This window comes from Ciconia boyciana, chromosome 2 (assembly GCF_034638445.1).
Source record: "Ciconia boyciana chromosome 2, ASM3463844v1, whole genome shotgun sequence".
Classification (NCBI taxonomy): Eukaryota; Metazoa; Chordata; class Aves; order Ciconiiformes; family Ciconiidae; genus Ciconia; species Ciconia boyciana.
The window spans coordinates 154,460,910-154,605,088 of NC_132935.1; positions in this window are offsets into that span (position 1 = coordinate 154,460,910).

Below are 144,179 nucleotides of genomic sequence, written 5' to 3' on the forward strand. Positions count from 1 at the left end.
CCAGAGGTATATCTAAAATAATAAACTGAGAGCCAGAGTACAGTTTCAAGCAGTCTCCCACACTGTTAAGACTCATTAATTGTTAGTCTTCTGCCTGGCACAAAGCTTGTGCTAAGACTTTCCCAGACATACCTGTGCGTGGTTCAGTGCATAACACAGGCCACATACTGTTCACAACACACAGTGTAGGTGAAGGCAAGAGAAAAGACTTTACCTGTGGAGATGTGAGCAATGCCATCTTATTTTGAGCGAGGGAATAGCCCTTCATCTGTTTTATTTACCCAGCCACTGAGGGTAGGTCTACATGAAGGTCCTTGCATGAAGACCTGAGCTTGCAGTGCTCACACAGCAGACTGGCCATAAAGCACCTGGAAATTAGACGGCTTCTGTTAGTGTGGTGCCCTCTTGAGCTAATAAGTCCTGTTGAGAAGATGCAAGAGTGACAAAGATAGTCCTCAAAGAAATAACCTTAGGCTTTTAAAATACAATTTTCCATACCTCAAATGTGAGATGTAGCAATGGTGCAAAAAACAGGCTAAGCAAAGAGAACCTGAAGGAACCAGCCCCACCTTATTCTTTGGCTGCAGAATGAGCAATAGCTGAACCAAAGTAAACAGATTGTGCTTGCCCCATCTTGCTGTAATACAGACTGTACTATGCAAATTATCTTTAGGCCCACACACAGATACACTAGTAGGAATACAGGAATTATCATCTAGGACAATCTAATTTACTGTTATTGAATTAGCTTAAAACTTTCACAACTTTTAAAGAGTTTCTCAGCTGTGAAGTGATGTTGGAATATAAACTAATATCTGATGATCTATGGTCTGTGCAGAACATCAAGCAAGCCCAGCATGCTTACAGCACTGTGTTTAATATATTTAATAACTTTCTAATACAAAAGCCTTGTTGCTTTTACTCAGGTTTATTATTCTACTTCCAAATTTGCTTTTGAAAAGCTTTGCATTTTAAAGGTTACATGTATGCGAAAGTTAGAAACTTGGGGATTTCTTAGTTGTTTGAATCTGTATATTCTATCTCACTAACTAACACTGTAGTCTGTGAATTCCTTGTAACATCTTAGTTTAAAAAAATTGGTTTAGTCATGGCAGTTCTCCTACTTCCTTGTAGACTCACTGAGACATTTTTAGCTTCCCCTGTAAATTTACTCACACTCTAACAATTCTCTGTGGACTTGTTGGGGCACATTTGGCCATCATAAACTCTGACTGTGAGTTTTACACCACTGTATCGCCCACTATCCCTGGAACATGGATTTGGGTGCACTCAAGGGAGCAGGTGCAGCTAGGCAGGGAGTGGTAAGGTGGGTGGAAGGTCTTGCCTCATCATTCCCCACATGATACAAAGCCTACATGGCATGTCGGAAGTGATGTAATTGTGGGTGTGTGTAATTTGCTACAGGTTTACTCCAACACTAAACTAGTACTTAGGTGCCCAAATGGCAATTTAGGCGCCTAGATTCAGGAGTGTGATCCAAAAAAAGCCACCTAATCTGTTTAGGTGCCTGAGATGGCAAAGGTACTATTTTGGATCTCATCCTAAATTACTGCCTTCCAGATTGAAGGGAAGGCACAGAGGAAATGTACCTCAATGCTGTGCAGCACCTCAGAGAGATACCTCAGAGGTAATGCCTAATGCCTTATGCCCAAGTCACAAACTAGGACACACAAATTAGAAATGAATGAATTGTCTTTCTCTTTCACGGTCATAGCCTCCTTCTCTGGCACCCATTTTCTGGCAGAAAGTTTGAGAGACAACTTTTTCTCACATTTGGCTTAAATATTGCTCCTCTAAGTTACATTCCAGTGCATGAATGAAATTCCTCTAATTTCTACAGATCATTCTACATCTGGAGTACGAGGAGCTAAATGCCTCCTTTCTGGTGTTGGCTTAAGTGGGAAAAGTATTACAAACCATTTATCCCATCGCCAGGTGATCACCATAAAATAAATACCCTTTTGTGAGGAAAAAAATATCAGTAACTACATGCAGAAATCAAAATACACAGAGCCCAATTGAAAACATAGCTCTGGAGCACTCTGCAGTTAAAAGAGATGATTGAAAGATAATGATGTGGGAGAGGAATGTTTCTTTGTAGAAGTAGATTTGATGGAATAAGTTCAATAACCTAAAATTAGGACATGGCTCCAGCTGGAGGAGAAAGAAGAAGAAAATTATATTAAAGATAAAATTAGTGTGTGGGGACTATTCAAAGGCACTGAGTTTCTGCAGGAAGATTATTTTTTCATAGCACAAGAAAGAAAAATAGTCAATGGATCTGTAACATAAATGGAGAACTGGGAATGGAAACTATCACAGAGGGAATTTGGATGCATGAAAAAGGAGCAGGTTATTCCTGGATCTCATGATGAAAAAGGAGGGAGAAGTACTCAAACTTTATAACTAGGAAACTACAGCAACATAGGTTGGGTTGTTTTGAGGAGCAGTTAAGTCAGACGGCAAATTCAGAGAGAAGGAAGAAGGGAAATGATCTATCTAGTGCAGCAGACATTGCATTCAAGTCTGGGGAGTACATATGAAAAGTGACTACAGTGACAAGTGCATCTTTGTATGTTCAACTGTACTGATCTTTTTGCTATTTTTTGACACTACAAACTAATACATACATTTCATCCTCATATACACATGCACAATGTTTATGTGTATACACACCCAACAATGTGTGCATGTATATATAAAACACATCATAAACCTAATGTGTTTTCTCTCCAGCAGAATTTTTTAGAATTTAGAAGCATTTCCATTTCTGTTCTACCTCCTAAACTTCTATCATTATTTTTGATTTTTAAAATCTGGGTAGAAAGAATTAACTTGGATTTTTTTCAAATTAATTGTTGGTTTATTTCTTGTCAGTAGGTCAATGACGTTTGTTCTAGTCCCCATTTGCTTTATCTCTACTCACTTTTACACAGTTGCTTACACTTCAAGTATGTACTTCAGCAACAGTAATTAATTGCTTCAAAATGTTCAGTTGTTAAACTAAGTGGAATTCTTGATGAGCAGGGACAGATTTCGGTCTTAAGACAAACTGAAAATCTAAGCTAGCTATGCGCAGCATGGGAAAGGAAGATATACTGAAACAAAGGGCAGTGTCTGTGGAGCTAGGAGTATCTAACTGCATATAACCTGTGTGAGTAAATTTCTTACGTGGGGTATATGTAGGTTTGGGTGCAAAGAACTGAAAGAGAAAGGATGAGGAAAGTTTGAAATAGTTTCTACAGGTGTACATCAAGTCTAAGAGAAAGACCCCAGCACAGAGGGACTCACTCTGTATGACTAAGATGTTACACGTATAGGAGATGTTGCGCACTCTGGCGATACCAGTTCCTCTCTGTAAAGACTAGGAAATTGGAATCTTGGACTAGAAAGCCATGGTGTAGATGGCTAAAACTAGTCAAGGAGAAAACTGTTCTTAGCCCAGCCCTTTAAAAAACAGAGTCTCTTTAGTTCATAACATCAATAATCTGAGAATATAATTTGATACAAAAAAATTCTGGCAATTTTCATCTTTTAAAAATTTGTTCTGCCCATGAGAAGAAAAAAATAAAATCATGCTGGGAGTCACTTTCTGAGGGCTGCAGCATACATTACCCTTGTTGCTACAATGTTACCAAAAAGATCATGGGGATGTGTACATCAAATATTCCAGGCTAGAAACCCAACAGGTGTCTTTGATAGTATCAATGCTTCTATTATAAACCCTTTTCAACTCTCCAGGAGTGGCTCACTAAGCCACAAGAATACACCTTTGGTGAAAGAATACAGAAATATTCTCAGAAATTATTTCCCTTTTATTGTTTTTTGAAATAGTTTGGTTCTATTTAAGCTAGAAGGTTTTTTATGCTTGTGCTGGTTTTGGCTGGGATAGAGTTAATTTTCTCCATAGTAGCTAGTATGGGGCTGTGTTTTGGATTTGTGTTGAAAACAGTGTTGATAACACAGGGATGTTTTAGTTGCTGCTGAGCAGTGCTTACACAGAGTCAAGGCATTCTCTGCTTCTCACCCCACCCCACCAGCGAGCAGGCTGGGGCTGCACCAGAAGCTGGGAGGGGACACGGCTGGGACAGCTGACCCCAACTGACCAAAGGGCTATTCCATACCATATGGCGGCATGCTCAGTATAGAAAGCTGGGGAAGAAGAAGGAAGGGGAGGGGCATTCGGAGTGATGGCGTTTGTCTTCCCAAGTCACCGTTACGTGTGTGATGGAGCCTGGCTTTCCTGGGGATGGCTGAACACCTGCCTGCCCATGGGAAGGAGTGAATGAATTCCTTGTTTTGCTTTGCTTGTGTACACAGCTTTTGCTTTACCTATTAAACTGTCTTTATCTCAACCCACGAGTTTTCTCACTTTTCCTCTTCCGATTCTCTCCCCCATCCCACCGGGGAGGAGTGAGCGAGCGTCTGTGTGGGGCTTAGTTGCCGGCTGGGGCTAAACCACAACAATGCTGAAGAAGGTAGCTCTTCAGTAACCATAATTAAAACATTAAAATAAATTAAGAAAATATTGGCTAGAGTTCCAGAGTCTGAGCCAACTTCTCTTGGTCAAATCTATGACCTGTGCCATCAGCGGGCATATGTAGGCCGATAGAAAGGGCTTTTGACAAAAGCACACAATTATTACTTTGTGATGAAAACCATCACGCTGACATGAAGCTGGATTTGGGAACTCTACAGGGCTTATAGGTAGGCAGAGGTGGAACACTGGATGAATCAATTTCCACAATTCATGTGATGTAGCGGCACTAGGTGAGCTACAGATTTCTCTGTAGTGTTGCATGGATTCATATTGCCACTAGATGTAGAGGGACTTGTTCCACAGCTGTGGTTCCAGGGTGGACTTCTGTGCAGACCACCATACATGGCACAGATTTTCCTTCTGTGGCACGTAGCATGAGACTTCCAGGCAATCCTGTCACATGAATGCTGTGAGTAACACAACCAACCTTCTGCTGACACTGCATCGTATGTAATGGAGCCTAAATTTAGCAGTGATGTGGGAAAATTACCCTCACAGGTACCATCCCAAATGGAACTATCCGCATTAATAAACACTCTTCTTGCACGAATGAGGGATCCACAGCATGGCCTCATATTGTCTATAACCAAAATTTTAATAAACAGGTATTTTGTCAAAGTGTTATGATAAAAAAATACAAATCTTATTAAAAACACAGCACTTACTTACTTACCTAAGACAGATTCATTTTGGGGGGAGTAAAAAGCATATCTGTGACAGGTAATGAAAAATTAAACCTTTGACTAGTTTGGCTAACAAATATTTAAATGGAATCAATAGTTTTTTAGAAAAAGATTTGTTTTTCAAGAGACAAGACTTCCCACGCTGTACTGTTTTGTATCTAGTGGAATGCTCACATTGTTTCTATTCTTACAGTTAATTGTTAGGAGAAACCCTGTTTGTATTTTCACTGCACTAACTGGAATGTCTTGTTCTTCAGTAAGAACTCCTCAGGACTGTTTGCTTGGCACAAGCTACATAGCTAATGCACAAGTAAGATAAGAATAATCGACTTAAATATTTACATTGGACGTTTCCAATGGTTAGTTCCAATTTACAATTTTCCAAGGGGCTGGAAAAGACACTGCACTGCGGACTGAAGTGTGTATCTCGAAAGTCTTTTTGTTGTTGATGTTCCCATTCACATTGTGATACTGAAAACTCTTAAGACCTTAATGACATACCCCAAAAGGCAGGCAGACTTGTGGATGTCTAGGTGCTGCTAATAAAATAGCATTGATGAGAACAGAAAAGTGCTGGCAGCTCAGCTACTCAGTGCAGCACAACTCTCTCTATTTCTATATTATTTTCTTCTTGTGAAGTTTATTATCCACATATACTAGATCTTCCTCGTAAGCACTTTAAATGAGTTCAGCAGCAGCAGACTTCACATTGAGCACATTCAGAATTTCAAACTGCTTAGACTTAGACTAAAGAGACCAAAAGTTCCTTATTTTTTAGGAGTTTCTTATTAAAGAACAGATTACACAACAAACACTTTATGGTAATTCTCAAATACCCCTTATGTGAAGAAATCAGCTTGTACAGAAACACAACCAGAGCAAACAATGAACAACAGTGAGTGCTTGGCACTTAGGTCTCTTTGCAAAACAGAACAGTATTTTCAGGACACCAGATAAGATTTGAAACATTTGAGCTTTTCAACATTTGTACTGCTACATACAGGACATTTTCTCAAGGTGAAAAGCTATCAGAAAGGAAAGGAATTTAATTATCAAATAAATAGGATGTGGATACACATTACCAGATGGTGCATTAACTTCCTTTTGCTGTTAAATGTCTTCAAACAATTTAACCTGGGCACATAACCTACTCCCACTCAGAAGGATTCTGTATACAGCTCTGCAGTGGAATAATTTTGCACCTTTTCTGAGGGTGCTGCTTCTTAGTACCCTCATTCATTTGGACTGCAAGAGGGGGCTGAGAGTGCTCAGTCATTCTTAAGTCATTTTTTCATAATTCTCATTGCCAATTTCATAAAATTTGGCACAGGATGAAGTAAATGTGGGGTAGTGCTTCAGCAGGAATAGATATCTCATTAATTACCCCAGAAATGGTGTTTGCTTCCATTAAAATAAAATCCTTCTGTGCATTCATTAATATCTTCATCACCCTTGAAATGGGCAATTTCAAAGCTACTATCTGACAGCCAGCTATTTTCTTATGATATATTTTTGTCCTCTGAGAAATTAAATTTATTCTTGTACGCAGCATCCCGGCTTTCATTGCCTTACAACATGCATTATATGGCCCAATCAATCGAAAGTCAATTTGTCTGTAGTCCTTTGAAAGCTGCTTGATATCCCATTCCTCCCAAATTATAACAATTATTCAGATTCCAGATTATGGCTTCAAACAAGAGCCAAACTGGCCCATCACAGTAAGTGACATTTGAAGCATTTATAGTATTCTGACTGAATTCTGACTTGAATATCCCAACGTGTAGTGGGCCAGATTGCACTTTGTAGGGGAGATGTTGGTTATACTTTTGTGTGCCAGCATGCCCTTTGGTGAGGTGTCATTGATGTTACTCCTCAGAGTTTTAGTCTGCACTACAAAAGTTTAAATTTTGGTTCTCATTTCATTACAGGTTTCTTCTCAGGCCTCTTTCTGAGGATCATCTATTATTCAAGTTCTCTCTGCTCCCATAAAAATGATTCTTAAAATTGCTCCATTTTAGTATTTACTTTTTTGTTGTCCTCAGGAAAATGAAGTTGAGTAAAGGCAGTGAAATCTCCTTTCTATCACCATTTCCACAGAAGAACTTTTGACTTAACAGATTGCCTGGTTTATCTTATCAACTTCTAGCAATTAGATACTCAAATCTGACAATGATAAGGTCCATGAAAGAAGCCAGAGAGAATGACAGTATCTAAGCAATAATAACACAAATATATATATATATATATTAATTTTAAAGTACAAGAATAAAAGAAAATAAGTCTGTGGTACAAGGCTGGTGATTGTTGATATAATGTGACTGAGAAACCAAACATTGGACACACGATTCAACACTTGTGAACACTTGCTCAATCAACGGAAGTGATTATTTTTGTTTAGAAAGGAAGAGGAAAATGTCACAAAAAGTAAGGACCAAAGCTCACTTTTTTAAGTGCACCTCTCCATAAGTCTTCTTCAAAAGAAAATTCTCCAGTCTGAAATAAGTTTCTATGTCTGTTGGACATCATACACAGCAGAACCTCTAACCATGAGAAAGGCTGTTTACCAGGCTTCTGACAAAGAATAAGGTCAAACTTGGGCAGAGATGAAGAGAAAATGTTATTTTACTTTCTTTTTATCATTTAAAATGCAAATTGTTTTATTTTGGCAGAGTATGTACAGATGATAATGAGATGATGCAGTGGCCCAAATTTAGCTATTAATGTCTAATAAATACGTAGAAATTTAAAGCAGGAAGCCTGCCTATTTTCAGAAAATCCAACTAACCAACCAATGAACCAAATATTTTGTTTTCAGGGCCAAAATTTCGTCTGCCATACTGTCTGTGAATGCAGTGTTGTCTTTGCTCAAGTCACTGTGGGAGATTCCTTCTCCCTGTCAGAAGCTGTGATGCAGAACAGATGCTGAGACATAATACAGCCATCCATAAATCCTTAAACTAAGAGCTGTGACCAGCTATACTCTATGCAGGAGGCTCAGTCTGTGCTCATATGCAGTTTCCTTACTCAGATGCCAAATCTGTGTCCCATTTCTATCCTCTTGTGACTGAGAGGTGGAACGGAAACTTGAACTACTCAGTTCCAAAGGAGTTATACAGAACCCCTGAAAGCCCACTTCATAGCTCATTTCTATGTGAAAATAATTATAATTATATATGATAATGATATAATGATAATTCAGCTACTTTCTGGAGACACGGACAGTTGTGCAAGAAATACAGTTGTGTAACGTTTGTTCCTGTTTGAAGCTAAAACTCTACAAATTAGGTCTATTCCCAAAGCTCAAATTCCAGTATTAAAATAAGTGAGCTGGAACAGGATCCGGTGTATTAATATTAACATGAGAACACCAGGCATTCTGTGTTGCATCGATATTCCCAGAGGTGCAGTCTGTACTCTCGGCATAACTGACAGCTTAATAAAGTCCCTCTTCCCGCTTTGTTTCAACGAGCTCAGAAAGAGGAAAAATGGTTGTAAGGATGAACTTACATAGCTGGTTAACTCTGACACTCTTGTCTTGGATTGTGATCTAAATGTGAAGGACTGTAATAGAACAGGGGATCAAGACCCAAACACAATTAACTGGATGACTGATGACATGTTCACTTGCATCAGACTGGTATTGGCACTCTCACACGAGTGAGTCTCTGAAGGCCTAATCTTGTGGCTGCCTTGCAAACAAATGTTTGCCTTCATATGAAGTTATGCTCAAAGTTACTATTTAGTATATGGTTTCCGCAATGGGCCCAGGTGAAAATGGAATTGAAAATACTGTTGTTTTAAGGCAGAACACTAATGCTGCTGAGCATTACTGTTGATGAGTTAACGCTGATGATTTAAATGAATAATCCATTGTGAGAGAGATGAGAAAATAAACAAGAAACTGTTAAAACTCAGTGAGAACCCATTCGAGAAAGCTATGAAAGTAATTTTGAGCACATTTCCATTCAAAACAAAAGCAAATGTAAGTTTTTTCAGGAATCCATCATGCTTGGGTGGAGGGGGATAGGTACTGCTCCAGAAGATGGGAGAGATATAGTGCAGTGGGAGAGGTGGGACAGAACAGCATTGTACTGGCCTCTTTCACACAACCCACAGTTTTGCTAGCTTCTTGTATAAAAAAAATGTCCAGGTGCCAAGCTGTAGTATGTATTTGCTCAAATTGATAGCTCCCGTAGTGACTGTATTAGAAGGATGAAGTTAAAGTGATGCGTTGTTGTTAAAGAAATGTTTGCAAGGATGCTTGAAGTGCACAGATAAATATAAAGCAGCAGTAGTAATGGTGGTCTCTTGCCATTACTTTTCCTGCTAGGTTACTCCCTTGCACGCTCCACTCCTAAATCCATCTCTTAAGATAGATTTATGTGGTATCTCTGAATTTGGCCTTATAGTCACCTATTGCAGTCCTGTTTTGATTTGTCCCTTAGGACCAATCTAACAGGTATCTAGTAAATATCCACTAAGTATTGAGGCTCTTACTAACAATACTTCACCCCTTGCACACATCCACAGAATTAATTTGACTTAATTATCTAGCCTTGTTCAGAGAAAAAAGGTCAGGGGTAAAAAGCTGTTCTCCAGATCATCTAAATAATAATTTCAACTCCCTAGATCTTCAGCACAGCCTCATCTTACCCTAAATCTTTTCTAGAAGAGACTGTTTTCAAACTGTCTTGAAATATCCATGACCGTAGTTTTCAAATGCTAAAAACAGTGCAGTGCTAATATAAACACTGCCTTATCTAGGACTCCTGAGGATGTATGTGATTTCCTCAGCATATCCTGAGCTTGTATCTGCTCACTTACCAACTAGTAAGTAACATGGCACTTTTGAAATGAAAATAACTGCATTTAAATAGATTCCTTTAAAACAAGAATACAAAGATATAAATATACTTGAGATTTTTGTCCAATATCTGACTTTTATCTGCATCAAAAGCAATCCCTGTTGCATTGGAAAATTAGAATAAAAAGAAAAGGTACAGACAGAGGAGGAATAATGCATAGAATGAGCTGAAATATGTGTTACTGGGCTAAATGACCAACAATGAAAGACATAGTAACTCTACAAAATCCTGTGTAAACATTCAAAATGGAGAGGAAATATTTAACATAGTAAGAGTGGTTGTAGAAGGCATGAATAGGAAAAAATTAAGAAAAGAACGTATGGAACAAAATACCAGTAGTAACTTCCTGCCCATCAGATCCGTGCAAGTGTTTGATTTTGCTATTTTTATAATGACTATTACATTAAGGTCAAGGGACTACAACATATTTGATTTTAGCTCCTATATTTACTGTCCAGTATTTTGTGGCAGTTCCTAAGCAAAGGTACAGAAGAGAGAAAGCATAGTCAGATAACAGTGCATGTGAAAAATTTTAAGTCAAATATGAGTGTACGCATTTATTTCTACCAGGAGGTTTAATCTCCATTTGCTTCTGGATCATTAGTATCCTGCAAAGATTTTCATGCTTGCAGGCAGTCCAGTTAGGCAGATTATTTAGATGTGTATTATCAGCCTTTTCCTAGATAGGTGGCTGGAGCCTTAGACAGGCCTGTACACAAACTTTAGAGTGAACAATGGCATGAAAACAATTTAAAAATTAAGGCTGCACATTACTATACTGTTATAATAAGTATAAATGTAATGAAACAAGGCTCCTGGCCTCTAGAATGGTGTGAATACAATAATGAACCATTCTTCAAGCATCAGTAAATACAAACATAGGTATCATATGATAAGCTGCTGCTATTTGTGAAGGCATATATTACATGCAATTTTACCTGCTTGCACTCAATATCTTCCTTGTCAGCAGCCCTTGTGAGATGGAGCCAAGCAAAAACAGCTGTGGGTGTTTTAAAATGCAATATGTGAGGATAAGTTTGGGAACAGCTAAAATGGAAATTAGAGTCTTACCTTTGCAAAAAAGTTAATTTGGTAGCTGACATCAGCTTCTTTGCTAATTTACATATCAAATTCCAAGTTAGCCTCTCTGCACAGGTAAAAATCCTGTTTCTGTCTTAGGGACCCCTGAAGCATTCATACCTTCTGTTTTTAAGTGTTTCTATTGACTTCATGTTGGGACGGAAAGGGACATAATATGAAAAATTTTATTTGAAATATGAATGTAAGATATGGTTTTGGCTGCATGTAATAGTACATACACCACAGAGCAAAATATCCCTAATAAACATATTGGAAGAATAAATTAAATAAGTATAGCAACTCACTAATATAGATAACCACATGACAACTGGATTAGTTTTTAGGTTACTCTGAAAGCTAGAAATCATATTTCTAGTCAAGGCATGTTTCAATTTATCACTTTTACTTAGCATATAATTTTATGTTTAATCATTTCTTATTTTACTATGTTTGGTACGTGTGGCATTTCACAAACACACAGGACGACAAGTTCTCTACTTGGGAGAGTATGCAATAAACATCAGATCCTTTTCTTGAAAAGGAGTCTTATTGCAAAAGAAAAGAGAAAACACATTTAGAGTGAGATCAGCATTAAAGCAAGGGACAAATCAGGCAGAGATATTCTGGGGTAAAAGCACTGAAGAGCCATCAGGAAAGAATCTGAGACTTCATATATAAAGAATGTGTCTCAGTGTCTCAGTGACAAAAAACCTTTTAGGGAAAAAAATTCATGCAAGAGACAGACTTTTCTATCTCATATGCAGTAATCTTGGGAGTTTAGAAGACTAGCTGAGAGAAACAGATCACTTAGTGCAAATAATAAATTCAGCTGAGGAGAAACACTGATTGTTAGAATATGATTGACACTGGCTCTGGAGACAGATGTCCTCCTGCCCTCCCAGCTGGAAAGGCCGGCTGGGTGGAGCTCCTTTAGAAAACTGGCTGCTGCCATTGTACAGCTAAAAGAAGAGTGGACACGCAGAGGTAAATTTTCAAAGCAGTGTGTTTATTAACTACCCATTGACAAATACAGGCAATTGTTAGTGAACCTCCTGCACATCCCTTTGAAAACCTACCCGGTTTGTCTGAGATGATATCTCACCCTTTATGCCAGAAAAGGTGGCTTCCAAGATAGAGGTGGGCCTTTCTTGACAATGGATAAAATGGGTGATCTCAGGAACCCCTTGCCTTTTTAAAAAGCCGTGTGAGGTCTCCCATACTACAATTCACATTCAATTTAGGGTTTTTTCTCTTCTCGCAAGATCAAAGAATTTTTTCTTATGTCATCACACATGACATGGGTAATGAAAGCTTTGAGAAGCTAGAACTGACAGTTTCCAGCATGGCCTCTATCTAATTCTGTAGCTTTTCAGTATCCTCATTTATATGGGGGCGAGAGGGGGGAAATGATTAAGAATACTTCACCTGGCAATCCTTGAACGCTCACCATTGTCAGCTGAGAACAAGCATAGCCTCACTATTATTATGCTTTACTCATGTATACTTGCAATGAATAGATCAGCACTCTGAGTGTTTCTTCATTACAGCCACAGATTGCTTTACAAAGTGCTGGAGCATGTATGAGCTAGTTATAAATCAAATAAGTGAAAAGTTTTGGATCCCATGCAAAAATCTCTGTGAAGTAAAAGTTGCACAACAAAAAAAGATAAATTCATATTTTCAAATCATTCCATTAGCATGTGTTTGGACACATTACTGTCTGAACATAAGTCTTGATTGCCTGGCTGGAACTTAGTAACCTCAGATCATTACTAGATCTCAGAAGAAACATGACACTGTCATTATTTAAAGTCTTGATATTATTTAATGTGGGTTTTTTCCCTTCTTTTTCTTTTTGTTCCTGGCAGTCTCTCTATGGTGTGCAAGCGATTATACAAGACCATATGTAGCAAAACAGCAGTCATCAAGGAGTGAGGGTGGTCACCAGTTAAAATTGTGCACTACACTGTCACACTCAATGGAAGCAACTCTCTTACCTCTATGTACATTCTTCTTGTTCTCAGTATCACAGGAGGAAAAAATAATGCGGTATAAGTTTTCACAACATCTACCAGCTTAAATGTGATTCTATCAGTTACATTTTGGTTGTAGTTTTGAGGGGTGTGTGTTAATTCTGCTGATGAGGTTTGCAGTGGCTCAATGAGTGCCACTCGAATTTTTGTATGTGCAAAGTTAAATTGTTCTGGGCCTATCTCCAGGTAAATGGTTGTTGCATTTGTATAATGTGGAACTGAGCCAATATGAGGCAGTGTGTGAGATGCAACTAAGAAAAAAAGACTGGATATATTGTGTAAATATGGTAATAAGAATGCCAGTGTGGATGGAAACTGTGATCAATATTTTGTTGTATGTTAAGTAGGTATCTGCATTTCTATTAAAATGCCTACAAATGTTCAGAAATCTCTTTTTGTTTCATACCGAGATGGGAAACCAAATATCAAAATACTTGACTGAAAATAAATGGTAACAATTTGGGAGTGCCATGACACTCAGCTTTGATTTTAGTATAAAATACTAAATTATTATGTACTGATATTCTGCAAGCAAAAGCTTTTGTTTTGTCTCAATTTGATATTAATCTCTGTCCTTCACAGCTGTTGTAGTATTATGGAAATATAGTTTCACTGCTGCATGGGTCTGTTTTCACCTCCAGAAGTAGAGTAAAGTTCCCATGATAGATAAGTTTATTGAAATTCTGTGAATCCAACATATAAGAAATTTCAGACCATTATGGGAAGAGTAATGTGAAACCTATACAGAAGAGATCTTGGAACAGCTGAGTTATAGCTATTATGAGAGCTAAGTTTACTTAACTTTGTTTACTCATAAACATTTTTAAAAAAGGAAAAAATTAAAACCTGATTTTTCATATTTAAAAATTCGGTCTGGAAAAGTATCCTCTTCGGTAAGAAATATTTGAAAAGAGAATCCTAATCCTTGAGTTCAAAAGTTTAGGTTGTTTGCAATAGTATGCTAGTGCACATAGAATGCCAATTACAGCTTCATTACAAGCTAAGCACAACCTGTCTTTTACAAAAGTGATATTCTAGATAGTTTTGAAAACATAGCATAGGAATCATAGAAATACAAATTAATTTCTCATTTCAGTGAAGTCCTTCAATGTCGCAAGATAATTGACTGGACATCGTTAGCAATATGAAAGATGGTTTTGAGGTAGAAGGAACTCTGTTCAGTCAAGGATCTTAAAAAAAAATCCCATAATTACATTGAAGGAAGGGATTGGCTTTTTGCAGGTTCAGAGCTGAAAAGACAGCGGGGTGTTGTTTCTCAAGAAACTCGGAATCTTAGAAGACGTTTATGGGAGTGTAGTCGCAAAGCTGCTAAGGAAGCTGAGTGTATATGATAAAATTGTTTACCATATACTGTTGCCTTCTGTGATGTGAGAATGAGAAATATGAAGAAAGAATACTTGGTTTCTCATGTTATATTGTTTAAAAATAATATGATTAGTTTGGGGAATGAACACAACCAGAGCATCTTAATTATCTCTTTCCTACTTTTCATCCCATAAAGCTGCTTCCAACAACCTTTCTTTACAAGTTTAAGTTTCTTTTACAGAAGCTAAATTGAGAATCATTGGACAGCTCCCAAGTCCATGTTTTTTCCCCAGTTTCTTTGTGGAAACAGCTTAGCTGCATAATTTGACATAATCTGAACGTCAATGCAAACATCCCACAAATACTGAGTGACTGTTTAACCTAAAAAACATAGAGTGTACTTTGAAAACTTTATTAGCAATCTTTCACTCTCAAGTATTTTTATAAACTCTTTCCCAGTGAAAATGAGATGGTCCCCTAAATTGAAAAATGATTAATTATACAAACTATGTGACAGAAATGTTTATCTTTATAAAAGAAAAACATTTACAGAGCGATTTCAGTAGTTTATAGTAAGGAAAGATAATTAATAGTTTGTTGCTATTCTACGATTTTTCAGTGAGATAATCCATAGCTGGTGGCGTGGGCAATAGATTCTATTTCTCAGTTCACCAAACACAAGAAACCTCCACTGAGTGGTTTATCTTAATAGCAGACATCTGTCCATTTTTCATTATTCACACAGTAAAGAGGAAAGATCTTTGTGCTGCTTAGGAGAGTCTTAATGTAGCATATAGTCTTAAAGTAACAGAAGATACAGCAGGGAGCTTTTTCACAACTCATATCTTGCACTTAATGCACACAGAGTTAGCAGAAAATCCTTCAGAATCATAAGCATTGTTGTGAAGAAGCTTTCTGTAGAAAACAGCACTGTGCTCTGAAAGCCTCAGAGGGCAGGACTGTCTTGGGAAGGGATGGATCCCAGCAAGTGGCGTGTCCTGTGGTCCTAATACCTGTGCTGACACAGTGTCTCCTGAGCCGCTGCGGGTGAGAAGCCAGATGCCCATGCTCCTGTGCTGAGGAGCAAACGCCTGAGCATGCTCTGGTACTGCTGGTCAAAGTAACAGTAAAATTCAAGTCTATGGCCCTTGCACTCCAGTTATGACAGCCTCTGGTTTGCATGTCTTTTCAGAAAGGGTCTCCATGAGGACCCTTTCCTCACCAAAGATGGAAAGCAAAAATAGCTTTTAGTGAAAAATAATAATGATTTTGTCAATATGTGTCTCAGTACTTATTCTTGCTGGTCACCGTAAGCAGGGCAGTAGTTACAGGTTGCCTCCCCTCTTTCTTTTTCCTCCTCTCCAAATGTCATTCTGCAGTGTGATGCGATGACATGACTCTTGAACTCCTGAGAGGAGAGGCATCATATTGCTACCTCATCTACTGTCTTCACTATCCCCTGTCCTGACTGTGGCTTCATTTAGCCCCACTGAGATTTCAGGTTAAAGAAACGGAATTGTTAAAAACCCCTTTGAAGACTGGCTTACCTATTCTAATGGAGAACGTAATAAAAGCATCTGCCTACAGGGCCAAGTGCACAACAAAACCGTGAGGGTATGTCCTTTAGTTTAAAGCAATGAACAAAAATGCTTGGATGATAGAGAGAGAGCACACAGAACAATACCAAAAGTATCAGTGGTCTGCTTTCAACTACATGACCATCTGCAGCGCTGGTAACAATTTGCACGCAGAAATGGATAGCAAAATAGAGTTCAGAAATGAACATCAAAAACAATTAGAGGTTCAAAAGCTTTCTGTATGAGGAAGTATTGAAAACTTTGGCACTTATTAGAAAGGTGAGATATCAAAGGAGACCAGATAAAGGTGACTAATGAATGATATCAAGGAAATAAATCAGGAGCTCTCATTTAGTCTTTACAATAAAGTCATTTACAATAAAAGAACAAGGGGCATTCAATGAAAGACACCAGATCTAACACCTATTAAAGAAAATACCTTTTCTTTATTACCTTGTGAAAATCATTGTAACAAAATGTTACTGAGGCCAAGGGCTTAGCAGGATTCCAAGAAGAGGTAGATGTCATATGGGAACATCTGCAGTAATGCTGGCTAGGAGGACTCAGTTTTGAAGGAAGGCAAGCCTTTCAGTCTTCATGACTTAAATAAAGCCACAGGAAGAAACTTTCCATTTTGTGATGACAATTATTTAATTGAAAGATCTCCTACAGTTTCTCCCAAAGGACTGACTCTGTGTTGCTCATTATGGTCTGATATGGGGTGGTACTCCCATGTTTCTCTAGAACAAATTTGCCATGGAGTTAGCTGTTCACTGAGTGATCAGACCAATGTGTCTTAAGAAATCTTCACCTCTCAGATGGGAGTTACTGACCTTCAGGTCACATTCAGCAACTAAACTTTGTGTGCTCCTAGTCCAGCACAAAATGTGGTTTAAGAGAATCAGTTTTCATGTTACATTTCAGCAAACCTAGGGACAGGGCTAGTCTTCCTTGCAAGTTACTTCACTCAGACGAGTGTCAGCAACTTTCCCACACTGACTGAGAAGCGCAAAGCTATTTGACCATCCTCCCCTCCTTTCAGAACCACTTTTTTTCCCCAGTGGTTTATCAGTTTAAAAGTACTGAATCTTAACTCTGAATAATTCTGAGTTAAAAAACCAAATGCAGACTTGTTAATAATGTACATATGCTCACAGATATGTATGTAGCTATGTATATACAACTGTGTATTCATGCATATATATGTATATATGTGTGCATGTGCATATGTATACACAAACACACATATTTACACACAGAAGTTATATCTTCCAAAGTTTACTTTCCCTCTAATTTCTTGTGGACCATTAATAAATACCATGAATTTATATTATATTTCAATATCGTCAGTTTTAAAAATCATCTTATGATCCATTGACTTTATTAAGCAACTCCTCTGAACACAGGACTGCAGCCGTCAAGTGTGGTTTTACAGAGGTAGGGTGTGCAACCTGAATTCAGTAATCTTTTTAAAAAATAAGTCTGTCCCAGAGGAAGCAATTCTTTCTCTTGCAAAATCAGCAGTGTCAAGAAACAAATGTTGTCAGGTGACAGTTACATAGCTTCTTTGTTATGTGGTTTATTTTGAATGCTTGTATTTTAATTTTTTTATTTCTCTAAGGTAAGTCACCACATGCTGGCTGAGATGGGAAAAACTGGGCTTTTTGGAGTAATAGTATAATAATAAACCTCCTTTTTTCCATGTTTTTAATCTGCACACAATTACCTACAGAATTTGTACTACCTATAATACTCAGAAAAAATGCCACACTTATCAAGTCATAAATACATGGAAGGAGACTCCTTGTTTTGAGTCCATTTTGGGTTCAAGACTTTATTTCCTAGGTGGAAGAAACTCAATGAGACCTAAAAAAAGAAAAAAAGGTTGCTATTAAAACAAACAAGCCTCAAGAAGCAAAACAGTTTAACATTTAATCTCTCTTACCATAGCAAAAACACATGCCAGAGTGCCTATGTCGCCCTTCTAACAATGCAAGGAGGTCTCGAAGGATGTTTACCATCCCCAGGAATACAGAGTGAGAAAAGATGTCGTGTTTTCTCTCTGCTCAGAGAGACTATGACCTGAGACTGAGATGATGACAATCTGGTTAGCTGTGAAGGCAAATGTGGGCAGGAAAGCTTATGGATTTAGGCAAGTATGGCATTAAACTTATTCTGGAACCCAGAGAGAGGACACTGGATAGGGCAAGTGCACTGTGAAAGAGGGCAGGCTCAGGGGGCTCTTTGTGGAGAAGGAGCTGTGACCCTGGCACGGCTGTGTGACCTCTGGGCACTCTTGGAAGGGAATCCGAGCACAGGGAGGCCAAGGAGCAGGGGTGCCTGAGGAGCAGGGGGGCTGAGGGGCAGGGGTGCCTGAGGAGCAGGGGGGCCGAGGGGCAGGGGGGGCAAGGGGCAGGGGTGCCTGAGGAGCAGGGGGGCCGAGGGGCAGGGGGGGGCAAGGGGCAGGGGTACCTGCAGCCCCTGGGCCAGAGGGGTGATGACATGGCAGGAAGCTGGTGCTCCGCTGTCCCCTGGCCTCCTTGTGAAGACCAGCGAGGGCTGGGAGGAGACCGCTGGGGCCCAGCGTGTTGCCTTTCAACTCCACATAATCAAACACGTCGTGGCTTGTCGGTGCCGGGGTGACACCTGGTGCGGGCTATGAGGGGCCGCCGGCTCGGCATGGCCGCTCCCCACATCTCCTGCCCAGGCACTGAGGGTGTCCCTGCACAGGCCGGGCTGGGCTGGGCGGCCTTGGTGTCCCCTGGCCCGAGCGTCCCCCAGGGGATAGCTGCTGCTGCGGCTGCCGCACAGCTTGAGTCCTCCCGGGCCGGGAGCCAGGCAGGTGTCGGGGCGGCTGCCCCCATGCCCGCTCTGGCCGGCTCCCCGCGCCGCGCTCACCCGCCTGGCAAAAGGCTGCGGCGTCTGCTGGTCGCCTCGCCCACCTGCTCTCCCTCTCAGGCAGAGCCTGATACATCCGATACGGTCTGCGCTGTTGTTTTTTTCAATTTTAGCTTTTTAAATTTGTCTAAAAAACTGTTCGATGCATTCTGTTCCCTCTTTCTGTTTCCCGTTATAAAATATGACTTTGTGAATCAGTATGCACTATTTTTTTTTTAAAATCACCATTCTCTCTTTTCTCTGCACCCACATCCCTCCCTTTCCTCTCAAAGTGGAAAAAAACAAATCGTGCCAAGTTCTCTTCTCACCTCTCACTTGTGTTTTATCAATCTCAAGTGTGCAGCATAGAGAATAACGGAGCGGCCATGCAGTTTGCTAGCTTCAATTTACATGTGCGCCCCGTACCAGATACCCGACAGTGGGGTGTCGTGCCTTACCTTCTGCACGAGTACCCTAAAGCCTGATTTTTAATGGCCAGGGGCTGCTTCAAAAGCTTTCCAAAAGCCAAAACTATCTCTGAGCATGACAGTCCAGCTAAAAGGGTGGATTTTCATAAGGCTCTGAACATCAACACAGTGCTGAATTTAATAATTTGTACACATAGAATGACTGGGCTTTGGGGATGTTGGTAGACCAAAACCAGAGACAACTGTGGTGACTACCCTCAGCCCCAGCAGGTCGGGTCATTGTGGAGTCATGCTGGATGCTTCTGAAAGGCAACAAAGATGAACAGCACAACAGATTTGAACTATTGAAGTTCCTGATCTTGCTTCCCATGAAATTCATGAGATAATAGCTAGAGAATACAGGAGAAACGAGATTAGGACCTAGGAGAAGGAAAGAAAAAAAGAAAAAATAAGCAATGGCACAATCCTAGCTGCTTTATCAGAACATGGGGCAATAAGGACTGAGGGCATTCTCAGGCAATTTATTTTCTGGAGAGGTTCAGGGTTTCTCAGGTGTAGGAATGTGAAGATTACCATGTTAGAGCTGACTTTGGACTCTTCTGGTGGCCAGTGCTGAACAGTGGTGATGAAAAAGGATGCACACAAATCTACAAGTGTTCAGACCCTTTGATACATGGGAAAATATTTTTTTACTGTATTTTTACATTTCTTTTTTTTACTACCAGTACCAGTATTTTTTACTGTTTTGTGACCCAGAACATAAAGGTTTACAGCCTTTTCCCTTTGCTCATTTCTTTTAATAATTCTGCATATTTTTTTTCAGACAAAGGCCCCATCAGTGGAATGCATGACGATACAGTGTGAGCTAACTTTATCATGACAAAAGCTGCATCAGTTTGAAATATTAACCCAGCACTGCCTTGGAGGCAGTGAATAATTAGTTTAACCTGGCAATGAACAATATAAACTTAACCACAGAGATGGTTGGTGTTATCATCTTATGTTTTTATAATGCAGTAAGGACACCAGGTTATCATGATTATAGCAGCAGGAGAGTTTGTAGAATGAGCTCATGTATAAATAGTTGCTCAAAAACACTGTGAACATTTATGAGGCTCATTATTTATCATTAATTATTTAACTGCAGGTCCCCATGTGGGCAGTGAAATCCTGCTGATTTATTACTTATCAGGAATAAATTACCACTTACAACTTGGGGTTTTCATGATTTTCCTTTTGTCATCATAAATAAACTTAACTAATAAGACTGTTTCCTTCTCCCTATTAAACTGACTGCTGGCAAGAGGCTTTTTGGCTAGTGACCTAATATGAGACAAAATATAGGATAAGTGAAAAGCTGTGTATTTTTATGAAGTCTCGAATTGTTTGCAATAGATCTGAGAACTCAGCAAGGGATCAGTATTTGCTTACTTTTACAGCGTATTTGTACAGGACCAGATTTTTGAAACTGCTCAGCAGCCACAATTAAAGCCAGATTTTTTTCTGAGGAGCAGTTTCAAATTTGCCAGCTAACTGCAGTTATTTTAGTACCTAAATGAGGACCAATAGCTAAATCCTCTTTTCAGCGCCACTCTGATCCTCAAAATCCCAGCTCAGCTGCTGTCTAACCCTTTAGGTGCCTCTGTTGCTGCCAGCAAAGTCACTCAAGATGCCTGTATTTCTACTAGGGAGCACATATAGAAGTAAATCCTAATATCCTGAGACAGCTTTTGGCCCTTCTTCATGCTTCAGCCTCAGCAGGATTCAAAACCCACGTAGCCTTCAGTGCATCTTTTGGCAGGTTTCCTGACAAGGAAGGCATAACCTGATGGACGACAGTACTCTACAGTACTACGCCTCAGACAACTGGCACCCAGAGATACTCAGATGATTTGCCCATTTGCACACATGCGTTCATGCATGTGTGTGCATAGAAATTTGGTTTATCCCAAAGTCCAGAAGCTGGTACACTCTGCAGCTAAGAAGGCAGGTCTGCTTTGCTTAATTTGGCCTGGGTACTTCAGTACTCAGCTCAGGGCTGAACTCCATCAGGACTTTGACACTGTCTCCCCCAGCATTCTCCTGGAGAAGCTGGTGGCTCATGGCTTAGGTCGGCGTACTCCGCTGGGTAAAAAGCTGGCTGGATGGCCGAGCCCAGAGAGTTGTGGTGAACAGAGTTAAATCCAGTTGGCGGCTGGTCACAAGTGGTGTTCCCCAGGGCTCAGTTTTGGGGCCAGTCTTGTTTAATATCTTTGATATCTTTATCAATGATCTGGATGAGGGGATTGAGTGCGCCCTCAGTAAGTTTGCAGATGACACCAAATTGGGCGGGAGCGTTGATCTGCTTGAGGGTAGGAAGACTCTGCAGAGGGACCTGGACAGGCTGGATCGATGGGCCAAGGCCATTGTGTGAGGTTTAACAAGGCCAAGTGTCGGGTCCTGCACTTGGGTCACAACAACCCCATGCAACGCTACAGGCTTGGGGAAGAGTGGCTGGAAAGCTGCCTGGTGGAAAAGGACCTGGAGGTGTTGGTCGACAGCCAGCTGAACATGAGCCAGCAGTGTGCCCAGGTGGCCAAGAAAGCCAACAGCATCCTGGCTTGTATCAGGAATAGTGTGGCCAGCAGGACTAGGGAAGTGCACTGGTGAGGCTGCACCTCGAATACTGTGTTCAGTTTTGGGCCCCTCACTACAAGAGAGACATTGAGGTGCTGGAGCGTGTCCAGAGAAGGGCAACGAAGCTGGTGAAGGGTCTGGAGAACAAGTCTGATGAGGAGCGGCTGGGGGAACTGGGGTTGTTTAGCCTGGAGAAAAGGAGGCTGAGGGGAGACCTTATCGTTCTCTACAACTACCTGAAAGGAGGTTGTAGCGAGGTGGGGGTCGGTCTCTTCTCCCAAGTTACTAGCAATAGGATGAGAGGAAATGGCCTCAAGTTGCATTAGGAGAGGTTTAGATTGGATATTAGGAAAAATGTCTTTACTGAAAGGGTGGTCAAGCATTGGAGCAGGCTGCCCAGAGAGGTGGTGGAGTCACCATCCCTGGAGGAGTTCAAAAAATGTGTAGATGTGGCACTTCGGGACATGGTTTAGTAGGCATGGAGGTGTTGGGTTGGCAGTTGGACCAGATGATCTTAGAGGTCTTTTCCAACCATAGTGATTCTATGATTGATTTTATGACTTGCATCCTACCCTGTAAGCACACCTGTGTTACAGCAGAAGTGCTGCTATGGCTGTTAACATATCTACACACCTAGCTGCAAACCTCTGTTAACCCAGGAGGGTGTTTGAACAATGAAAAATGACCTAAATCTCTGACCCTTTTCAGATAGGCTCCTCTAATATGACTATGACCATCTGTGATGAGCTCTTTGATATATGAAGTAGGCAGGTTTTATAAAAAGGCTTCATTTTGTTTCCTAAGAACACAAAGGTATGTTTTATCTGATGCAAACATTGTGTTTAAAAATGTGGTATAATCTACATTTATTTCCTTATATATATATCTCTAAAAACATGTATACACACAATATACACAGTATATGTATATTTTCACATGTACATACATTATATATTTTTAACTTATTTATATATACACAGACAGACACAGACACACACATATATATATAGTAGTGATTAAAATTAGGTGGTATATGATTCTGTGGCAGTCTGGTCCCTCAGATTTCAACCTTTTTCAGGCATGGTTGGAACACATTTTGTATTCTATTCCAGATTTTCATGTATGACTTCACAATTTCTGTGTCAACTACTTCCTATCCTGATGTAATGTTCAAAAAACTTAGGCCACAAACTCATCTCAAGAAATTTCTCATATCATCCAGAACTTAAGAAATCAAGGAGTAAAACAGTTGTTGCATTTTAATATTGTTATTCACATAAATTTAAAAAGGTGATTTTCAGTTTAATGGAAGTTGTTAATAACAAATCAAATATTCTCCAGCTGGCTCAGTAGCATGTTACAGCACTAAGGAATGAAATACTAACTCAGGAAAAATTAGTGCCTATTTATTTAGAATAATTTACAGGATACTTGGAAGCTATGTTGTTCAGAACATTTTTTTTTTTGTTTGTGGATGGTATTTTTAAATCTAAGTTATTACATACCTGTAGGAGGAAGTGGCAAGATTTAGGTAATTGCACTAAAAATGTTGTGCTTGGGACTAATTATGTGCATAAAATTGTATGCTGGTTTGAGGCTTCATCAAAAATGTGCCCATAATGTGTCACTAGGCTCATCTCTAAAAATATAATGAACAATGGCAGTATTATCTCAAAGGAAATACATGTCACCACATTGTACTGGAAGACACGATTTTTACAAGCAGCCTTTAATACAGCATTTGTGATAATTCTATTGTTAAATTGAATCTAGTTTCTTGCTGTTGATCAGAAAGTTTTGGGCCCCCCCTTTCTTCTGCTAAATTCAAAATGCATACACATCTAAGGGGAAGCATAACCTGATATATGTGACTTTAGCCACCTGCAAATGCAGGGGTTTTAGCCCTTTCTGTACTCACGTGCATGCTGATGTGGGTACCTCTTTCTTATTACCTGTGAAGACACACACAGGCCATCCCTGCAGAGTTTCTCCTCCTACCACAGTCAAATTGATGTGAAAGGTCTTGCCAGTGGGTTATTTAAATCCTCGTATTCTGTTCTTGCTTGTCAAGAATGCTGGGTCTAAATCTCTTGGCACTTATCTTTCTACACTGCCCACTAACATTTCCTACTACTTCTGTCTGTCCTCATGACATTTCCTGGAGAGCTTAAACTGAAAGTGCTAATTATTAATTTAGGGCTAGATTCTGGCTCCTACAGCCAGAGGCATGCTGAAGGGAATGCAAAGGGACTCCGATTTGTTATATGCATGTTCCTTACCACTGAGATCCTTGCACATCCACTCCTTGGCTCATATTAGGAAACACTCGTGATTCTTTTTAATCAAATCTGTCCACATCAGTTATGAGTTCAGATTACAAATGAAAAAACAGACTGTTAAAGTTTGAAATTATTTTTTTCAAACACATAAGTACATTTGCTCAGTTTGAACAATGGATTGCATTAATCACAGGTGATTTTTTTTCACATCACAAAGGGGATTTAGCTCTAGGAAAGAAATGTTTCATCATCTTAAAGCCCAGTAAGGCTCAGTGTTATTATGGAAATATAACAGGTTAACCAAGGCATAAAGGTGAAATGACTTGCCTAAGGTCATGAAATACATCAGTGGCAGAGTGTGAATCAAGTACAGGGTCATTTAAATCCCTGCAAAATGCCTTGCTCCATAAGATTTTCTTCCTCTTGTCAGGTGTAAACAGTTTAGGCTTACTTTGGCAAGCAGAAAGCCCTCTACTCTTTCTCTTAACGTATTCCCAAGATAAAGTATATTCACTGGTCTGACTCTAACAGGAAAACTTTCAGGCCAAAGAGAAGGAGACTTTTGTTCAAAGTACTCCTTGAATTTCCTGCAACCTCACTATGGATTGACTTACACATTTTTCCAAACCTTCTTATTTGTTAGGCAGCCAGTTCTTCTTCTTTCCCTTGTCTTCAAGTCTCTTCATCCAGCAGTGTCCCTTCCTACTTTTCTGCTGTATCAATTACTCCTTCCATTGGCGATTTTTCCTGTAATTGTCTCTTATCTACTTTTCCAGCCACACCCTTCATGCATGTTTCAGCAAACCAGAGGTTCTGGTTATGCACAGCTTATAAATTGTGAGAAAATAACCCCAAAAAACATATAAAGAAGCCCTCTGGCTTTTACCATCTCTCCCTTTATATTTTTCTCAAGAGCACCCTCTGAAAAGGTGCCTTCTCCAGTGTTGTTTGAGAGAATGAAGATGAAGAGAGAGTGAAGAATCTACAGCTGAATGCTGTAGATTTTATAATAGCTAAAATGTCAAATGTTTATACAGTTGTATATATTTCACTGTATTCTCTTTTCTCCCTGCCATATGAACAAGCCAGGGACCTGATGTCTGCGTAGGACTCACTAATATTTTTTTTAAATTTAAGATAAATATTAAAAAAAAATGTTATTATTCAGTGACACATGAGGGGAAAGTGGTTTTGCTTAAAAGTTGATGCCATAATGTGGAACAGTATGTGAATATGTCATCTTTTAACAGAAAATGGATCCTCACGTGGCAGAGAGAAGAAATAACCAGGAGTCTAATCTAATGTATGGGCATCACTATGAATTAATGGCTTCATGATGGTGTGGTGGGGTTTCTCCTCACTGGGAAAGAAAGGTGTATAAACAAAGCCTCAGGGAGGTCAAGTAAATATAAAATGGGTACCAGAGATGCCCACTCTTCCTCAGCCCCCCTGTCCCCATGCGAGGCCAGGCTGGTGGGTTAGGGGCACCTGAGAATGCCAGGCTCCACCAGAGCAGTTTTGATGAAGAGATCTGGGTTACGTGAATGGCAAGTGTGTGTCTGGGTCAGAGGGATTAGAAGGAAGAAGCCAGAAGAAAGGTTTGATTATCTCTTCTCTTTGAGGAAGCACAGCCCAATTTCAATTTTGGTTTGGAATCTGGGGATCATTTTATTTGTTTTGCAGTTTCTGACTGCTCCGACAGAAACTTTGAGTGAAATACTTTGGTTTTGTTTTATTTTTGTCAGCACAATCTGACATTCTGTTTTCACCCCTGCTGTATCATCAGGCATTTATTTATCTCTCCAGGACTAGTCTATTGTAATGATTGTATCTTAGACCATTGAAAACGAAAGCACTGCAGAATGTTGCTACCTGGAATTTACACGGATAGCAACAAAGCAAATGGTTTGTATTTAGTGGTGTTGACTTGAAGCTATAAAGTCCTTAGTATTTTGAAGCCTACTTCAGAGACTACTTCTCACCTACTGAGGCAAAGCCACAGTTATGGACAGCAGAACTGCTTAAACTATCATTCCTCTGGTATTAATACAACTGGGCATTTTCCCAGACATTTTTTATGGGGAATTATTGACCATGGAAATTTGCCAAAACAGGTGAATCACAGAATGCATTTCTTCATGCACTGGTGAAAAAAAAGGACACCTATGGAAAAGGGCTGGTTATTCTGTTTCTCCATGTGCGATTTGTATATATATAGAGAGAGAGAATGCTGGCAAAGAACAGGAAGTATTTTTTCAGGTGCCTAATACATCACAGAAATAACAAATTGAGGAAATTACTCACATTAATAAGCTTTTGCATGCTTGGTGCCACATGCTTAACTACGTTTAAAGTTTTTTATTCTCAAGCAACCAAAGAATGAAATTTATATTTCTCCTCTTGATAACATTACAAAGTTGGCCTTCATTCTCCTTGAAGCTTGAGCCTTACACAATTATTGTCCAATGAAGCACTAATGAAACTGTAATCTTTTATTCTGTGTGTTTGGTTTGTATCAAAAGCTGCTAGGGATGGAAAGTGTTTAGAAATGTCTATGCCTGCTGAATAGGGTTGCATGAAAAACCCCCTTTCAGCGGACAAAGGGAAAGCAATTGGACCACTCTGCAGGTATTCCAAAAGTCTCAGCCTTGGCTGAAACACAAATTAGATGCCATCATTGGGAAGGTGCTCTAGGTATGGATACAGTCAACAGCAACCTTTACAAGTCCCATATAAAAAACTGTGCTGTTGTACAAAATGTGCCCCCATTATTTGGCATTTTGAAAGAAGTTTTATTTTTCCTAGGCTATATCAAGAGAGCCAGTGATTCAGAGCTCAACTAATCCTTATTTTAATGTTTATGGGGCTCCTGGGTGCCAACATTTTTTAGTTCTAATGTTTAATATTTATTAATGTTGCTTAGTCACTGAGGAAATTCCCGTTAGAGGGGGAGGCAAAGAAACTGTTAGATAATTTTTGTCTAAACTTCAGCACTCTGAGAATCATTTCTAAAGCTAGTAGTCTGTGGAGAGGGGTTCTCTGATATGATTTGTTCAGTTCCATCTGCAGTTTAAGAAATACTTACTCATTGGCCAGATTATCATTAAATCTTGTACAGGGTGTACAGGATAAAACTATCTGAGTTTTAAGAGGCCATAATGAGTCAAAAAATACATTTTGAAGAAACTAGTTCTTTAAAAATTCAAGCTGAATTAGAAAAATATAACATCTACCAGAAATTATGAAAAAAGTTCAGAATATTAACTACTTCATAGCTTCTCACAAAATCACTGAACATTTTAAGCTGGTTAGATTCCCCACTAAATGAAGTGAAATATCTTTTTTTTTTACAAGAAAAATTACTAAAATTAAAATTTGGGTTGACCTAAGACAGGCACTCTGTTTTGATTTAGCAATTTAACCACCAAAGTGAAAATAATAATAATTTATTCTCATGGCTTTAAAACCTCTCATTTTTGCACTTCTCTTCAATGTTCTTTAGAATAGCCCTTTGCCTCATGTGAGATACCTTGTAGCATAACAAACAAATAACAAAAAATAATGCTCAGAATTCATGCTTTAGTTCCATTCCTAATGATAAAGTTCTCCAGATGTGAAATGGAGACAAGCCACTATTTGTACCAGAACTTCAATTTCTCATGCAGAGGGACTGACAAGTCTCTATGTCTGAAATCCCAGATGGTTTCTCTGGAGCCATGACTTGCACTAAGCTTAAACAAGAGGAAAGCAGAAAAAAAGTTTAAATTGCAGGGTTTTTTATTCCCAGTGGAATAACTGTAATAGAAATAGCAAGAATGATAAATTAGATTCTCTTAGTGCCATGTTGGGCATTGGCTGAACATATCCTCTAGAGATGCCAGTTACAGTATGGTATTTACATCAGGTAGTGCAGAAAGAAGCTGATACATTTTCTTTAGAAGCTAAGTTCTTTTCAACATGCCTATATATGTTATTGATATCTTTTGCTCAGACATCTTCCCAGATTAGTCCATGGTGGGGCCTAACTTGCAAAGGCCTCATTATTAAAGACTCATTACTGCTATACCTGGAACCCTCTTCCCAATCTCTTCTTACTGTGACGTCCCTATTCACTACTTGAGAGTTCAAGCTTACTTCCAAGACAGAGCTTTACGCCTGTCAGCTAGATCCACTTGAGGGCAGACCTCACTCTCTACCAGTCTTCCTTACTCCAGCCCAGCTTTGCTTTTTCTTCATTCTTGTTATGACATTACTGATGAGTCTCTTTGTAACTAGCTCTTCTAAATGGTATGCAAGGTAAATTGTGAAGCATCCCCCATTATACTGCTCTAAAGAGAGTTAGATGGTGTTGCTTCACTTATGATGGTTTACTAAGTTTTCCTTTACTTTCAGCCCCCTGTACTTTCCTGTGGAACAGGAAGAAGAGCTGTGTCCTTCATATGTTCCTAGGTTGGGTGATGATGGCTCCTTACAGGTCCCCATATTCTTTGGGGACATTTTAGAAATTTCACCTCATGGTGTCTATCGTAGGGGAAAACTGTTGCAAAGAGATTAGGGAAGGATTTGTGTGGGATAGGAAGAGGGGGAGAATAAACTGGTTTCCTTATCTTACAAAGAGCAGGTCAGGTGCAGTGAAGCAATAGTCTGGAATTTCCAAAAGAAAGGTAGAGTAGGGTGTAGTGCTTTTCTGTGCCTTGAAGCTCCAGAGCAATTTTATCTTGCCAAAGCATGATACTCTCAGTTGTGCCTGCACAGCATGACTGAGCCCTGACATTCAAAGTTGCTCTAAGCAGGGAGTCTGTCCTTGTTTGATATGTTAAATGTTGTGCCCTCTGTATTCTTCCATAAATAATTGACAAAGTTTTAAAAGAGAAATACTTTGTGAACCAGTGGAGAAAAAGATATGAAAATACCAGCAGGAAACAAGGAGGAGTTTAGACTGGAAGTCTGCACAGCTAGGATTTATGAAATACAGTTAATAATACTACGTCATGCATGAACATGTTGTTGACTGACTGGTCTCCCTGGATTTGAGTAATATTCTGTTTATATCAGACACTACTGTTCTTGGGGGCTGGGGAAAGGGCCTTTCTGCAGTCAGTGTGAAAAATAAAACATGCCAAATAATTACAGTAATGATGCAAAGAGCTGGGGATGCAATGTAAAATTTCATATTAAATCAAAGTCAAAAGTGCCTCTTGGCCTGGCCTGCTAATGCTTTCTGCAACCGTAAAATTTGGCTGCAATTGTGCAATACAATACTGGTGAGAAAACGCAAAGATTATTACCATGCTCTCTTAAAAAGCAAATCCTAAAGCTGGACAACCAAGGTATGTAAAGCAATGGCAATTTATTTCCCTTAACAGCAGAGAAACACAAAAGTATAGAGAAAAAAGCCCTCGCAGACCCCTATGATTATGAAAAGGAGACACATGTTTATGTAAATGGTGGAGAAATCCTAAAATGTTTCACCTGGCAAATGTCCCAAAAGAGGAGGGCCTAGAAACCATTTTTCCTTGTCTGCCTCTTGGCAGGAGGTTTGCTGGCTTTTGGTTTGCACCATGGAGATTATACTTCTTCATTTTAGTGGAGGCCACAAGGCAACCCTGCCGATAAAAACAAACAAATGCCAACCTCATCCTCTTGATGTACCCCACAAGGCGCACACAAATTAGTAATCAGAGTAATGAGTTCAAGGTCCCTCTGACCTTTCTATCCCCCTTCTCTGGCCTCTCCTATGGTTCAGACAGCTAGAGTCCAAGTTTTCTCCCCTCCCTCATCCACTCACTTTGTAACACACAAAAAAATTGCCCAAAAAAGTACTGTTATGTTTCCTCCCAAAGGCAATGACCCTGTAAAATGGTCTTAAAACTATAGAAAGCTAGCCTGCTGATGATCTTTTTTGCCTTTTCCAAGCCTATGCATGTGCACATAAAGGCATACATGGTGCTTTCTGGATGACAGAGGGATCCTGAAGGACACACAGGTTTTCAGGAGGAACTTGGTAGCTTCATGCAGAAACTATCTACGGCTGTACTCCCTCCATCACCTCTTCTCTGCTCTGCCTGCAATGATTGTGTTACTGTCACAGTGAACCTAGACAGTTGATGTAAGTAACAAAAAAAAGGGTTTTTTTCCTGTTAAAGTTGAGTAAATTGAAGTTTGTGCTTTATTGAACCTTTTAAAGTTAGAGAAGTCTTAGAGATCTTGTTGCTGGTGTGATTGCTGTCTAAAGACTGTCCCTCTTAACAGTCTGTTCTTTTGCCTTACACATGCTATCACTTTGAAGGAAAATACTTGCCTATTATCTTGAAGATACATCCTCTTGAGTCCAGAAGTGCTTGTCAACCTTCCAGTAATACGCTATGATATACCTTTTTATCTATACTTGCTTCAACAGTATATGGCATAATTGAAACATATGGAGTTGACATTTGATAGTGGTTGTGGAGGGGCATGTGAACCTACCGTGAAATACTGTATCAGCTAAATACAGTGTGCCAAAAATAATGTAATTTTGTATAGCTAGGTATTGGTGGTATAAACACTGAATGAAAGGTGCAACTGCTGAATTTCCTCCCTGGTTTACTCTGCAACTCTCACTTACATAAGTAAAATTTGCTGATGTGAACTCTCTTTCCAGATCTACCAGGAATTTGACATGAAAGCTGCTGTAATGAGCAGATAATGACAGGCTTAGCAGAACAGTATAAACTGAAGTAATTGGATCATCAGCATTTTGTTTTAATATTATTATCGATAAAGACTGATTAGAAGAGGAATGTGCTTTGAGTTATTCATATATACTATGTGCAGAGACCAATATTATTTTTAGTGTATATACTGGGTTGCCTAATTGTCTAAAGACACAAACAACCATGCTTTAATTTTTGTTATAAGAATAGAAAGAGGCTTTGAGGAAAAAAATTTGAGAGGCCAAAGATGTTGTAGTTGGTCGCATACAGAGAGTAGTGGTCAACGGTTCAATGTCCAGATGGACACAAGTGATGAGTGGTGTCCCTCAGGGGTCCATACTGCGGCCAGTACTATTCAACGTCTTCATCAATGACATAGACAGTGGGATCAAGTGCACCCTCAGCAAATTTGCAGATGACACCAAGCTGAGTGGTGCAGTTGACATGCCTGAGGGACACTATGCCATTCAGAGGGACCTGGACAAGCTCAAGAAGTGGGCCCACGTACCTCACAAGGTTCAACAAGGCCAAGTGCAAGGTCCTGCACATAGGTTGGGGCAAGCTCGGGTATCAATACAGGCTGGGGGATGAACAGATTGAGAACAGCCCTGTGGAGAAGGACTTGGGGGTACTGGTGGATGAAAAACTGGACATGAGCTGGCAATGTGCGCTCGCAGCCCAGAAAGCCAACCGTATCCTGGGCTGCATCCAAAGAAGCGTGGCCAGCAGGTCGAGGGAGGGGATTCTGCCCCTCTATTCTGCTCTGGTGAGACCCCACCTGGAGTATTGCGTCCAGCTCTGGGGCCCCCAGCACAGGAAAGACATGGAGCTGTTGGAGTGGGTCCAGAGAAGGGTCACAAAAATGATCAGAGGGATGGAACATCGCTTCTATGAGGAAAGGCTGAGAAAAGTGGGGTTGTTCATCCTGGAGAAGAGAAGGCTCCAGGGAGACCTTATTGCAGCCTTTCATTACTTAAAGGGAGCTTATAAGAAAGATGGGGACAGACTTTTTAGCACGGCCTATTGCGATAGGACAAGGGGTAATGGTTTTAAACTAAAAGAAGGTAGATTTAGACTAGATATAAGGAAGAAATTTTTTATGATAACGGTGGTGAGGCACTGGCACGGGTTGCCCAGAGAGGTGGTAGATGCCCCATCCCTGGAAACATTCAAGGTCAGGTTGGACAGGGTTCTGAGCAACCTGATCTAGTTGAAGATGTCCCTGCTCATTGTTGGGGGGGTTGGACTAGATGACCTTTAAAGGTCCCTTCCAAGTCAAACTATTCTATGATTCTGTGATTCTAGTTCAAAAAGACATTTCTGACTGAGTCACTGGCTGTGTCTACATTCATCTGTAATGTGGCCTTATAAGAACAGATCTGTAAAGTAAAATAAGGGGTGCAAAGGATCCATGTCCACACCATGAATTTAATGGTGATTTATTTCAAGCCAGTTTTAATCTGAACTGGTGAACTGAATCCCCTTCAGGTGAGATTAGTTGTGTTTCTGGACCATACCTTCACATTTAGATTTATCCCCAAAGATTCTAAATTGCTCTCTCTGGTGGGATCACACACTGATATGAAGGAGTTTCAATGATTTTCAACCATTTGCTTCAAAACCACACTATTCATCTGAACTAGAACAATAATAGGACACACCCATGAAGAGGTATATAGTATAGCAACATATATACATATGTTGTGTATATAGCAACACATATATATGTTGTGTATATAGCAACACAGAGTATGCTCACGCTACACAGTTATCCTGTGCCTGACCTTGGGCTTATATCCTAATGAGCCTTATATCCTAATGAGCCTGGTTTGTGGAGGACTTGTGCAATTGTTGTTCCAGTAGAGAAGAATGACTTCTAACAGATATGTTTCAACCACAGGTTGAAAGACAACTTACCCAACCAAGCAGACACCCATTTCATCTGACAGGCAGCAATTAGCATCATAGCCTCTTAACGGTCAGCTGGTTGCAATTTTTGTGTGGTTCACTGTTGTGCTCCAGGTGGGAGAGAGCGCAGGCTCCCTGTGGGGATTGGGCTGCCTTCTGACATCTTACTCTTAGATTTTCCAGGGATGTCCAGAGAGAGTCAGAGGAAGCACTAGAGCAAAAGCAAAAGGATTTAGTCAATCACCCATAAGTGTGGACCTATGCATGTAACTAAATAACAGAACAAATGTACCAAAAATAAAAGAAAGCTTCCTTGAGACTCTTCTCCCTCTTCCAAACTTTTGTTAGCCCTGGTTAACCAGTCAAAACTGGGAAGGTTTCAGTAACTAAAAGGAAAAGCATTCAAAATGTAGGATCTATTTGCAACCACCACCTTTATTTTGAGTTTTGACAAATAATCTCAACTTACATCGGCTATTACTATTCTATTTATTAATTTTATTTAAAATTATAACATACTGAACTTTGCTACTCCCCAGCAGAGAACTTTTATGATACAGACTGTAGGACAAAAGAGGTCATATGTATATCCAGATCTTTTTGTCTCCTAAAGAATCTCCCTCTGCAGCTGGTAAAATGTTCCACAAATAATAATAGTGTAATGGACACAAAGAGTTAAAACTCCAGCATTGGTAAATAATTCAACATCCCACTAAACATCTGAAGCTATGCCTTATCACAAATTTACTGTGTATTGCTACTAAGGAGATTTTTAATGTGGCAGATGTGGTTAATTATTACAGGAAGCTGCAGAATTTTATATGAAGTTTTTGTGGCCTGCTGAATGAAGTTAATGGTTTTCCTATTAACTGGTTGCAGTTAATCAATTGGGTAAAACTTCAGAGAGTCTATAAAAGAAAGCTGGATTTGAGAGGGTTTATATTAATCATGATGGGAGAACTACAGCTGCTGCTCATTTCTGTTATAATGGATGATGATCAGTAATTTAGGAATAATTTGATTGCTGAAATAGGAGAGAGAAAATACGAACTTATGTCTACTATATGATTACCTGAACTTTTGTATTATTGTAAAGTTTTGTAATTCTTGTATTGGGAAAAAAAAAGGGAAAGAAAGAAAAAAAGGTTCTATTAATTGTAGTAAAAACTCTGGTAGTAGTAGAAAAGTTTGACTATTTGTAAGTGAGACTTCAGCCTACGTGCATGATATTGTGTTGCTATTCAAATTATAGATGGATTGGAACATCTTAAAAGAAAACTATAGCATTAAAACTACCTCCAAAACTGCCTATTGAAGACAAACTTTCAGAAAAATTATATTTATTTAAATAAATAATTGGAACCTTAAGGTTCCAATTTTTTCTGTGAGGATAGACATGATATTTTCAAAAATACTGCAGAATATTATACAAAAGAATGGTCTTACATCCAAACACTACAAACTCATCCAAATATCTTTTTATTTCTATTTTATATTTTTTCCAGGTTTGAGATAGTTTGTATTTTAAGTCTTACTTTAACGTCTGTTTTCTAAAATAATTGAAAAGTATTCCTGTAGAACTACGTATAGCAGAACACTTGATTTCACAGAGCATTGTGCTTCAACATCACAGTACATGTAGGATGAAATGCACTCCTTCCATCATAAATCTTGATTATCAAAACATTTTATTTTGAAATTGCCCCCAAAGACTGAAGCAATAGGTTTTATGACCTTATTTAGAAGGTGAGCTGTGTTATGTGGGGACTGTCCCTTTGTGGGTGTTTGTACAAGGCCTATGCTGGGGACAGTTTTGGTTTCCATAAAAAAGGCTGCCTTTTAGATGTCTTTCTAATGCTTCTGTCACAGCTTTGCACCTTTGCACCTCTGTGCTTAGATGTTGAGGGTGATCCATTATTCCACCCACCCAATTAATTCCCCCAGCTCCAGTTAACTTGGTGAGCTACTTGGTGGTAACACCACTTTAGATTATGTTCATAGGCATGTTATGGAGTCAAACCACTGAAATAGGTCAGTGCTTTATTCTAGACTCTGTTTTGAGCTATGAAACATTATAGCTCAAAATATAGCTTAAAATATTTATGTACAAAAATAAATAGCTCATTAGTGTAAGTGAACAAGAGAATGTAGAACCTGAGTGCTGAGTTGAGGGGCGGTCAAAGATTTAGCTGGATGCATGTCAGGAATGATAGGATTCACCAAGTGCTGCTGCTGCATATCAAAAGGTGCCTATAGCCAAAAGTCTTAGAGTAAAAGTTAAAAATTGACTAGAAGACAGTGAGAGAAGGTTAGTTTTTCTATTTTTCTTTTGGGAAGAATATACTAAATATTGCATAGAGGTCAAAAACTTGCAAATCAATAGTTAACTTTTAAATCAGTACAAACATGGGGAAAAGCCAGTGGACATCAGAAAAAATGATTATTGTATTCACCATGAAGAGGTAAGTGGTCTAGCTTTACCAGGTTCAACAGGTCTAGTGTATAAGGCACATAATTTAACTAGCAAAGAACAAACAGGGTGAATTGGCCTTTTTGCAACGTAAATAGAACATCAACCTTACCCACCTGATTGTCATTCTGGATAGTAACGTATTCCTCCAAGTTAATAGCAAAACATAACAATTTAGTGTAATAGAGCTACATAAAACCCAGTGTTCACTTTTTAACTTCACAAGGAAAAACGATGGAACCTGTGGTGAGTCAGGAAAGGTCCCAGTGCCACCAAGGACCTTGCGTCAATACAATGCTGGTGTAGGAGTTCCGTTAAATAGGAGTGAAAAAAGCAATTGTTTTCACATAGGCATGGTCCAAAGTGTCCAGATAATGCTTTGCTGGCATCCTCAATTAACTGTATTTTGTGTTGTTTTCATTTTGGTTTTCAGTCTTCCCATTGTGATCTGAATCAGACAGACATTGGGAAAAGCTGAATGAGACACAAGAAGTGTTGGACAGCTATTCTAGAATACAATAATCTCCCATTCAAACCAGAGATCGGTTCTTTCTGCTACTGCAGACTTCCTTTGTAAAAGCAAAAAAACCTCTCCTTGACTGCTTCTGGCTCAGGATCCCCTGCTGAAGCTGGGGGCCCTATTGCATGTCTGCCTTATGAGGCAATTAAAGGCATTAGGTTGCAAATACTGTCAGTTGCTGAATGCTATTGTAAAGAGGACTTAAGTCAGGCAGTACTTCACATCAGCAGGGTGTTTAGTGCTAGAATGAAGGAAATCTGAAATCAGATTCATAGCTGCTGCTACAAGAGAAAATATCTCCCTTGACTGCTGAAGAAACACATATCCTTTTCTTGTTGGAGGATGTGGCCGATGAAACTGAATCAGGGGTTTATGTGGATCCCATGTAATGGGAAGGGTGACCAGAACGCATATCCCATGCAAAGTAATTACATTCTAGAGAAAGCCGGAGAGCATCCCATCACCAAAAGCAGTATTGCCTCTCGGTTAGAGCTTCCACACCTTGGCCAGCAATGAACCTTTAACTCCTGTTGCTTACCTCAAGGGAGGGTACTCTAATTACTGAGCTAGCAGGTGGGGGAATCCAGGGAGGAGGGGGACCATTTTTTACGTTGCTGATTGGGAAAATGCACTTGAGAACACATCCCCAGTCAGCCCAATAAGTACTAGTTTGTGAGTTGACAAGATTTGACAGGTGCCCAGTGGTCAAGAGCATTAGATTTAGTGGTGAACATGTTCAGAAATAGACTTCTAAGCAAAAAGAAATGCGATGACAATGTGAGTGCCTATGAACCTCAGCTCAAATAATTAGGCAGTTACATCTAAAAGCAGGAGTTTTGATAAACTCCTATTGGTGAGGTTTGTGGATTTGATTCTAGATTAACTTATAGTGTTGCATATTTGCTAATGTAGTATAGTACAAGCATGTTATACTTAAAGATACATGTAACATATGCAGTACCAGTGCTAGATACTATAAATAATATTATATATAAGGCTGTAGGTATAAATATACATGCATAGATATAGAAGCCAAAAAAGGCAAAGATCCAAAGATGGTAGCCAAGCACATCTGCTCAAATAGTTTGACAAGTTTAGATAAGCGTAGTGAAAATAATCAAAACAATTTATGTACATGTCAGCTCATGGCCACACTTGAATCAGCCAGTGTATGGGGCAATGAACTCTAACACTACCTTTTGTTTCTGCAGAGTAATCATTTGTTTCAAATCAATCATATTTAACCACTGAAGAGGCATTAGTATGAACAGAGGGAAATATGGGATTAACAGGCTGGCAAAAAAAGACTTGAAACAGGGTACTAATTATTCTTCGAGTGAAGACATGAGAGTTAATGGTCAAGCTACTTTTATAGTCAGACACAGTGGATTATATTACAATAAAATTAACATGGAAAGGACAGATTTCTTCTTCTTCTTTCTTTCTTTCTTTCTTTCTTTCTTTCTTTCTTTCTTTCTTTCTTTCTTTCTTTCTTTCTTTCTTTCTTTCTTTCTTTCTTTCTTTCTTTCTTTCTTTCTTTCTTTCTTTCTTTCTTTCTTTCTTTCTTTCTTTCTTTCTTTCTTTCTTTCTTTCTTTCTTTCTTTCTTTCTTTCTTTCCAGAGAGGAAATTAACTATTTTCACAAACTAGCAAAGGAAATACTGAGTCATTCACATTTTCATGTAAAAAAAAATCAAGGCTGGATGCTTCCCTGACATTACCTTTAATCAAAGAGAGAGGAGTGGGTCTAGTACAGGGTAATGTTGTGTGGCAGTCTTGGTATAATGATCCTTTCTGGCCTTAGAAGTCCTTGAATTTGCCATCTACTGTATTTTTTTTTCTTGAATTCTTTAATAAGCTAGAACTTCTCACTCTTTGGTGAAATGGGAGAAAACCTGAAGAAACTGGGCTCTTTTGACATGAAATTAACACTCAGGCTTATTTCTGCAGCTCCTGTATGAGATAATCCTCTTTTAGCCACGGTTCTGAGACAAAATACTCTCATGTCTAATTGCTAGAGCATTTACCCTAGAGATGCTGGTTCAGATTCCCTCAAGTGAAATTGAAAATAACCTCAGTTTCACAGTGCAAGCAAGTGTACTAGCCACTAAGCTAGAGAAATAAAAGAGGAGAATTCACCTTCCCAGTTTTTATGAGAGAACACTGACCAGCCATACTAACTCTTGGTGAATCTAGGTGAAGTCGAAATCATTCCTTCAACTCCAGAGAATAACACCTCTTTTCCAAAGATCACCTTGTTTTTATAAGAAATCTAAGATGATTATTGTTTTTTAAATCAGCTTTTGTGAACCACATTTTTAGGGCAAATCTGCGTGGCCAGGTAGGTACATAGAAGCTCCTTTTCTCACATCCCAATTTGACCAGACATTTGCTAGCTCTAGTACAGGATGTGAACATCTGTCTTGGAGACATGTTCTTCAGAAAGACAAAATGAGGGGCACAGCTAGCATGATGTCCCTGCTCAGGGTGGGAAGAGGCTGACTTTTTTTCTATCTGCATGTATCCACATGTGCATCTGCTTAGATATCTAACTGTCCTCATCCATCACATATGGAAAACCTGTGCTTATTTTGGCATGGTAGACTCCATTCTACAATGGTGGTAGAACTTCTAAAAGTTAGATCTTAAAATGTTCTCTATTAAATAGCTGGAATTCTTTTGAAGAAGCAGAGTTAGCTTCCCAGTGAAGGGAAAGGGGCTACTCAATTTCCTCTCAGAAGCAGGATTCCGATGAGCAGTTGTGTTTGGGGTCATGAGTGAATGCTCTTCACAGAATAATAATGGCAAGATATCTGTTACCTCGTGAAAAATTAGGTGTACAGCACAGGCCGGGACTGCTTCAGTAAAATTCCAGCCTAGTGTATCTCAGAAACGAGGAAAGGACAGATCTCAGCAGGATTTCTGTAACTTTGCCAGATTTCATTAAATTAATTGATGGATAACTTCTAAGTGATCAGTTTAGCCAGTTTGTTAAAGGAAATTAATTATCAGCAGAAAGCGTATAATGTCAAAATTTCTACAGGCAATTTAGGTGAAATTCTTTACAACTGTGTAGTCATGAACAAATCAGTGTCCTTGCAAAGAGCCAAACTGTGCCATTCAATGGAGGTGTGTGCGAACACAAGGTCTCCAGCTGGACAGTGGAAAGGTCTTCTGATGCTGCAGTTAATTGTTTTCCAGTTGGTGCACAGAAGGAAAAGTCAACCTGTTAGTGCTTATGACTCCTCAGGATTCACCTGGGGTGCTATGACTACATGTTATCCTGAATTACAGAGTGAGCTTAAAAATTTGTTCCACACATATACTCTTTTTCCTGGGATACCTAGGCTAACTAACATTTTTAAAAGTCTTCTTTCTGCTTTAAATCCCTTTCTCCTGAATTTAAGCTATCAGGAAAGGAAGGTAGTCATGATAGAACATAATTTGTTATTCTGTGGTATTTTTCACAGAAGGAATATATTTTTATAGCATTGTTCTTTGACATATCACTCCTCCAAAGTGTGTGTAGAAAAAGAAAAAAAGGCTTAGTCTTATAAAATGTTGATCAATGTTTCCTCTGTGAAGTAGATGAAGCCATCTTTTTGAGTAAGGACTGCTTGTAGGGTCTACTCCTGAACATGTATATTCTCTATCTTTAATTCACAGTTGGACTGCAGAGTAATGGCTATTTTTTGAGTAAAAGGCTTTTAAGGATTGAAATTTATCTCAGCACAGAAAAGACCAGTTAGAAGCCCTGAGTTTTCCAAACAAAGAAACCATTTTACTTGCCACCATTTTCCAGCTTTGAGTATGTATTCTTTCTTAATGTTAACTTGTTCTAGCAAGCAGTGCTTCTTGCCTGAAAGCAAGCCTTGCTCTGTTTCTAGGGTTACCAGAGGAATATTAAAAGAAAAAAAAGAAAAAAAAAAGTAGCAAACAGCAGACCAGACCAGTAGTCAAAAGTTTCCAGGTCTGTTTTGCAATACAGAACCCAAGGGTTTTTGATAGGGTCTAAATTTGGCAAAATCAGCTTTCCCATCCCTCCCTAAATTTATTTTTCTGTCCTCTAACTATTTTTACTCCAAGTTTCCCTCTGTCTCTGTGGATATAGAGAATAGATCTATGGATAGGAGTCTGGGAATAGGATGAGAAAAGTAAAACTTCCTGCAAAAATGTAATGTTGTTATGCTGAAAGCAAAACCAAGAACATAACACTGGAAATGAGTATATATCAGCGTAAATGTATGGGGACTATATAATCCATTAATTGATGTTAATGAATAGGTCCAGTATGTTGTCTAGTTCACAGACAAAACAAGAGCCTATGGTGTCATCTGCATTTCTTTAGTGCATGCAATGTTTTTCTGCCATGCATGAGTTCATTAGGAAATGGGTAAGGATCTTATTCCAGTGTAGAAGTAATAAAGCTGATGTCAGATATCTCAGGTAGCTTCAAGCTACAGGTGTTCATGCTGGTGAGTTTAATAGGTCTCATTTGTAGGCACCCACCATCTGATTCAAACCAAGTATATGAAGCCGAGGAAAGCAGCCACACCACTTCTTTAAGAACTTAGCTGCATAAATCTCACGCGTAGGCTTCCCCATTCCCTGTGACAGCAATGGAAAGCAGTAAGAGGCAGTTCAGTACCCACAGATATTTAAATTCGCTACCTAACTATTGCCTAATTTAAACAGCTTTGTTGTAATTCCTGGAGGCATCCACCTGTCTTCCATTATCTTAAAGGAAAACTGAAGATCTAAATCTCTTCATTAAGGTGTAAAAAATGAAGTTAGACAGGATCAACAGTCCCCTTTTGCACTAGATTAGTACTTTGGAGATGTGTTTTTTGTTGGGTGCTATGGCTTCATACAGTACTGTAGCATTCAAGCTACTATGCAGTAATTGTTGGTTTCTTTAAAAAGTTGTATTTTTTAAAATAACATCATTATTGACACTGGCATTTAAAAAATCCACCAAGTCTCATGAGATGATAAAAAAAGATTATGAAAATTGGAGTGGATGGCCACTTGCATAATGTTTCTTTGTCCAGCAGGACTATACTTTGACTTGAATATAAAATGTACAGAAATATCTGCAAGGCCTTAGGCTCTTCCATGTGATTCTAAATGCAAATTAAGATTAAAATCTTCTTTGTGTGCTATCTTTTTATTTTATTGAAAGGATACATTCTGCATTCATAACAAAATGAATGGTTTTCAGAATAAAGTTGGAGAAGTACTTTGTCTCTTCTTAGCAGTATGCTGATACTATGTTTTCCACATTATTTCTACCAATGTTTGGAAACATTAATTGGAAGAAATGCATGTATTTATTGTGTGAATTTGATTTACTATCTGAAAGTTTTTAGACTTCAAAAGAAATGTTGTCAACAACTTTTGCCTTCATACAAATTTAAAAATAGTTTCAACTGATGATATGGATTTATTTAAAAAATTCTGCTGACATTATGACTTCTTGAAAAATCTTAGGATTTTTCACTGAAAGATATGCAGTAAATCCATCACTACTCGATATCTCTATAGGATTCTTGCTTGACTGGAGTCAAGTCTCCAGCTGCTGTGAGATTTAATAACACCCTGGTTATGATATCATGAAATAGCAAAACCTTCTGGACAGCTGGAACAATTTTTACACTAATGTTGTAATTAGATACATAGAATTGTCTTGGTACAGAAAATTACTTAAGGCTCAGACAAAATACAATGTACCACTTACTAGCCAAAGGTCGAAGAACTTGCTTCCAAATCCGCCAGCCTGTTCTTCAGAAGAACTGTCTGGGAACGCTGGGTCCTGGATAGTTTGACTGAAGAGCTCATATGGAAAGAAAAAACTACAGTTTCCAACTGAAATTATTTTTCCTATTGTGCCACCATATTTATACCATAGGCCAGTAGTTCAATGTTTTTCTCCCAGATGGAAATCTTTACCTTAGTTTGGATCCATTTCATAACAGACACTTTAAGATACTGTTTTCTTTTCCTAAAACCAAATATAAATATTTCACAAGAAAGTGCATGCAGAAACATAAGCTTGTGACCAGAAAGATTAAAATCACATCTACACATCTGGGATGATCATACCCATTTGATATCCAAACTCACTCACTCCATAAGCTCCATATCAAGTGAGTACGGGATGAGGCCCTTGCAAATAGGTCATGCTTCTCAAAGATTGACATTTGGCCAATTTGGTTCATTAGTTATTGAATTATTGATGGTTGTTCGTATACCCTTGATAAAAGTGTATTGATTCAGACTGATTAAAAGTGCCATTTGGAATGTGAATTCTTTCAAGACCAAAATAGTATTACATAGCATTATTATTGACAAAACTGAATTTGTTACACAGATAAGAGATTGAATCAGAAGTCCTTGAACGATTTGAAAAACTGAAGCTGTAAAACTTGGCAAAATTGTAATTTTTTTAGGAATTAAATCTATAAGTGTTTGATAAAAGAGTGGGGTCTAAATCTGTTCTTCTAAATTCAGAAGAACAGAGCTGCCTATGATGTTAGCCTGAGTTTTTAACTGCTACACTAATCAGAAAGGAAGTTATTCAAGCTTTTCATGCACTGCAGTATTATTTTTACTTCATCAATAGCTACTTGAATGAATATGAAATGAGTTAAAATTATTTGGCTGGGATTCAGTAATCCATGGGAAATACTTAAGATGCAGTCAAGAAGGCTGCAATCAAAATTAATCCAAGTAAAATAAATACCCATCCCCCTAAGTGGTAGAAAATATAGTAGAATAGTGAAGAAAAATATGAGTGCCGAAGATTAACAGGGGGCCCTTGAACTAGATAGCTAATTTATTTGTACAAGGTGTTCTACTCAGGCTGCTGAATGAAGACTAAAATCTAGCAGCATTTTAAAATTGATCTTTGTTTCTCTCTGTATAGAGAAAAAACAACTCCCCCTCAAATTAAGAATCAGTTTTCTGGAGGATAGAGAACAGGGAGATGGAAGTGAAAGTGGTTGATTTCACAGTAGATGAATCAAAGAATGGCACCAAGAGATGTGATTAATTAGGTTTAGAAGGTAGTTAGGTATGTTTCTGAAGGATTGCACTGAGGAACAAAGTGAAATGACAATGTTGAGTATATAAAACACAGAAAACTCTTAACAGATATCCTTTTGTCTACATTGCACATAGCCTGGTGAATTTGTGACATTGTTCCTAATATGATGTGCAACATTTGGGGTTCAAGGAGATTCATCAAGTCTTCATCAACCTCTTAAATCCACTCGATCTCCCAGATTGTATCCCATCATTGAGATCATGACAGACTCCTGAGTAAACCCTGCCTTATTTGTGAGGGCATTATCTCTCAGAAAATGCTTCGGAGAGACTGACTGACTGGGAAGAGATGGTGCCCCTGGACATTAAAGGGAGAGTTTGTATATGGATATGAAGCTGGACATCCTCGGTGGAAAACTCTGTGCCATAAGACCCAAGTATCATGGTTTGATATCTGACAGCTGCATAATATCCCAGCAGCTTATTTCTCTCCCAACCTACCAGCTGTCCAACTAAAAATGGAAATGATTTATGTTCCCCAAAGACTAACTGATTGACAGGCAATGCAGGAAGGAGTAGTAGGGCCCCACTGTGACCGTGGCATCTCTAAAGCAATGAGAAGGAAAGTGGTGAGATCACAGGGATACTCACTCTGCTGGGATCAAGGAGATTTCTCTTATCCAAAAGGTTGAGCTCTACATGCCCAGGCATAGAAGAGAGCTGGGCTGTGATTTTTATTTAAATTAAAGAAGAAATACGCTACCCCAAAGGGTATATATTTTTTCGATTTGTAACCCAGGGATACATGGTATAGTGGATTATATATGTTCACCATATAGCAAACAATCTGATATCACTTTGACACAGTGTATGTGTATATTAGTTTCAGGAGAGTAAAAATATAAACTCGCTGGAGTCTCTGATTTCCCTGGGTAATAAAGTTATTCAGAGAATATTAGTTGACAGCTACACCCACTTGCAGTCATCAATTCTGCAAGGGCTGGTACGGAAGTTTAAAATGCAGTATTCATCTCTTTCTCTCCCCTAAGTCTTCATTATAATGTATCTCACTATTTTTTAGAAACTTTCAGTCTACTTTTTGGCAGATGTGACAGGCGGCTGTAACATTGATACCATCAGTGCTGTTCATCCTACTTCTTCGCACAATGATTCTTAGCATATATTAATTAACAGACATAGGAAAGGTGCAATCAATTTATTTAATGCAGTTAATTAAAAAGAACTTGCAAGCTGCTATCAGATAAAATTTGGCTTGTGCAATTGCAATTCTACGAATTTTAATGACAATCTTTTCTTTTTTTTAACATAAATGTGCTTCTCAAAGTTTTCTTTCATTAACCAAAATATTTTAGGGCACATAAGAGGGAAGCTTGAAAAAAATCTTATACAGCTTAGCAAAATATAAAGAAACCCTATAAATGTAGGGCTTATGTTTTTCAAAGCTCAGTGTTAGGCAGGGGGAGGAGCAAGGTGGGAGGAGAGGCTTTGAATGCTTGTAAGAACTGGATTGCCTTTTCCTTACATTTGCTTACATATTAGTGATTATTAGTAACATTTTAAAATATGATTTATAAGATATACTTATGAAATGTTACTTAACATATGCACAAATATGCCACAAGTTAATTAAATCACATGTGTAATTTTAAATAATTGAGCTAAGTACAGCTGGAGAGTTCAGTGGGACTAGTAATGAAATCCTTAGCATAGTATTTAATTACCTCCTTGTGCGATCCAATAGAAAAAATTTGGCCTTACAAAGTGGTCTAAAGGTCAGGAGATTCAGCCTGCATTAGATCAAAGACAGTGGCAGGCAGATCAAGAAATACAGCTAAAATATGGAGGTAGTTTATTAAAATGAATGCTTTAGCTAATCTGGTGTGGCAGGGCTAGAAGAGGGAGAAAGACTTTTCCTAATGAAATCAAAGACCATTTGAGGGCTTTGCAGTTTACCTGCAAACAAACTGAGGTTGGAAGGGTATAATTCTATCCGCCTAAAAGGAAAAACACCTTGGATTGTGTGTTTGTCACAAGAGCTGCTTGAGATTTCTGCTCATTTATCTGTTGGGAAAAATATTTTGAAAAAGCCTAGGTCCTGTTAAAAAGACTTTTGTTTTGAAATTTAAGGTTTTTTTATCCTTTGAATTGTCAGAACTAAAGTGACACTTCAAAATTGGAAAAAAAATCTTCATTAAGTTAAGAGGAGAAGACATGAGCAGTAGCAAATATTTTCTTAAATTCTGAATTTGATCCCAATGCTGAATGGGGATTGTCTCAAATTTAAGAAAAATATTGAGTGGTTGCTGCTTTCTGCAGGGACAGCAGCTTCCAAGATTCATACTCATTTGCAGAGCACTGCATTAATGCATTGTGTTGGATCACAGACCTTTATCTTCCCAGTTGTGGGAACTTTTCTTTTCTGTGAGAGTTAGCCCATAAATTTCTCAATGTCAATGAAGGAGCAATGACTTGGCTGAAGACATGACTTCATGAATTACTTGTTATCCAATGGAGATTCTGCATAATGTGACAAACTGGAGGAAAGTATATTTTTATCAAAGAAATATGTTCTGTAGCGTGCCTTATACTCTGCTCATTACCTCCTTTCTACCATGATCTTTGTTTTGCTTATTCCAAGCTTCAGCCCATTAATGTTCAACTCCAGTACAGTGGGAGTGGGTAGCAGGTATGAAAGATGATCCTCATAGAAAAGTTATGAATAGGGATAATCATCACAGAAATGTTATGAATTTTTACATTTTACTGTTATAAGCAGGCAAAACTAAGGAAAATAAATTTCTCTCTCTCCTATGTAATTCAGCAGATTCTTATAAGGCAAAAGTGCTGTAATTGAAATTACTCTTGTATTGTCCAGAGGGGAAGAAAACAGAGGCATTTACGTATTGTGTTATCTCTGCTAGTGTCTCTACCTGCCGATAGCTCAGTAGTTTCAAAATATGCAATAGATTTGAAACCATCATAAATAGAATTTCCATATACTTGTATAGTACTTAATCGGAAATACATTTTTCATATTAAAATCACAAAAGAAAAACAATGCATGCTTTCTGGCACAACACAGAAAATTCTTCAGTTCATGCCAATTGCTTGTACCCAGTTTGTACGGATTGTCAGGATAGTGGTTCAGGAAGGATTTCAGAAACGATTGACAGAAGACAGAAAATTTAAGTTCCCATAAAAATGTACTGTCTATGATAAAATTGTAAGAGAAATCTGGAAAGATTTAGTACAGTTGTTATGGCAGAAGTAGAACAAAGTCATGGCCATAGATGAGAAGAGTTTCAACTTTTGCTGTAAAAAGCATGAGAAATTAATTCAGATGAAGATGTACACTAGATATTTGAGAAGTGAGGAAATACTATTTTTCAATGGAGTAATTCTGAAAAGTGAAAAGCAAGCAATAAGGAGGTGGAGATGGTGAAGTGGAAATTATGAATTCACAAGTGGGAGGAGAGGGAAAATAAGATTAGATGATAGCAGCTTTGTTTCCTTCTCTAAATTTTTAGATGTGAAATTACTACTGAAATTGATCGTTAAAATATATCAAAATTTTTACTGGGTGCTTATTTCTATTTCTATGAAATGGAAGTTTCTAAAATTACCAGTGTCACCAGTCTCTTCGGAACTGCTTGCTATAACTACATGTGTGTAAGAGGGTTCGTGTGGGATGAACGTGTTGGTATGCATGTACATGGATACTACATTGTATGCATCAGTTTAACTGTACTGAAACTAGCAGAGCTAAGCTGGTTTATAATGGCTGAGAACATGGTCCATGTATACATTGTACAATTGTAATGTCTGTAATAACACAGTCTGCTTAAGGCATGCTTTAGCTTAGTAAACAAAGCTATGAAAGTAAATGCAAAAGTGTATCACCATGGCAGGCTTGGAACTATTGAAGGACTGTTATATTCCTTGCATCATAAATATCTCCTATATACTAAGCTAATCCCTTTGGACTGATGCAGTACAGCAAAATAAAAGGACCTTTTTGCATTTAGTCTAAAAACCTTAAATACCATGAAAAAATACAACATTAATGTTGAATTTTCTGGTTTTAGAGTCAACAAGAGAATTCTGTAATTTAAGTCATACATTTATTTCTTAGAATTTGTCCTGCTACTTTATTGCCTTTGGAAGCAATTTGGAAGTGTTGGGTGCATAATAGTTAATAAATCATATAAGGAAGGAAGAAAAGCATCTTTGTTCTTTAACAAACATGGTAGAGGCTGTAAAATGACGGCATTTTTTAAAGCAAACAAAAAAAACAACAACAAAAAAAGAGAAAACACCAGAAAAATAATTACAGATTCAGGATCTGATATTGTCAAACTGCAATGAGGTTAAAGAAGTGAAAAATTATCTAAATATAAGTGCCATAAACTGTTGATTTCAGAAACAGACCAGAGCCATATTCACAGCAGACTTCTTTCCATTTAACTCTTATCTTTACATTATGTTATGTCACTGATGAAATACAGCAGCCCATGCAACAGTCATCAGGAAAGCAACATTTTAATTGCAAGTAAATGCAAGTATGTTAAATCTAATCTCCAAAGAGCAAATATTTACCAAGAGTTTATGATCACAGATAGACTTGTAGAATAAACACAGTGTACAGTATCTGCTTGTCTACATATGTATTTGAATTTTTTTATTTCAAAAGCATTAGAATACTGAATGCAAGTACAGCACTGGCTCAATGCAAACCTTCATTGCTCTCCAATCCTGCAATGCTAAGGACCACACACACAAAAATGTATTCTTGTAAGAGAGAAACATTTGTAAAAGAGCCTTCAGGATTTGAAGACTTTATGGCTCTTTGTAACATTTTAAATAAACCACATACACATTTTGAGCTTTATTTCATTATATGTGATCTGTGGTTTGTTGTGTCTATGTAGATGGTTATATGCATTTCATACTACTAAAGGAATTATATGGTTCTTTTGGTCATTCAAATCAGAAACAAAAGTCGTATGAAAATTATCTGCTTTTCAAGTTTGTTGAAAATTATATGACAAAATTATTAGTATTTTGAAGACAGATTTCAGTACTGACTATCATCTATCATACCCCAGATGTTATACAGTACCTAATTTCAGAAAAGATGGACTATAAAAGCAGGCACGAAGAGGATTAAGTTGTATATTTTAAAAAGCTGGGCTTAACTATCTTGAACAATTATAAAAGCAACAAAAATTAGAATGACAGGAATTTTCTTTCTTCATTTAAAATATTTGGAATAGAAGAAGCTCTTGAGACAGCTGAAACTACGTTTATTCCTAATAATCATCACATAGGATAATCAAATATTTTGGAAATGAAAACCAGTTTTATAGACCCTACTGATTTACAGGATAATATTGACAAGGAGCTATTAGAGGAATCAGCCTGAGAATTTAAGAACATAATGGTAACTGCTGTGATGTAGTTCAGTGCTTTATCTGAATATTATAGGTGAATTCTTCTTCAAGGATAGAAAATGACAATTAAAAAGTTACAGTTATCTCTTTGGAAAAAAGACTAAATTCTTATCAAGCTGCTAGAATTAAGACTATCACCAGATTGAAATCTTTCTAATCCAATTTGACATTTGAGGGATAGATGACTCAGGCTCCTAATGTTGTGTTGTTAGGGAAATAACATAAAATGCTAAATTAAATGAAAAACACATATTTGGTAATTGATGTAAGCAAAACACTCTGTCCTGAAACTTGGAAACACAAAGTTGCATGGCCTCAGTGACCTCAGCAAGATACTCAGAATAACATTATTTATGTGGGTTTTTTTTCTTTGATTCTTGTACATAAAGACCAATCATTGATGAGAATAAGTAAGTTTGAGAAGGAAACTGGTATAATTTACATTTTCTTTGCTCCATCAGCATGTCTATCATTACTAATTTTGTTTCCCATTGGACTGAGATTTTACTTAATGCTAAAAAAAGCTAAAATTCAGGTACAGTGAATAAAGAACAACTCTAACACCTTTTAACATTCATCCTCTTTCAGTATAACAGTTGGATACTAATTTACATGCTAAGAAAACAGAAGTTTTAAAACTAAAAGTCTTCCAAAGTAACAGCATCCCAGGGTAACTTTCCCTCTCCCTTGGATAGGTTATATGATGACTATGCTGAATTCTGCTCCCCTCCCTCAAAAGAGCACAAGACCTTTTCACTCCAACCTTTCTTGGCAATGCCAGATCTACTCCCTGGAACAGATAGGTGAGACGGAAGAATGTCCCAGGTTCTGCTCCTCCATCATAACAGTGGAAGTGCTCCCTCTGGCATGATGCAGCTCCAGCCACCTCTCAAACACAGGCTCCAATACAGAAGCTGGTGCTATTTTGCACAATTAAGCCCATAATCATTCTGTGATCCACCAAAAGGCAGTGTCCAGAGACTTTGTTAGAGTACATGAGAGATCTATAGCACAGAAACAGTGACAAATGCCCAATCTACAAGGCCATTTCCATTTTGAAAACAAATTGATTGAGATCCGTGTCTTTCAACCACAGTTGTACTTCAAAGGCCACACTGTAACTCTCACACTGTACCCAATATTTTGCACACATTTTTCTAAAAGAGTCAAAACCACCTGCCAGTGTCTTCATGTGCTGCCTCATCAGATTACCTGTTCCTAGTGATGAAAAAGGGGGTAATAACCAGCTTAAGTTTGTTAGGAGACAGAGGGAAGACAAATACCCTGCTGGTAATGCTGCTGCTGTGGATAATGGGTGTTCTAGATCCCATCATGCAAGACTCCAGGTTCTGCTCATCATCCAGAAAGTGGTTTTAGGATAAAGAAATCAAAAATGAACGTGTCAGGATCTCAGGACCTCTGGTTTTGCTGTGGGGCAATATTTTCATGATGATGTTCTCACAGTCAGTCAACAAATTGTGTTATTACACAATACGTAGTTATCATAATTGAGGACATTTTTTTTGTTACACAATCTGTTGACTATCCTGACTCAATGCCTGTGAGGGAGAGAGTTAATTTTTCATGTTGGCTCATTCTGCAATGAGTTACTGTGAGCAACAAGGAAAGGGACAGTGAGATTTGTGCTTCTGTCTGAATTACTGCAAGCTACAAATATAACCTAAAAATCCTGTCTGTTCTTCATTTACCTATTCCTAGATAAGATTCCTATTCCTTCTCTTTCAAATTGCTGCTGCCTCCTGGAAAATGCCATACATTTTCTGTACAACCAGCCTGTCTTGTTGGTCAGCTGGCAAGAACAAACAAATGCTAAACACACGTTGGTGACCTAAGGAGTTTTCAGCAAGCTTCATTACTGCTAGATTTTCTCCTGCATTGTTAGTCACTTCAGACACTTCAGGTCAAGGCAGTGAATCAGCGTAGCTGGCTCCAAGCTGGAGCGTCCTGCCGGCCAGCTGCCGTCGTGTGATTAACCAAAGGCACTGCCAGCACAGAGGCACCAGGGAGTCTATTGGTTTTGCAGACTAAGGGTGGCAGTGGTTGTAGCACTGAATCAGTCATCCTTCTCTGTCAAGTGGTGTCACTTAAGCCACACAAACTCCCAGATGATGAAAACCAGACTGCGCTATTTGGAGGCACGTCGTGTTTGTTACTACTCTTTATCTCCACCTGCTGGAGTTTATTCCAAACATTCCCAATTCCAACCTCTTTCTGAGAAGGCTGAAGTACAAAAGCTATAGACATGATATGCAAATCCCAGCGATGGTTATAACAACGCTTTAACTAGACATCCATAGAAATTTGTGGATATGGGCAAAAATAATTTCAAAATGCTAAAAGGTTGCAGATTGACTTTTTCTGAACCAATAGCTTTCCCTTTGGAAGGAGTTTTAATCTCTATATTTATGTTTTCCTGTTACAAAGTACCAGAAAATTATTAGGATTTATAAAACGAAGAAACCGATTCAAAGCAGAACATACTCAAAAGGCAGATTTTTTTTGTGTTTGAGGGGGATTCCAGTTCCTGCTAGAACAGATTATGATCCATAATCTGGCTAACTTGCTCCTTAAATGATAAAAGATAATGCTCATTTATGGATATTTACAATATTTAAAAACAAATAGTACACATAATTAAGAATTCTTTTTAATTGGTTATGTTACGAAAAGCTGAAATTTCTGTCTGTATTTAAATAGATCCCAGAGCTTGGATAGTGGGATGTACAGGAGTGTCAGTAACACTATTAAAAAAAATAGTAGGAGAAAGAGTTTAATTCATTAATGGGGTTTCTTATGTATGGAACTTTGTGTGAAGAAAAAGTAAACCGAAAGAATAAATTTTTCACATACTCTGACAGAGAGATATCTGTCGTTTATTTATGTCTTGCAGAAAAGTGAGTTCCATTGCATAGGCTCAGTGCTTTTGAATTTTCCATCTCCTCTGCTCATACATTTTTTAGGACACAGTTTTATCATTACAGTAGAAGGTAGCTGTTACGAGATATTATGGTCATAAAAGGAGAAGTGATTTAGTATTGACGGCTGGAATGAAGAGTAACCTTTAATCCGAGCTTCATATTTATGGTTAGTTCACTTGTGTGGGATTAATACCAGTAGGTTCAGTCCTGCTTGCTGGCTGAGAAGGCCTAATTTTTCTACTTCATGGACCCAGGCACTAAGCACTAGACCATTATGCAGAATCACTGCAGGCAATATAATATTGTCCATATTGTGTTTTCAGCTTGACTGGATGCAAGTGGCAAGTATGAGAGGTGCTCTGAGTACACATAGAAGGGCTGTCATGACTTGGTGTTTCCTTGTTGGTTCTGCCAGCTGTTAGGGTATTTAGGGGGAGTGCAGATGGAATTATGATTAGAGATGTAGATATCTTCAGAGTTGAAAACATGATGGCAAGACTAAATGCATGGATTTCCAAAGTCTAGAAACATTGCAAAACAAGTATCCCAACAACCTTTTTTAGTCATGTAAATGCTATTGGTTACATATGTCCTAAGTCCCGTAGGAAGTGATCCGAGTTTGGCTCCAAGACTCTTGTAGAGCAATGACATTGGTTTTGGCTTTTTTTTTAGCTTGCTTGATAGGAAAGACATCGGTGTACATGCTGAAATAAAATAAGTTTGCCTAGGATCAATACTATATCTTTGCTAAGGAGACACAGAAAGCTGAGAATATGGAACCTGATTAAGAGATCAGCACTAATGGAGAGATCATGAATATAGATTTTTAAGCAAAAAAGAAAGCAAATTTTGTGAAGTTTTTAATCTTGTCAAAAAAACAAGAAAAAAATTCACAGTTCGAGAGACTAGAGAATAGCAGGAAATGGAAGATACTCTTTTCTCTAGAGTCGCAATATGGATTCACTCAGAGACTAGGGTTCAGGAGAGCTTATCAAAATTTATTGTCTCTGGATCTGAACCTGTAGTGAATTAAACTCTTTGGAGAACATGTTCAGCTAACACGGAATAAATGATATCAATCAATCAAGTTTCTGTGATCAGGAAATACATTATACTATAGCATTCATGTATGAGATATGTATTTTTCATAGCACATCATTCATACACTACAGAACATTTCATTTTGTTATGATGAATCATTTAAAAAAGAGAATCTGGAATGCGATGCTACAGAAATTCTATTAGCTTAAATGTATTCACATCTGTACAATGACTTGGGATCTTCAGATAGAAATGTTTAAATAAGTGCAAAATTTTCCATTGAAACCACTTCATCCTATTTAAAAGAAAGTCCTAATTATATAAAAAATAGATAAAGAAGATAATTTTCAATCTACAGATATTTGTAATTTCTAATAAACCCTGATGCTATAAGCTTCTTTTTTTGGGCATTATAAGGTACATAAATTGTTTACAAAACTATAACAACTACTGTAGGACTTCTAGGAATATTTAGTTTAAACATATGGCCTCTGTAGTTTAGACCTTTCTTTTCTACAGTCAGACCTTCAATGTGTTAATTTTGTCCATAACTGAAAATAGGACTAACCAAATCTACTCTTAGTTAAATAAAAATCAGAGGATGGATTGAGTTTCCTGAACTTAGGCATCTAGGTTTATTTAAGTTGTGTGGTGTCTCATGCCTGGCCTGCACTTGACACTCTAGATACATTATTGTGTCCCTGATGTCTTGTGTCCTGCCTATAAGATCAGATCTTACAGATGATTTAGAGACTCTCAAATGGCACTAGGTGCTCATGTTTAGGCAGCTGAAGTCTCTGCTGGATGCATTATTAGGCCACCAACCAAAGTAGGATTCAGTTTAATACAGCTACATTTAGGGGATTACTTGTAATCTAAGCTCCTTATACAGTCCACAGAGGTCAGTCATTCAGTTCAGTTGCCTAGAAATAGTCGCTTAGTGTCAGCATGAAATGCTTTAGGATATCTCATCTGGCTTCCACATTTTGCTTTAGAAGAACATGGGTTTTCTGTGATTCTTGTCTATTGATCCTCCATTGATATCTTGGATTCTCCAGGGCATGTCAAATTGCCATGGCTCAAATGTTTCAGCAACCTTATCCAGCCCTTAGTCAATTCAGATGATAGAATCTGGAGAGCCACCCAACTGATCAGATGTTGGTGTCCACACTGGGTTCTGAATAGCTCTCCAGACACCTCTGTGTAGGCAGTTACATTCATCTGTGTTCAGCTGTGAGCAGTCTCACCTCCTATATTTTAGAGGTAATGGGAGATCAAGAGACAGTTGCTCCACATGGCAGTTGATCCACATGGCAGTTTATCTGGAGGGAACTTAGATGGCTTCATCTTAGGTGGCTAAAATTAAGTGAAATGAACCACACTCTAAAGAATTACATTAGTTGAATTCCTGTTGTTATTTCCTTTCTATCAAGCAATCAAGAAAGGAAGAAAGGCAGGCAGGAAGGCAGGAAAGAGAAGGTGTGTGGGAGAGAGAGAGACAGAGAACGTGAAAGAAAAGAAGGAAAGAAGGAATGAAGGAAGGAGGAAGAAGGAAAGAAAGAGGAAGTAAGGAAAAGAAAGAAAGAGCAGGCTTCTGACTGTGCTAAATATCTACACACATGAGCACTCACACACACGAGCACTCACACACACGTGTACGCGTCAATGTGTATGTATGTATGTTTGTGTGACTGTTTGAAGTCATCATAAATACAGGAAAGCATCTACTTTTTAGAAAGAGAAATAAACACTGTCAAATCATTCAGGATGTGTGAAAGCATTGACCCTGTGTTAGTGTCCTGGAGCTATTTGCTTTGTCTCTATCCTAAGCTCTTTGTTGAACAAATGTCTCCTACTTCCACAAGGAACTAAAGACCACTTAACTAGCTGAGACCTACAACATTTGTGTATTTATCTATAATGTGCTTATTAGAAGCATTTCAGTGACAGGAATAAGTTTATCACTTGCTACTTATACAATAGTGTTCATTAATGTTTAGCGTTAGTATTTTCATGTTTCGTTATGACTTATGTGTGTTGGTATTGAGAAGAAAAGCAAGTTTGTTTGTCTAACTGTGCAGATCTACAACTAACGAGAACATCTGGGATGTCTTGAACATGGTAGATACTGACTAGAACTAAACTTCGGAGTATTGGAGTGGAAATGAGAGTAACTTGACTGAAAAGTAACCCAGAAAAGGCAGATGCAGAAAGACATATAGATGTAACCTATCCTTCAACTACGCGCATACACAGGTTTACGAGAGGAGGGCTCTGCTGTCCCACCTGGGTTTACGAGAGGAGGGCTCTGCTGTCCCACCTGTATATGGGTAGTATTGACACACTTTCTACTGCCCTGTAATCCAGACCATGTAACCTTACAAAGGAATAGAACTGAATTATGACATTTTGGGTCGACAAAAGGAAATTGCCTGTAGCTTATCAACCTTTCTTTCTTTCCTTTATCAATTATAGGAAATTATTCTTTTCAGTTATTAGATCATTATTGTCTTTTCTTCCTTGCTTTACTACAGTGCAGTCTTGCTGTTGAAATCAAAGGAGACAGGAACATGAGGAAGATAGTAGTAAGGAAGCAGTAAGTGGAGGTGGTATCACTTGTTAGAGCACAGTTATAATTGGGGGAAAAAAAAGAAAGAAACCTACAAAACATCTCTGACAGATGCTGATAACTAAAATTTATCTCTCTACTGATAATCATGGGCTCTATAGAAAGATACTCATTTTATGGCACAGAGTAAAATCTCTGTCCCTCTCCCTCTCAACCCCTCCATGTTCCTCAGGATACTTTTCTTTCTCTTTTCGCTGGGCTCAAAGTACCTTACCTTGTCTCTGCCTCTCTTTCCTCTTCCTCTAATTACATCTCCTCTACTCCACAGTCACCAACTATCTTTTCTTTCAAAGATGGTCTAATTGATACACATCTAGCTAAACTCAGCCATTGGTCTCTACTAGTATTTAGTTTTTAAAGTTATTTCAGACCTAAAAAAGGGCCTGTGTGCCTGAAAGCACGTCTAATTTCTCCAGCCACACCAGGTGGTAGAATAAAAGGTACTGTGTCTGCCTACAGACCTTGTCTTGCTTTGTTAGCGGCCTCCTATGGAGCACCGGTGTGAGTTCAGAATTCCCTCTACTTGAACCTGAAGTGCTGGGGAGCAATTTTTTGACAAAGCATTATGACTCATTAGTGACTCAGAAACTGAGCTGGCTCAGGCATCCCCTGGGGGATTTATATCACGGCATTCAATATGATTGATTCACCTAGTACTAAAAGCAAGAAGTTCCTCAAGGTACCTGACAACCCTAAGAGTGGCTTCTTCAATTGTCATCCCATATGACTCTGTTATGGCTCTCTTCTTGTTTGATGTTGTTGGTGTCCCCTTAAATGCCAACTTCTTCCCATTCTCAGAGTTGTTTTTGAGATATGGAAACTGCAGAGTATAACCAATAGGAGCAGTAAAATCTAAGGCTATGAGATTGCTGTCACAAGTAAACATGTTACAGTTCTTTGGAACCTAATGTAGATTTTTTAAAGAAAGAGAATGGAAAATGGTAATTAATTTATAATAAAAAATAAAGCTAAATAAGACATGGCACAGCCCTCTTCTTTCCATAGCACTAAGGAACAAAATAGTGGTCAAAACCTAATTATTTTTTGTTTTCTTTTAGAAGTCATCTTAATATCATAACTTATTTAGGGAAGTGCTTATTTAGCAGGGCAAAAAAACTGAACAACCAGCTATAAACCAGGGGAACATTTTTATTTTGCCTTAGTAATGACCCCTTTTAGCTAGTTAGTAAAGAAGAAAAAAAAAAGTATATGTGCCCTAACTAAGCAGAATAATACTCATCCACTTCTACTTAGAGGAACAATTGTTAGTCTAGAGGCCTAAACTGAAGGCTTTGAGTTTCTACTGTCTTTAGACCACAACTACTGCAGACTGCACCTCCAGAGCCTCTTGTGAATCCTCTCAATTCTCATAAACTGACTGTGGTTTATCTGTATGACTCTACTGTAAATCTAATCTGAGTGTGTTCCTGAAAAATGCAGGAACAGAAATACTGCTAAATAAGCTATACAGGACCTGCCAAAAGAAAAGAAACAAGATCACCATTTCACAATTTCATTCCTCTCTAAATTCCACCTCTGCAATATATAGGCTGACTTTCTGGAAAGACTTTTGCAAAGATGACAATACAGATAGTTTAAAAGGTTTTTAAAATAGAAGTTCTTGTTTCGTTTTGACAGCAGTAAGTGGAGTAATAGCTAGATTTTAAAATCATGGAAGGTTGTAAATTTGTCTGTACAGATATGTATATTTTATGCACTTGTCCCTACAAATGAGAAAATATGAATAAATTACAGCCCTTCATAGGTCTCAATTTACATTGGATAGCCATTGAATGAGGATGAATCTTATGAAAGTACAGCTATATGGTTCCTGCTGCTACTTTAGCAATACATAGGCACTCAAGGTTTCCATCAGAGCCCAAGATCAGATTGAGATCTAGTTGAGACTAAAGCTATAGCAGAATAAGATGAAATCATGAGTTATTTAAATTATTGACAAAACTGGCCCTGATTTCAACACAAGTATCATCTCTCTATTTTATTGTCTTCTCTTTTATTGCTGTTCCTTTTTTACTAAATTTTAATTTAGAAAGTGGTAATAAAAAAATTAGCATTTTCTCATGCGGTAAATAAGGTACAAAAACTTTATCTCACTCAAGGTGCTCCAAGGTTAACTGTATTGTGTTGGTCTTATGCCTTTTTGTTAGTATCCTGTGTTATCATACTAAGGTGTTTGGTTCCTTTTCGGAGACTACTTGTGTTTCTCTTCACTGTGTCATTGCCCTAACTCTCCTTGCCAAACTTAAATTTATGACTTGATGTTCCAGGTGCTCAACACTCCATTGAAAGCAAACATTTCAATTCCTTGTCACCTCTGAAAATCAGACCATAAATTTAATTTTGGCAAAGACAATTAGGAATAAGTAAGTTCAACAAAAGAAAAAAACCCCATGCTATAAATTAACAAAGATTCAGACTGTCTCTTTGAAGATTGAGATGTCTAAAAATATGTTGCTCCTCCACCCATGTATGCCTGAATTAATGAACAAAACGAGTCCAGGGCAAGGAATCGAGGACTTTCATACTACATAATGTTAATTATTCGTATTTCCTTGGCATGGTTTTGGCTAGCATTATTAGCACTATCCCAGACAATGCCTGGGTAATGATAAAGGGACAGCATTCCCTGAGGACAAACCAATGAAATCATCCTGTTCTGGGCTGTGTCACTGGTGGTGACACATTTTCTTTGCCAACACACCTATTGATTGAGGGGAGAGAGAGCTCTTCTGACTGAGAGAGCCTAACTGAATGGGAGTCACTCACTGCTGGCAGCAGCCCTCACAGTCTTAAATAGCAGCCTGGTAGGAGGGGATTTATCCAGGAGATGTTTTAGGGCCTTTGCAGTTAAAGAGGGTTTGAGTGTACATTTCCTGTCTTCCAGGAGACTGCCCAAACCATGAAGGAAATAGGTTTTTAATTATTTTTTTCTGTTGAATCCATACTTTTAGGCAGTCAACACTAGGAATTCAAGGGCTTACAGGAGCGCAGGTAAAAGTAAGATTCCTGCCTGTTGGCTGGGGAAAGTCAAAAGTGTGCTATTGTGATTATTTCAGATTATGGTGGTTTTTTTCTGTACTAACACTCTAATGGAAAAATAATATATAAAAAACCTATGGAGAGGGATTTAGACATCTGTAGCTCTCTACTCAAAGCCATTTCTTGCTACACTGCCTGCTTGAGTCTTGCCCCATTATTCTTGAATAGGTTGCAGTGTCTCTTTTCCAGCTCCTGAACTTTCCTTATAGCCTTGAAGTGAAGTCTGTAGAGGGCTGTTTTAACAGAATACAAAAGGCAAAAAGAAATATATGAAAAATGTATGCAGTTGTATTTTCCTGCAAAAACACGTATGATTGGCCATTAGAATTTTTGCTAAGTTAGCAGCTGGTTTATTTGCTGTATGTGTGGTACCATCTTGCTTTCTGTGTACCTTGCATGCTAGGTTGCAGTGTTGTCTCTATGTAACACAGGTTACTTTTGTCATGGAGAAATAAGACAAAAATAGATTAGTATAATATTGTGTTAAAAATGTGCTGAAGAGCTGCATAGTGAGAACTCCTAGGAGGATGGGGAGGAAAAAAAAATCACACACTTTCGTAGACTTGTGTAATGAAGTCTGCAGCTTTTGGCTCAGGGTTTATTTTTCAAACAGCTCTGCAATAGTAATTTCCGTTCTGAATGCTCTCCCAAAGCAAAGTAATTATTGGCAGCATTTCAATATGCATTGAAAACTGAAGTTGAATTAATATTTTATTAATTTTTGATACTTAAAACCAGAATCTGGAAGATTATTTGATTGTGGTAGCTGTAGAAAATATTACACATGTCTGAGTTTTTGAAGTCATATGATACATACTCAGACATTATAGTGACCTGTAGTTCTGGAATGTAGAAATGAACTGTGTAATTATTTTACAAGTGGTAAATGGTGGGAAAGTCCACTAAAATGATCCCCCAAAAAAAGATAATCAGCCATACGGATAGGCAACCGGATAGGGGAGGACAGTTATTCACCCAAACCTGATTCATGCACATAACAGTTCTGTATTCAAAAGAGTTCAGACTATATTGTGTCAACCAAGCCACTGTGTAAATGAATTGCCATACCATGCCATAATCTGCTCTAAGTGCACTTAACTTCCTTCTATGAAATGGAGAGCCTTCTTTTTCCAACTTCTACTTCATTTCTGATTTTGATATATGTATAGCATCTGTAAATTTAATCAGCGTAGTTCACAATGTATTACTTTCTTGTTACTAACATAGCTAGTATTTTTTCTGTTTTATTAGCCCAGGATGTTGATGCTGTTCAAATCAAGGCTTATCATTCAAACTGTAAATATGTTAACTAACTTATAGCTGCAGCAAGTAATAAAGAGTAAGAGAACCTGATGAGACTGAAGAAGTTAGATTTATATAATTGTTACTGTGTATTATTTGTATTGCGGTGATACGTGGCTGTTACACAGTTCTAAATTTTAATCCAGCAACAATTTCGCTTTTTAGGTGTACAGGCTAAGAGAATTTTCACATTTTTGACCGAGAATTAAGGCTTTTCCCATTATGATATCTAATGGATGTGAAGTTGTGAAGAAAAGTCAAAAGAAATGCTGCAATGTGACTTTGGAAAAATAACCAAATGGCTATCTAATCACTAAAGCTTTTTCTATAAATTAGGAAAGAAGTGTTAAATTAAAAAAATTAAAATTAGTGTGTCTTCAGTATAGAAAGTTTTTTATTTCAAGATAGTTTCAGTTTTCAGCAAATTGCAAATTTTTTTGCCCGTGCTCCCTCCTCCTAGTATATTTGTGCTTCTCAGATGCTACTTGTAAATAAAAAACTACAAACTACTCTTGTGTTCACATAAAACACACCCAGATTTAATGTAGTCTTCACCTTGTTACTTCTGTGTGTGTTACCACAAAGTAAATGCCACAGTGCACTTAAATTACGTACTTTACTCTTGCAGAGTTATTCTTTGAATTCTCTTACCCATAAGCATTGGGTGCAGAGAGTTGTATTTCAGTTTGCTTTCCTGCCACGGGCAAGGGAAGAAAATAATGTAAAATACTAAAGTTTACACAGTTTGACTTATTCTAGTCCACAAGGACAGGAAAAGGATGATCTGCATGTGTAGGGCCTCAGCATGGAAGTGTTTCTCCTTATTCCTGTGGTCTTTCTGCTGAATTCCACCGATTTTGATTTCTGAATGCTGTTTTGCTTTCCATATAAGAAAATTCAAACAGTTGCACTTGATTTTAGCACACACACCTCCAAGTTTAGAATGTAAACATTTGTATAGCGTTATCTTTGGTGTCAAATGTCAGGCAGACTGGCTTTATATTACACACTGGGCTGTGCTCCATAGATATACACATTTCACTACCTAAAACAATATCCCCTCTACTATGTAGAAAATTGCAAAAATTCCCTCTGCTGTAAATGAAACCTGAATTTTGCAATAACAAACCTAGAATGAGCAGAGACTAGAACATGGCCGGATTACAAGAATTTATCTGTTCAAGAGTTTTTTAAGCCTGTTAAATAAAAGATATGTGTTCAGATGTTTTCATGAATCTGAGAGATTCTTTGAGAAACAAATTCATGCTCTGAGTTTATTTGGAAAGATGTAAATATATTTTGTCTGCCCAGCAAATTGAACAAAAAGTGTACAGTGGCAATCTGAAGTAAATACTCTGTCCAGATTCCTCAAGCTGCTGAGCAGAGTGCTCTGAAGTGAGAATACTGAGTTCTGCCACTTCATTAGAGTATTTTGCTTCTTACTCCTTGTTCCTTGTTTTAATATATTAAAACTTGTCCAGCATAAATCAGACACTAGGTTACATAGATTGGGATCCTTAAATATTTTCACAGGACTAGAGGGAGAAAGAGAAGTCAGTTTTGCTGATAAGAAATCACGTTTCAGATGCCAGAGAAGATTAGAACATGATGAAGAATGCTGGAATGGAAAATTAATTTAGTGGCATTACGGTAGTTTTGAAGAAAAGGTTAGGGAAAAAGAACATTAATTTTGAAAATAAAGCCTTCCTTTCACAAGTTGCATAAGTTTATGTAGAGTTTTATACCTAAATAGTTATGTAGAGTTTTACATGCATAAAATACAAATTCACTTTGACTCCTGTGTAGTTTTTAGGGTTAGAGGAATTTTTTCTGCTCCCAGTCTCCATTACTTTCCAATAAAATACTAAGAAAATTAGACTCATCACTATTGCCAGTTTGACAATTTTAACCAGGAAACATTTCTTGCCTGTGAGCTCTAATTTCAGCAAATTGAATTTTTATATATTTTATTTTTTACTGCTGTGTCTTGCATTTCTTCAAGGTAGCCTACTTTGCCTGCCCTTAAAAATCACCCCTAAAAATTTCAGTTGGGAATGAATTGCCAGATATACATGTCTTGATTTAAATGCTGTGCTTTGAATAATGTGCAGGGCTGTTGGTGAACTGGTCACCACAATACTTTTAGTTATAGAGGGTGTTTGCTGGGGTTTTTTTGGAGTGTTTTACAAAATATGAATGTCAAGACTTTTTTCAGAAAATGAGTAATATGTTAATTATCTTGGAAAAGAATATTTGTTACTATGTTTAGAAAAATAAATAGCTATGCTGTTTTTGAAAAACATGTTATTTTGCTTATATTTGCGTGCTTTCTGTCTAATCTGGACATCTGCATGTGAAGGTCTAGAAGCCACTTGTGTCTTTTACATAAAGCACAGCCACTGTCATAGGTTTTGGCTCATAGGTTTCTTGATTAGGAATTCATAGAGGGGTACTAGAAGTCTTGCTATGTGTGCTGAGCCTGGGCCTTAGTGATACAATCAGGCCATCAGCTAAATACTTTTTGCCTAGAACTTCTGCAAATGTGAGGAAAAAAAAAAAAGAATCCAGTTGTTATTGCTAACTATTGATGCATTAATTTGCTGAAAGTAAATTACCTGTCACCATTACTATTAATCAATAAAAGTATCTACCTTTAGCTAAATCTAAGGTCCTATAGGATCTCAACATTAAAGTCACTTTGCTCCTTTGAAAGAGTATGGTGTAAATCCTTTTTTGTACATTAACTAGCTCTTCCTGGTATTGAAAAGCAGCACTTCCTAGCACAAGTAACTTCTTATTGTCATCTGCCAGGAAAAAAAAAAAAACAAAACCAAACCCAAAATCCTAACAATAGCAGCAGCAGCTGGAAAGGTAGCTAAAAATATACATTTATCAGTGTATAAATAATTAGCCTGCACACAGAGACTGTGCTGACAGTGGTGCCGACAAAACTCTGCCCCAGACAGTTAACAGTTTGAGATGAATTATCACTTGTCTGAAGTTTTGGGGTTGAGATTCTTTTTAGAAGTGTCAAAGTTTCTTAGGAGTGTTACTGCACAATACTCTGAGCTGATTTTGATCATTCAGTTTTAGTGTAATGTGAATAGTAAGTTATCGTGCTTTTTAACTCAAATTTATTAGATGGTAATAAAACTATGTGGACATAAGATATGCTATTGTGTTTCAGACCAAAGATTTGTCTAGCTCTGTATTCTGCTTGGAAAGCAGTTGCCTTGATAAGAATAAGGACAAAACAAATATATATATATATAATGTCATTCTTCAGCTATTTTCAAGTCAAGTGATTTCCTGACAGTAAGGTGGTTTGTCTACTTATAAACCTCAAGGAATTCCTTTTCTAGTCCAGTTTCTCTTTAAGTGCACATAAGCTTTCTGTACCCTCAATGTCCCTTGGTAAGGAATCCCAAAATCTACTGTTCCCTGTAAGAAGAATGACCGCCTTTCCTTTGTGTAGAGTAAGCATCCCACCAGCTTCATCTGATGGCTTCTGAGTCTTCGGGAGGATCAGACAGTGAATATCTACCCATGTCTATCAGACTCCATGCCATTCATGATTTTGTAGAGCTCTGTAATCTCTTTTCTTCCTACAACTATTTAATCACTCCTTTTACAAAACAATCTTTTAACATCCTTTTTGTTCTTCTCTGGACCTTTTCTAGTTCTGATAAATGTTTTTTGAGACGCATATAGTGTTCAAGATGTGGGCAAACACATGGCATTTTGTTTTGTTCTCTGTGTCTTTTCTAGTAATTCATAATATTTTGAGTACTGTGTTGATATTTGTATGGGATGATCCAGCATACAGCCAGGTTTTACTCCTGAATTGTAATGATCTGCTTAGAAACAATAATTTTATGTGTGCAGCTGCAATTTTTATTTTTTTATAGGCATCACTTCATGTTTTTCTGCATTGCATTTCATCTGTCACCTAGGTGCCCAGTCGCTGAGTATTTCTATGGGTTTCTTCATAGTCTGCCCTCGTTCTTACTACCCTGAATAACTTGGTGTCATCAGCAAGCTGTCATTTTGTAGCTCACCTCCTTTTCTAGATCTTTTAGGAATATGGTCAATAGCAAAGTGCTTGTGGCACTTCCCTTTTCCATTTATTCCCAGCCTCTGTTTCCTACTTTTAAATCAGTCCATTGTGGTGGTATTTTTTTTAGTCATTATCTTGTTTTACTTTTGTCTTTTGTCATCTTTTTATGAAAGTGTGCCTACACAATATATTGTGATGCAGTGAAGAACTATCTAAGTAGTTCTAATTTCCCCCTGGATATGAAATTAGTTCACGCTGAGTTTAAGTTTTACAATGTTAAAAAAAAAATAGCATTAATCTGTATTAAGATTTTTCTCTTGTCATACAGCCCAATCACTCTTCAGACCTGAAGCTTTCTTTGTGCCTGGTTTGTCACTGGGAATCTTAAACATGACCACAATAGTAGTAGGAAATCCTGATATTAGCTTTTGCTTTCCCCAGTTTTAAGTTATATCTAGTTTACGATTCTTTAATTCCTGTTTCAGCTCCCTGCTGTCCATTCCTACAGCCTCCCACTCTCTCAACAGCCCAGAATTCTGGCATAGATCATCTGTCAGATTGAAACCAGCTCCCACCCCTATATTTCCCTCTCAATTGCTGAATGAGGCTGGGTTTGCTTAGCTGGAGTGGTAACAGCAGGACAAGGACATCTTGTTTTACAGCCACTTGACCTTACCTGTACATATTTGCAAAACCAGAAGAGTATAGAAGGAAATCAGCCTCTGTCTTTGTACGTTACTGCACAGGATAAGAATCTCCAGATAATTCTTTGTTCCGCACTGTTTTTTACAGTTCCTTGCCACCAGCCTCACTTTCCATGTCTCCTTCTTAACCCAGTCACTTTTATTTTCATAATAACTTTCTCCTGTTTACTTTCCCCTCTGCATTTCTATCATTCAAAACTCATAAACCTTTGTTAAATTAAGCTAGCACACCCAGCTTCCCCAAAGCCACTTTGCTCACTACACTTCTATTTATTTACCTTTCTTCTGTTTGTGTTTACAGATGTCAGCACCTCTGCAGCACAGTCTGTCTTTTGGCACACTTTTGTGTAGTTACTTTTGCTCTAAGCAAGATGGGTGCTGAAGGACTCCCCCATTACCAAGACTAATATAAGAAGTTATTATGTATGACCAAGTTGGCTGACATATTGGTTGTCTGGGGAGTTAGAAAGGAAAAAGCCAATTTGAAGTTATATTAAAGAGAAAATTAATTTTAAGATTCCAGAATGGATTAAAAGTAAAGACTGGAAAATTAATTTACTTGGATTAGAAGTAGTTGTTAGGAAAAAGAGGTATTTCTGAGAGGAAAACTTTGTTTACTTTTGACTAATGAGGTTCAAACTTCATTAAAACTTCATTATGGTTAGTTTTTAAACAGTGATTAGAAATTCCTGGTTGAAGAAAAACATACAAGGCCAGAAAATATCAAGCAATATCTGGAAAGGCGCTAAGTTCCTATCCCATCCACTCACTGAAGTCAGAGCTGACAACTAGATTCTGCTCAGATAGGAGCCATTTGAAATTAGTGACAGCATGGAGACATTGCCCTCTGACAGTGTTCCTTTTGCAAACAAAGATGGGGCATTTGGTCTGTAAGTGAATAAAGAATCCTTATGAACCCAGATTGTGATATGATCTCTCTGCAAAGTACACTGCTTAGGAGATTCTTATACTTTCTTCCAGCCTTGTCAAAGTATGAAAAAAAGAGCAAAAGAACCTCCAGTACAGACCTCTGAAATGGACTGCTGAATTGGGTGAGATCAGGCACTCAGCACTTCTTTGATGAAGATGTCGCTGAGAGTTTAACCCATAACTTCATAGCATATGGAATCAAACAAGTGTGAAAGTACTTGTAATTAGTGATCTGCGTGGAAAAGAGAGAGTTTGTTCCTGTCAATGAGCAACGGTCAGGCAAGGTGAACTGCATCTCTCACTTGGGGGGAAATTATTGGGAAGAAGTTGCTAACGAACAATTTTGATCAGCTGAAGACATTTTAGAAGAAGGAATAGCAGGGCTTTGTGGAAAAAAAAGTTTAAAGGATTAAATAACTTGATATTTATACATGAAGGTTTTAACATGAATATATACATGTTTATATTGATCTTTTTTGTATCTTTGTGTGCTATGCCTAAGTATACTAACACAGGATAAGTGTATGTGTATATACATCATTCTATCTCTTTCATTATGAATCATGGCAACTTGACAGAAAAACCCACATTTACTGTGATGAAAGAATATGAAAGACAGAAGAAAAACAACCTTCTCCCCCAGCTTTGGTAAAATCTTTGGTTCACTCTTTACAGGTAGAATTCACCACTTGTGAAGCCATACTCCAGCTGTTGGTCCATCATTGTGCATTCCTGCCCCAAAATCTTACATTGTATCTGCCAGCCCTGGGTTTGTGTCTACAATACCCCAGCCATCTCAAACAGACCTACATGTCTGTATTTAAGCAACTGACATCCACAAATTAATCTGGACTAGGCATGAGGATAATGCAGCTAAGCCTAAAGTAGACACCTATGCTTTAATTACCACTAGCTATAAAGTGAGTTTAGGGTGTGTATGTAGACATCAAGGCAGTGTACAACCAATCCCATCCAAAATACTTGTTTCTTTAGACCAAGATAACTTTTTACTCTTCTGCCACACCTAAAAGGCATTTTCTTAGTTTGTGATTGTAGGGTTGAAGACCTTGAAGTTAATAATGAACATCAACCATAGTTGACTCTGTGTACATAACTACACTTTTTTCATTAAGAAATATGTTATGATATTTTGACAAAATACAGTGCCATACTTAGCCCAGTCTTCGTGCATTAGATACTCTATTGAGGAGGGAATACCTGAGCAGGAAATGTCACAGGCTTGGCTAGGTGACACCTAGTGTTGTCCTGAGCTGCCTGATTTCCCTATTCAAGTATGAAAGACAAGCGGAGGATTCCTCCATGAAACAAGTCAATGGGAAACTGGGGTCACAAGAGTGCATCTGAGCCTCCTCTTCTGCTCCACTTTGGTGCTTACATAAATGACTCAAGGCTTCAGGTTAGATATGATGTCAGCTGAATGTTTGCACTACCATGTCCCTGGAGTAGACCTAAACCTAAAATAGGAGTTTCTTTCTTACTTCATTACTATTAATTTATTCAAGATATTTTAAAAGCATTTTTCTCCCCCCAAAAAGACTTTATAAGAACACTTCTTTTTCTCTTATACTGTGTTTGCCTCCATGGAAGTACTTTCCCTTGAAAGAGCAATATATACAACATGCTAAAGTTTCTTCAGTCCCTTTCTGTTTTTTTTCTCAACATATCAGTGTTAGCGACACTTAGCAATGTACACAAGTCCTTTTATTGATTTTCCAGTATTAACTCACCCTAAAAATAGAATTTTGTCCTAAATGAACACTCAATGCTATTAACAAACAATTCTGACTTGCCAAAAGTTGTCAAGAGATGTTGAAGATACTCAGGATTCAACATATAATATACAATCTATACTTTGGCAGTAGTCATTTAAAAACAATGAGCCCTACCCCATATACCCCAAAGTATGTCACATGTTGCTGCTGCAAATCCTGAGCAAAATGAAGTAGCTAGAGCAAAACAATTCCCAGGAACAGACTGACATCTTGATAATGGCGGTACCCGTAGGGGAAAGTGGAAACCAGTGATATTGCTCATTTCCTGAAGGGGAAAAAAAAGAAACGAAAAGAGACTAAGAAGGCATGATGAGTATTGAGAAGTAAGCCATGTTGTGGTGAAACACCTAAAAGACTGTGACAAGCAATGGAATGTTAAAAAAGTTAATTCAATGAGATACTTGACAATTTTTTCCTTTGAAAATGAGAGACTCATAGTGCAAATATGATTTAAAGCATTCTGCTGCTCACATATAGTCTTCCCCTGTGGCATCTGTTAACAATGAATTGTTGCAATTACAGCTCCACCCATTGTTAGAATAGAAATTTGTACTAACTGTTTTTCAGCTAGAAAAAGGCTTTCTCAGTGACAGAAGAAACAATTGAATGCAACCTTTAATGGGACAGTGTTTCCTCTCAGAACACCATGGGATATGAGGTCTCCTTCTGTAGCTTTCAGTTAATTGCACACAAGACTGCAGGAGATGGTATTTGTTTAAAATTGTTGCTGGCATTGCAATAAGAGATGCCACTCCTAATTAAATTGGAACATGTTGTAATTCTGCATGGGAAAGTGGTGATGCCAATACAGATCCTGACACATTATGGGGTGACAAATGCTAGCAATAAGAAGACACAAGCATAAGCAGCAAATACATGAAAGAATTCTAATTCATATCAAATGGAGTTCTAAGAATACATTTTCTGAAATAGCTACAATTTTAGTTACCTTTAGTTAAAAAGTCAGTTTGTTTTACCTTACATTTAAGCAGATCTGAATATTCTTGACTATATTCAGCTTTGGTGAAATGACCTAGATTTAATAAGAAATCAATATAGGGAATGATTTGTGTCCTTTAGCTATCTGTGAATAAATGCTCAAAATAATTGTCAAAATTTACATCTGTAAAACCAACGATCCAGCACTGGATTGTTTCCTTATTTTAAGGAAAATGTACGTGTTCTCCAGCCTGCAGCATAAGTACAGAAGGTTCTTTGGTATCTAATATTAAATCAAAGGGCAAAATTCAGAATTGAGGTAGGTTGAATCTAGTCTCATAATTAAAGCAACAAATTAACTTTCACATCTAAATGTTTTCTTTTGGAAATAAAGGGAAAAAAAGAAGAAAGAACATAAAATTTCTTCTTCAGTCAAGACAATTATGGTAATATCTTTTTTTCAGAAAATGTGTTCCTTCACTCAAATAAGAGAAATTACCCTCCTCCTCCTGAAAACTTTAGCAGGCCAGAAGCTGCCCTTGTAGATTAGTAGGTGACATAAGTGCTTAAAGTGTAGTATAAAGGAAAGTTAAATACAGATCTTTCATTAAATTTCTTCAACACATCAGTGGAATATTTTTTTTCTCACAAGAGCTCAGAAACTAGCCTCCAAATTTCTTGAGGGTCTGGTCAAATTCAGAATAGAATTACTTTGTCATCAAAAACTTTCATGATTTCCTAAAACATGCAGGAGAGATGATTGACAATATAGAAGAATACAAACAAAAAATTGCATAAGAAAAGCTATTTAGATATAAGAGAAAACAATTTCCATTTTGCTATGGAGGGAAAATAGTTCGGATGTATCATCTTGGGATGTCTCCTGTTCCTGGAACTCATTTAGCTGCTAAATTTAGTAATTGTACAACACTTCAATGCAAGCTTTCCACCTGAAACTCAGTCTTTCCTTCACAGTCTCTCTGTTCCAGGCATTGTTTCCCTCTTACCACCTGGTATAAGCTCTTCAGAAGAAGTTTAGTGTGCTCCTGGGCTCTAATCTGTTTGATTTCTATGAAGTGACATTTTCAATAAACTAAAAAATCTCAATTAACATAATCCAAGATGCCATTCCATAGTATATCTCAACAATCCACTTCAAGGATTAGGAAAAGAAAATAGACTGCTGAACTCAGATCAACTTTGAAAAAAAACTTAAACCACTATTTTCTCTGTAGTTTGCAAATGGTGGTCATCTATTTCACCACTTTTTATATTAACACCACTTTAATTAAAAAAAAGAAAAATGCTCCCTTAAATGTTACGACAACTGCTTGTGCATTCCTCCTTACTGTGTGTGCTTCTCTTTTAAAATGTTAATCATGAAACAGTATTAATTAAGGCTAAATGTTTTGGCATTGCATGCTTTGAAGTGGGTTTTAAATCTTGTAGGTTTTCTCCATCCCTCCCTCACCCACCAGTGGCCAGTGTTTTGTACTGTGCCAGCATAAAGTCAGGACAAAATGTGCCCCATTAGCTATTTCACCTTAATAAATAACAAATACTTTTCAATGTTCCTCTTGGAATCGCAGATTTTCTACCTCCTGACTTTCCAGCTCCTGTTACATGACAGTGACCTGAGTTCAGGCCTGTGGATACTTGTCTCTTCCTTCATGCAGCTGCCATCGCTCCCAGGTGCTGAAACTGGGGACTGCACACCATACATACCCATCTTTTTTTAGCTTCATTCATTAGTGTATGGTGAATAGAGCTTTCTGTGCTGAGATGGATCTTCTACCTTTCTATCAGTATTATTTATTGTTTTTCCGCAACTTGCCTCTAATTATTGAGTATCAAACTTCTAAAACAAACAGACTTGATGATATTTCTAAAGATGCTTTATGAAATACGGAATTTAGCAAGTTAACTCCGCAGGCAGCTTTGAAAGTTGCAGGCTGAACCTGCAAATAATCCTGAAATTCCACCAGTCCTTTCAGTAGGATCAGCTCAAATTACTCGATCTGCAGGTCAGTGTCTTACCTCCATTCTTCTCCTCATAAAAATCTGTGAGAACAGATACATCAGAGATTATGTTTTTAAAGTATGCTTTTAAAGTATGTTTTAAGTATGTTTTTAATCTGCCCCCTGCCCAGCCATACTGAGAAGAGAATTCTACAGCTCTTTAACTCCATGTCGAGAATGTCCTGTGACAAACCCGTTCCCATTTCTATCCAGACCTGGGTAGAGTGGAAAAACATCAACTCTGTAAGAGTCAAAGAAAGAACAAGAAAAACTTCACTGTGATAACAGTAACTATAAAATCAGTGGGACCCTTACCATTTCATGTATCCTGCCAGGAGGGCCTTTGCTTCCTTCAGTTCCCATTAGAAACTCAGTGATAGCCAAATGAATTCACTCATTATTATGCTTGTAATAGGTGGAAATACACAGTGTATATTTATTGAAGCCTTTTATATGGAAAAATGTTTTGCCAAATTATGTTGGGTTTTGACAAAACATTTTCATTGGTTTCAGAAAAGAGAGAGAAGAAATAAATCTTTTTTGGCCCAATCAGAAATCTGTTTTATTTTAAAGTTTTTTTCAGAATAAACCATTTTTATCTGATAAGATGGTGATGGACATATGAGATGTTTCTTAAAAAATGATACTTTTGGTACCAAAAGTATGTTAAATCATTTTTTTTCCCCAATGCATGGAAAATCCATTCTTAGACCAGTTGTCATGACCTCAAATCTGATGTTTATATATGTTTTTCCATTATTAGATAGATTATTAATTAATATTTCTTATTTTTGGTTTTCCTCAACAATTAACAGACTTGTTTCAGGCACTATGCAAAGCCAAGTCTCTCTCCTCAACCCTGTACAGGAATCTTACAATCTAACAAACAGGCCTGTTTTGTAAAAAAATAAAAACAGAGTTTCTGGCTCTGCTACTTTGTGGCTTTCAGACTACCGTGGCAAAACACAAGAATCCCCATTGCTTGGACCATTTAGTGTTGCTGAAGTAAATAACTATGCAGTACAAACTAACTAACAGTAATAAAAAATAGCAACCAATACAAATGTGTGTGCATGTGTGTAATTAATACCTCTGCCAGTTTCACAAGAGTTGCAATGTGCAATTTTCAGGTTATAAGTAAGAATAAAATCTCCCTATGGACAAAGAAGCATTTACTCACAATCTAACAATTTATAAAATAAATGCTGCTAGAGGATTGTCTTCTAGAGGACGTATCACTAGTGAATCTAAAACAAAATTTTGAACAGGCAGTGCCCACATTATAGTTTGTTTGGCAAAATGCAGTTGTTATTTAATTTATCTTGATTTGAGAGTTCTCTTGAAAACAGCTTCTGTATTCCTCAAGAGCTTATGTATATTTCCTTAATAAATAAATATATGTCATCAGGAAACAACTTTTCTCCCGAGACAAATCATCATGTTTTTAAGAGTGCTTAGAGACAGAGAAATGAAGGGGCAGATTTGAATCGTCACATATTAACAGCAGACACAAAAAAATTTGTGCAAACACAGGGCTGGTTAAAATGTGCTCTTTGGAGCTTTGCAGAATATATTATGGTCTGCAGTATAATGGCTTCTGCTTTAGGTATTTCACAGTTCAGCACAATGTATTTCAGTGAGGCAGGAAAATGCTAATAGTGGACACGTATATACCGAATTAATTTCTCAAGGGACAAGCCTGTTCAGCCCAGACTACTCAGGCATCATTCCTTCTAGACTTCAGCTAATTAATGTAGTGCAATTCAAGAAAAGGTGGAAGGGATCATATTGATAAGTGTCAATAGTGTACATTCAAAACATCTATTCTTTCTCTTCTCTGTCCTTGGAGTCCTGGAAAAAACCACCCAGCAATCATTTATAGTTAATTGCTAAGCAGAAGACAATTAAAAAAAATAAAAACCCCCTTTTCTCTTTTATTGCTATTTTATCTGTATTCCCTTCCCCCACTCTCAGTCTATCAGAAGCATATAGAGAACCAGGAAATACTCTTTTTAATCTATTAATTGCAACACTGTTTCTTCAGGAGCTGGATCATCATGTAATCCATTTGGACGTTAGATTAATTATTATTTTTAAGTAGTTTTTTTAATGTCTGATTGTAGGATGCTGTCAAAAGCCTGGCTTGCACTGAGCATCCTTCATTCTCACTGGTTTCAGTGTCGAAAACACACTACAAAATTAGGACATCCAGGAACATTAAAACACATAAGTACTCAAAGTCTTCTATAAACTTGGATCCTCTGAAAAAAGAAACTTTACTTGAGACCTAACATCTAGATTTGTTTTTTCCAAGGTTAAAGAGTCTCCTTTTGTCCTTTACTGTGGAGACTTGTAATACTTTTTGTTTAATTAAGTGACAGAATAAATTGACCAAGGCGATCAGGAAGTGTTTTGATCCAGATTATTGGAATGGAAACTATACTCAGCTTTCCCAGTAACTTATAAGCCAGCATCCTTCTCCATTAGATCTGACAACTACAATTTACTCTGGACCTCCTGATGCAGCTTGTCACTACCAACAGGCCAGTATGTACATGGCCAGGGGTTACAACATACTGATTCATTAGGCTACAACCATGAATCTGCCACTTCAGAGAAAAGGCCCATCCATCTCCCTACATTTAGCTGTCATTCCTACCATGAATGTAATGCTATTACTGAGACAGCCAAGTCCATTGCTCATGCCAGATGTTGTTAGGAATTCAATCCATCCTATCTGTGAACACTAGTCCCTTCAAACAACAAGATGTTGAGTGAATTACATATTGAGTGGTGAGGTTTTTTGGCATTTAATTATCCAGCTGAAAGGAACATGCTTAATTGTTACTGCAGTTACTGGTTAGCGACTAAATAGAGGAATTTTATGAAACGATGGTAGAGCATCGGCAGCTGAATAAACGTTTCACAGCGCTGCAATGGCTATGACAAAAAATCTTTATGTCTTTACTGAACACAAATGCCTCTCTTGTTGGGTAAAATGAACAGGTTTTATTTTTGTTTTTAAGTAAGAAAACATGTCATTATTTCAATAAGACAAATTCATGTTGCTCAACCTCCTGCTAACCAGTTCTGGCCCTTCAAGCAGGAATGTTGCCAGGGTGCACGGGGGTAGCAGAATAGTGCCAGTTATTCATACATTCTCAGATATTCATGCCCGGGTAGCCAGGGAAACGTCTGTTGGGACTGCTGCATTCAGCAAAACGGGTATGTAATCTGCTTGGAGATGAGCTGGTCCTACAGAAGTCCAGAGACATAGGACACTACCACGTCATCTCTCCTTACGTCTGCAAGGCAGCAGAACCCAAAACCGTCACTGCACATACCACAGAGAAGCAGGACTCTGAAACTGAAATGGAGTTAAGCCTCACCCTTTCATTAGGCTGATTAAAACTGTCCACATTACAGAAATAGCCTTGTGCCTCTGTACTTGGCTCAAGCTGAAGAAAGAAATATTATGAATATACATGATATTTTCAGACTAGCTAATAATGCTGTACTCTCCATGAATGTTCTATCTTGTAATATGCCCAGCTACATTTCAGTAATAAAGCCTTGAGGAAATTGAATCAGGGCTTGGGACTTTATTAATTTATCCATGTGAAGCTTCATTCTTATTTATAAACATAAGGAAGCAAAATAAGCAGCTGAAAAGACAACAGGTTATTCCCCTATATTTTAACTGGGAAATAACACACACTCAGTATGACAGAAACAGAATAAAGCTGACATTTCCTGAGAGTAAACATGGATACTGCCTTTGGGTTTTTTTTATTTTATTTTATCTGGCTTAATGATATAGTCTGGAATCTAGGAAGTAATCATCCCATTCATTCCCTAACAAGTGAGTGATGCTTGGTTCATTTACCAACTTTACTTTGTTGCCAGATAGAAAGAAATTATTTGTGATCTTTATATTCCTTTGATGAGGCCAGTTTGTCTAACATTGTTGAACTGACTGTCTTTAAAGGAGAAAAACAAGTGCCTGGACTGACTATCACTGGAGGTTTTTTTAAGGTATTTGAACTAACATTATACAAAATTTAGTGAAAATTTAGCATAGTTTGTCAGAGCTTAGACTAAAGAGGGCTGAGCAGCTTGTGCAAGAATTTTTTGCCATTATATATATAATTACTTACAAGCACAGTGTCTGATAACTTGATCTAGTCTAAGAGAACGTTTTTTTCTGCTCCTGCTCTTATTTGGTGAGACTAACGGCCTTCAGAGCTGAAGGATCCCAATTAGCAGCAATATGTGGCTCCACTAGATTGGCACTCTTGCACATTAAGACCTAGACTTAAATCATTTCACAGATTCCAATGGATGTCACTCACACCAGCACAGGGAATGCTGTTCTTTCTTCTACCTTAACGCTTCTTTCAGAATCTTTACATAAACAAGAGCATTGCAGTCAGCTGTGTCTGCTACTCTTCTCCTAATTCTACTCTGCTAATTCCTCCCATCTTAAAGCCACAGCAATTATCACTTGAGGTTGGCCACGTCTAGGGGCTCTGGTGGCTACATGTCTGTTCACTCCAGCTTGCTAAATACTAAAACACTTGACAACTGACTCACAGGTCCCCTGCTAAGTATTAAGAGTTAATCTGTTGACAGCCTGATACCTGACAAAAGAGTGGGAACAGGTATTAATATAGTTAACTATTTAGGGTTAATAATCCATTTATACAGTGCCTTCTGCAAGACCTGATCTTGCAGAAAGGAAAGCAGTCTTAACCTTCTTTTGCTTTAATGAGGTTTAGACCCATCAGGTGCTGTGCCATGACAGCTTTGTACTCTACACAATACAATCTGCAGTGCTAATCTTTATTTATTTGGTTTTAAAAACCCATAACAAGAACCACAGCACTTCAAAAGAATTTGTGTACTTTATATAACCACAGAACGTTAATGAAGTGTATACAACCACCTCCACGGATTCCTCAGTGTGTGAAGTACAGCAGTAATATCCAGTATGATTGACCTGGAATTTGGCTTCACTGAGGCTCACATACAAATATTTGTACATGTGATATTTAAAGTAAGGACAGAGTCACAGTAAGAGAGTGTTCCAGCTCACAGGCAAAAAATATGAAGGAAATGAAGAAACCTAAAAATTGTGTTATCACTCACAGCCCCTGTGAATCTATCTACAAGTTTTCAGATTTCAATTCCAGTCATTATTATCCAGTCACTAAATCTGGTTGGAAGTTAATGTGCAATGTTATATTACTTACTGCTTTGTAATGCAGATCATTGATTAAATTACCTTCATGATTTTCCTGTTTCCACCATGCTTTTCCAGCTTAATTGATTATATTTATAAAATTTATTTAATTTTATTTATCTATTTATTTATCATCTGCAGCTGATTTAGGTGAAATGGGAATTGTAAGACCATGGGAGTTTTTTGGGCCACCACATGCAAGGTCATTAAAATAAAGGAATAGTGTTAATAGACCTGCTGAGTTCCTCTTCACTCTCTTGGATTTAGGTCTTGAAATAATGATATAATATTGACACAGACATTTGGGCATTGATTCACAAACTTCAATTATTATGGAACATTAGATTTCTAGTCTTCCAGTCATACGTGCTGCTATGGGCTAGTGGTCTCTCTGCAAACAACTAGAGGTATATTTTTGTCAACTGAAAATTTAGCTCACATTATCCATTCTACCTTTGCCTTTAATACCTGTGTATCTTAATTGCAAAGTATAGTGTGGTAGTCTAATAATGCTCTGAATATCTTTTTTCTTTCTCCAGAGAAAAGGAGAGGTACCTCTGTAAAGGAAAGCATAGAATCCTATAACGACAACCAAGATTATCTAACATTTTACAGAAGCTATCCTACATAAATAATTATTTCCAGAGTAGCTTAAATCACTCAGTCTAGCCTACTGCACTTTAGAGAAGTTTAAAATTATTGTGTGTTTGTAAGACAAGATGCTTTTAAGAAATCAAGGTTCTGACAACTTATGGCTAAGAAAATATTATTGACCCCATGTCCTGGACACTTACTGTTCTACTTATTTAAAGTTTGGCTGGGGTGTCCATAGGAAAAACTGTTCTGCACTTTCCAGGCTGAAAGAGGTACAGCCTTAGTTTGTATTATCTAAATGCAGCTCCTTTCCTATGAAATGGCCTTTCATTACAAGGCAATGTAAATGCCTCACAGAGCTCTCTTCTGTTTGCAGGCAGTTTAGTTTTTATTATGTTTTGAGGTCCTCATTATGGACCAAGTATTGCATACCTAAGAAGTACCATTAATAAGTGATTCCTAGTTGTGAAAGGTAGAGTTGAAGAATTATCAGTGTTACATTCTTTTTGGAATACTAGAATCATCTCATGGTTTTTACTAAATATTTCATGTTCTCCTCAGTTCTTGTTATGCAGGGTGAGTATTACAAACAAAGCATATTATTGAACATTTCTTCAATTTTGTGTTCTTAGTAGCTCTCTTTCAAGTCTTTAACTTAGCTAAGATCTATTTTCTGTCTTGTACCATATCAAGCATTCTGTTAGCAATGCACAAGCAATTAAACATAAATAATTCTCCCAATAAGCAGAAATCTAATCAAGTCACTTCAATTTAATATGCAAATATTGTCAAAAACATCCCACAAGCGAACAAACAAAAACTCCTAAAGAAATTGAATAGGAGAGTTATATATGAAAATCAGGTGATAAGCCATAGATAGAATCTAAAAACTATTTATGAAGATGATATCACTGAAGGGAGAGGGGATGTCCTGAAGCTGTGAATAGATTTAGGAACAGAAGTCCTATTGTTTTTCATAGGGACTCAAGTTTCTAAGTTTCTTATGTGCTTTAGTTATTCTCCCATCCAATAAATTATTTACAAACTATTCACTCTATTCCAATTAATTGCATCTCACAAATATAAGTATAAATTAACTAATACTACTGTCATTTGAAACTGGTCTTAAAGGCTTGATATTTGAATTTTGAAATAAGGCAATTGATGATTAGCAATAGAGGTTTTTATTGTCAAGGTATTTTCCATAAACTTTGCTAAAAAAATCAGATTAATCTGGTCAACACTGGATGATTCTGAGGATAAATATTAAAGCAAGATTTTATAAATGCAGCATCAAGTGTTTACGCATTCAGTGTGTACTTATTCCTTGTATTTACTTATTCCTTGTAAGACTAGCCCTACTGCATGAGTTTCAGTGGCTTGTGACTGGTGTTCCAAGTCTGGCTGCCTTTCTCACTTCTAAAGGCATAACTGCAATAAAGATACTGTGCTTAGCATTGTGGTTTAGGATGCAGCTTAGCAGAAACTGTAGCAGAGACAACATTTTTGCAATTCACTGTGATGCAAATTTTTGTCCTCTAGTCAACTAGTACAGTAAGTGTAAAGGGATTCCAGACAGCTAACGCAGATGTGTATGTCTACAGTGTAAGCTCTGCATTAGTTGAGTTGGATTTCATCTTTTACTTCCAGCCTTTGATGCTTTTGGCCAGAAAGATCTGGTCACTAGTTTGTGGCATTTCATTTTCTGGCTACCAAGAGAAAACATTTGACCTTTAACAATTCTTGAACATGAGGCCATAGATAAATTTGTCCTATCATATCTCCAGTTGATACTAATGAATGATTTCTGAGGGAACTGTGAAGCACTTTGGCCTGTTTCTTAAAACCAGTATAGAAATAACCAACATTATGTCTGAAAAATAACTGGGGGCTTTGCCTGTTGAGGGATGTATCAATGCATGTTCTCTCTGTAGGAACACACAACAACCCTGATCTGGCAGAACTCCAAGTCACACTTTGAACTTTGGTCATTCAACAGGTTTAGTGAAATGCTTACACTTTTCCAGGATCAAGTCTGTGGTCTGATACAAAGCTGTGAGGTGAATGGGAGAATTTACATTGGCTTTGAAGAGTTACGACTGTGCTTTAAGCACAGGCAGCATCGGTGTTATGTGTATTGAATAATCTGACTCTTCTTCACCAAGTACTTGGGACTGATACTTCTACTGTAACTTACCAAAAGAAATCTGTCCCTACTGAAAGCTGCTGGGGTAAATAGCAGAGGGAAGACACATTTTGTGAAAGACAAGTCCATCATAAATCATTCCTCCTGGACATCTACCAGGTCTGTATGCAACTAGCGAGGAGTGTATATTTAATCAAGCATTGAAATTGGAACCTCAAATCATGTCACAAGTGGAATGTATCTGTTCAGTAAATCTGTTTTAGCTGTTTAATTTTTGAATATTGGATTTATTTTGTTTTTATGGTAAAGTATAGGGGCTGGGGTTCTAGTTATTAGTTATAAATAGGTCAGTGCGTGAAGACATAAATGAGAAAAATGGGTGATTAACCTCAGACTGATAGTTATGAGTTAAGGTGGGAAAACTGGATTTGTATAGTCCATTAATAACACCACTTGGTGTTAACCATGATGTCAGTTTTTGTACTAAGCCACTTGTCACTTCATTAAGGCTGCAGTAGGAATGTAGCTGTGGTTTTCCATAGCCTGACAGCAGTGTGGCAATTAAAACATGCTTGTGGTGGAAAAGGCCTGTATTTGCTTTTTGCTATAGAGTTCAGGTTGGCAAGAAAGTGTTGAAAAAAGAGCAGGAGGGTGGGCGGGTAGCAAGTGAGACTGAGGGCACAAAGGAAAGAAATCTTTCAGAGAATTTGCAAGGAGTGAGAAAATATATTCAAATATATTCAAGGTAGCAGTGGCTAAATGGCTAGAGCCCAGATGACAGGACTGCAAGTGGTTCCCTTGGAAACATCCTTCTATTCAGAGAAGTAGAAGAGTGTAACTGGCTTTTAGGTCATGCAGACCATCTTTCCACTAATGCAAAATATAGCTGAAAAACATGAAATAATCAGTATCAGTTAAAAATTAAAAAAGAAAAGAATTCCCACTTTAAATCCCAAAGTCTTGCATCATAGGATGCAGGCTTATTCTGCCCTCACTACATGATGCTGTATGTCACATAAAATTAGAACATAAAGGCTGTTTTGAGTTAGGGCCTCTTATCTCTCATTTGAATATGTGAGGGTCCAGATTAATACAGGCTGAGAAGCTCTCTCTGTTGCTCAGATCTGTGGATTGTACAAAATATGTTCTTTTTCTAGCTACCAGTTACATAATTTAAATAGTCATAATAGAGAAATCTAAAATATGTCTCAGAAGGCATGTTTCTGAATTTGGCCCTGTATATAAATAAAAAAGGTTTATAACACTATCTAGAGAAAATTACAAGCTGAGCAAGCAGAAAAATCCTTGCATTCGCAGGGGCAAGGTACGCTTTGAGTGATCTTTCAGCTTTCTCTTCAAGGCTCTATAAATGCACCTCAGTTTTGAAGGAAGTGTTACTGTGTGAACAGGATATCTACTGAAAATTAATTCTATCCTGTTTAGTCCAAAATTATTAACAATGACAAGTTTTTCATAAATAAGATATACTATTTTTTGTGAATAGTCACAGGTTTTAATTTAGTTTTATTGTTTCTGAAATAAAACATTTATGGTCGTCAGGCTGGATTTACAGCCACTGAGAAAACTGAAGAAAAAGACATTTCCTGGCTTACAGATCATATAGGATCCATCCTCTGAGTCCAGCAGATGGGGGGAAAGGAAAAGAAGATTTGAATCCCTGATATCCCAGAAGCATAGGATAAGTTTTTCTAGATGGGACGAGGTACCTGAAGAATAGGCTAAATTAGCCACTATGGAATTCTTTGTGGATGCAGCTGGGCAGCTGCTGCAGCTACCTGAATTAGGTCAGGCACCTTCAACATCGCCGCTGGCTGAAATCTTATTCTTCAGCTTCTGTAGTGTCATTGTGTTTTTTCATTTTGAGTATTTATGCCTCACTGTAGCTATGTAGACTGAAGGAGTATTATTTGCCACGCTATTACATGACTTTGCTGAATCTACACAGCACTTATTTATACCTGTCTTCCTAATAATTTTTCTCATCTTTGAATTATCATCAAATCAGACCTCACTTCTGATAGAGGACTCTTCTGCTACCTTTACTGTATGTATTCATAAGCAGGTGGTTCACTGAGAACAGAAAACACCTGTGCTTCCTTCAGAGTGCTATGGCTTTGATTTTTTCTTGCCTGAGTACACTGACTTGAGCGATTATTTATCTCAGCTCAGCAAAGCTCTCTCTTGATAAAAAATACATCCAGAGCACACTGTAAAGCAGAAGGAAAAATCTCAATTATAGCATCTCTTTCACCAGTTTCTTACCCCATCACTGCTTGATAACTACTGTGTTTCAGATCCAAAAATTTTTTTTCATAAGCAGTGGATTGGTGCATGCGTAACAAAATATAACACCAATAAAGCAGTGATAGAATTGCCAGTGTCTTCCATGGAGGCTGAATTTTCACTATTTTGTGGATATTTATGCAGGCAAAGATCCATCAAAAGCTAAACGTGCTTTTGAGCTGAACAATATGGTTGATACAAGATACTTTCCACATTTCTTCAGGAAAAAGTAATAGTTTCATTCATGTTTCAAAAATGTCAAGACAATAAAGAAGCAGCTCAGAAATGACAAATAAAAATAAATACCACACCTGGAAGAGACGAAGGTCACCTGTGGCTGTCCCAAAGTTGAGTGGAGAGCTGAAGCAGAGATTTATGCTAATGTCCCTCTTGCCATAGTCCTATGATGTGAAGTGTATGGTGGCCACAGTGACCTAAAATTTCCTGGCCCATCTTCTCTGCAGCTACTTGTTCCCAGTCTTCATCTCAGTTTGCAGTCTGCTCGGCAGCTTTAATGCAACAGTTTGTGGCACCACTTTTTAGACTGAATAAATGATCTGATCTGAGATTGTTTTTTGAGTATGGGGCTGGGGGGAAGAAAAGTAACCAAGGAGAGGAATTCTTAAATGTAGCTCTCCTATAAAATGGAATTACACCCTGACACAAAAGCAGCATTCTGTAAATATATGACAAGTTTAAAAAGGATAATCACTGGCTAATGAAGTGGCAGGATTGCACAGCTGAATAATGCTCATGGTCTAGAAAGGTCCTTCCAGTACTGGCAATAAGAAAGGTCAAATGTGGTGCCATTTAAGGTTAAGATGGCTTCACAGTGAAAAAGAGAAGATTTTAATACTGTGCCAGTAAAAAGAGAACAGATTTTCTTTTCTCAGACTGTGACTTACCATAAGCATTTGTAGATTCTTGCTGGGTGAAATCTTAAATTCCATCTAAATGAAACATTCATCTACTTGACAGTTTGTGGTGAATAGCAGCTTCTGTTTTCTGTCAGTATGAATTATGCATGTTTGGAAAAAAGCTTCCAAATTTCAATTAGTGAATCTTAATTTTCTTTCTTAGACCAGATGGACTTTGTTAACAAAAGGATTGTATCTATGTCTAATGGAACCTCAAATTGTTTTAATCAATTTCAATTGAGATAAATATTTGAAGCATTAAACCTGTCTCCACTATTTTTTTAACAAAGTCGATTCTGGATATCAACAGCACACTGCTCAGTTTATTACTTTTTTATCCAATTAGAAAGCAGAATCCCCATGCACTAATTGGCAAGTACATAAAAGAATCTACATGTTGCTTAAGCAGCAGAGAGGCAAGGAAGTTTAATTAAGTTGTAACAGGCAATTTGTAACTAATTACATTTGGTGTTAGATGGTGCTGGTTTACTGGCATAGAGCGGGGAAAATTCTTGTACAGCTTATTGCAAGTCCCAAAATAGATAAAATACTTTTCCTATAGTAATGCCATATGTTTTAGTACTGAATATTTTACAGCCTTTTTGAACTAGTTAATGTCTTTGAAACACTACAATACTGCACGTACTGGGGACTCTAGGTTTGCACCAAATCCCATTGTATTCAACAGGAGTTGTATATTTTTTCTCAGACTTAGTATTTTTAATTACACAGTTCAGTTACTTCAGCTTGTTCAGTAACTTTAGTATGTTCATTTACCTCAATACCTTCAGCAGTTCTCTCTCTTGCTTGTGAAATACCATTTAGCAAATGTATATGAAGTTGTAATTTAACATGCATACCTAATTTGTTGAAATTTTGTTAAATCATAGAATTTTAATTTGTTTTATTTTCCAGAGTTCATCGAGCAGATACTTGGGAAGTTGTTACAGGTACTTCAATATCCAGAATTGAGAAGTATTCATTTTGATTGGATATATACTTTTAACCTATAGCTTGACAGTACTTCTTAGATTTCCACACTAACTCTTAAAATGAGTTTTTACTGTGAATTTTTAAATTTAGACATTAAAATTCTTCATTCATTTGTTGTCCAGAAATATATTTTGTTGTTATGAGCATGTATGAAAATGAATGTTTTCATTACAATATTTGTATGAGTCTGTATAAATGAACAGCTAAACATCTACTGCATTCTTGTGGTAAGACTGCACAGAGTTTAGCATTGGCTCAAAGAGGTGCACTAATTCTCTTGCTCACAGTGGCCTGAGCAAAATGAGTTTGTGAATTCAGTACAGCTCCATGAGTTTCCATTACATAGATAAGTCTATGAAGGACATGAATGTCAAATGAGAGAAATTAAACCTTGAATAATAATGATTACAGGCATAACTTCTAAAAGTAACCGCTCAGAAAAACTTTCAGACTTATCGACAGATGCTTAAATGGTAACTGTGTTATCTAGTGTCTATAAACTACATGCATGAGATTAAAAGGATTCATTCCCAGCTAGTTCCCTTCAGCCCCACTGAAAGAGCATGCAGCAGCAGAAGAGGGACGTTCACGTTGCCAAGCCTGAGGACTTTTAGGCTCCCTATACAGTTAATAGAGAAAGTTACATTTAGAGGTGATTCAAAGAATTGAAGTGGGAATCCTAATTGCTGCCTAATACAGGTATTCTGAATAGCCCCTTGAAAATATTCACCTTTCTTCACAGAGTATAGGGAGCCTAATCACTGAGGTCAGGCTCCTAAAGCTAAGGGATGTGATTTCTTCTACCTATTCCTAATAACTACACACTGTGGCAAATACTATAGTGAACAGGTGACAGACAGAAAGCTTTCTCTGACTGCACAGCAGATGTTAGATCATTATTTCTCATCAGGAGAATGGTAAAACCAGAACAAAATACTTTTCTGTAAAATTTCTAGGTCTTCTTTATAGTGTATATCTTACATATATGCATACAGAATATATAACACTACATAAAACCATCAATAACTGCATTTTCCCTCTCAGGTTTTCATGGCTGTATGGATCAGTTTGGCTTCTTAATGGGTTTGTTGCCCAGACTAGTATGACATTTTTGTCTATGGTGAAAAAAAATTCCTTAATCCATTTTGAGGACCAATAATACTTGTTATGGTTTTGGATTATGTGGAAAGACATTAATGGATGCCCAGCATGAATTCCAGTTAAGTACCAGTTTGTGTAAACAGAAATGTGACCAAAATAAAAGTAACACTAGCAGCAACACATCTGTTTAAAGAGCTAAGGCAAACTACAAGTACTTTAGGACAGTAATGTAGGCTATTTTTCAACATTTCCTGTTTGACACATAACCATATAAGATATGTCAGAAGCTTGATTCGGTTGAGGTGATGTATACCAGCTCTTTCTTTAGGGAGAACAAAGCCATGAGGCACAATCTTTCAAGGTCTGGGGGGCAGTGAAAGGCTCAGTATGGGCTGTTAATTGTGATACATTGCTTCTCTCCTCTGGAAACATATTCTGAATGTCTTATACTATTAACTGCTCTTTTATTTGCTCAGCATACATCACCTCAGAAATAAAAAGTGACCTAAAGTCACAGCTGAAGAATACTTCTCATATTGAACTGGAATATCAAAAGGTAAGCCACTCTTGAGTCTGATGTTGTAACAGAAACAATTACAAGTTGCACAGCCATAATAGGTACAACCTAGTCAGAAATATGTGAATAATGTGAGTGGCCAGGCGCTCATTCGATAGCTTATTAGGTTTGCTGGCTTAGGCATAGCTTTGAAAATATGGATCTACTGCTTCCACGCTCCTCAAAGTTGTGCATGGGAAAATGGAAACTTGTGGAACTCAAGTTCTAGGTCTTTGCTGATTTACATCTCGCTGCATCTCTCTGTGCAATGGAACATATGTATCCTAAGAATAAGTTTTTAAAAATATTAAGTACAAAATGTTAAAAATATTCTAGAATAAAATGGTTTGTGCAGAAATGCTTCTAATCCTACTTTTTTCCCCTCTGTAAATTACAACTTTTTATGTACCCAGTTATCTTCAAATGAACATCTGAGGAGTTTAGGATTTGGGTCTCCAAGCCTAAGTGTGTACAGTAACGCTAGGGTGATGGGCACCATCTATCTTTGGATTTACTTTTTTTTTTTCTTTCTATTATTATTATTATTATTATTATTATTATAATTTATTATTTATTTTAAAAGTGCTGGGTTTGTGCTTGTGAAAGAATTCAGTAAGGAGAAGGTGCATCAAACTGAGCAAGCATCTATTGAGCAAGTACAGTAGATTAAAGTGGTGATATTAAGACACCTTCTATTTCTACCCAGTATGAAGTCAGGCCACTTCTATGAACCTACCTACTCAGAGTACTTCTATGCACATGCATGCACCAAATGTAACAAAACCCCCCATTTCTTAATCATTAAAAATCCTGATTATCTATACCAGTGGTGCCAAGCTTTCTAAATCACCACCTCACCTGTGACTGAGGACTATTTACCACAACATTTCTCCTGCTTTTTACGGGAAGGACAGAAATAAGACCTCCTCTGTGTGTGCTGTGCAGATCATTTGTGCAAGTGCAATAGGTGTCTGGACTCCCTGTGCAAATCAAGTGTACTGTACACACCCAGTAAACCTTCTCCATCCTGGGAGGGTCTTAGAGGATATGAAAGGCATGGCGTACCTGAACTGCAGCTTGCTCTTAAAGGCCCTCTGGGAATTAAGATGATCAGACAACTGTAATCAGGCCATCAGCTGCAGTATAAGTACAACAACAACGAGCTAGTCAAGAAGAAGAATGGCAATGGAAGTTGTGGAATTTACAGCCTTCATAAAATCAGCACACTTCCTAGTCAGGGAGCAAAAAACTTATCATCAAATTAAATTTGTTTGTAACTGAAGCACAAATCACTCCTTTCTTAGCTGCTTGTTTCGCTGTTGTGTATTCATCACTACAGCAGTATTTTCACTGCAACATCACATTCTCTCATGCTCCAGCATAATGTACTATGTATATAACATTATGTACACTACAGGCTTTATAAAATTTGGGTGAAGTCTTGATGAAAAATACATGGTTCTTCTTGGGACAGGTAGTGAAACTTCATCGCACCAGTTCTTAGCTTCATGGGACTGATCTATTCCTTACTGAAAGTCCTTAACAAGGTTCTTACTGATGTCCATGGTGATAAAATTAAGGCACGTTTTGTAACACTTTTTTACAAAAACATTTGTAACTAAAATGATTGTCAGGTTGCACATAACAATAACTAATATCTTATAGATTTAAGAACATAGCCCTGTGGATAAAGCACTACAATGAAATTTCTGACTGGGATCTTTCTTTTCTTGGCCATGGGTATTCTGTGTGACAGGAGCCAGTAACTTCACTTTCCAAAGATTGTCTTCCTCCTCTCCTTTCCTTCCTGCATTTAAAGACTAACACAGGACACAGACTCTTTTAGTTGAAATATTTCATATAAATCTCTCTTTTAATACATGTCTAGTCTTGATTAGATTTTCTAGATACTACCATAGTGTAAATAAATAATACAAGGAAAAGTTAGGATTGAACTGATTACAGTTCATACACCCATTTTTGTGAATAAATGTTGCCAGGATCAACATGAGGTAGCAGTGCCAAATCCATCAAAGTACTGACATTAATTAGAAGCAGATTTTTTTCTTAATTTCTTGAAAGAGAGAACCATGGTTTATTACACATTTTGTATCAACTGTGTATGAAATGTACAGCATATCTATTTTCTTTATGAAATCATCAGATAAGCACAAGATGTGAGCAAGGTTGAAAAAATACGCTGAATGTATTTAAGTTAACTGTTATTGAATAAAATAATAAGATCAGAGATGGAATGGCTGATCAAGTCCTGGCCTCTTGGAAATATAAAAACCAGTCTAGTACAGAATTTAAGATCAACCAGTAGCTTGGGGTATTGGTAATGTTAAATGCTATGAATCCCATTAAATGTTGGCTGTCATGTGAATCTTTACACAGGCTAAACTGCAAAGAACATTATTCATTTATTTTATCCAAGCTTGAGCTAAACAGAAATTCGTATTAAGTAAAGTTCATCTCCTTGTAGGACAATGGGAAATTACAGGGGGAACAAATGGGGTGTTGGAGTTTGGTGTGCTTCTGTGCCCTTCTGTGAGCGTGTTTATCTGTTCGTATTGGCTCCTTGGGAAGGAAATAACTGTCAAAGGACAAGCAGGGTTTAGCAGCAAGAATAAAAATAGTTATTTAAAAACATTAAAGAATTTTTTTAAAAATTAAAAGTCATTAAACATGCTCACATTAACACAGAACATGATTATGCTTTCCTTAAAACCAGGGACAACTTTGCAGGATCTGTCTCACAGTGAATCTCATACAGAGCAGAACTGATGGACAAGCTTACACTTTTACCCAGCCAAGAGCAGTTTTTACTAATTTTTTAGGCAACAGCTGGCTGATCTGGCAAGTGGGATCAGAGCGAGACCTCCATTTTGTTTGAAAGCAGGAGATAAAGGCTGAGGAAGGAGAAAATACCTCTTTGTGGGTTTCCCGTGCTCACAGGAGCCCTCCGAAGGTATAAGTCTTCAATGCCTCACCTCCCTCCATTTCCCTAACCAGACATGGAAAGAGGTAACTTGAAAGGTTTGTCCTGTCTGAGTAGATGCTCATGTTGCAACTTCTGAGATCTGCATGGAGGTCCAAAATGCTATTTTGACAAATGTCTTTTAAAGTAAGCCACTTTCTCACAAAGGCTGTTACAAATTAGAGAAAACTCGATTCACAAGAGCTTTGAGAGAAACAGGATGCTGAGAAGCTCTTCTGACAGCAAGAGCGAGCTTTGTGTATTTTGTTAACCTTTCAACATATTGGTTACAAGATTTGCTGTAGCCACCCTGCCCAATTACAAAACAAAACAGAACCACAGTAAAACTGTCTGCCAAGTCTTGTGAAATATAGACATGGAATAGCCAAACCCACAAAGATCCCTTAGGCAATACAGCCTCCAGGATAGGCAGGTACACAGAAATCTGGAAATTTGAGGAAGGACACCTTTAAATTTTATGAGTTTATGACCTGATTTTTTTTTAAAAAAGCAGGATAATGGAATATTTTCAGAGTAATCAATCTATTTATGTCATAAAGGGAATATAACACAAATTAAATGAAAGCAAAATATAGTTGGAACAAATTAAAATATTTTTTAGCCCAATCTGAGAATTTGCTAAGTAGTTTCACCCTTTAAAATGAATGAATGATAACTAATTCTATTTAGATGTATTGGAAGTCTGGATTCATAAAGGGTAATAATAATTATATTGCCATACATTTAATATATTTCTCTTCTATTGTAACTGAGTGAACTGTCCAGTTATTAATTGGGAAAAAAAAAGAACTAATCCAGAAGTCATTTTAACCCTAATCTGTTGAAAGTTTTATCTATTCTTCACTGAACCATAATCACTGAAGAACTGTCCACATTTGTGAATACAAGTGGAGAAAATACTGTAAACCTTTATTCCACACAAACAAGTTCTCCCTGTAGAGAAACTCAATTCAAACTCACCATTAGGTTGAATCCATTGGATTAGACACTTTAAAAGAGGGCAAATTACTTACTTACCATAGGGAAAACCTGATAGCAGTAATGGAAACACTGCACTAAACTAACTAGTCTCACTGTGTTGGGAAATGAGGAATTTTAAAAAAGTCTCAGTGTTTTCTCAGAGCTGGTGAATGTTAGAATAAACAAACAAACAAACCAAAAGCAATTGTGTTTTAAGTCAGTTCGTGTATTTTTGATGACAATGATTTTAAGTAGGGCTTTGTACAGATAAATAAATATGGATTGTGTTTCAGTGACCTCCTTGTGGTCAGTCCTAAAGGGGGCAGGTTTCATATCCTCTGGGGGAGTAATCAAGAATTAGTCAACAGAAACAAATTTACATCGGGGAAGCTAGTTCAATATACTGTAATAAATGTCATTTTTCTTAGTCCATAAAAGTTTTTCAAGACTGTAGATAACATCCCCCTGAAATGAATCAAAAAATATTTTAAGTAGGGCTGAGTGTGCCCCGACATTTGCCAAGAACTACTCAACTTTTTATGTTTGTGTGCATACAAAAGTGTAAAACAATCACTTATTTATCTTGTTCTCAGAAAATGTAACATATGCAAGGTAATTAAATTTGTTCCTCTTATAATTATATTTATCAATCTAAAATCTCTGCTCCTGAGTTGTTGCTAAAATAGAGCCTATGAAAGAAGTTGCTCACTTCAGTTGCATGGCTTTTTTCTAAATGCAGATAAGCATATTCAGCTAGGCTAAATGGAAACACGACAATCCTTGATCTTTCTACGAATGAGTTACCTGGAATAATTTGTTCTTTATAACTTACTTGGCAATTGTCAACAAAGACAGCGATAGCGTTAATTGCCTTATCATGCTTGCTTACTCCTGCTGGAAGATTTTACACTCCATTAAAGAGTCCACAAGCCTTGGCACAGATTTCTGGGTTTATTTATATGAGATTATGAAAACTGGTAAACTGCTTGTCAGAAAAAATATATGTTACCATATTTTATCTTGTTTAACAGGCTTGCTGTTGCTTCAGATTCACTGTGGGCTATGCTAAAGATGATAAAAAAACCATTTTAATTACAGCTTGAACTCAAGCCACTTCTTCCTTGAGGTACACTGCAAAAATTTCACTGCTTAAATGTAAATGTAATATTTGTGAATTACCTTAAAAGATCTTTCTCTCTAAGCATAAAATACAGTGATAGACAATCCACATGACTGACTCAGTAAGTCCAGCAGTTTGGGTATTGAAGCAACACCCTGGTGATTCAGCTAATCCCACAGGAAATCTTTTTCCTGTATGTTCTTTGGCATAATAGAAGTACTATTTGGGGTTGTTTGGTTTTAAATTACTCTGTTATTTGGACTTGTTACTGCTCATTGAATTATCTGCTAATTTCACAGTGATTTCAATCACACAACATTGGGTCCTCATATAGGAGTACCATTATGGTAATGGTATAGTGATGAGCACTTCCATTGTAAATAATACTATGGAGGCAGAAAGGTCTGCTATTTTCCAAAATTTTAGATAAAGCAAAAATATTAGAATAAAGCTTTAAAGCAAACATGTATTGTTTTAATCAAACAGTTTGCAGAAATACAATGAAAAAATTTTAGAATGGGCTTTGACAACCTTCTAATTTAATTTTATTTCTGAGAGTTTTTTGAAAAGTCACAAAGACACTTATGTGCTGGTAGGCAAGGACTTTGAAATTTGAATGGGCGGTAATCCATGAACTTTACAGAATCTTTTCTTCTGTCCTCCATGAGGAGAAGTGCATTCATAAATGCAGCCAAAGCAAGTGATAGTATATGGAAAGCAATTGTTTAAATATGAGGTAGATCCTGCAAGAACCTTGTTGATAAAGTACACCTCAACTAGACATACTCTCACTGTCTCTTTTCAGTATTTCTGTACACCACAGGGTAGCAGCTCCTCAGCAGGAAGCTGGGAGTGAAGAGACCATAACTGGATGTCTTCACTACTGCCCGTTAACTACTGCTAGTAGTATCATAATATCGTAATGCACAATATCACATCTCTTGTGGTCCTCACTGAAAAGCAACCATTATATAGCACTGTGCGTTTACAGGTTTGCAGATGACGACCTGTTCCACTTCAGGTGGAATAAATATTTCCCTGTATCTGTGAAAAGGAGCTTGGTTATACAATTTGAGAAAGAGATGTTCAATCAGTTGTTATCAGGATATTGATGGCAGTTGAACTCATGACCTCTCACTGGTTGTGTGTAGATATTGCAAAGATGACCAGCAGGCCTTTGGCAGGATTCATTAAAGACTGGGACAGCAGGACAACTGCAGTTAGGCCAGGAAGCCCAGTATAAGTGGAAGAGATTAATATTTTATCTAACATATTCACTTGGCCAGGTCAGGTAGGCAGATAGATTTTTTTTTTTCCTTAATTGAGGCATTTCATACAAATTCTATGGAAAGCTTCCAGTTTGTACAGGAGGAAAGCTTGCAGAAAAACCACATTAGTGGAAATTTCTCGATCTATCTTGTAAATAGCAAACCAAGAAATGAAGAATCCCCAAGCCTGGTTCCTTTTACTTTTGAAGTCTAATGGATGATTTACTTTTGAAGAAAACTAAACAACATTTTGCAACCAAATCTTTTGGTATAAGAAAGATTTTACATCCCCTCATATACGTTAAAAATCTGAAATTTCTGAATGATCATTACTTTCCTTCCTTGCAGTGTTTATAATCTTGTAAAATTTTGAATATCTCTAGGAATTACCAGTAAAGGCAAGAATTTCAGTAATTATAAATGGATATAAATTTTAAAAGCTGAACCCCCCCAAATCTCAATGAATTTTCAAAAAATTTTGAAAATTACTTATTTTGAAAGTGAACTTGAAAGTGAACAAATAAAATAGGCTGAATTGTAAAGACTTGAAAGAACTAATCAAAAAGACCTTAACCATTTGCTCTGACTCTAGTATTCATGACAAGGATCCTAGAATTAATGTAAGATCTTCAGGACAGAGCAAAGTAGCAGCTGGAAGACTCTTGGAACACTGAATTAGTCATTTCTCATTGCTGAAGGATTTTAATTTAATTTTTTATTTACCATATGATGTCTGGAACTGTACAACTAGCCTTCCTAGCTGATGTACAAACATTCTATAATGTAATAGATCATTTCTTATATTAGTATGACTACAATGAACTTGAATTATAGATGAATACCCAACCAACATCTGGTCCAAGTGATACATAGAACTGTATTTTATAACCCACACAGTGCTCTCTGCTGCTAATACCTATTAAGTTACATTTTCTGGCATGCAGATTATATTTAGTTTTAGATTACCTCATAATCTTAATATGTGTTCTCAGTTTTCTTCACTATCGACACTGGGAAAAAAAATTGCTTATACTCTAAGTCTCATTTTCATCATCTAACACTTCCTTTAACTTTCTTTGTGTATTCAGTCTTACAGAGCATATGGCTTGGTTACAAAAAAAATAACATTGTTACGTTTTAATGATGATCTTGCCAACACTGATTATTCAAAATTCAGATTTTTTTTCCCTAAGTAACATTATGTGTTCTTGCATATACATATAGTGAAAGGCATAAGTAGTTCCTTCAGTTCTAAAAGACATATCAGTAGTTTCAGGATAATGAGGCTGATTCAGTAAGACTAGACCTTCAAGCTACATTTTCCATTCAATGAATACACATTCTTCTTAAAACTACAATGACACATGCATGAATGAACAGCAATGAAGTGGTTAATTCACTAGGAAAAGAAAGAACAGCTGTGGGCAGCTTATGAAAAACTATGTTTGACCTGTCCATCATGGAGACATTTGTTCTTTAGTGCTGCAGGTGGCAGAGTTACTAAGAAAATCAACTTAATTCAACACGAGCTTTGGAATGACTTGCTTTCTTGATAGTTTTCTGAACAGTGCACCTCTATGTCAAGTCATGATCGTTGCTGCAATACTTAAAGATCCTGACTGGGAACCAAAAGATCATTGCAAAGAAGAGCATTGTGAAGGAGACATTATGTTCAGCATCTTTTAGCATATGCAAATACAAACTAGAATGTAAGATTAGGACACAATTGAAAGAAGCATTTCACCATTATAGAAAATAGTACCAGTAAACACACCGTTATTACTAGTTCTAAACTATTGTCCTTACTTTGTAATAGCTAAATCTACTAAAAGACTTTTTGCTGATATGCGCTTTCTGTAAGTTTAAAAATTACTTACAGATTTAATTTTCTTTATCTTGTATTTCACTGAAATTTAGGTCATGCTTACTATATTTAAACAGTTAGTCTGCAGGTCCTCAAGCAGAATTCCTATGAAAATCAGTGGTATTATACCGGAAAATAACATGGTCAGTTAAACACTGTGGGAAATACAGCTTCCAGTTGTCCATAGCTGTTGAAACTGTACGCTTGAGGAGCTCACATATTTCAGACAAGCAAAAAGCAAAATATAATTTTAATTGACCATGAGACAGGAAGAAGAGAAGTAATATGTTCCCTCGCATCCCTTAGGAGTGCTTCCGAAAGGCAACAGAGACACCTGGCAGACCTTTTACATTCTTCCGTTACTTATTGCTGACTATCAGTCTCCTTTCTCAATCTGCACACCTAAAAAGACCCACTCACACCAGTAGCAGGGAGAGGCAGAATATACAATGCATACATTGGAATATGAAGCTGGGACCTAAGTTGTGTAGGCTGTTGAATCCCTATTTTTTTAGATCAGTGACTACTGTTACCCTTCAGATGTCTTCAGGGACTCTCAACAGGGGTCCATGCACCACTCTGTGAGTTGCCTGTGTAGTGTGGCCTTAATGGATCTGGCCATGAACAGAGGAAGCTATCAAGTTAGCTGAGAACGATGGTGAAACCGTGAAATTTGGTATAGTAACTATACTTGCTTGCCTCTCAAGCGTGAGAATCATGTGAGTTATAATTTGATTGAAAACATTAAACAGATAAAAAAGTTCAATTCGTTTGTATATTTTTTCCTTCGCCAGTTTTGGATGCAACACAGAACCCCCCCCATTTTAAATGGAAATTAATTTAGTGCTCTTTTTCTCCACAAAGCAGCCATGCTAAGAGAAATGTTTTTAGTGGTCCAGGGCTAGACAACTGGTAGAATTAAGCAGAAATACATAGAAAGACATAAAAGGTCTGTTTTCAGCCAGATGAATGCAGTTCAATTTATTGTTGTGTTTACTATTTTAACACCCAAGGGAAAATCCAGAAGATAGTCTGTTATTCCAATGTGCAAGATGCCTGCCCTAAAGAATTTATCATATAAATAGACCTGACAAAAATAGCCATTAAATATATGTCATGATGTAAGTTTAAGAGTTCTATTTTTTCCTAGGTACAACACACTTGATATTATGTCTGTCCTCTAAAAATGAAATTTTACATTTTGTTTAGAGAAATGACTTTGCAAATTTTATCTCTTTCTAAGATAATATTTTTATTTTGCTGCTAGTTACAGGGTTTTGCTCTAGGTATTGAATTATGTTTGTGGATTTTTTGGAACTGTAACTCTGAAAGGAAATAGATCAAAACAGCATAAAGCAGGACTGATTGAGTGTTGTAGTTGCTGGCATACATGCAAATATAAATTGTGCTTAAAGCTTGGAAATTATTGCAATTTCATTGCAGTGATATGCACAGAACTTGTAATGATGGGGTTAAAATAAAAAAACCCCATAGATGTAAGTAATAGGACACTGCTGCTTTCACACAGGTGATAATGAAAATTCTTTAGACCTCCGGAGGTGTAATTTAGTCAATTAGAGCACAAACTGAACAATTTCCTAATTGTTAAAGCAAATAACTAATATTATGTCTATCCCCTGAGCCATCAGTTGAAGAAAGAAACATATAATTATCAGCTCATCAACCTAAGGGCAACTTACCAAGCCTAAAATAAACAGATTGTAATTGTCTGTATTCTAATAGTGACCAAGTTATAAATAACTTCTTTTGTATCAGTAATGGGCAGTCATTTGTAAATGGCAGTCCTGGACAACTCTAGGATTACCTTTCCTTATTGAAATGTAGACTCAAACAAATTGCTTAGAATCTAAGTAAGTGCAGAGATTAAAATAGTGTGAGAAGAGCTTTTCTTTTCAACTACAGATGTTAATCACAGGTAAGCAAAGATCTTACGAAAACCTGATCTGCTATGTATCAGGTTTAAAGAGGCAAAAAGGAGCATTACCAGATACCTTTCTGTTCTCTCAAGATACCTGTTTAATATTTTTTACTTTATTTAATGTTTTCTTCAGATGGGGAAGGGAAGAGGCTTTATCTCATATATATGGATTTATTTGGTCTCTAGGGCCACTGGTATAACCACACATCCGTCTATTAAGTTTATTGGTTATGTTTCATCGAGTTCACACCTCTGTGGCCAAATAATTATGTATCCCTTTCCTGCATATACCTGTTCTATGTTGGTTATAACTGAGTGTTGAGATTCTGTTGTCATGCTATTGTTTATAAAACAGTTCCATAAATACAACACAGTATATCATATGATCTGTCATATCATCTAAAGTGTAGGTTTCTTCTCACCTTATGTTAAAAATCTATGGTGCAGAGGCCTTTGCCATCCAATGACCTTTCATTTCTGGGGAAAGAAATAACGCTCTGTGAGCTGCAATGTATCACATCAAGGTCAAAGAATTCAAGCTGCAATGAAGGAATGCATAGTATCTATTAGAAGCTTATAAAACTATGTGTTCAATTATTATACAGCCCTATTAAAAGCTAGAACACACATGGCTTCAACATTTTATAAGATGCAAGCATCATGGTGCAGCATTTGTTGTGCATAGAAATCTGGGCTCCACACTACCAAGGTCAGCAAGTTATACTGAAGAACCCCAGGTTCTTCATTCCCTGTGCCAGTGCCATTTCCCTCAGGTGGGTAACACAGAGAAGTATGTTTGCACAGTAGTGCAAAAAACCCACTGTGAGTGGAGAAACCCCGTTAGATGTTCATGCTCTTTTCTTTATTGATTTTGTATGCTATTTTAAGAAGTTAATAATGGATATGTTTTCAAAGCTGCTAGGCACTTTGTTTGCAACTCTGGGACTATTAGGAGATAGTGGATGCTCTTTAAAAATCAGGGACTTAGCGCCCAAATCCTTTCTCAATTATATTGGTGTAGTCTCACATACATCAGTAACAGTCATAATAAAACAGAGAATTACTAAAAGAAAAGAAAGAAGAGAGGCTAAAAGGTAAAAGGTCTCTACTTTTCATCAGTTATAGTGAAAATGGTGCATGCTGCTATATCCTGTAGTACAGCTCTTGAACATACTTCAAATCAAGTCAGAACTAAGCTGAAGCCTGATCGTAATTACTCCTTATTTATTTCTGGAACTTTGTACTCACAAGTCTCCAAGCATCTTGCCATTTAACAAAGAGAGAAATTGAGGGTAGGGTTTGGAGACATCAAAATTCAGGTACATGTATGTCACAAGGTGTCTAAGCTCCTGTTATTATCATTGAACCTCTAGTCAATACAGTTACTGGGCTTTTAGAGCTACTTAGATCACCCTGAAACGGAGACCTACATGGCCCAGACTTGAACTCTCCTATCTATTGTACAAAACCCATGCTGTTAATTTACTGAAAGGTATAAAAGCTACTGCCTGAATCTTAAGCACAGCTGGATCTTGAAGACAAAACGACCAAACCCTTTACATAAATGGGAACAGCTGTGATGTTGCGTATGTTGGATGATGATGGTGAGTTTTTAAATCACTTAGTTCTATATGGATATTGAAATGGCACACTAATGAAATGAATGAAAGCACAGGTTAACAGAATGGCACATAGCTTCATTTACACTTCAATTCTTCTAAAGATATTTTAACTACCTACTCACATTAAGGAACTAATTGCAATTCCCGATCTACTTTATTGGCAATTCATTTGAAATGCAAGTTGGTGCATGGTTTACTATTCACTAGAAAACAAGGAAGCATTAATCTTGCTTTATTTGTACCTGTGAGATCTCATGCCAACATTTTCAAGTGTAAAAACTCATGGCATATAAATTAAGCTTAGGAGAAATAGAAAGCCACCTTTTGATGGCAATTTGACGTTTCCCATACATGCTGGTCCCCAGGCAGTTTGTATTACTTCTTTGTGTCAGTGAAGTGCATTAAGTAACTGTATTTTGAACTAGGGTTTTCAGATGAATATATGCTTAAAATACAGAATGTTGAGGATGTCCATTTCAAATGGTTACATGTTGAAAAATTGTGTTGTCAGGTTTACCACCATTCTGCCACCAGCTGGTCTTAAGCTGAGCCTGCAAAGGTTGCTTAAACAGGACAAGAACGGAGGGGACTGGGGAGGAATTTATTGTCATTAGTTGACTTTACATTTTTTGAAAGCAAAAAGTTGTATCTTTTTATTTCTTGAGCACCATGAAGACAGGAGTTTTAAAAACAGTATGTTAAATTCTTCCTTTAAACAACTCATGCATTCACGGAGTAGATATTTAAATAGATTTATTAAACTATCCTGTAGTATAAAGCGAAGGAACACTAACTGACCTTTATTGTAACTCTATTGATATTTTTCATGGCAGGAATTAATTTGGTCATATTGATTTTCCTATAGTTATTCTGCTCTTTCCTCACCTGTGACAGGAAAGTTGTGTCCTTTATCCTAAAAATAATGTTGAAGTTGTTGCATGGTTGGTTTCTCACACAAGTTTTGAGAGTACCTGCTGAATCAGAGATATTTTGTTTCACATAGGACAGTGAAATAGAGGCCTAAGAGTAAAAAACCTCTGGATTTCTTTTTACCTTTTCTTTGTGCTTCTGTAATCTTTGCTCTAGTGTCAAAATAAATTACCAATGGGCAGAATAAAGTTGTGTAGAAAAACAAATTTTCTTCCCCAGAAACAGTAATTAAAACAGTAGAAATGCAAAACAAACACTAACAAAAACAAGCCTTGGGCACCATGTAGGTTAATAATTTATTTTATTTAGGCTCCATTTCTCTGGTGTGTGACTACCATGAGTAATACAGTCAAAGACTGCTCTTGTCTTGCAGTTTGAATAGTTAAGAAATTAAGAACTTGGGTATGTCCCATCCACCACTTTTCTCAATGCTTTTTTTTTTAATGCATTTTGTTTGATACAGTTTTGCAGATTTTGCTTGCACACAAACATACAAAGAAGCAGGAGTTTATGAATCTTAGGAATCTTCAGCTTAAGTTCCTATTCAAAACTGTTCCTCCCAGAGATCAGCTTTTTAGAGAGCACTTTATTGTTCCATTGCTTTTCATTCCCTTGGTTTATTCTTCAAATTTCTTTCCTTTTTTGTTCTCTGAATCTCTACAGCCTAGATCCAAAACATGATCATGTCTCCAGTTTTGACAGTGATGCTGGGACAATGAATACTTTCTAGTTCGTGAGCTTATGAACATTCAGAATTTTTGCAAAATTTAGAAAGATCGATGGAACAACGCCAGTAAGGATTTGTAATGTTGACAGTGTATGTTGTGAAGAAACTGAATTTTGCTATAAAACTTTGAACAAGTTCTACTGGTTATTTAACTTACTCTAGCAGAACTTGTGTGCTTATCTAACAGGTTACTTGACTATTGATTGGCCTCCAGCTGAACTTTCTGCCACTGATCACAACACTTTGAGTTCAACAGTTCAGCCAGTTTTCAACCCACCTCACCATCCATGTATCTAGCCCACACTTCATCAGCTTGTCAACGAAAATGTTATGATAGACAGTGACAAAAACTGAAACCCTTACTAAAGTCAAGACAAACAACATTCACTGCTCCACATTCATCCACCAAGCTAGTCATTTTGTCACAGAAGGCTAGGTGATTGGTCAGGCATGATTTCCACTTTCTAAATCTATGCTGACTGTTCCAAATCAACTTGTCCTTAATAAATTTGGAAATGGTTTCCAGAGCTATATGCTCCATCACCTTCCCTGGGACAGAGGTGAAGCTAACCAGCCTGTAGTTCTCCAGATCCTCCTTCTTGCCCTTCTTGAAGGTAAGAACGACCTTGCTTTCTTCCAGTCCTCAGGAATCACCATGTATCAACATGACCTTTTAAAGATAACTGAGAGGGGCCACTCAGTGGCATCGTCCAACTCCTCATGGACTTGTATATGTCCAGTCTAGTTTTGCGCACTTCTTTGTCCAGGGCTCCAGGACTGCACCAGTTTCTTCTTTGTTTTTTTCTACACAGCCAGCTCAGCAGATCACATATGGGTTCCACACCTTTTGCCTCATTGCTAAATATTGCATTTGATCTTAAAAATTCTCCTTTCAGGCAACATGTTGCACTGTGTGCCTCTTGTTATGAGCTCCAAAGGCACTGTCTATTAAGTAGAACAAATTGTTTTACATCAGAACTAGCTGTGTTTAAGCGGGTATCACAAAGAGCCAAGAACCTGAGCTCCGCATCAGCACCGTTTAGTAAAATCAGGTTATTTAATATCAACATATGTTTTACTGCATTGTCATCTTCACATGCAGTTATTATTGCTATAAACTGTGGCAGGACAGAAAGTGAGTTAGAAGCTCTCAGTTCCCAGATGTTAAGAAGAGCACCAGCAATATAAATCATCATTACTATACCAAGAACTCACAGTTGAGCAGAGGCATCAGCACAAGAGCATTCAGATAAGTAGCGACCAAGGGACCACCAAATATGTAACCACAACATCCCAAGAAGCTTGCAACCAAGTCAAAATCAATCGTTCAAGTATTCAGACTGTAGAGCAAATATAGAGCTCTGGTTTGTATTTGGGTCTAAATGAACACATTTCCTGGAATTTCTGGGAAAGGGATATCGGTTCCAGGCCATTTTTAAAACTTAATATGGAAAGACAGTTAGACAGTTTTTCCTTCCTACTGAGCCAAATCATACATTTGATTTCATAGGAGACCTCCTACCTGGTTTTTGAAACATTCCTTTAAAGTTTTCTGGTGGCTGGTAGTGATCATCCTTTGGATTAAACATTGTTACCAATCTCTGCTGATGAGAAATAGACTCTATTAAGGGTACACCTTTACCTCTCACTGCTCCATCATGTTTGTATAATTATTACCCTGATTTGACAAATTATGCCTTCTTACACTATGGTTTGTAATTTTGGATGCCTAGTCCTGTCACTGCTAAAAAGAATCAAAGCTCTATTGAGTGAATCACCAGGATTATTTTTGATTTGAACAAATCTTGACAGTTACTGCTTTGCATGCCTAATCTGATTCATTGGCTCTACTTTGGTTGCACATGCTCAATTAGAAACAAAGAAGAAAACAAACCAGTAAAGCTAACCATTTAATATGTGGAGTGTTCCTTCAGAGCTGTGGTAGGCCTGAACGGGATATTTTTCTAGAGCTGTGGTAGGCCTTGCACTCAGTGTGTTTTACAAATAACTCTGAATTAGACGAAAGCAAAAGTGATATTCTCTGAGCCCCCAATAATGGAATATACTTTTATGTGTATATCCCCTTGACAAAACCTGATCACACTGACAACTGGAGCATGCTGTTGACATGATCAATTTGATATTGATAGCCTCAGGACTCACAGGATATGCTAGCAAATTGTGAGGCTTCAGAATCGGGTGATAAACTCAGTCATTGTAAAGTCCTGGCATCCAGTGAAACCCTTTCAACTTGTTTGGTCTTGCCTGTCAATGAAGATTATATATAGGTAGATATGACTAAATTTTTTTCTCTTCTCTGACCTAATTAAAACCTTTCTTGAAGAATATTTTGTAGGAAATAAAGTAGTGTGATACTTTCTGACAGCATACAGAAGAAAATTATGTAATATTCTTACAGTAAGTAAATAAAATGTTTAGTATGCAGGAATACGGATCTTTACTCATATTGATTAAAATACTACCCTGTGAAGCAGCTTTATTGATTAATGGAAATATAAATGGGAAAGCACACTGTTTTAATCAAATTAGAGAGCAAGGGACACAGAAAATTAAAATGCATAAAAAAGGTCTTGGATATATTTTATAGTCATTCATCTTTTTCCATGCCTAATCAAAACATAACAAGCTAATGTGCCAAGAAGACATAAGATTGATTAACAGCAGTAAAAGGACAAGTATGTAAATCCAATCTGCCCAGACTTTCTACAGCTGAGAATAACAAATGTCTTCTTGGAGTGTTTGATCACACTCATTCATATGAATATAACAATGGCTGCATTAGGCCAAATAAAAGGTCCACTTCACTCGTTATTCCAGTCTCCAGTACTGGTCAGTAGAAGGGAGAGTTCAAGCAGGAATAAATTCAGTTAAGAGATGCCCATGGGCATGTGAGGCTGATATTGATGCCTGGCACACAGGGACTGAATCTTTCCTGATCTGGTAGGAAACTCTATCAGTGGATGTTAGTGATGTGGTATCAATAGGCAACAAGTACCTCTAGGGAAAGCTGGACAGAAATTTGGAAGGTTGTGGAGGAATTCTGGCAACTGTGGGAATGCTTTTGGCTCCGTGGTCCTATCACACCTCCATGACTGGCCAGCAACTATCAGTTTCCCAGACACCTTCACGGATTCTTGAGTGCTGTTGGTGGTGTGTTCATTGCTGGCTGTGACCTACCTGAGGAGTATGAGACCCCTCTGATGCCTTGCTTTCAAATTTTTTATCCTTTGATTGTTCCTTTTATTCACGCATTGTCCTAAATAACGACTTGATTTTATCTACAGCTGTTGGATTTTTTTACCTTTTGATGATCTCTCTTTTGGAGGTGGACGGAAGAGGGCATCTAGTGTTTCTAGGAATGAAATGGCATCTGGTTATTGCTAGAAAAGGAAGATGTGACATTTTCATATGGGCACTGACCTATATGAAAGTGTTTCTTCTTCCTGATCATAGTTCCACTAGTGCCAGTGCCACTCCACAGATCACAAAGCCTAGATTTTTTTCAACACAGTTGTGTTCAGGCTGTAATTGTGATGGCAATTGAATGTCAACAGTTTAAGCAGTTTTGAAAAAATGTAAGCTTACAAAAATATGAAGAGAAGTTTGCATTTTCACTCCAGCAACATATCCAAATCATCAAAATAAAGAAACGTTTTCTAGAAGAGTTTGATTTTTCTTCTTGACAAAAAAAAAAAAAAAAGAAAACCTACTCATTTATTCCTGGATGGAAACGTGTTTGTTCATTTCCTTTCATGAAGCTCTTTCCTCCCAAGCAGAATTGTCCAAAATATTAAAACAGAGCTACTTAAATACCAGAGTCTGTAACATGATCATTCTGCTTTCAAAGTGTTTGGTTTCTTTACAGTGCCAAGATTTGAGAAGGGTTATTCTTATTCTAGCCAGAATAAAAAAGCCATCCTATAAGGACACTGAATATAACTCTATATTTAAGGTCCAAACAATATTTTTAAAATCAGTGTTAGCATATCAAGAAAAAGTCTGATATATATTTCTGAATCCCTGGATGTAGTGCTTATGAGTTAGGAGGAAAAAATAGTACTTAAAAAAAGTGAAGGAAGAGCATGAAACTTAGAATAACAATTCTAACATTTCATATAGAAAAATATATTTTTGAAAGACATTAAACTGAAATCAGTTGAGTCTAGAAATCTGTAACTTTGGATCAATTCTTTGGAAATAAGAATTACCATGAATTTTAATTAATTTTAAAGTTATTAACAACATTATAAAGACCTAAACTGTGAAATAGACTCAGCACAATAAAACATGTTGGCAATACTTCAGCTCCTGAAAATAATGACTGTGGACTACCTTTCAGAGATGTCTTTCTATTTGAATTAACTACCAAAAGCCTGGATGCAGTTTAGTCTTGAATCTGTAAAGTGGAAAAGCTTGGGTCTGCTGCTGTAATCTGGGGTGCCTGAAAGCTGAGTGGTGCCTTAGCATCATATGCCCATGTCCAGCTTGTCCGCATAGCAACTCCATGTAAATGTAGCCTGGAGGAGCAAAAAACTGGAGGTGATTACAGGATACCTTGCACACTGGGAGAGACTTCCTTCTACACTATAAAACAGCTATGGCTGAAGACTAGAAAACTACTGCAATTTGGCCTCACTGATCCATTTATTCTCTCTGATATTAAATAGCAAGTCACATGTATATGGTTTCATAACTAGCTCAATGGATTAAAAAGAAAGACCATGATACTGAGAGAAAGATGAGATAAAGGGAGCTAAAGCAGACTTCAGATCAGCGACTCTACTGTGTCTCCCAAATTTATATTGCTCTACTCAGAGATCCTCAGATTTGCTCCATCTGAAATTAACTCTGTGCTTATTTATCTTTCTGTCTCAGTACAAAAGTGATAGCCATAATCTACAATTAAGAGAGTTCCCAGAGTAGGATTAAGCCATAAAAACAGGTCTCAGTCACTTTTTGGACTGTGTCAGTCATTTATGGCTTGCAGCAGGGGTCCTGCTGATCTTCTTCTCTAGCTCTTCTTCTCATGTATTTTTTTCTCCTACATCTCCCTGTCAACACAAGCCATGCAAAATGTTCTAGAGAGTCTGTGACTCTGCAGGGACACCCAGAACTTATATAAGGTAGCTATAGGTATAGGTATTGCTATAGGTAACTTATAGCAGGTAGTGTGATGGAAAGGGCTGCAAAAGCCATGTGACCTAGTCTTTCCAGGGGCCCTGTGTAGACCACAATCCTGATTCTCATAAAACTGTTACTGTAAAATCATTCTGTCTTGTTTGTATTTTGAATCAAATGTCCTGGATACTTTTTATTCAATGCATGCATCCTCCTCATCTATAATACTGGTAGTGATACTACCCACTTCAATAAACGCTATAAATGGAAGCTGCTTCCTGAAAAGAAACTGCACCAAGGGACTTTATGCCCTAAATTTTGAACAAAAAGAAGTGAAACAAATGGTTTTTACCCTGAAAATGTTGCTTCTTACAGTAATTTCTCAGCACTTGATTACAAATATAATTAATTTTCCAAGGGATCACAACATAAATCAAAGAACTGATTAGACCATATTGTTTGTTACATGAAAATCCTATTGAGAGAAAATCAGATGCTGAAGACAAAAGGTAATTTTGGGTCACACTGTTTGTTTTCAGTTACTTTCTCTTACCAGTTTAAAAGGAGATTTGAGTTGCTTATTCAGCCCTCTTACTTAATAAGCTATCGTTTTGATTTTCAATAAGAGCAAACAGATCGTCTTAAAGAAAAATTCCTGAAAGTGACAAACAAGCACAGAACACCCAGAGGCAAGAAGTCTGTAGAATCTTTAAAAAGTAGCTGGAGGCTAGAGCTAAAGCTCTGGAATCTGATAACCAAAAGCTCTAGGCTGTCTAATAAATGTTTAGGGGATAGACATGTACTCCACAAAAACAACCAAACCTAAGGCTGAAAAAAGAAAGAATTGAATTTATTGTATATTGTTCTTAATATTAATTCCTTATAACGTAATTGTTCCAGAGACACAAATGTATAAAAGCATTGGAGAAAAGTTTTTTTAGCCTGCAAAGACTTACTATTTTTTGCACTTTATGGTGGGTAAGTGTTTGAAAGAATGTCGCATTTCAAAAGTGAATCCCACTCTGCTAGAAAAACACTGCAGGTACAGCTGTTATGCCAGTGAGCTGGATCATCGCTGTCTTTTCAATGTTTCCTTCAAATGGTGCTGCCCTTTCAAGTCCTGTTCAGATTGTTCTTTCCGTGAACTAAACAAAATGACAAAGGTAAATTGCTTGAAGACCATGACATGATTTCTTCTTCTACAAAAAGTAATAGGTTCATTTGTGGTCAGAATGCCTTAATGGTCATTTTTTAGAGAGAGTGATGTTTCAAGAGAGAGATGAACCATCTCACTAGGGAAATGTGATTGAACATCTGGTTAGCAGCTTTTTGTGATGCCTGATGGAATGGTCATTGCATCAGCCTTCCTACTAGAAATACTCAGGAAAGGGCTGACAGACATACATGTGGAGGCAAAGCTGGTAAAATAGTTGTGGTAACTCCCCCTGGCCCATATCTTGCTTTCCCATTTCCCTCTGTGAAAGTTTCCCAAGAATCTTCATATCTAGACTATCTTCCTGTCGCCTACATTTCACTGGGCTCAGAGCTGTCATCGTTCTGCTCTAGTCCAATAGGCAGGGATCTCTCAGCCTTGTCAGCTCTCTCAGTGGAAAATTAATTTTACTTTGGATTCAGACTAATCTACCAGGCCATTTTTTTGACACCAGTTGGAGTTTTTTCAGGTTACCTGCTGAATTTTTATTTACTGCAGTAAATTTTGTGAGTAAGAATGGCAAGGTTTTATTTTCTGACCTTGTTTTTCTTAAAGTCAGTTTGAAACCTTCTGACTTTGTAAGTTCAAACATATCTATGTCTGTAATACAGGAAACTAATCTATTCAACAAATCGTATATTTGAAGATCAGAAGCTACAAGCTGTTTGGATGACAAATGAGTGTGGATATGCAATGTTGAAAGCACCTAAATGTAATTTTTGCCTCAAAGGTAAGCTGTTGTGACACTAAGTACACATAAGAAGCAATCCAAATGAGTAATAAGAAATCTTTTTATTTAGATATCTGATGGAATATAGTACTACCTGAAGGACATACTTCAACTTTCGTAAATAAAATTAATCAGAACCTGTCAATAATTTTTTTAGTAAACAGTTTTGCACTGCTGTTTCAATTTTTCATGTGCAAAAAATGCTATTTTATTATAACTAAGTCTTTGTGAAAATGGGTCAGCTCTAGCTAATTTATCAACTGATAAAATTTGAAGAGATATTTAAAGTTTTTGAAGATATTTTATGATCTTTTGCTAAGAGAAACAGTCTGCTACATTTCCAGATAAGAGGTTTATAATACAGTATTAAGATTATGAATGACTAAAATAAAAATAGGACTTTAAAATCCTTAGACAAAAATATTCTAAGTAATTTGAACTGAAATATTCTTAAGAATATATTCAGACATTAAGTTAAATAATTACCCAAATAATTTACTGAATTGAATAGAAGGGAAGGAAGTACAGCAAAATTAAAACCACTGTAAACAAGTAAAATACAGAATCCCACAGGACTGATGACAGCTAGAACAAGTGTGCATCCAAGAAGCCATATGGGGTTTCTCTGTTTCTGTCTTTTCTGGTAGCACCAGGAGAGCTACTGAGGACCAGCTGGCCCAGTTCTGTCTATAGCCCAGCAAGGTTGCTTATAATTTCTGTAATCCGTACATGGGGTGCTAGGGAGGAGAGACGTTGCTGCAATCCTGCTTTCCCAAGCAAACATTTGTGCATATAAGAAGGGGAATATGATGCATAAAGTTGCTCCTTCTGGACATTTCTCTTGCTTCTTGTCCTGTCCTTTTTTCCATGCAGCTTGCTATCAAGTTTATTGTCAAGGGATAACTCAGGCTGCCTCGTCGCCTGCACAGAACAGAGCACCTTTCACAGCTGTATTTGCTTTCCACATAATCACCCTTTTCCAGTTTGGGGGAAGATAGGAATACAGTAGGCTGGAAATGTTTTTCCCATGACATGTTTTCACAAGAAAAATATTGATTTGTCAAACTTGAAGGCTCTTATACAGATGCATATTTATTTCAGTGAAAGTTTTGTTAGGAAATTTTCAAAAGAGCAAATAATGTTAGCTAGAACTTGATGTTCAATTGAATTGATTGAGAGAAAGGGAATGTTGGTTCATATCTTTGCCTAATGCATAATCAGCTGATTCAGGAATAAGAGTCCCCTAACGACTTCAAGAGAAGACTTACTTCAGAAGAGGGTTTTTTCATTTCAGTGAAGAATTAAATTAAATTAAATTAAAGCAACAACATAAACCCTCATATTTTCTTAGGTTGGATTTGTAGTGCTCCTATACTACTGTTTCGTTCCAAAGTAAAGGTTTATGATCTTAAAAGCAAGAAACAAAGCATTGTTAATAAATAATTGGAAGTTTTAAAATATATTTTCCTTTTATTTTACTGCTTTACTGGGTGAATTATTTCCTCCTCAAACCTTCTCGGTGCAGAGCAGATGTTAAGACTAACTGCTGTGATATTGTTAGAAGAAAAGAAGGGCTGCTTTGCTTTTGCACAATATTAAATTATTTTTACAGGGTAAATTCTAGGAGAGTGACATTTGGTGTCAACACTGTATAAACAATAGCTGCCCTGCAATTGCTAATCTATTTCCTTCATAACTGCTGATGTCCTGAAACCCACAGAACACCAGAACTGACAGAAAAACAACCCATTTCCTCCAAACTTTCCTGCTGAATAATTACTTCCTGTGTTTATCTGATATGTGCTTCCTGTGGGCAATTTCCATATGTTTTTCCTGTGCATGGGATTTTTTAAGCACTCCAAGAAAAACCAAATTTTGCCGAGTGCCTCCTCAAACTAAGAAGTTGTTGAACAGATTAACAGGAGACAGAAAGAGCTTTAAATACCTTTGAAAATATTTTCTTTAAAGATTTTTAAGACTATTTTTACTAATAGTTTGGTCATAAAAACTTACATTGCATTCAGTTTTTACAGGTGTATCAACTTTGCCTATTTATTACTGCTGTTATAAAGAAAATAGTTTTTAGTCTTCTTCCTTGTGTACACAAAACCTTTATTTCAGCTCATTAATTCTGAAAGAAACTATTGTGATATTTAGACACAAGAGAGAGCCTTTATCTTTATAGGAGCTTAAAGAACTCGACATGTTCTCCTCTCCGGTTGTGTGGGATGGTAGGAAAGCTGCACTTTTCTGAAAATTCTCTTGCTAGCATGCCCTAGACATTATCACAAAGCCAATGTGGAACAGGGCTTGGGGACATAGATATTCTTCGATTTTTCACTGTCTCCTGAGGAATTCTGAATTACATGAAGGACTCACAATACAGATTTGGTGTTTCTGCACACACTCATAACACTACTCATTTTGGCTAGAAGCCTACCTGCACTCTCCCTCCAACAACCACGCTAAAATAAGTGCCTGTTTCAAATAGTAAGTTTTACTAAATGTTGATGCTTCTCCTGCCACATCCCAGAGCTGTGGTTTTGTCTCTGGTGTTGTCTAATACAAGCTTTTTTCAAGAAAATTGAAGGACTTGTTGATCCCATGAGGTATTCCTTGTTTTATGGGTCTTGCTGTTAATGTTACTAGCTGCTGTGTGTGAAAAGGCTTTTCACTATTATTTAGCAGAATAGTCTTTGGTATATATTGGCCTCCAAAAGGTTTTTTGCTGGGATCTATGGCGTCTTACACTCATAAGGAATATGTGAAACTCACTAGAGACATCAGAATCTCTGTATGTTGCAAAATTTCATTGGGATTCTCCCAGAAATTCTCTGACAAATGGTTATGTCTCCAGGTTGGGTAAATCTTAATGAATGGTTAGATGGTTAATTCAGCTGCTTATCAGATGGTAGACTCAACTGTTTCAAAACTCACAGGTTTTAGTGTCTTCTTAGGTGGGAAAATTCTGATGTTGGTTTATGGAGATAAATGGCAGACCAAGTGATTAATTCAGCTATTTATGTTAATCCTTTATCAGAATCAGTTTTCAAGTAAAAGGGGAATGCATGATTCATCTCTTAATGGAACAAAATTGTAATTTTACAGTACCTTTGCTAAGACAAAGTTTTCCATCTTAATAGAATGAATCACTCTCCATTGTCAGAAAGACATCCATTATTTGGAGCTGGAGCACAGATCGGTCTAAATATATTTGACTGTGTATATACTTGGCTTAATGTATTATTTGAAAATAGTCTTTCACTATATATTAGGAGAGCCTTCTAAGCCTTACTAGCATACCTATGTTGATAAAGTATTTAGCCATACATGCTTTATGTAGAAGAAAAACCATAGTGCTTTCAGCAACATGTCTTGTCCTGTAACAGTTTCACGATATTCTTTAATTGTGCTGAATGCATTCAATGAGTGAAGCTTGTATCTGTAACAGGAAAGATTTTCATTGTGAAAGGACTTGTAGAATAAATGGAGAAAGCTAAATCAATTATGAGACATGGCTATGTTTTCAAGAGGCAGGCTTCATTTCGAGAATAATGAAGAAGGCTGGAAGTTTCTGTAGTGTGGAGAGAGGGGAACTTAGCTGATGCTGAATGACAAGACCAATTACCCAATGCTTCCAGCAGTGGGTGGAGCTTCAGCAGACACAGCATTTTGGTTAGATTCTTCCACCATCTGTCCAGTATAAACTGGAATCCTAAATACACAAACTTCCTAAATTACATTTCTCTTTAGAAGGGGAAAAAAAACTCCTTCAAATTAGGTTTTAATTTAAGAAGCAAAATCCTAGTGTAACTGATTTAAATTAAAACTCAGTTATTGTGCAGTTCTTATCTTTATGTTTGTATTAGGAGGGTACAGTGAGATACTATTGTCTCAAAAGAAAATTGAAACTCTTGCCTAATTTTAGCATTGTAAAAAGAAACAAATGGATTTTAATATTTTAAGCATCTAGACTTGAACAATGAATGAATCTCATTAATATCTGGAGGGTTTTTGAGCTATTCCTCTCGCCAGCACTTCTCCCTATGGATTCATTTTAGCAAACCTTTATCTTTAAACACAAATCCCCAGGACAAATGCAAGAGTGGCTGGATTTGATACAAATATAAAAGTACACATATCTGTCATTAGGGCTGAAGCCTAAATAAACAATACAAATTGTGCAGTGCATCATAAGATTATTTTCTGAGTTTCGAGATTCTACTTTGGTAAAATACCTTGTGTGAAAAAAGAAGAAAAAAATCAAACAGGATTAAAAAAAAAGAGGTCAACTGAATCTGGGATTTCAAACATTAATACCCATCATTCATGATTGCATGGTTATTTCATGGGGTCATTACCTTGTAAAACAGCAGAGCTTATGTTGTTTTGACTGTGTGTTTTTCTATCTTAACATATTTGGAAGTCTTTCAAATTCAACTTTAGAACTGATTTACATATATTTATAGTGCTTATTTCAGTTCTGTTACATCCTGTACTTTGGCACTCTCATTTGGGGAACACATGGCCTTCTTATCAATAGTAATACAAAATAGCTTAATGGAGTTCTAAAAATTTCATCCTTCATTACGGCCTTAGCTGTGCCTTTCTTGGATTAGTAGTTTTTCTTCCTTCCTCTAGTTTTTTAGTTCCCTTTTTTTTTCTCTAGTTGAACAAAATTGATGTCCTGTAAGTATAAATATGCTTACACTTTACCTTTGCCAGCTATATTGACCTAGTATGATTTCTGTATTGCCTTGGCTAAAACAATACCCAGCTTGATTACTTTCAGGTCATGTCAGGTATCTTCACACTAACCTGCTCAGACCTGGTATTGGGATTGAAATACTGCAGTGTAAAGTAACATAGAATGGCCATGACTTTGTCAAGAAAAGTCACTAGTGGCCACCATCAAGGGTGAACTAATTATACGAGTAAGTCATGCCATACCATTTAGTAAAGATCGAATATTTAAAATATGAATCAAAGGCTGTATTTCTTGTATGAACTTCCATTACAGTAAATGTTACTTTTGGGGTACACACAACATTTCTTGGTTTCACACTATGTTTGCATAGTATTATAGCACATGGTTGCAACTGTCTAATTAAAATAATTAGTCCTTTAGCTATGCTGACTGTGCACAACATTGATTTTCCACTCTATATGTGCTACATGGAAATAGACACTTTTATTTTTAGGCTACTGCTCTCTCCTCACAAGAATGACCCAATCTATAATTTGATTGAATCAACAGCAAAACTTTCATTGGCTTCAAAACATTTTGGACCTACAGTTTACACTTTTGTTCTAGTAGTGAGTAAAAGGAAACTGGTATTATGAGAAGAGCGAACGGGATTTGAACATTAGGTAAACCACTGAGGAATTAATACTTTGCTTGTGTTTCCATGTCATACATACACTGTTAAACAAAAAGCAAAACCAAGAACATAGTTTACATCATGACAGATGCACAGCACTCACTATATTTCTACATGATTAGTCAGAGTGATACCAAACAAGATTTCCATGACTGTAAACAGAAAGAACTGTATTATTTTCACAATTATCTCGGCTTCTTTCATGCTCTGATGGACATCCTTCCTGACAGTTATGAACCTGACCAGGATCAGAGGTTAGGTGGTACCAGTCCAAAAAATGGAAGGTAACGCTTAGGGTGTCTGGGGACACAGGGGTTCACCAGATCATTTTACCAGCCAACAGCAACGAGGCTATAGAAACATTAAGTGACCATCAGTAAAGTCTTTTGCATATTCTTTAGTGTCCTGCTCGAGTTTAACACATTTTCAATCTGAGTTTGCTGATCAGTCATTCATAAAGTTTACATGCTATTTTTTAATGATATAATGACTCTTTTCTGTCAATAGACCGTCTGGGCTTTAAGACTGGGACTCAGAAACATTTCACAGCAGCATTTCCCCTTCTCTACTCTACCTCCAGCCATAAAGCACTGTGGGAAACAGTGAAAGTTGGACAAATGTAGACCATCATGTTGAAGGACATTAGGATAAACAGGGGCTGAATTTAGATATTCCATGTACCAGACAAGTTCGTCAGCCTAGGGCTTAAAAACACCATTGCCGCCTTCTCTGGAAGATGTTTGATAGACAAAAACAATCTTTTGCTTTGAGTAGGCTTCTCCAGAATGTGCTATGAAATAGGTAGAGGAAAAACTAATTTCTGTTTTCTGAATGGTCTTAAAATACTGTGCTACTGAGTCTGGTCAAAGCCAAAATACTTAGAGGGATGAGCAAAAGTAGAAATGTGTTATAAAAATATCCACGAACCAAGAGAACGCATCTTGAGTTAGGTAGCCACTGACAGGGCAATTTTGTACTTATGGAAAGTTTAAGCACCTTTTGGAATGAAACTAATGTTACTTTTCAAAAACTTCCTGTACATGCAAATGGACAGAAACTTGATTCAATTTATGAGGGAATAACCTTGCAGGCTTTGTCCCTGCAAAGGCCAGTAAACAACTGGGATGAACAAGTTTTCTTGCCCAGACTTCAGATGATGCTGTGTAGCTTGCACCTATATAAAGTCCTTGCTCCTTCAAGAGAAGTTACCTTTGTTCGTGTTGTCTACTGGGAACACCTCCTAGTCTTTGCCAACCCCTGAGCTATGCAAAGAAACTGCCTTGAAAGGTCAAGAATTGTACCAGGGAACATGCTGACACTTAAGCGGTGTAAATAATCATGAAGCTGTTCTTGAGCTTATTTCTGTACCATGTACATGCTAGTAGCAAAGACCAGGCAGAAAGACTGAGTTCACTGCAGGACCAGGAAATGAAGAGTGCAACACACACCACAACTGCTTCAAGCAGAAACTGCATCTGTTCACACCTAGGGTAGATGGTCAGACCAACTGGCTGGTTAGCTCTGCGGTGGGGATGCACGCTCAGAGACTTGCATTACATCATGAGGATTAATGGCTCAAGTTCACTGTTATCTTCCATATGATCTTCACTGAAAATAAACAAAAAGTTCTTGTGCTAGATTAAGGTGGAAATTACTTCTGTGTCTTGAAAAACTCTCAATTTCCAATGTTTCATCCTGACTCGAGGTAAAAATTCCCCGTCTGGCTTTCACTTTTCGCACACTTCTCTGTGAGTTTGTGTGAATGACTTCTATAAGAACCTGTGTGTATGGATGGATAAATAGTCACCAGATAACTGCAGGTGAGGAGAGGAATAGTATGAGAGAGAGCACGTGAAAGTCTTCCAAGAACTGAAAAGCTCTGGAGACTACTGATCTTGTTAAATCTGGAAGAACTGATAAACTCAGGACAGCAAGAGTTGCTGAATCTGTCCAAGGCCACCAGCACACATCGACTCCATAATTCAGACCACACCCAAGAAGTTGGTGACAACTATATGCAAAAAATATAGGATTATATATACACACCTGAAACAACAAGAGAAACTGAAGGAATTTCTGAACATCATCCAGAAGCCACTCATGCATCAGTCTTGTGGTACTAATTATGTGCTATTAAAAATAAGTTTGATTCTATTAAAAATAACAGTTTAATTAAAAAAAAAAACCCAACACTATGATTTGTGTCTCCACTGATTTGATAATTTGTCAGGAAAAAGGGAATTTACAAAATGGATACAGTAAGATATCAGAAATCAATTTCTTATCAGGAAATATTTAATACTCCTGCTATTACCAAGCCATTTAATAGGGTTAACAGTGTGGCAAATTTGGCCTATGTATATGTTCCCTATCATGACTTTTATTAAGTTTCCTTCATTATCAGTGACAAAAAAGTCTGGGGAAAATGTCATGAGAAACAGGCCACATATTGAAATTCTCTTGTCTTTTTTGTGATCACAGAAGTTGAAAGATGCAGAGTACAGTTTATTTTTATTATTATTACACTCTGCTTAAGAACCAAAGGTTAAGACACATCTGTTGGAATGACATCCAGTATGCAGTGTTTTCTACTAATCTAAAATGTCATTTGTTATGTGGGTATGTTTCCACGCACTTCGTCTCAAGGCCTGTGTTTGTTGTTTGATACAGTACTGTATGCAGTAGATATAGCATTATGTGGATTGCAAAACAGCTCTGAGCCAATGTTTTAAATTGTGGCAGCACAATAACCATGAGTTGAGCACCAAAGAATGTGACAGGTAACCACAAGCTATAATTCTGGCAATTACAGCAATGATATTTTGAGAGACTGGATGGCTGCAGTGGTATTTTTATATTCCCTCTTAAGGTCTCCCTTCAAAGTTAACTGCTCAGTTTTGCTTAGCTGGGCTGGCATGAATGTTTAACTTATACTGGAAAAGTTATTCCAACCCAGCAAGATGTTTAACTTGTATGTCTTCTGTCTGTTTTCTACTCACAGACTAGTGCACGGAAAGGAGATGCAAAACCAAGAAGATTATGCATAGGATCTAGGATCTAACAGTGGTTTTTTGCTTCAATATTTGTATATCTCTTCTAAAGATTTCCATAGTGTTTTATTAACATGGACAGAGAAGGTAGATAGTCTGGGTTTTGCAAAAGAAAGCAAAAAAGCTAGCATTTTTCTCATAGCTGCACATATAACGTATTACTTAGGTAGGAAAGGAAAAACAAAACAAATGTTATTACTCAAATGACAAGTGAACTTCATATGCTGCAAATACACTTAGACAAATAAAACTAACTGGCACCTGTGGAAGAGGTGTTGCTGCCACAAATTTAAGGTGGTAAAACACAGTTTAGCATATTCATAGTAGTTTGGCCTTAAAGACAAAACTTGCCTCATCTAATTTTGGCTTTGAATGATCAGATAGAATGAAAATGAGTAAACAGTACAACTATGTAAAAACCTCATTTAAAATGATGTCAATATCCTCATCTTTGAATGCCTGTGTATTAACACATGGTTATTTGTACGAGCCATTTTACTCATGATGTACCTACTGTCACTTTCGTACCAAATGTAAGGCTCTCCTTTTCCTCCTCTCCACTTCCATTTAGTGAAAAGCCTCATGAAAAGTATTGTTGCTTTCCACCACCTCCAATGACCAACTTGCTTTTGTCTCAGTCTTGTTCAAGAACTGTAGCCACTAAATTTGAGCATTTCTCTTAAAACTAAAATCCCTAGCTAACTTTCATAGATAAGCTGTTATGCATGATACTTATTCTTAGCAGTTTTTTTAAACAAAATATGACATTGATCTATTAGTTGAATACCTTAACCTGATGTTTCATCTTTGCTTGAGTATGCTATTAATAACCTCCTAAACATGGGGGGTTTTTTGCTGGTGCTTGTCTAAATATTATTGTTAAAGTGAATGATATTACATTCACTTGTTTACATATTTATTTTGGCTAATTTTTATTGTTTGACGGTCTAGTAAAGGGATGATGCATCATATCATTCTTTTTCCTGTAAAAACATCTAGTTTATTTTTTTGCTTTTATTATCTAGTATCTTTTTTTTTTTCTGGTAAAAATTATGTGATTCAGTGGCCTGAATATATGTGGATGTATATGCAGATGAGGAAGCATAAATTATAGTGCCTCAGCACAGGTGACGGAAAGTAAAAGGTAGGATTCATACTTGCCATGCAAAGGCACAGATGCATTTGATTCACTGAAGTGAATCAGAAGATAAACTGGCTTTTATCTATGTCTTTTGTTCTGAGGTATCAGATTCCTTTGCTATCTATTAAATACACCTACCAACAGGTTTGATTTTCATACAGTTTTCACCTCTTGTGTTGTGGAAGTCTGGGAAACACCATGTGGACCAAACTAGTATTGCACTTGTAAAATGAGATCGAGGATTTGAAAACTGCTGGTTTTCTTTCCTGTATTGACAACATGTTTTGTATTTAATCATAGCATAGTCAGCTTCTATTTTTAAGGATTGCCTGAGCTGAAATAGAGCTAACACATCAGTGTAGGTGTAACAATGCTCTAATAATTTCCACATGTGGTATTTTCCTCACTGTTATTTCTTAAACTGAAAAATACTTAACTCCCACAGAAACCTATCAATGTTGAATAATTATAAAGTTGCCACTGCTATAACTCATTCTATGAGTTTTCATATCTTAATAGAATATACAGGATAGATAGTGTCTCAGACCTCTGACTGCTGACACAAAATATCAGATGTAAGAGTGTGCTTACCTTGAATTCTGTCCTCCCCTGGACACTCTGACATTACTGATAAATCCTGTGTAATTAATCAGAGAGCAGCAATCAGCCAATAGAATTCTTGAAGAAGCCTTTGGTTTCTAAACAGAATCATGTGTCATTGGCTTCTAAGAGAAATATGTTTAGAAATTGCCTTAAGTGCTATTTAACACTAACTTTCCCTTCTAATACCTATGAGATTTATCAGTAAGAATAAACCAACTGAAACTGTTTGTCTGCAATGTCTAAAGGGAGTATCCCTTCCCATTAATTTTCTCCAGTGCTTTGAATTTTGGATCCCTTTAGGATCTCTCATTGCAAGAGAACTGCTTGCCATATCTTATCTTCAAGTCTACAGGAAAACTGTCACTGTCCTTTTTCTCAGAATAATGGGGAGTCTCTCCTTGCTTTAATTACAACAGACAAGATAGGGCCAATCTCATAAATAAATGGAATGTTGATTTATTTATGTGCTCAATTATATATACTTTTAATAATCGTTGTGGTTTAGCCCCAGCTGGCAACCAAACACCACACAGCCGCTCACTCACCCTCCCCCCCCCCCGGTGGGATGGGGGAGAGAATCTGAAGAGCAAAAGTAAGAAAAATTGTGGGTTGAGATAAAAACAGTTTAATAATTGAAATAAAATAATAATAATGATGATGATGATAATAAATTGTAATGAAAATCAAAACAATGAGAGAGAGAGAGGAACAAAACCCAAGAAAAAACAAGGCATGCAACTGCTCACCACCTGCGGACAGATGCCAGCCCCCAGCAGCGGTCTCTGCCCCCTGGCCAACTCCCCCCAGTTTATATACTGAGCATCATACGGTATGGAATAGCCCTTTGGCCAGTTTGGCTGTGCCCGCTCCCAGCTTCTTGTGCACCTGGCAGAACATGGGAAGCTGAGAAGTCCTTGACTTAGTGTAAGCACTACTTAGCAACAACTAAAGCATCAGTGTGTTATCAACATTATTCTCATACTAAATCCAAAACACAGCACTATACCAGCTACTAGAAAGAAAATTAACTCTATCCCAGCTGAAATCAGGACAATAATAGCAAAGTCAAAGCAAAGTGACAAAATTTATATAGAGACTAGATTATACTGAATGAGTCCATCGTATATTTATGTAATGCTCCCAATGTCTTCTTGATATGAATCAGCATGGTACTGATGTTGACAGAGATATGAATTTATATCCTTTGACCTCCAATCCTGTCCATTATATATCATGTATACAATTTTCTATTTCATAGAACTTGGCAAATTCTTGTCAGTGTATGCAGTACATAATTTTCTAATTGTAAAATCTACCTTGGAATGAAATATGCCAGAGTTAATCCATTGCCATCTGTCTTTATTTTGCTCACCCACTGGATCATATCCCCCACACACAGCATATTATTTTTTAAATAAGCAAACTCTCATTGACAAGGAAGACCATAATGGCTCTGTAAGAGACAATGTGGTCTGCTGTGTCAATAGTCCACATTTTATAGCTCCTGAATTACACACTGAAAGAGCTTGTTGCTTCAGGGGCCTGAAGACTAAACATGAGAAGAATGTCTGCTTGCATTTACTGGAAATTCTTTTATTTTCTTAAGAAAAAAGGGGAAATGTTAATAATTTGACTTTTATTATAAAATGAATTCAAAATTCTTCAAGATATACATATAACCTTATTTTTTGATGTAAGTTCTGTCTTTGTTACACAGGCATTCTGATTCTGACTTATTTTGAATCTTGCATAATAACACTGTGTAACATTGCAAAATGAATTCAAAACATACCACAGTATATCAGTAGTGTTTCACATCTACAGTGGAAAACTCCAAGAGACACATAGTAGAGCCAGATTCTATAGTGGTTATTTTATAAGGCAGCTTAAAATAATTGGTGATATTGTTTAATCTTGAATTGATCTGAAACTTATCTGTGTAATTATTTATAAAATGCTAATAGGGGGGCAACCTGAGGTAATCCTTCCTAAGCTATGTTTATCCTCATTTGAACCAACCTTTCTCTCTTTTGCTCTCACCATTCCTTCTCACTTATAATCAATCTCCAAATCTCTCTTGGTTAAAAAATGGTTATTCATAAAAGTTTCTCCTGAAGTCACAAGAGCTTGAACGACAGTGGAAGCTACTGGAATGAACCAGCAATAAATATCTATGAAAAATTTTGTCACAAAATCCCAGTGGATATGGGAATCCACTTTGTTTCCAAGCCTGATTGTCCTTCTCCTTCACCTGGTCATTCAGGATGCAAACTGGGGAAGTTGCTCCCATGTGATTTTTCAGAGATGACTGAAAGTTTCTGGGTGGTTTATTCTCCATGAGGATGGCTTTCCCCCTCCTGGGGGGAGGGAAAAGGTCAGCTGTTCCCCCCCCCAAATATGAATATTGATATATTTTCAGTGAAACTCAAAGTTTCCAATAGAAGAATGAGAGTGATATTTCTCCTCTTGTGTCAGATCAATGTTTACCTCACCTCATGAGTGTCAGGAGGATAGATTAGCTTATAGAAAACACTTGGAAAAAAACATGAAGCAGCATAGGAGGACCATAATGGAGGAATCTGAAGTGAAATTTGATTACAAATGTTTAATGTTTTGTTTGGACTCTAAGGAAATGAAACATTTTGAAATTTCCAAACAGAAATGCATACAATGATCTATTTCTTCTGCTCAAATATTATTTCCCCAGCCAAAAATGCAGTAGTTTCATGCCTTCAGATTTTTAAGAAAAAGTGAAAATGTATTGCAGGAATTAAATCATTTTTGAAAAGGAGTAAGTCAGCTAAAAAACATTTTTTCATATAATAGTATTTAGATGTTTTTTTCTTTTAAGAGACTTGTTTTTGATGCTCTGTTTATCATGTGAAGTCCCTTAGAATAATGAGATGTTTCAGGTAGAGGAAGGAAGGAAGAGAGAGATGTTTTGGGCTTAACCTTACCGATTAAGCAGTGATCAGTGTTTAGTGTGGTTTAGTGGTGCTGTAGCCTCCTGATGTTGTGGACCTCTCTAATCAGAGAACCTCTAGTCAGAATGGGATTGTATCAGTCTCTGTATTTGGTTTTTGATATTACTGGATTTCATGCTACTGAAATAAAGCTTATCTCCATAAGCTGTGAATATCTGAGATTGGTATTGCTTACCACAGTGGAATCCATTACAGTTCATGGTAGCAAATGTTAGTATATGCAAATGAAATATATTCTCTTTATTTTGTCCTTGGGCAATTGGCACATTCTCTCTATGCCTGAGCCACTTAGAGAATAAGTTATGTGGAAATGGAACTTACTAACATCTGGACAAATGTGACAGTGTTGATTTTACACTGTCAACTGCTAGACCTTACAGTTGACAGTAAGGTATAGCAACCAAATCAGCTTCATCAATCTATATTAAGCAGCAATTTTTAAAATTTATTTTCGTTTTATGAAACTTGATGTTTCTTGGGATTTGCTGGGAGGACGCATCCGGGTGCTGTGTCTGAAAATGTATGTTGCATTGTAGCCCTAATCCAGTAAAAATAAAAATTCTGTAGATAACATTTTCTGTGAAGCTGACCAGGGTACTTATTTCTTAAATTTTTAGTCCAAACTGTATTTCTACAATGTAGTCACAAAGACAAGACATAACATTTTGAATATCCCTACAAAACAAAATTGTTCAACCTTTGTTTTTGTTCTAACTTGTTACAGAATGAAGTAATAGAACAGAAAGAAGTAGTAGAAGCAAAAGCTTTAGGAAACTTTTGAAGACCAGAAATCAATTTTCTATATGATTTACTGTAACTGTTATTCATTTTGATTTCACATCTTTTTCATTTTATTCCCTAGATACTATCCTGACCAATACATTGACTTAAGTAGCTGATATTATAGACAGATGTTAGCTCAAATCTGCTTGGATTAGTTTTCTTGAAGAAATTTACAGATATGGACACATTATATGGACATCTAAGTTTTCAGAAACTAATGTATTACAGATACACTTTAAGCTTTTCAAGCCGTGTGTTTGAAAATGTTTCTGCATTGTGTCATATCAATTTGCCACTTGAGAACAAAAAGGGGGAAATGAAGAGTTATTGTCACAATCAGCTACTAGAACACATGATTTCATTTTAATATTAGAAGGTTACATTCACAAATGCTGATGATTTTTTTTTTTAACTCAGAGGAAATAAGGGAAAGGTGTTATAAGTTCTGAGCATATGGTTTCTGTTTCTAACTTTCCTGTATTTCTAAAAGTCATTATGTACCAGTTTATAGGGCCAAGGAAGAACAAATGATACGACAGAGTAGCCAAAATGAATCATTACGTTCCCCTTCTAGCTCCCATTGTTTTTGGAACTACTGTAGGGTCCAATTACAATTTTACTTGAATGCTTCTGGCTTTTCTTGTTCTCCATTCAGGAAACGGATGAATAGGGACACTGTTGTTCGTACTGTGGTAGGGAGGTAGCAATTCATCTTGGACAAGGCTGCAGTGACTTTGTAAATCCTTCCCCCCTACCCCACCCACTTCCCAAAAAAAACACCTTTCAAAGAAACAAGGGTTTTAGTAGAAGACAAAGGTGGGGAGATGGCATTTTCCAGTTTCCTTTTTGATTCTATAAATGTCTCTCCTAATTTATGTATTTCTGTTTTCTGCATCAGAGCTGATATGTTTACATTCAAGCAGCTACTAAGAAGAATGAAACTTGAATGCACTTCAGATCTTACACTGAAATGCTGGAAAATGTATGTATTTTTTTCATGATTCTTATTTTATTTGAATGTTACTTGCCTTTTAAACAATCTCATCTCATTAATTTCTGTGGCACCCACTTTGGTTGCGATTGGGAGGGCATGAGAAGGTAATGAGGCCTCAAGTCTCTCCTTTTGGGTCTGTTCCTTCTGAAGTGCACACAGTATGATTCAGTGTGTGCAGGGTTTTAGACCTCCCTACGTGAATGATTAAAGATGAAGGACAAAGTAACATAAAGGCTGAAATTCAAAATGTAGACTCTTAAAATTGACACTCAACTGTCACTTATACCTGGAAGACAGATTTCAGTGGACATATCCAGAACTGCCGCTGCCCTGGCAGTGCTCTGCAGCTGAGTGCTCACAGGCATTGCTGTATTCGTCTCCTCTGAGAGCCTTGAGCCAGAACCGTCTCTCAAAACAGTTTTGGCAGGACCATATAGAAAGCATAGAAGGAGAAAAGGTTGGTCTTTTTTTAATATACCTTTTGCCAACTAGTCCTGTAATGGGAGCACTCAAAAGAGGTACTGCAAATTCAGGTTCAGCTTCTTTTTCTACCCAAGACATGTGAACACAATTTCTAACATTCAGAGTACATCAGGCATCTTGGGGATATTCTTTTAATCCTGCCTTATAAGTTGCTGTGAAAATCAGGGGCTCTAACAAATTTCCTGGGTAAGAAAGCAGTGGTTAGGATGCTTTCTTGGAAACAGGTTGGCCTAGATTTAAATATTGTGTACCACTGTTCAGAGATGCAGGATGTAGAGCCCCTGCCTCCTCCCTGGCTTACGAAAGCTCTAATTTTTAAAATGCAAAGCCATTCACTTGAGCTCACTTCCTGCCCAAAGTGGCAAAAACTGAAAGACTACCTTTCTCGCTCCCAGGGTACGTTCCTACATGCATGATTAGGGCATCTTCCTAATAGGCTGGGCCAAAGGGTGTTACCAAGCTGCCTCAGGTGGACACATGCCTCTCCTCAGCCTATTGGCTAATTTAAGTAGCTCAGCAGGCTGGTTTTGTATATACCCCTCTCTTAAACTTTAATTATCTTCATTCACTCTATGGGTAACATAGATTATCCTAAATAACAAGATGATTAAGAGTAAGAAAATAAGGTACTTACCCTAGTAGCATGCAAATTAATTTGCATATTTTGTTCTAAAATTACCTGTTTAAAAAAATATTTATATATGCTCAATGTTCCACAGTTGACTAAACTTTGAACACTTTGGAATTGCTCATACAAATAAAATTAAGAAAGTGAATAAATCCTTACAACAATCTGCCCTCCTGGTTTCAGATATTTAAAAGCAAAGGTTAAGATGGCTGCTGAATAAGCAAATTCAATATATTCCTTCTTTTGGAGACATTGTACTTGTACTTTTATTTTTGATTGTTTATTTTAGCCTTATGTAGCCTAGGTTAAAATTCTGTGTTTTCACTTTACCAGCATAACAAACAAGGCAGGATAGTCTAAATTGCTAACAAAAGGGCAATATCCTGAGGAAAGAAGAATTTGTATGGGGTGTGATGCCTTCTCCACAAAGATGACCTTGAGCAGTTCTCTTCCATCAACCTACCCTCAAGTTCACCTGCTGTCTCCTGCAGATTACGAGACTTCTTTGTTTGTTTGACTTATAGCCTACATGGTTTGTGGTTGCTTTATTTATTGAATGCTGAGCATATTTATTTAGAGTCTTTTTTATTTATATAATTCTCCCACAGGCTAAAAAGCTATTGAGTCATATACAAGCAGTCATCATGTACAAATAAAACACTATTTTATAACTTTTAAAGTGAGGGTCTCAATGAAAAGTTCAGCTAACCAGAGGGTTTGAATAAAGTTCTAACACGCTCCACAATAGGCCATGCATTGTGGCAGGTCTGAATGTGGAGCTGGAGTCCAGTTAACATCATTTGACCTAAGGATTGACTCAGGAAGGTTATAGGCGGCCTAGCAAGAAAAATAACGTATCACGGCACATCTGTGAAGCAGAGGAGTAAATATAGTCAGTGCCTTAAATACACATGCTTGGCAGTAGCTGAACTTCCTCCCCTTTCTCTATGTGTGAATGTGACTGTATTTACAGTGAGAGGAAGACACAACTGGACATCCTCTTGTGTCCTGAAATGCCTTACTATGGTTTTCAACCCATTACAGAAATACAGGCCCAGATTTTTGGCTCTGATCAGGAGGCTTGTCTCTCAGGCAGTACTTCCTGAGGTGGTACTTAAAAGTAGGAGCAAAGGGACATTTTAGTTCCCCACACCACATCTACTCTGAGTTTGTCTAATTCCCCGTCTTAAATCTGTGTCTCCCTTAATGGTCCTTAGTTTTAGTGTTGTTTTAGTGTTATATTCCAACATCTCTCTGTTCCACTCGGTCCTCAATCTGCCCACTCAGTGGAGCCCATGAGACAACTGAGATGTTGGCAGGAGAGGTCCTGGATTAGAGGAATTTATTTTCAGGCATGCCTGTGAAGTGTCAGTCATGCTGTTAGCACTAGATAATCTGAAACTGGCAAATGTGAGGAAATTAAATTTAAAACTGGCACTTCATCTTTAATTCACTGTTCTGCATGCTGTAATGATATAATTTTACAGCAGTGTGAATTAAGGTTGGAGTAGGATCAGACTTTAATCTGACTTATCTGGTTTTTGTCATTTTAATCTAGTTTAACAGCATGTTTAATTTGGAAGACTTTCCTAGCCACCTTAGGGAATTGTCTTGTAGTTCATTGCAGTATTTGATACTGAAATCTAAAAAAAGATGCCATCAGAATCTCCTTTTTTTTTAGCTGATAGCATTGATATTAGCATGTATCTTGGAGTACAGAGTGTCTCTGCAATAGCCATAGGCTGACTGAACCTTGTACCTTCAGCATTGAAAGCAAAAGCCTCAGCTACACTGAAGAGAAACTTTTTGAACTGATAGCCTGTTAATGTCATTGATGCCAACAACAGATGGTGAAACAATCATTAGCACTAGGGCAAGGTATTATGTATCCATATTCTGCAAATATGATTCTGCTCATTTTGTTTTCACAAGTGGAGTCTTTCATGAAGTAAGGGCTCAGTATACTTTCTTAACTTCACATCTTGCTGGACAAGCTTCCATCTGAACTTAATAGTAGACTTATTTATACCCATTACATGTTTTTTCCAGATCTTGTCATCAGTACAATAGTTCAAATCCTTAACCCATGACCTCATTATATTTTATTCCACTTTATTTTTAGATGGACAAGGGGAAATTTATACATTATCCAGGCTGGATTTCTGTCTGATTAGATAGTTACAGCCACAGTAGCAGAAGGAGGGTGATAAGCAATATACTAAAAATCAAATGTTTTACCACATGTCTTGATCATAGACCTTGTCAGTTAACATATTTTATCAGTTATGGACCCAGTGCTTTACTTAAGCTTGGATAGCACAGGCTAGCCAAAGGGAGCATAAAGCAAAGATTGAATGAAAAGCTGCGTATCTTGCCAGAGCCCTGCTGTTGTTCTTAGCTTCTTGGTAGCAACAAAGCAAGATGAAAGAACAGCACTGCTGGACACTGTAGCCAAGGACAGTTATGAACTTGTGTTGGAAGTAGCCTGTGACAATGCATCTTTGCACCTCAGAGGAAGGGAACTAACACTAGTAATTCCTCTTCTATGTTTTTATGCCCCACAAGAGAGACAACAATGAGTGAACCTTTGAAATCAGTGGGGCCTTCCCAGGCTGAAATTATTTAGTATGAATTGTTCCATGAATACCTTAAAGCTACAGATATGCCTTTATAAGTTGGGGGTTAGTTCTCAAACAAAGGAACAGACCAAAAATTTCTGTGTATGTTAGTCTGGATTTCCTGGTAAATATGGCTGTCTAGTTTCAAATGAGAGCCAAGACCTGACACTGTGGGTTGTACTATTTACTTCTGAACACAAGGAAGTGCTATTTAAACATGAAAAAATGGAACTTCATGTACTTAGCTTCAGGGACCAAGTATGAGGATGTTGGTGTACATCTTCTACTTACATTTATTCAAAGGCGTTTTGTGCCCTCTGGTGACCAGTTAGAGCTCCATTTTGCAAGATTAGCTGCAACCTTTTTGATATCAGGGCTCTACCAGGACTACTGATAAGATTTTTCTACTCATAGGTTGGGTTAAAATAATAGTTTATTTAAAAAAAAAAACAAACAGGGCTAGCTGTTTATACACCCTTTTATATACTAGATATCATATACATTTGACAGATTTTCATCTGAGTCATGCTGGATTTCCCAATTCTATTTTGCTCCTGTAATCAAAGCATCTAGAATTGATCACATGAGGTAAAATTGGGAAAGAATCATTAACTGAGATTTTTGATATAACTGAACTACGTCTCAATGCAAAAGGAATTTTATCAATGTACAAAAATCATATGATAATAACAGCACATCTTATATTACAAAAAGTAAGATAGTTTCTATACTAGAAGACCATTAAATACATCCTGTTCAAAATACTTTTTGCATACAAAAGCTTGACAAAGTCAATGGGTCCCTTACACGTGAAGATCTTGTCCTACTGTATCTTATGTTTGGAGGCCTCACTAGAACCAACATGTAACCACATTTGGAAGTGAATTATTGCACATTTCAAACAGCATGCAGAAACAGTTGAAACCAGTCAGCAAATCAAATATTTTGTGGCATATAAATAGGCATATGCATAAAAAGAGTGATCAAATTAATACGTTAATGTAATAGTTGAAAAATTTTGAGGTATTCTAAAGAGGCACAAAATAACTAGAATTTAGCTGGACAGTTGGAGTTGTCATCAATACTTTTGCAAAAGTTGTCATTTAGTAATAAGAACTTGCTTTTTTATTTCATTCAAAAATAATCAAAAGGCGTATGGCACGTTGTCATACCACACCGAGGCATTGGTCCAGCGCTGCAGGGGGAAACTATCATAAACTGTACTTTCCCCCTGAGATTTTTCTTTTGCCATCCAAATACTACCCTGAAGTAGGAGAAAGGACAATTGGTCCTTGCCCACAATAGCATGACTTTTCTGTATCATTGAAATGTTTTATTTTTACTGGCAGTAGCCCTGATTAACAGTCTGATATGTCTCTCTGTGGGCAATTCAAAGCCCCATGAGGTCAGCTGAATGGTTCTTGCTGATTTTGGTAGGTTTTGGATCAGGCCCTAAAGGAAAGAGGTCTGGCATACTAAGACTAGGAAAAAACCCAACAAAACACAGGCAATATCTGTTCCCAAGTCTGCCATAGATATGGTATTGCCTTTTGGGCAAGTCTCAGTGTGAAAAAGTGTCAGTCTATTTAGCTGGGATAATAGTAGTTACTTAAGCTATTAAAATGTTTGGAGAATTAATTAATGTTTGTAAAAAGTTTGTGAGTTAAAGGTGTTAGAATGCGCACAGAATTTTAGTATTGTTAGCAGGTCTATTTTTAATAAATCCCCCTTGATCATAATTCATTATCCCTCTGAGAATTCATCCAAGGCTTTTTAGTCAACACTTTCTCCTGCAATCCATATTAATTAGCAATATTGGTCTGTTGGTTCTACAGTATTTACCATTTTTCCCTCTGGTTTCAGAACACTGTAATTAAAGCATTCCTAAGAGAACTGATTAATGAATTGACCTGAAATGCCTTATTAGAGATCCTACACAAAACTTACTTTTAAAATGTACTACAAAGTTTTGTAGAGTTTAGCTGGAAATCCACTGGAGCCTGGAGCCTGATTCCCTCTCCCCAAAACACAAAAGACAAAGAAGCACAAAGTATAAAATCTAAATTTCCTTCTACCTCTGTGTGTAAATCAATCTCAGGAAGTGCAACATTGCAAAGGGTGGCTCATGTTAGAGAGTGGCTTTTGCTTATGCAGAAGATTAGTCTCTAATCCTACTACAAGAAGGACAGAAATATATTTCTGCTCTCATCCAAAACTCTAGCTATTTCATTAAAGTTCTCATTATGGAATTGACATTTCATTCTTTGTTTATTTATATCACCATTTGTGATCTTACTTACCCTCATCCCCATCTGCTAACTGTATACAAGTAACACTAACAGGAAACTTTTATAAGCAAATTTCTTTTTCTTGTCATCACCAAGACCCTTTTTTTATTTTTAAGAACTAGAACTCTGGGTGTTTTGGGGGAAAACAAAACATAAAGATCCTGCCAGAAATCATCCTCTATTCTAACATGCAATTTGTAACACAGGCAGTTTGGTTATGCAGGCATTTTCCTTCTCACACTTCTCTAATTAAAATTAATAAAAACCATTCCTTTCAATATTTTTTGTATGCTGAATTCTTGTTATGGGATAAAGAGAGAGGCAAACAGATGTTTATGGAATTGTAATGATGGAAAAGAGAAAGGGCCATTCATGGATGGATTTGGAGAGGGGTGAAAAGTGTGGTAATATAATAAGTTGAAGTAAATTTTCTTTATGCCTTGGGGACAGAAATGAGAGCAAAGTAAATTCAGTGTGGGAGCACACAAAGTTTACTTATTTATTTTACGTACTTATACATTAAAGTTTGAATTAGTTATCAATGCTAACGTAACTTTAAATGTTATGTCTTGGACTATGCTTAGGAGAGGATCTTTTTTCATTTAACCATCTAGCTAGTAAATTGGATTACTGTGAGATAAAATTTGTATTTAGCTAAATAATGCATTGCTTCAGTGCTAATAACCAGATTCCATGGAGAACTGGAGTTTTATGAAAAACTGGCAGATACTTGAAGATGACCTCTCAATGCAATAATCTGAAAATACCACATACATTTATGGTAGTCTACTGAAGGGGTATCATTTTTCTATAAATAGAAAAATTCTATCACACTACCCAAGAACTGGAGGGTGTCCAAGAGTGTGTCTTTCTTCTTAAGTGTTATAAAAAAAAAAAGTCTGAATCTTCCATTCACTCTGGCTAAATGTTAAAAAGTCAAGATAATTTTTTGAACTGCCCTAATTCACTGAATTTTAAAAACTGTTTTTTTAAATTTTTCACAGTTTTCACATTTTTAAATTTTTAAACACAGTTTTCAGGAAGATGAATGAGAATGAGGTACCTTGTGAACTACCCAATATCATATTCAGAGCTGAACACAGTGCCTTATTTTTCCTCCCTTGAATCCACCCATCCACTTGTTCAACATGTACATAGCTCAGCCCTCTAAAGTTGGTACTGAAGATTCTCCACTAAATCCAACAGAGTTTAAGCCTTTCTTGAATCACAGGAATAACTAAATATAGTAAACTGCCTTTAGCTTGGAGTTTGAAAATGTAATTTTAATGGGGTGGAATTTTGTATTCCTTTATTTCAATAAGATTGACCAATGCTTATAGTCAGGTATGAATTAAAGTCCCCAAACTGCAAAAAAAAAAAAAAAAGGTTGTGAAAGTCATAGTTCTGTGTGAAGGCCTGAAGACAATATTGTATGATTAATTCTGACCTGCTACATAAACTGTTTCATATCTGTGTTTTGATTCTAATACTTAAGTGTATGTTCCAGAAAGGTACGGAGTGGTGAATGTGAGCAGAAATGTTAACATGTGCAAACACCATCTATAAAACAGTTTGCTAACTGAGACCTACAATCTCTATTGGACTGGGACTTATTTTCCAGGAAGTATTTTAGGAGCCCAGAAACATGTGAAAATTAGTCTTTAAATTAAAAAAAAAAAAGAAAAAGAAAAAGAAATAACAAAAGCTAATTGGAAGTGGGACATACAAACATACAAAATAGTTGAGGAATGTTTGAGATATCAGGGTTCAAGAAAAGATTTCTCATTTAGCCATGCTAACTCACTACTTTCCTAGTAGGCCTAAGGTTTCATTCCCAAAGCTCCAAAGATTAGTAACTTGGTTTTAAGACCTAGCTAAAGAATGCCCCAAAGCTGTATGTCAGATGTAAGTTATCAGATTAAATTTATTGTCAATTTTGGTTTACCATAATCTTTTTCATACTACTGAGCAAGAGCTCAGTACTAATACCCACAGTTTTACGCCCAGCAGTGGTGAAGTAACTAAGTGTGTTACTCATTAAGTAAGCCTCAGAGTTGATGTTTCCCACATCTGTGCATTAAAAGTATATAGTTTTACAATGTGGTAATTCATTTTCTTCAAGCTGAATGGTGATAAGCTCTGCAAGTCTGTTGATCTGCTCAACAAAACCAGGGCCATTGATTTCAAGTTCATGAGAGAAGGTACAAAAGGACCTTAAATAATTTAGTATGAAAATAGTTAAATGATGTTGTCACTATTTTTTTCTGTTTCCTCCCTTGAGAAACTTTTTAAAAAATAGCAATTCAGCTGGGGAAACTCTGAAATTCAAGACGCAGGAAGAATTATTTCAATTGCATGTCGCAATACTGACTCTATGGCATTGTTAAATATTTCTCATTTTATTAATTGGAATGACCCTAAGAAATAGAACCATTGACTCCTGAATTTTCCAGAGAATGAATCTTTTCATTTGAACTAATGGTAAGTTACCCCCGGAAAATTGAGTTTGTGTTCATAATGAAATTATGAAATCTACTGCTGAATTCATTAGATTGGAACAACTTTTATTTCATTATAGTAACAAACACAGCAAATTAATTTTCTCAACTAGGCATCAGTATGTGTTTTTAATAGAGAACACTATTATGTGTGAACAATTAAAATAATTTACATTTGGAGAACATTGATTATGAATGATGTTATTATCCCATTAATATAGCAAAACCAATCAAAACTGAATGTTAAAGAGTTGAAATTGTGCATTTAAACTAATAAGCAAATTATGTGCAGATGTAGACAGGAGTCTGGAACTTTGGTACAAAATGTTGGCTGTGACTGGCACATACGATTAACAAATTTGCACTGTCCCTTAAGGTCTAATTAAGCACTATACACTGTAAGACAGAAAGCTCCATACACGTAATTACCCATTGTGTGTTTGCTTATCTATTTAAAATATTACTTTTGTTGTATTTAATTATGTGTGAAAAATGATGAACGTCACTTTATCTGTGTAATCTTATCAAGTAATCACTCTGCCTGTCAAGAAATGCCAACATTTTAATTCTTTACAAAGGAACACAACTTGAGGATGTAAAATTTTTCAGGAAACTCTGGTCTTTTATATGTTGTTATGATTTTTTGTGTGTGTGCTTTTTTTTTTTTCCTAACAACATCCTTTTGGATGAATAAAGAGTTGTATGTAATTGGATCTTTTTGGTTTTGCTGAAATAGGAAATTAAAATCAGGCAATCCTGCAATCTAATATGGATACTCTGCAGTAAAGAAAGGGCAGGTGTCTCTGCAAATAAGGTCCTTGCTTCCTATCACTTTCGGACTCCTAAAGTTGTTCTACTTCAGACTTAGTATGACTGGGGTTAAAAAATTTACTTTCATCTGCAGGCAGCAAAAAACTCAGTGAAATTATGCATTAATCCAGCAAGATTTCTAATATTCTCCTTGAGGATTTACCTTGCCTGAAGGTATTCAGCATAGGCTTGCAACAAGGCATAGTGGAAAAAAAAAAATAAATGAAGCAATAATAATTCTGCCTAATAACGATTGTTTACACAGGCAGCTATGAAAATAATCTTCCCAAGCTTGATGGCTAACTCCACAGGAAGGCTGCTGCTCTGGATCCTCCCAAGGAAATTTAGGTCTCATCACACTATCACAGGAAAATAGGGCTGGAAACAGACCTTTGGAGGTCATCTTGTCCACTGCTTTGCCTGAGGGCAGGATCAATGATTCCTGACAGATATTTGTCTCACCTAGTCTCCCTGAAATGGGTACTATAGAAGTCTTTTTTATCTTTGCCAGTTCTTAACTCTTGCAATTGCCTGGAAGTCAATAAGGTGGCTACTCATGTCTTGCTCAAGCCTCCTTCCATCACTGTGTGATTTCTTATGTATTTCTTTAGTGTGAATCAGACTTTTGCCTCCTTCCAGTGATGGCATTTAAGTCTAAGAATTATACTTAGTCTTCACTTCATTAATCAGCAAATAAAAATGTTCTTGTAGGTGCTAAGGACTCTATAAATTCTCTGGCTATAGGACAAAAGGATATCCAAATGAGTGGAAGGTTACGACCTGAGGTCAGCATACTCCAGTAAATAACACCTGAGTACCTGAAGCAAAGTAAGTGTGTGAGAATCCGTGTGCCTTTTTTTCACGCAAAACCAACATTTAATCCACATATTTAAACAAACATTTATCTTTGATGGCTAAGAAAATATGAGTAATTTATGCTTCCAAGAATAAGAGTGCATTTTATATACACTCAGCTGACATACAATAGAAAAGGGGGAGATTTGTCTGCTAAACTTTAGAAATGCTGCTTTTTAAAAGCAGAAGAAGGTCTTATTCACACAGATGTGGCTCCAGTTTGCACCACAGCTCTGTTGGCAGCTAGCAGGTGCCTGTGGAAGCTCACCAATAGACGACTCTTTTACACCCTGAAACCACAGACAACAGTCTGTGTGTTTGAAAGACAAATATCAGTGTGTGCAACTGATATTTAGGTCTTTCATTTGCCCCTCCTTCTCTTTTTTTCTCATTTGCTCCGCAATTATCCACAGCAAGGTATATTTTATTTGGTCAGAACATTACCATATTCTTCCTTCAAGCTGCCATGATATGAAGAAGCATGCACCCTGCATGGCACAGAGCTATTTAGACCCTTCCTGATGCAAGTGATGTTTGTCATCTTACCTCCTGTTTGTATTCATCTGCAGATGGACCAAGAAGTATCACTCGGTAAGTCTGAGCTCTCATACCTAGCAGCCAAGGTTGGATACCTTCCTGACACAGCGCAGAGCATGGATCTGTCTAGATGGGGCGAGGGACACCTTGCTATGGAAGGAGTTATGAAGTACCTGGACTGTAGTCACTTCTTTGTCTCTTCTCTCAGCAGCTGCCTGTTCATAACACAGGTTAGCTCCAGCTCCTGCATGACCTACCCCTCCAATGCAGGTAGTGGATCAACCCAGCCAGTCGTAACATCCTACCTAAAAGAGAGAAAAGGTAGGTTCATTCTCAAGGGGAAAGATGAAGTCTTTTTTTCAATCAGAAATTAGAGAGGCGTTAGTCTGTTATCACTTCATGCAGAAAACTTTCTTGGCAACTCTATAATTTGGGTATCAAATATGCACTTTTTGCATACTGAGCATTCTATTAGTGGGGCTATAGTTTGACTAGCTGTGAGATCACCATCACAGAATTCAACAAATTACTTTTCTTCTCCTCATTAACTTCAGCTTTTGCCTGGATTAGTTTGAACCAGCTGTAATTCATCTAGGCTTTGGTCTCCTTCCTGCATTGAGAGATAACTGGTAAACAGCACCATCTGCGTGAAGCAAGAGAGCTGAGACATCTCTTTCAGTTAAAGACTGTTGTATTTTTTTGGTTGGTTTTTTTTTTTTTTTTCATTTCAGACAGCAAAGCAGCACCAGCTGAAATTAATCTTTATGATGAATAAACAATTGATTCAGTCCTTGTGAACACCCAGCAGGATTAGTGGGACAGGAAAAGATTTACACTAAGTAGACGATCACTCTCTATACCACACAGTCAGAGAAAATACAACTGCTTGTGTATGATGCTATCGGTACTTGCTGGCCTGGTGGCCACATCTGCACCACTTATGGTATCGTGTCAGAATGTCAGCTGGGGTGAATTAGTGTCCTCCCACTATGTCAAGCACAATTCAGCTTGCTGTTTGGAATGTTTCTTTCAGCAGGAAAATATACAAATGACTGTAATGAAAACAAGCACTGCTAAAACATATATATATCACTGAATGTTTTTTATCCTTCTAAATCTGAAAACAGAGCCAAAATCTCTCTCCCTCTGTTTCTCTCTCAACTTAGATTAATAATATATTTGTAATTGTGAGTGAGGCTGTGTAGCAACGACAGGGGAGTTCTCACATCAGTGATTGCCTCATAAGAAATTATTTTCTCCCTGGCCCAGATTATAGTGGGATAAATTCAATAACAAAGTGGGTCAGACAGATCAACCCAGAAGCTGACGTCAGAGAACAGCACACGGCAAAACAAAAATAAATCACTTACAGAATCTCTAGAATAAATTAAAGATAATCTATCTTGTCATCCAGTTGTTCTGATTGAAAAAAAAAATAAAAAGAATTAAATGAATATAGTTCCCTTTTCTATTTCTGAATCAAATTTTATTAAATATAGGCTCTGAAATTGTTCGCTATCTCCCCAATTTGTTTGAATAATAAAAGTTGTTCTGTAAAATTGCATTTGAATTTTTAAGTAACTTTCCTGCTGTCTTGAATTTCAAGAGAGTTTGTGTGACTACAGTTCATGCACAAAATTGTTGACTATTAAATATCACAGTGATTACACATGCTAATAAAAATGCTAAAATTACTTGCATTTCCCACCCAATAGAAAATATTTACAATACAAATACCTTAACTCAACAGTTCCTATCTTCCCTGTCCTTCTGCTTGACAGGTATAAGTAACTACAGAAAAAGGACGACTGGTTATTTCAAATGATTGTCTAAAGTAAACCAAATTACATATAGTAAACTCTTTAGCAGGCATCAAGGCTTTGTCAGAAAAATTTTAATCAGCCCCTAAGTGTAAACAATTATTAGGGAATAGGATTATTAAGGCAAGGAGAACTCAACAGGAAATGGAATGTCTTTCTAAGATTTTTTTAAATGGAAGAGCTTCATGCAAGAAAGTTAAAAATAGAGTTTTCACAGGAAAAAACATCCATTTAGGGCAATCCAAAGTAAACAGCTATTTTGTACTCTTAGGTCTTTAGATTCTTAAGGAGACTGATAACAAAACAAAATAATTTGTTTAAACAAAATAAATAGGTGAATCATAATTAATTTATAAGTTCCTGAAATTTTAAAGTTTTACCAACCTACAGAGGATTTCAGAACACTTGTGTAGAAGTCTGTAATAGTCTGATGTGTATAGAAGTCTGTAGCAGTCTGATGTTTCTTTCCAACCTTTTTTTCCTACTAGCAATGACTTCTGCAGTTCAGTCACTTTCGGTAAGTCACCAGGGTCAGAAATTTGCTGATTTCCAGTGTTGTTAGAGGCAACTCCAGACTTGGGCTTCCCCATCCACGCAAAGTCACTCCAGATCCAACAGTGACAGATTTCATTCTAAACAGGATTCATTATTGGGGTTGTTTCTATACCAGTGCAATATGACACAACTGAAATGCAGCACTGTGTAGTAGTGACAAAACACCACAAAGTTGTCTAAAATCCCATGGGTAATGACTGTGAGCTGTTTATCCTTCTATGCATGTTTCAAATGCTATATATTCTAAGTTATTTTGGGGATTCTTGGTTCTTGGTTGTTCTCGGTTACCAGCTTTCTATCATATGGTTGTTTGCCATTATTAATAGGTTGTAATTATAGATCATCTATTTATCATACCATCTTATCCTAGGTGTTATTCTTGTCTTACTTTCAAACATCCAGATACAAGAAACTAGCTACACAAATGTGATAACTACACCTGCATTCCTTTTATACTGACCATTATGCATCATATTTGGCAGACAGCTAGATCTGCATTCTGTTCAGCTGGCAGTTAAAAGCCAATCCTACATTTCCATGTGTAGCTGCCGTAATAGTGGGTCACTTAATGCTATCCTTGACCTGTAAGAAGGAGTATTGTTCTGGCTTGCTACCAGGATCCAGAAATAATTTGCTTCTCTTCACTTTGCTACTAATTTCAAACAAATTGGTTAAATTACAGTTGTGTCATGCTCTATCCAGCTCCTGGATGCATTAGAGACCTAAGCCCACCCCCTTTGCAGCCCACCCTCTTCAGAGGTACCTTCTTCCTTGGATGACATCACGATGAGCACATTTTTGTCTTTTTAAAATTGCCCCCTGCTCCTTTTTACCTATTTTTTTAAACTGTATCCTCTCCAGTCTCTGTTTTCCCATTATTTTCCTACTACCTTTGAGTTGTTTTGATTCTTGTCTCTCACAGAATTTACACACTTACTTACCCTTTGTAGTTCTCATAATCACGTCCATTGTCCATAGAAATCTATGTGTTTACTAGTCTTTGCTCTTATCTTTGATCTGGAATCTTAGTCAGACTTTCAGTTCGTGAATGTGATTGTTAACTTGACTTGGGTCTTTATCAGATGCAGTTAGGGTTCCTAACTTCTGCTTCTGTGGAAAGGCTGTTCCTTGGTGTTTTTTTAAAGAAGTTTTACCCTGATGGGTTTTTTCCAGATAGTTTCCAGATGTCTTCTTTAAAACAGTTTCAGATTATTTAAATTGCATTCCTTGAATCCTGCCTTTGCTATTTATGTTCTCAGTTGTGCATAGGCATGGCAACTATATATAAATTAAATACAAAATTGTACATTCAGTCTTGCAGAACCAAACAGATAAGTGCAATGTTATGTGGTGGCTGTTAACCACTCTTTTTGTCTCAGCTTCCTATCTGAGATCATACAAAGCACCTCAGAACAGAATAAAAAATAAACAGAAAATAGGAGGAGGTCCAGTAAAAGAGGCTGTAAACCTTCCTCCCTGCTAGCACTCTCTGTTGTGGCATGTGCCTTATTCACACCATGAAAGAGCAGTCATGTAGTTGCTCAGCTCTGCTGGGAGCACATCCGCATCCAGATTTATGTGTGAGACTAATTACTTACTGTTCTTAAGCCGCTGTGAGATGCTTGGAGCCAAATAGAAATGCTGTTGGCAGTACTAGAGAAAGCCTTGGATTTGGATGAAGACAAAGATACAGGCAGGAGTTTAGGCTTGTGGAGACAATGACAGGGTTGTCTAATTGAAATAGAATCAGGATTCCTAAATCCTAACATCCCTCACATCCCTTCCCTGCAGCGAGTTGACAGCTGTGAAACAAGGATGTCTCTCCACATTCCCACCAAATGACCAAGCAGATATTCAACAGAGTGCTGTAATAAGATCCCAAAGTTGTTTGTAAGCCATGAGGATATCACTGTGATTCTTCAAGAGGAGATTTCTTATTTTCTTCAGAGAAATCTAGGGAGCTGCATATCAAACACTATAAAAAAGATCACCAAGGTTGCAAAGCTTGGATCCAACATACGGGCAATGTTAGAAGTAGTTTGTTCAGAAAGACTTACTTAGTTACCCTTTCTTAAGGCACGAGTACACCATGTTTAATTATGCGGTCACATACTTTTCTGTTTTCTTCATGGGAGGTGAGCCTTATTTGTTTACTGACAGATAAAACAAGTGATTGTCTGTATGTTTTCTGTCACTGATTCCTCCCTTACTGGAAAGAAAGACTCGGATACTAGTTATCAAAGGGCAAAGGGTAAATTCCAGTGTCAGAGGTATCAGGAGAAAGGGTAAAGAAAAACGTTCTTCAATACTTTATCTGAATCTAAGAAATTATGTATAGTATTAGAGGAAGAAGAGAAGTCAGGCTAGTCTACACAGAATTTGTGAGGGTTGGACTCCTTCTTTCCACATAAAAGATACGTATATTAAATTTAGAAGTGGAAGAAGAAGTAACCACAATAGGTAGCAGATGTGATAGGGTAACTGCTAGCATGGAAAACGCCTCCAATACTCTAACCTCAGATTATTTTCATTTTCAAAAATTCTGAACCACAGCATCCTTATTAATGCTTTGATATGTTTTGAAATTGTGCAGTTGGAGAACAGTTTTTGTGTTTGTAGGCTAGGTCAGCTGATGGCACAATTTAGAAAGGGTGTGGGAATGAAAGGAGATTAGGAAGGTCGTAAAATTACTGCTGCATCCTGCAATCTGTGGTGTGACATATAGGATAGCAAAAATGGAGGGTCCACAGTCTGCTTTGTAAATCTACAGGCACAAATGCTTTCTGAGTCAGAAAGGAGTCTCACGTGTGATCAGTTCTACAGTTCCTTCACTGACTCCACCATCATCATCCCAGAGACCAGTTTATGATCAGTGAGATGTGGCTCATGGCCTAAGCACTGGGAAGTGTGGTTTTGGTGGAAGACTGACTATACTTTTTTTTTTCTTTTTAATAAGACAAAGAAAAAGAAAGTTTTGAAAAGTTACAAAGAAAATACTTTAATTTGTGCTTTTGCACTTTTTTTGAAATGTCAAATTTAAGTGCTATCTAGTATACTTTGGGGAAGGTTAGAACCAAATACTATGTTTGGCTCTTGTCTGTACAATGAATTGCTTGAAGCCTAAATTTCCATGAATTTAGGGAAAATCTGTGGCTTTGACATGGTGGGGGTTATTACCACATAGCATGGGACTTATTTTTTATGTAATGTTTAAGATCAGCTTATGATCTTCAGTTTCTCATCTCTTTTTGGAGAAGAAAAACTAAGAATATTGAATTACTGGTTTATGTGCAGATTATGTTGCAAAATCTCCAGCAAAGAAACTAAGTAATTTTGACCTGTTCAATGTTAGATACAGAAATCTCTGTGAAATGAGAACACACTAATTTTCTGTGTAGTTCTAGTGGCTAATATGATCAGCAAATGAATAATATAAAACTATTAAATATTGACAGATTGTAGTTTTCTGTACGTATCTCAAACATAGTAAGCCAGCACAATTATCCTCATCCTCATAAGTAAGTTTGTGCTCATTCAGACTCTGAGATCTCTGTTTATATCCAATAATAATAAAGCCGTAATAATGATTTACAATTGAATGGATAGTACGAAAGTTCATTGACAACTCACTGCAACTTTCCTTGTTCAGGGGTATGGTTAGTTATACTTTTTAGGTCCAGGTAACCTGACTTTACAGATATTAAAAATCAAATGTAGGTTATAAAATGTTCTGTTATATTCACATTTTTTAAGGAAGGTATGTTAGGGAAGGTGGGATGGTCGAAGCGAACCTGCTCAGTACAAGAGTATGTACATTAGGCCAAATCACAAAAAACTTCTAGAATCTAGTCTGTGCTTTATTTCAACCCATTGCTGTCCTGCTAGTTTTCTGAGGATATTTTATACTTTTTTGGTATTTCATTATGTAGACTTCTTTAGACTAATTAGGACAATGATGTCTTTTTTTTTTCTTGATTGGCATCTATTTTTGTCTTTGACTTATTTCAAACGATATGGTTTATTAATGACAGAATTACAAGTTAACCATCATTTCAGGGTCTACAGAGTAATGATACATTGTTAACACTGTGGTTGTTCTCACAGGAATAAGCAGCAATGAGTCAATAATTAGCTAGGTAGGCTTTCAGTGATGTTGTAGATGAGGCACCTTGTACCTGGCAGAGAATATATTTTCTAAAAGCTGATGTATTATAGCTTTTCTTTTTTTTTCAGGCTGGACTTATAACATAAACAAACCTGCAATCAGGTGAAAGCAAACTCAGTTGAGGTGGTTTTGATACTTAGTAGTTAGCAAGGTTTGACTGGATAATTTAGCAACGTATGCAGACTTCTAACTAATTAAAATGAAATGGGCTGATAGATAAATTCTGAGAAAATACATGCTCAAGCTTCGTAGCTTTTTATGCTCGCAGCTCAAAACTAGACAAAACATATCAAGTTGGGTATAAATTCTCCTTTGTGTTACAGCTGTGACTAAAAAGCCGGATTAGAACCATAGGAATTTATCTCGTGATTCAGAAATAAGGAAAATGTGAAACTCATGAGAACTGAAACCAGCTGTTCTTCTACTTCCTTTCGCTGAGTGTAGAGTGACAGATGACATTGTTTGTGGAGGCCCCATCCATCAGATTTAATGACCTCTTATTAAAACTGTGCTTAAGTATTCAACAATAAGACATATATTTACTCATCATAGTACAGCACTTTTCTTGGGAAACAAATTTCACCTGTAAGTAAGAGTAAAAGCCAGGAAATCAGGAAGCTTGGAAAAGTATTGATTTTAAAGTAATTTAAGTAAAGGCAAAAAATGTTTATTGGTATTTGTGATTACTCCTATACAAGGTTGTCCTATCTATTATAGTTGTAGATGTTGTGTGAAACACTTCATATTTTTCCAAGTAACAAAAGTCCAATTCTATTTACAGCATAAAACTAGCTACAGAAATCAGTGGCTGTAAGGGAAACGGCAACTGATTTAGCCAGTGACTGCATTATGATCAAACCTGATACAGCATAGAGTCATCTTACCATCAAAAGATTTTTGACACCTTGATACTGAAAAATGTCTTGATTATACTGAGTAACAGATGAAATTACCATCTGTACTAGTTTCAGTAAGATCATAGGCATCAGCAGGAATATGAAATTTGTACTCATATTATAAATCCCTCTGCTGTGCTTTCTTTTCTTTCCCTATTCAGATTCATGACTTCTTTCCTTGCTCCTGCTTCTAATTTTCTCACCTGGGTTTCATTTTTTGAAGAGCAAAAGGATCATCCCTGACACAGACAGTCTCATACCACTGGAATGGTAGAGCAGCTCACAATGTCATAGGATTTTGTACCTAACAGTGAGTATAAATGAACAACTTTTTCTTCTAAAGGGGTGAAAATGATTTGCTGAAATATTCCCTCCAAAAGTATTCCTCCCAAAACTCAGGCAGATGTCCAGCAGGCAAAAATTCAGCCCAGAGAGTTAAAATCTGTGTATTTATAAATTTCTTACATGATTTTTTTTTAGCAATTTCTACCAAGACTTTTTAAAATAAATAAAATCATATGCTCTGGATAAGAAGCAGATCAAAGTTCATACTAATGATCTTAACAGTCCTTTACAACTCTGGAAAGAGGGGCTTTCCACTCAATGATCCCAAAACATTGAACAAAATGCATTAAGGTTTCTTAACATGCCTCTGAAGTAAAGCTTCTTAGCTTTGCTAAGACAATGTAAAATATTATGCAATTTACATTTAAAAAATCTAAAATTTCACAAATAATGGTTATTTCTTATTCATAAAAATATTTTCATGAATTTTCTCTTTAATTATTCCTTTTCTCCAGATATTAAAATGTTTTGACAAAATTCTTAACCATTTTTGGACAGTCTCTCTGACTGGATATCACAGGATAATTCAGGTTGGAGAGGACCTCAGGAAGTCTCTTGTCCAACCTCCTGCTCAAAGCAGGGGTAACCACGACTTCAGAGCAGGTTGCTGAAGTCTTTAACCAGTCAGGTTTTGAAAACCCCCAAGCATGGAGATTGCAGAGCCTCACTGGGCAACCTGTTTCTCTGTTCAGTTATCTTCTTTGGGAAAAGGGTTTACCTGTATCCCTGAGCTCACTTATTTCAATTTCTGCCTATTGTCTCTTGACCTTCCACCATACAGCATTGTAGGACAACTCCACCTTCTCATAGACCTCCCCTAGGTACTGGGGGAAGACTGCTTTTGGGTCTGAAGTCCCTTCTCCCCCAAACCTCCTTTCTCCAGGCAGACCAGTCCCAGCTCCCTCAGCTTCTTTGCATAGGGTAAATGCTCCAGCTCCAACCGCCTTGGTGGCCTTTGCTGAATTCACTCTAGTTTGTTAATCTTTCCTGTACTGGGGGGCTAAAAGTAGATGTAATATCTAGATGTGGTCTAATGAGTGCTGGGCAGATGGGATGATCCGTTTCGTCTGTCTCCTGACCATGACCTGTTCACATAGCCCAGGATGCTGTCAGCCCTTGGTGTTCCCACCAGGCCTCAGGGCCCTTCCCACAGACCTGCTCCCTGGCCACCCCAGCCCACTCCTGTACCACTGCAAGGGGCTCTTCCTTTCGTTGTGCTGGGCATTGGTCCTGGCTGAATTTCATAAGGTTCCTGTTGGCCCATTCCTCTAGCCTATCCAGATTCTTCTAGATGGCAGCCCTGCCCTGGAGTATATTGCCTTGTTCCCCAGTTGAGTGTCACCTGCAAACTTGGTCAGAGTGCACTCACTCTATACAGAGCCTATCATCAGAGCTCTATATGGAGCGCACTCACTTGCCATCGTCCTCTTAAAGGTGTTAAGAAGAACAGGATAGACCCCTGTGACACTCTGCTTGTTACCAGCCTCCATTAACCACTACCCTCTGAGCCTCACTATCTAATCAGTTTTTTATCCATCCAGTTTTCCACCCACCCAAACTGTAAAATCCCACTTTCCGTACAAGAATATTGTGGGAAATTGTGTGGGAGGGTTGGTCAGGCATGATTTACCCTCAGTAACCAGCATGGTTACCAAGCTTACTGTTTCTGATCACCTTCTTGCTCATGTGCCCAGAAATGTGCTCTAAGAGGACTTGCTCCACAATTTTTCCAAGGACTGAAGTAAGGCTGACCAGCCTGCAGTTCCCTAGATTGTCCTTTTGGCCTTTTTTGAAAAGGTAGTAAGAAAAGACAACCTCCTGTGTTCTCCACAATCTTTCAAAGATGTTAGAGATCAGCCTTTGCACATCAGCCAGTTCTTGCACATCAGCCAGCCTTTGCACATCAGCCAGATCTTCCAGCATCCTTGGATGCATCCTGGCAGGTTCTGTGGACGTATATGGGTTGAATTCTCCAAGCAATCTTTGACTCTATTCTCATCCATTCTTGGTAGTTTTCCTCCTTGAGCCTCACCTCTAAACACAGAGACATGGGAGACCTTGTTGGGGAAGTCTAAGACAAAGAAGACGCTGAGCACCTCAGCCTTATCTGTGTCTGCTGTCACTCAATCACCTGCTCCCTTCAGCAATGTGCACCCATTTCCTTTATCCAGACTTTTACTATGAACATAGTGGTAGACATTCTTGTTCGTCATGTCCGTGCAAGTTTCAACTGTATTTGAGCTTTGGCTTTCCTAACACCACCCATACATACCCAGGAATTGTTTCTAAATTACTCCTCTATAGCTTGTCCCTGCTTCCTCCTGTATGTTGCCTCTTTGCATTGCAGCTCCATCATGATCCTCCTTCACTTGATCATGAAGGGGTCTGGAATCTGTATCTCCCATGTCACAAGAAAACTTCCAACCTCTAGTTCCTGGGGAAGCCTAACAATACATATTTCTCAAGCTTTCTTGTGAAGCTGGGCTTTCATGCTGTACACTTTTGTGCACTTTAAATTAGACTAGCAATGCAAGCACTATTTAATCCCCTGGGCACTGTGGTCCTTATCTCTTTTGTATTGAATAAATGGTGCCCAGAGCACTCCAAAATGTGTGCACTAACTGGACCAACAGTGGCAAATCAGTAGGAAGTACTATGTTTCGCACACAATTTGTAGCCAGCAATAGGTTACTATGTTTTTCATAATGAGCTTAGTACTAGGCATAAAAAGCATGTTACTTCTGAATGAAACTACTACACGGAAACCAGGCACCATTCCTGTCACTGCACAGAATACAAAATACGATGAGTCTTTGCTTTCTCTGAACAGTGTCAGTATTTTCAGTGAGATCTTAATAATCAGCTACTTTTTATGACCTGAATCTTACTTACATTTAGAAATTTTACTCATGAATGGTACTATCTGTTTTCCTTCTTGACTTTTTTTCCCCTCTCTTTTTTTGGCTTCAAAAAGAAATGAAGGAATAAAGTGAGAAACATTCAAAATATAATGACAATAAGACGATTATGTCCTCTCGTTTAAACCTATTTAGTTAGCTGCAGTCGCAGTGGGAATGCATTTGTTCCATTGCTTTATCTTCTCTAGTTTGTTCTTTGATGATTGCATTTTTTTATTTCATTTAATTTCATAAGTTTTCTTTTCATTTTATTCTGTCATTCTTACTGTTTGTCATGTTTTCTTTTATATTTCTTCAGGTTTTAGGAGCAAAGCTTGAATATGTCAGAAGAGCGTTTCAGGTGTGTTAGAGAAATCATTGTAGAGAAGCTGCTTCACTCTAATGTTCTTGAAATACCTCTTTCTGCAGAATTACCTCTTTTGTAGAAGTTTTGCTTTTATCCAGGGTTTGAGTTATAGACATTTCTTTCCCTTATATTCTTTTTTTTTGGGTGGTTTATCCTAAGACATTAAATAAACAATGTTTCTTTCATTAGACTTCCTTTGGTTTCCAGAAGGATGAAGGAATTCATTGAAGTGAAGGTCAGATGACACAGAAGGTCTCCATCTGATTTTTAAAACTATATCTTTCTAGGCGAGAGGATAAGATTTCCTACTAAAGCATGATTTTCAGAATATGTTGAGCACCTGCAGCTCCCGCCAGCTTCAGAGGAATATGTACATACTAGGCATCTCTGAAAAATTAGCACAGTGCCCTTCCATTGCACTTCTCCAGTCTGTGCCAAATACAACAGGAACCCAAAGTAAAGGGATTTATCCTGAAACAGGTGCACATATGGATTCATCGGGAAAAAAAAGGGAATGTCTGTGTTAGCTTAACATGCTTGCCCACTTGATATTTCATCTAATCCTGTAGTAACTGTTCCTTCCACATGACCAACTTCCTGGCTATGGCTTATTTGGCAAAACTACAGTACATGATATGAAATGGAGACAGGGTGAAAAAAATGTATGGAGGTAGTTAAAACTACATAACATTGATTAAAACCAAACAACCTATACAATGTAGGACAGAAAAATAAAGTACTATAAAGACATTTTACTTTGTTGACAGCTTACAAAGGAATCAGGCGGTGCTTCTGAGTTTGTATGATCCTAAATGAGACATACCAGTCCTTAAGATAGAAACTTTAGGCAAAGAAAACTTACGGTAGCATGAAAAGTCAGGAGAATTTGTTGGCTTGGCATTCATGAACAGAACTGCACAACCTACACTGAGTGTCAAACAGCAAAGAGAAGAAAGAACGGTCCACACGGCTCTCAGATAGTACACCCTGCCAAATAGGCACGGCAAGGGGCAGGGTGCTTCAGAGAGAATTGGTTAAAGTATCTGTTTTAATAGTCATTACCTTGACATGCAAGACATAAAGACTTTCAGAATATTGTCCTTAGCATTATTAGTCCTGTGATATGCTACCCAATTAAAATCTCTCATACTTCATTACTAGTAGGACTGTGTAGAAAATAATCCTTTCCTCTGGGGCTTTTGTGAGACTCTGTATGTTTGAAAGTCAAGAAACTCTGTTAAAAGACATCAGTGTGAGAATGTATTGCACATCTTCAGTTAACAAAGTCATGAGACCCACGTATTTCCTTCACATTGCGTTGTGTGGAGGCATAAAGATAGCAGAAATGTGAAGCTTTTAGAGGCACTAAGCTGGGTCTGATAGAGCAATTCAAGAAAGGGAAAATCTGGTACAATGACTTGCTAGACCTTGTCTGAACTTGTCTTGGCCTGTTTTGAATGTTTTTCCTCATTGTTAAGCCATAGCATCTTTCTAATGACTGGATGTCTATTTCCTGATTTGTTTAACTTGTGCTTATCTCTGAATAATATCTGATGCAACTATGATTTTTCTATAGGTAGTTTTAACCAGTAGTTTTTCTTTGCAGAACAAAATATGTGACTCCAGCATGATGATGCAGTGTTAGAGCAATACAAGTGTGGTGTGATGGCAATGGGAACCCAGGATGCTGTGTGGAGGACTACAGGGTGGTAAAAGACAGGGCACAGAATGACACTGGAGACCCCGGGGGGTACAAAAACTCCACAATGGTCTGTTAAAGAAATGCAAACCTGGGAGCAAAACTGGTTTAGGGGTAGCAAAGAGAATGAAGAATAAGGATCTGAGGTAAGTAAAACATACCATAATTACTAAACCCAGGTATAATGTGAAGAAAGAACAAGGTATGAAAATGTGTAATCTATAAAAATGTATAAAAATATCCCCACCTGGAGCCTAGGGAAAGGTGAAAGAAACCATTAGCAGCATACTGCTCCCAGCAAAGGAAAAGAAAAAATCCCATCATCAACATCACTCTCCTCAGGGATGCTGTTGACTCGCTGCAACTGTCTTGTTCTTTCTGAGGAAGATTGGCTCTGATGGCCTTAGGATAGAGAGCTGTGGTGGAAAAGAGCTTATCCAGAGAAAAAGTGTAGAAAACTAGGAAGTTTTGTGTAACAATTTTCAATGGTATTATTAATAAGATACAATTTCTATTAAGTAGAGAATTTGAAATAGAAGAATGTTGAATATTTGATGAATTTGGTGAATGTTAATATCATTGTAACTGGACTAATAATGGTAACTTTTTTGTATTTTAGCTGGATTTTAGTAGCGCTAACAATAAATTCTTGGCTTAACATGTATGGTATTTTCTTTTTACCCATAAGCAGAGTTAGAAAGTGTCCTGGTTTTGGCTGGGATAGAGTTAATTTTCTTCCTAGTAGCTGATACAGTGCTGTGTTTTGGATTTTAGTATGAGAATAATATTGATAACACGCTGATGTTTTGGTTGTTGCTAAGTAGTGCTTATACTAAATCAAGGACTTTTCAGCTTCCCATGCTCTGCCAGGTGCACAAGAAGCTGGGAGGGGGCACAGCCAGGACAGCTGACCCCAACTGGCCAAAGGGCTATTCCATACCACATGACATCATGCTCAGTATATAAAGCTGGGGGGGGTTGGCCGGGGGGTAGCAATCGCTGCGTGGGGACGGGTGGGGTGGTGGTCGGTGGGTGGTGAGCGGTTGTATCACTGTTTTTTTTTCCCTGTGTTTTTGTTCCTCTCTCACTACCTTGTTGTTTTCCTTCTCATTACATCATTATTATTATTATTATTATTATTATTATTATTATTATTATTTCCAATTATTAAACTGTTCTTATCTCAACCCACGAGTTTTCTTACTTTAGCTCTTCCGATTCTCTCCCCCATCCCACTGAGGGGGAGGGTGAGTGAGCAGCTGTGTGATAGTTAATTGCCGACATGCTAAACCACAACAGAAAGTAACAAAGAAAAAATTAGATAATCGTGACTTAAATCTACTGTATAACATCTGATCTGTGGAAACTCTGTATATCTGCTTTCAGCCAAAGCAAATGCAGGTCAACTTGACTTGCAGTGAGTATGAATTATACTCCATGGTGCGATTTGCTTTTGCAGATCATGGCCAATGCATGAAGAACAAACAAACAATTCTACAGCTCAGTTAATGTCTCATAACTTGGTGAACCACAGTAGCTGGAGGATTAGGTATCAAAATAATCAAATTCTA